Source organism: Somniosus microcephalus, chromosome 4 (assembly GCF_052327205.1).
Source record: "Somniosus microcephalus isolate GS21.2 chromosome 4, FLI_Smic_1.0, whole genome shotgun sequence".
NCBI classification, from domain to species: domain Eukaryota; kingdom Metazoa; phylum Chordata; class Chondrichthyes; order Squaliformes; family Somniosidae; genus Somniosus; species Somniosus microcephalus.
This window is the reverse complement of record NC_140990.1, coordinates 71238586-71382764: the sequence shown is the minus strand read 5'-3', so window position 1 is coordinate 71382764 and position 144179 is coordinate 71238586. Positions and strand designations below refer to the sequence as shown.

General features: G+C 51.1%; 2 protein-coding genes and 1 pseudogene across 3 annotated transcripts; 2 read left to right on the top strand and 1 right to left on the bottom strand.

Annotated features, from left to right (window-relative positions):
- Positions 1 to 44415: 44415 nt before the first annotated feature.
- Positions 44416 to 59645, bottom strand: LOC147119181 (uncharacterized). Its single transcript, XM_085984892.1, has 3 exons — positions 59539 to 59645; positions 47393 to 47531; positions 44416 to 45804 (listed from the first exon to the last, which is right to left on the bottom strand). Exon 3 carries the CDS (start codon positions 45696 to 45698, stop codon positions 44700 to 44702), a length of 999 nt encoding a protein of 332 aa, XP_085841018.1. The 5' UTR covers positions 45699 to 45804; positions 47393 to 47531; positions 59539 to 59645; the 3' UTR covers positions 44416 to 44699.
- Positions 59383 to 110224, top strand: LOC147119179 (uncharacterized; annotated as a pseudogene). The gene is made up of 3 exons (XR_015078000.1): positions 59383 to 59452; positions 78065 to 78861; positions 109175 to 110224. The product of XR_015078000.1 is annotated as an uncharacterized LOC147119179 (transcript).
- Positions 80725 to 84134, top strand: LOC147119180 (uncharacterized). The gene has a single exon (XM_085984883.1). The coding sequence runs from the start codon at positions 81330 to 81332 to the stop codon at positions 83733 to 83735; it is 2406 nt and encodes an 801-aa protein (XP_085841009.1). The 5' UTR covers positions 80725 to 81329; the 3' UTR covers positions 83736 to 84134.
- Positions 110225 to 144179: the final 33955 nt, after the last annotated feature.

Sequence of the window (144179 nt, the reverse complement as noted above, 5' to 3'; positions counted from 1 at the left end):
TTTCCCCTCCAAGTATGACACTAACCCGATTTACCTGGATCCACTCCAAGGAGGACACTCACCCTATTTACATTGTTCCCCTCAAAGGAGCACACTCGCCCTCTTTACCTGGTTTCCCTCCAAGGAGGACACTCACCCTCTTTACCTGGTTCCCCTCCAAGGAGGTTCCCCTCCAAGGAGGACACTCGCCCTCTACCTGGTTCACCTCCAAGTAGGACACTCGCCCTCTTTACCTGGTTCCGCTGCAAGGAGGACACACGCCCTCTTTACCTGGTACCGCTCCAATGAGCACACTCGCCCTCTTTGCCTGGTTCCCCTCCAAGGAGGTCACTCAACCACTTTACCTGGTTCCGCTCCAAGGAGGATACTCGCCCTCTTTACCTGGTTCCCCTCCAAGGAGGACACTTGCCCTCTTTACCTGGTTCCCCTCCAAGGAGAACACTTGACCTCTTTACCTGGTTCCTCTCCAAGGAGGACACTCGCTCTCTTTACCTGGTTCCCCTCCAAGGAGGACACACGCCCACCTTACCTGGTTCCCCACCAAGGAGGACACTCGCCCACTTTACCTGGTTCCGCTCCAAGGAGAACACTCGACCTCTTTACCTGGTTGCACTCCAAGGAGGACACTCGCGCTCTTTGCCTGGTACCCCTCCAAGTAGGACACTCGCCCTCTTTACCTGGTTCCCCTCCAAGGAGGACACTCGCCCTCTTTGCCTGGTTTCTCTCCAAGGAGGACACTCGCCCTCTTTACCTGGTTCCCCTCCAAGGAGGACACTCGCCCACTTTACCTGGTTCCTCTCCAAGGAGGACACTTGCCCTCTTTACCTGGTTCCCCTCCAAGGAGGGCACTCGCCCTCTTTGCCTGGTTCCCCTCCAAGGAGGACACTCGGCTTCTTTGCCTCATTCCCCTCCAAGGAGGACACTCGCGCTCTTTGCCTGGTTCCACTCCGAAGAGGAAACTTTCACTCTTTACATGGTTTCCCTCCAAGGAGGACACTCGCCCTCTTTACCTGGTTCCACTCCAAGGGGACACTCGTCCTCTTTCCTGGTTCCTCTCCAAGGAGGACACTCGCCCTCTTAACCTGGTTCCTCTCCAAGGAGGACACTTGCCCTCTTTACATGGTTTCCCTCCAAGGAGGACACTCGCCCTCTTTACCTGGTTCCACTCCAAGGGGACACTCGTCCTCTTTCCTGGTTCCTCTCCAAGGAGGACACTCGCCCTCTTAACCTGGTTCTTCTCCAAGGAGGACACTCGCCCACTTTACCTGGTTCCCCTCCAAGGAGAACACTCGACCTCTTTAACTGGTTCCACTCCAAGGAGGACACTCGCGCTCTTTGCTTGGTTCCCCTCCAAGGAGGACACTTGCCCTCTTTACCTGTTTCCCCTTCAAGGAGGACACTCGCCCTCTTTACCTGGATCCCCTCCAAGGTGGACACTCGCCCTCTTTGCCTGGTTTCTCTCCAAGGAGGACACTCGCCCTCTTTACCTGGTTCCCCTCCAAGGAGGACACTCGCCCACTTTACTTGGTTCCTCTCCAAGGAGGGCACTCGCCCTCTTTGCCTGGTTCCCCTCCAAGGAGGACACTAGGCCTCTTTGCCTCATTCCCCTCCAAGGAGGACACTCGCGGTCTTTGCCTGGTTCCCCTCCAAGGAGGAAACTTTCACTCTTTGCATGGTTTCCCTCCAAGGAGGACACTCGCCCTCTTTACCTGGTTCCACTCCAAGGGGACACTCGCCCTCTTTCCTGGTTCCTCTCCAAGGAGGACACTCGCCCTCTTTATCTGGTTCCTCTCCAAGGAGGACACATGCCCTCTTTACCTGTTTCCCCTCCAAGGAGGACACTTGCCCTCTTTATCTGGTTCCCCTCCATGGAGGACACTCGCCCTCTTTACCTGGTTCCCCTCCAAGGTGGACACACGCCTTCTTTGCCTGATTCCCCTCCAAGGAGGACACAAACCCTCTTTATCTGGTTCCCCTCCAAGGAGGACACTTGTTCTCTTTACCTGGTTCCTCTCCAAGGAGGTCACTCACCATCTTAACCTGGTTCCCCTCCAAGGAGCACACTCGCCCTCTTTACCTGGTTCCCCTCCAAGGAGGACACTCGCCCTATTTATCTGGTTCCCCTCCAAGGAGGACACTGGCCCTATTTACCTTGTTCCCCTCCAAGGAGGACACTCGCACTATTTACCTGGTTCCCCTCCAAGGAGGGCACACACCCTCTTTGCCTCGTTCCCCTCCAAGGAACACACTCGCCCTCTTTACCTGGTTCCCATCCAAGGAGGATACTCACCCTCTTTACCTGGTTCCCTACAAGGAGGAAACTCACCGTCTTTACCTGGTTCCCCTCCAATGAGGACACTCGCCCTCTTTACCTGGTTCCCCTCCAAGGAGGACACTCGCCCTCTTTACCTGGTTCCCCTCCAAGGAGGACACTCGCCCTCTTTGCCTGGTACACCTCCAAGGAGGACACACTCCCTCTTTAACTGGTTCCCCTCCAAGGAGGACAGCCGCCCTCTTTACCTGGTTCCACTCCAAGGAGGACACTTGTCCTCTTTACTTGGTTCCCCTCCAAGGAGGACACACGCACTCTTTGCCTGCTTCCCCTCCAAGGAGGAAACTCGCCCTCTACCTGATTCACCTCCAAGAAGGACACTTGCCCTCTTTACCTGGTTCCGCTCCAAGGAGGACACTCGCCCTCTTTACCTGGTTTCCCTCCAAGGAGGACACTCGCCCTCTTTACCTGGTACCCCTCCAAGGAGCACACTCGCCTTCTTTGCCTGGTTCCCCTCCAAGGAGGAAACTCGACCTCTTTACCTGGTTCCCCTCCAAGGAGGACACTCGCCCTCTTTACCTGGTTCCCCTCCAAGGAGAACACTCGACCTCTATACCTGGTTCCTCTCCAAGGAGGACACTCGCTCTCTTTGCCTGCTTCCCCTCCAAGGAGGGCACACGCACACTTTACCTGGTTCCCCTGGAAGGAGGACACTCGCCCACTTTACCTAGTTCCCCTCCAAGGAGGACACTCGCCCTCTTTACCTGGTTCCCCTCCAAGGAGAACACTCGACCTCTTTACCTGGTTCCCATCCAAGGAGGACACTCACGCTCTTTGCCTGGTTCCCCTCCAAGGAGGACACTTGCCCTATTTACCTGGTTTCCCTCCAAGGAGGACACTTGCCCTCATTACCTGCTTCCCCTTAAAAGGAGGACACTCGCCCTCTTTACCTGTTTCCCCTCCAAGGACGATACTCGCCCTCTTTGCCTGATTCCTCTCCAAGGAGGACACTAGGCCTCTTTAACTGGTTCCCCTACAAGGAGGACACTCGCCCTCTTTGCCTGTTTTCTCTCCAAGGAGGACACTCGCCCTCTTTACCTGGTTCCCCTCCACGGTGGACACACACCTTTTTTGCCTAGTTCCCCTCCAAGGAGGACACTCGTCCTCTTTACCTGGTTCCTCTCCAAGGAGGCCACTCACCTTCTTTACCTGGTTCCCCTCCAAGGAGGACACTCGCCCTCTTTACCTGCTTCCCCTCCAAGGCGGACACTCGCCCTATTTACATGGTTCCGCTCCAAGGAGGACACTCGCCCTATTTACCTGGTTCCCCTCCAAGGAGGACACTCGCCCTCTTTGCCTGGTTTCTCTCCAAGGAGGACACTCGCCCTCTTTACCTGGTTCCCCTCCAAGGAGGACACTCGCCCACTTTAACTGGTTCCTCTCCAAGGAGGACACTTGCCTCTTTACCTGGTTCCCCTCCAAGGAGGGCACTCGCCCTCTTTGCCTGGTTCCCCTCCAAGGAGGACACTCGCCATCTTTGCCTCATTCGCCTCCAAGGGGGACACTCACCCTCTTTACCTGGTTCCACTCCAAGGAGGACACTCGCCCTCTTTCCTGGTTCCTCTCTAAGGAGGACACTCGCCCTCTTTACCTGGTTCCTCTCCACGGAGGACACATGCCCTCTTTACCTGGTTCCCCTCCAAGGAGGACACTCGCCCTCTTTACCTGGTTCCCCTCCATGGAGGACACTCGCCCTCTTTACCTGGTTCCCCTCCAAGGTGGACACACGCCTACTTTGCCTGGTTCCCCTCCAAGGAGGAAACACACCCTCTTTATCTGGTTCCCCTCCAAGGAGGACACTCGCCCTATTTACCTGGTTCACCTCCAAGGAGGACACTCGTCCTCTTTATCTGGCTCCTCTCCAAGGAGGACACTCGCCAGCTTTACCTGGTTCCCCTCCAAGGAGTACACTCGCCCTCTTTACCTGGTTCCCCTTAAAGGAGGGCACTCGCCCTATTTACCTGGTTCCCCTCCAAGGAGGACACTCGCCCTATTTACCTCGTTCCCCTCCAAGGAGGACACTCGCCCTCTTTACCTGGTTCCCCTCCAAGGAGGACACACACCCTCTTTGCCTCGTTCCCCTCCAAGGAACACACTCGCCCTCTTTACCTGGTTCCCATCCAAGGAGGATACTCGCCCCCTATACCTGGTTCCCTACAAGGAGGACACTCCCCGTCTTTACCTGGTTCCCCTCCAAGGAGGACACTCGCTCTCTTTACCTGGTTCCCCTCCAAGGAGGACACTCGCCCTCTTTGCCTGGTACACCTCCAAGGAGGACACTCGCCCTCTTTACCTGGTTTCCCTCAAGGAGTACACATGCTCTCTTTACCTGGTTCCTCTCCAAGGAGGACACTCGCCATCATAACCTGGTTCCCCTCCAAGGAGTACATTCGCCCTCTTTACCTGGTTCCCCTCCAAGGAGGACACTCGCCCTATTTACCTGGTTCCCCTCCAAGGAGGACACTCGCCCTATTTACCTTGTTCCCCTCCAAGAAGGACACTCACCCTCTTTACCTTGTTCCCCTCCAAGGAGGACACACACCCTCTTTGCCTCGTTCCCCTCCAAGAAACACACTCGTCCTCTTTACCTGGTTCACATCCAAGGAGGACACTTGCCCTCTTTACCTGGTTCCCCTCCAAGGAGGACACTCGCCCTCTTTGCCTGGTGCACCTCCAAGGAGGACACTCGCCCTCTTTACCTGGTTCCCCTCCAAGGAGGACACACGCCATCTTTACCTGGTTCCCCTCCAAGGAGGACACTCGACCACTTTACCTGGTTCCTTTCAAAGACGACACTCGCCCTCTTTGCCTGGTTTCTCTCCAAGGAGGACACTCGCCCTCTTTACCTGGTTCCCCTCCAAGGAGGACACTCGCCCACTTTACCTGGTTCCTCGCCAAGGAGGACACTTGCCCTCTTTAACTGGTTCCCCTCCAAGGAGGGCACTCGCCCTCTTTGCCTGGTTCCCCTCCAAGGAGGACACTCGGCCTCTTTGCCTCATTCCCCTCCAAGGAGGACACTCGCGCTCTTTTCCTGGTTCCCCTCCAAGGAGGAAACTTTCACTCTTTACATGGTTTCCCTCCAAGGAGGACACGCGCCCTCTTTACCTGGTTCCACTCCAAGGAGGACACTCGCCCTCTTTCCTGGTTCCTCTCCAAGGAGGACACTCGCCCTCTTTCACTGGTTCCGCTCCAAGGAGGACACATGCCCTCCTTACCTGGTTTCCCTCCAAGGAGGACACTCGCCCTCTTTACCTGGTTCCCCTCCATGGAGGACACTCGCCCTCTTTACCTGGTTCCCCTCCAAGGAGGACAGAAACCCTCTTTATCTGGTTCCCATCCAAGGAGGACACTCGCCCTATTTACCTGGTTCCGCTCCAAGGAGGACACTCGTCCTCTTAACATGGTTCCTCTCCAAGGAGGACGCTCGCCATCTTAACCTGGTTCCCCTCCAAGGAGTACACTCGCCCTCTTTACCTGGTTCCCCTCCAAGGAGGACACTCGCCCTATTTACCTTGTTCCCCTCCAAGGAGGACACTCGCCCTCTTTACCTTGTTCCCCTCCAAGGAGGACACACACCCTCTTTGCCTCGTTCCCCTCCAAGAAACACACTTCCCCTCTTTACCTGGTTCCCATCCAAGGAGGACATTTGCCCTCTTTACCTGGTTCCCCTCCAAGGAGGACACTCGCCCTCTTTGCCTGGTACACCTCCAAGGAGGACACTCGCCCTCTTTACCTGGTTCCCCTCCAAGGAGGACACTCGACCACTTTACCTGGTTCCCCTCCAAGGACGACACTTGCCCTCTTTGCCTGGTTTCTCTCCAAGGAGGACACTCGCCCTCTTTACCTTGTTCGCCTCCAAGGAGGACACTCGCCCACTTTACCTGGTTCCTCGCCAAGGAGGACACTTGCCCTCTTTAACTGGTTCCCCTCCAAGGAGGGCACTCGCCCTCTTTGCCTGGTTCCCCTCCAAGGAGGACACTCGGCCTCTTTGCCTCATTCCCCTCCAAGGAGGACACTCGCGCTCTTTGCCTGGTTCCCCTCCAAGGAGGAAACTTTCACTCTTTACATGGTTTCCCTCCAAGGGGGACACGCGCCCTCTTTACCTGGTTCCACTCCAAGGAGGACACTCGCCCTCTTTCCTGGTTCCTCTCCAAGGAGGACACTCGCCCTCTTTTCCTGGTACCGCTCCAAGGAGGACACATGCCCTCCTTACCTGGTTCCCCTCCAAGGAGGACACTCGCCCTCTTTACCTGGTTCCCCTCCAAGGTGGACACACGCCTTCTTTGCCTGGTTCCCCTCCAAGGAGGACACAAACCCTCTTTATCTGGTTCCCATCCAAGGAGGACACTCGCCCTATTTACCTGTTTCCGCTCCAAGGAGGACACTCGTCCTCTTAACATGGTTCCTCTCCAAGGAGGACACTCGCCATCTTAACCTGGTTCCCCTCCAAGGAGTACACTCGCCCTCTTTACCTGGTTCCCCTCCAAGGAGGATACTCGCCCTATTTACCTGTTTCCCCTCCAAGGAGGACACTCGCCCTATTTACCTTGTTCCCCTCCAAGGAGGACACTCGCCCTCTTTACCTGGTTCCCCTCCAAGGAGGACACACACCCTCTTTGCCTCGTTCCCCTCCAAGGAACACACTCGCCGTCTTTACCTGGTTCCCATCCAAGGAGGATACTCGCCCTCTTTACCTGGTTCCCTACAAGGAGGACACTCACCGTCTTTACCTGGTTCCCCTCCAATGAGGACACTCGCCCTCTTTACCTGTTTCCCCTCCAAGGAGGACACTCGCCCTCTTTACCTGGTTCCCCTCCAAGGAGGACACTCGCCCTCTTTGCCTGGTTCCCCTCCAAGGAGGACACACACCCTCTTTGCCTCGTTCCCCTCCAAGGAACACACTCGCCGTCTTTACCTGGTTCCCATCCAAGGAGGATACTCGCCCTCTTTACCTGGTTCCCTACAAGGAGGACACTCCCCGTCTTTACCTGGTTCCCCTCCAAGGAGGGCACTCTCCCTCTTTACATGGTTCCCCTCCAAGGAGGACACTCGCTCTCTTTACCTGGTTCCCCTCCAAGGAGGACACTCGCCCTCTTTGCCTGGTTTCCCTCAAGGAGTACACATGCTCTCTTTACCTGGTTCCTCTCCAAGGAGGACACTCGCCATCATAACCTGGTTCCCCTCCAAGGAGTACATTCGCCCTCTTTACCTGGTTCCCCTCCAAGGAGGACACTCGCCCTACTTACCTGGTTCCCCTCCAAGGAGGACACTCGCCCTATTTACCTTGTTCCCCTCCAAGGAGGACACTCACCCTCTTTACCTTGTTCCCCTCCAAGGAGGACACACAGCCTCTTTGCCTCGTTCCCCTCCAAGAAACACACTCGTCCTCTTTACCTGGTTCCCATCCAAGGAGGACACTTGCCCTCTTTACCTGGTTCCCCTCCAAGGAGGACACTCGCCCTCTTTGCCTGGTGCACCTCCAAGGAGGACACTCGCTCTCTTTACCTGGTTCCCCTCCAAGGAGGACACACGCCATCTTTACCTGGTTCCCCTCCAAGGAGGACACTCGACCACTTTACCTGGTTCCCCTCCAAAGACGACACTCGCCCTCTTTCCCTGGTTTCTCTCCAAGGAGGACACTCGCCCTCTTTACCTGGTTCCCCTCCAAGGAGGACACTCGCCCACTTTACCTGGTTCCTCGCCAAGGAGGACACTTGCCCTCTTTAACTGGTTCCCCTCCAAGGAGGGCACTCGCCCTCTTTGCCTGGTTCCCCTCCAAGGAGGACACTCGGCCTCTTTGCCTCATTCCCCTCCAAGGAGGACACTCGCGCTCTTTGCCTGGTTCCCCTCCAAGGAGGAAACTTTCACTCTTTACATGGTTTCCCTCCAAGGAGGACACGCGCCCTCTTTACCTGGTTCCACTCCAAGGAGGACACTCGCCTTCTTTCCTGGTTCCTCTCCAAGGAGGACACTCTCCCTCTTTCACTGGTTCCGCTCCAAGGAGGACACATGCCCTCCTTACCTGGTTTCCCTCCAAGGAGGACACTCGCCCTCTTTACCTGGTTCCCCTCCATGGAGGACACTCGCCCTCTTTACCTGGTTCCCCTCCAAGGAGGACAGAAACCCTCTTTATCTGGTTCCCATCCAAGGAGGACACTCGCCCTATTTACCTGGTTCCGCTCCAAGGAGGACACTCGTCCTCTTAACATGGTTCCTCTCCAAGGAGGACGCTCGCCATCTTAACCTGGTTCCCCTCCAAGGAGTACACTCGCCCTCTTTACCTGGTTCCCCTCCAAGGAGGACACTCGCCCTATTTACCTTGTTCCCCTCCAAGGAGGACACTCGCCCTCTTTACCTTGTTCCCCTCCAAGGAGGACACACACCCTCTTTGCCTCGTTCCCCTCCAAGAAACACACTTGCCCTCTTCACCTGGTTCCCATCCAAGGAGGACACTTGCCCTCTTTACCTGGTTCCCCTCCAAGGAGGACACTCGCCCTCTTTGCCTGGTACACCTCCAAGGAGGACACTCGCCCTCTTTACCTGGTTCCCCTCCAAGGAGGACACTCGACCACTTTACCTGGTTCCCCTCCAAGGACGACACTTGCCCTCTTTGCCTGGTTTCTCTCCAAGGAGGACACTCGCCCTCTTTACCTTGTTCGCCTCCAAGGAGGACACTCGCCCACTTTACCTGGTTCCTCGCCAAGGAGGACACTTGCCCTCTTTAACTGGTTCCCCTCCAAGGAGGGCACTCGCCCTCTTTGCCTGGTACCCCTCCAAGGAGGACACTCGGCCTCTTTGCCTCATTCCCCTCCAAGGAGGACACTCGCGCTCTTTGCCTAGTTCCCCTCCAAGGAGGAAACTTTCACTCTTTACATGGTTTCCCTCCAAGGAGGACACGCGCCCTCTTTACCTGGTTCCACTCCAAGGAGGACACTCGCCCTCTTTCCTGGTTCCTCTCCAAGGAGGACACTCGCCCTCTTTTCCTGGTTCCGCTCCAAGGAGGACACATGCCCTCCTTACCTGGTTCCCCTCCAAGGAGGACACTCGCCCTCTTTACCTGGTTCCCCTCCAAGGTGGACACACGCCTTCTTTGCCTGGTTCCCGTCCAAGGAGGACACAAACCCTCTTTATCTGGTTCCCATCCAAGGAGGACACTCGCCCTATTTACCTGTTTCCGCTCCAAGGAGGACACTCGTCCTCTTAACATGGTTCCTCTCCAAGGAGGACACTCGCCATCTTAACCTGGTTCCCCTCCAAGGAGTACACTCGCCCTCTTTACCTGGTTCCCCTCCAAGGAGGACACTCGCCCTATTTACCTGTTTCCCCTCCAAGGAGGACTCTCGCCCTATTTACCTTGTTCCCCTCCAAGGAGGACACTCGCCCTCTTTACCTGGTTCCCCTCCAAGGAGGACACACACCCTCTTTGCCTCGTTCCCCTCCAAGGAACACACTCGCCGTCTTTACCTGGTTCCCATCCAAGGAGGATACTCGCCCTCTTTACCTGGTTCCCTACAAGGAGGACACTCACCGTCTTTACCTGGTTCCCCTCCAATGAGGACACTCGCCCTCTTTACCTGTTTCCCCTCCAAGGAGGACACTCGCCCTCTTTACCTGGTTCCCCTCCAAGGAGGACACTCGCCCTCTTTGCCTGGTACACCTCCAAGGAGGACACTCGCCCTCTTTTCCTGGTTCCCCTCCAAGGAGGACAGCCGCCCTCTTTACCTGGTTCCACTCCAAGGAGGACACTTGCCCTCTTTACCTGGTTCCCCTCCAAGGAGGACACTCGCCCTCTTTGCCTGCTTCCCCTCCAAGGAGGAAACTCGCCCACTACCTGGTTCACCTCCAAGGAGGACACGTGCCCGCTTTACTTGGGTCCGCTCCAAGGAGGACACTCGCCCTGTTTACCTGGTTTCCCTCCAAGGAGTACACACGCCCTCTTTATCTGGTACCCCTCCAAGGAGCACACTCACCCTCTTTGCCTGGTTCCCCTCCAAGGAGGAAACTCGACCTCTTTACCTGGTTCCCCTCAAAGGAGGACACTCGCCCTCTTTACCTGGTTCCCCTCCAAGGAGAACACTCGACCTCTTTACCTGGTTCCTCTCCAAGGAGGACACTCGCTCTCTTTACCTGCTTCCCCTCCAAGGAGGACACATGCACACTTTACCTGGTTCCACTGGAGGAGGACACTCGCCCACTTTACCTGGTTCCCCTCCAAGGAGAACACTCAACCTCTTTACCTGGTTCCCAACCAAGGAGGACACTCACGCTCTTTGACTGGTTCCCCTCCAAGGAGGACACTTGCCCAATTTACTTGGTTTCCCTCCAAGGAGGACACTTGCCCTCATTACCTGCTTCCCCTCCAAGGAGGACACTCGCCCTCTTTACCTGTTTCCCCTCCAAGGAGGACACTCGCCCTCTTTGCCTGGTTCCTCTCCAAGGAGGACAGTAGCCCTCTTTAACTGGTTCCTCTCCAAGGAGGACACACGCCCTCTTTACCTAGTTCCCCTCCAAGGAGGACACTCGCCCTCTTTGCCTGGTTTCTCTCCAAGGAGGACACTCGCCCTCTTTACCTGGTTCCCCTCCAAGGTGGACACACGCCTTTTTTGCCTGATTCCCCTCCAAGGAGGACACACAGACTCTTTATCTGGTTCCTCTCCAAGGAGGCCACTCATCTTCTTTACCTGGTTCCCCTCCAAGGAGGACACTCGCCCTCTTTACCTGGTTCCTCTCCAAGGAGGCCACTCATCTTCTTTACCTGGTTCCCCTCCAAGGAGGACACTCGCCCTCTTTACCTGGTTCCCCTCCAAGGCAGACACTCGCCCTATTTACATGGTTCCCCTCCAAGGAGGACACTCGCCCTACTTACCTGGTTCCCCTCCAAGGAGGACACTCGCCCTATTTACCTGGTTCCCCTCCAAGGAGGACACTCGCCCTCTTTGCCTGGTTTCTCTCCAAGGAGGACACTCGCCCTCTTTACCTGGTTCCCCTCCGAGGAGGACACTCGCCCACTTTACCTGGTTCCTCTCCAAGGAGGACACTTGCCCTCTTTGCCTCGTTCCCCTCCAAGTAGGACACTCGCGCTCTTTGCCTGGTTCCCCTCCAAGGAGGAAACTTGCACTCTTTACATGGTTTCCCTCCAAGGAGGACACTCGCCCTCTTTACCTGGTTCCACTCCAAGGAGGACACACGCCCTCTTTCCTGGTTCCTCTCTAAGGAGGACACTCGCCCTCTTTACCTGGTTCCTCTCCAAGGAGAACACATGCCCTCTTTACCTGGTTCCCCTCCAAGGAGGACACTCGCCCTCTTTACATGGTTCCCCTCCATGGAGGACACTCGCCCTCTTTACCTTGTTCCACTCCAAGGTGGACACAAGCCTTCTTTGCCTGGGTCCCCTCCAAGGAGGAAACACACCCTCTTTATATGGTTCCCCTCCAAGGAGGACACTCGCCCTATTTACCTGGTTCCTCTCCAAGGAGGACACTCGCCATCTTTACCTGGTTCCCCTCCAAGGAGTACACTCGCCCTCTTTACCTGGTTCCCCTCCAAGGAGGACACTCGCCCTATTTACCTGGTTCCCCTCCAAGGAGGACACTCGCCCTATTTACCTCGTTCCCCTCCAAGGAGGACACTCGCCCTCTTTACCTGGTTCCCCTCCAAGGAGGACACACACCCTCTTTGCCTCGTTCCCCTCCAAGGAACACACTCGCCCTCTTTACCTGGTTCCCATCCAAGGAGGATACTCGCCCCCTTTACCTGGTTCCCTACAAGGAGGACACTCCCCGTCTTTACCTCGTTCCCCTCCAAGGAGGAAACTCACCCTCTTTACCTGGTTCCCCTCCAAAGAGGACACTCGCCCTCTTTGCCTGGTACACCTCCAAGGAGGACACTCGCCCTCTTTACCTGGTTCCCCTCCAAGGAGGACAGTCGCCCTCTTTGCCTGGTTCCCCTCCAAGGAGGAATCTCGACCTTTTTACCTGGTTCCGCTCCAAGGAGGACACTCGCCCTCTTTACCTGTTTCCCCTCCAAGGAGAACACTCGACCTCTTTACCTGGTTCCACTCCAAGGAGGACACTCGCTCTCTTTACCTGGTTCCCCTGGAAGGAGGACACTCGCCCACTTTACCTGGTTCCCCTCCAAGGAGGATACTCGGCCTCTTTCCCTGGTTCCCCTCCAAGGAGTACACTCGACCTCTTTACCTGGTTCCCATCCAAGGTGGACACTCGCGCTCTTTGCCTGGTTCCCCTCCCAGGAGGAAACTTGCCCTCTTTACCTGGTTTCCCTCCAAGGAGGACACTTGCCCTCATTACCTGCTTTCCCTCCAAGGAGGACACTCGCCCTCTTTACCTGGTTCCCCTCCAAGGAGGACACTCGCCCTCTTTGCCTGGTTCCTCTCCATGGAGGACACTAGCCCTCTTTACCTGGTTCCTCTCCAAGGAGGACACACGCCCTCTTTACCTAGTTCCCCTCCAATGAGAACACTCGCCCTCTTTGCCTGCTTCCCCTGCATGGAGGACATTCGCCCACTTTGCCTGGTTTCTCTCCAAGGAGGACACTCGCCCTCTTTAACTGGTTCCCATCCAAGGAGGACACTCGCCCTCTTTGCCTGGATTCTCTCCAAGGAGAACACTCGCCCTTTTTGCCTGCTTCCCCTGCATGGAGGACATTCGCCCACAAGCCTGGTTTCTCTCCAAGGAGGACACTCGCCCTCTTTAACTGCTTCCCATCCAAGGAGGACACTCGCCCTCTTTGCCTGGATTCTCTCCAAGGAGAACACTCGCCCTCTTTACCTGGTTCCCCTCCATGGAGGACACTCGCCCTCTTTACCTGGTTTCCCTCCAAGGAGGACACTCGCCCTCTTTACCTGGCTCCCCTCCAAGGAGGACACTCGCCCTCTTTACCTGGTTCCCCTCCAAGGAGGACACTCGCACTCTTTACCTGGTTCCCCTCCAAGGAGGACACTCGCCCTTTTTACCTGCTTCCCCTCCAAGGATGTCACTCACCCTCTTTTTCTGGTTCCCCTCTAAGGAGGATACTCGCCCTCTTTGCCTGGTTCCCTTCCAAGGAGGACACTCGCCCTCTTTACCTGGTTCCCCTCCAAGGAGGACACTCGCCCTCTTTACCTGGTTCCCCTCCAAGGAGGACACTCGCACTCTTTACCTGGTTCCCCTCCAAGGAGGACACTCGCCCTTTTTACCTGCTTCCCCTCCAAGGATGTCACTCACCCTCTTTTTCTGGTTCCCCTCTAAGGAGGATACTCGCCCTCTTTACCTGGTTCCCCTCCAAGGAGGCCACTTGCCCTCTTTACCTGGTTCCTCACCAAGGAGGACACTCGCCATCTATATGGTACCTCTCCTAGGAGGACACTCACCCTTTTTGCCAGGTTCCCCTCCAAGGAGGACACTCGCCCTCTTTACCTGGTTCCCCTCCAAGGAGGACACTCGCCCTCTTTACCTGGTTCCTCTCCGAGGAGGACACATGCCCTCTTTACCTGGTTCCCCTCCAAGGAGGACACTCACCCTCTTTACCTGGTTCCACTCCATGGAGGACACTCGCCCTCTGTACCTGGTTCCCCTCCAAGGTGGACACATGCCTTCTTTGCCTGGTTCCCCTCCAAGGAAGACACACAGACTCTTTATCTGGTTCCCCTCCAAGGTGGACACTCGCCCTATTTACCTGGTTCCCCTCGAAGGAGGACACTCATCCTCTTTACCTGGTTCTTCTCCAAGGAGGCCACTCACCTTCTTTACCTGGTTCCCCTCCAAGGAGGGCACTCACCCTCTTTACCTGGTTCCTCTCCAAGAAGGACACTTGCCCTCTTTACCTGGTTCCCCTCCAAGGAGTGCACTCGCCCTCTTTGCCTGGTTCCCCTCCAAGGAGGACACTCGCCCTCTTTGCCTCGTTCCCCTCCAAGGAGGACACTCACGCTCTTTGCCTGGTTCCCCTCCAAGGAGGACAGTGGCACTCTTTACATGGATTCCCTCCAAGGAGGACACTCGCCCTCTTCACCTGGTCCCTCTCCAAGGAGGACACTCGCCCTCTTTCCTGGTTCCTCTCCAAGGAGGACACTCGCCCTCTTTACCTGGTTCCTCTCCAAGGAGGACACATGCCCTCTTTACCTGGTTCCCCTCCAAGGAGGACACTCACCCTCTTTACCTGGTTCCCCTCCATGGAGGACACTCGCCCTCTTTACCTGGTTCCCCTCCAAGGTGGACTCACGCCTTCTTTGCCTGGTTCCCCTCCAAGGAGGACACACACGCTCCTTATCTGGTTCACCTCCAAGCAGGACACTCGCCCTATTTACCTGGTTCCCCTCCAAGGAGGACACTCGTCCTCTTTACCTGGTTCCTCTCCAAGGAGGACACTCACCCTCTTTACCTGGTTCCCCTCCAAGGAGAACACTCGCCCTATTTACCTTGTTCCCCTCCAAGGAGGACACTCGCCCTCTTTACCTGGTTCCCCTCCAAGGATGACAATCAACCTCTTTGCCGCGTTCCACTCCAAGGAACAGACTCGCCCTCCTTACCTGGTTCCCATCCAAGGAGGATACTCACCCTCTTTACCTGGTTCCCCTCCAAGGAGGGCACTCGCCCTCTTTGCCTGGTACACCTCCAAGGAGGACACTCGCCCTCTTTACCTGGTTCCCCTCCAAGGAGGACAGTCGCCCTCTTTACCTGTTTCCCCTCCAAGGAGGACACTCACCCTCTTTGCCTGCTTCCCCTCCAAGGAGGACACTCGCCCTCTATCTGGTTCACCTCCAAGGAGGACTCTTGCCCTCTTTACCTGGTTCCGCTCCAAGGAGGACACTCACCCTCTTTACCTGGTTTCCCTCCAAGGAGTACACACACCCTCTTTACCTGGTACCCCTCCAAGGAGCACACTCGCCCTCTCTGCCTGGTTCCCCTCCAAGGAGGACACTCGCTCTCTTTACCTGCTTCCCCTCCAAGGAGCACACACGCACACTTTACCTGGTTCCCCTGGAAGGAGGACACTCGCCCACTTTACCTGGTTCCACTCCAAGGAGGACAGTCGGCCTCTTTACCTAGTTCCCCTACAAGGAGAACACTCGACCTCTTTACCTGGTTCCCATCCAAGGAGGACACTCGCGCTCTTTGCCTGGTTCCCCTCCAAGGAGGACACTTGCCCTCTTTACCTGGTTTCCCTCCAAGGAGGACACTTGCCCTCTTTACCTGGTTCCCCTCCAAGGAGGACACTCGCCCCCTTTGCCTGGTTCCTCTCCAAGGAGGGCACTAGCCCTCTTTATCTGGTTCCTCTCCAAGTAGGACACACGCCCTCTTTACCTAGTTCCCCTCCAAGGAGGACACTCGCCCTCTTTGACTGGTTCCCCTCCATGGAGGACATTCACCCACTTTGCCTGGTTTCTATCCAAGGAGGACACTCGCCCTCTTTAACTGGTTCCCATCCAAGGAGGACACTCTCCCTCTTTGCCTGGTTCCCTTCCAAGGAGGACACTCGCCCTCTTTACCTGGTTCACCTCCAAGGAGGACTCTTGCCCTCTTTACCTGGTGCACTCCAAGGAGGACACTCGCCCTCTTTACCTGGTTCCCCTCCAAGGAGGACACTCGCCCTCTTTGCCTGGTTCCTCTCCATGGAGGACACTAGCCCTCTTTACCTGGTTCCTCTCCAAGGAGGACACACGCCCTCTTTACCTAGTTCCCCTCCAATGAGAACACTCGCCCTCTTTGCCTGCTTCCCCTGCATGGAGGACATTCGCCCACTTTGCCTGGTTTCTCACCAAGGAGGACACTCGCCCTCTTTAACTGGTTCCCATCCAAGGAGGACACTCGCCCTCTTTGCCTGGATTCTCTCCAAGGAGAACACTCGCCCTCTTTGCCTGCTTCCCCTGCATGGAGGACATTCGCCCACAAGCCTGGTTTCTCTCCAAGGAGGACACTCGCCCTCTTTAACTGCTTCCCATCCAAGGAGGACACTCGCCCTCTTTGCCTGGATTCTCTCCAAGGAGAACACTCGCCCTCTTTACCTGGTTCCCCTCCATGGAGGACACTCGCCCTCTTTACCTGGTTTCCCTCCAAGGAGGACACTCGCCCTCTTTACCTGGCTCCCCTCCAAGGAGGACACTCGCCCTCTTTACCTGGTTCCCCTCCAAGGAGGACACTCGCACTCTTTACCTGGTTCCCCTCCAAGGAGGACACTCGCCCTTTTTACCTGCTTCCCCTCCAAGGATGTCACTCACCCTCTTTTTCTGGTTCCCCTCTAAGGAGGATACTCACCCTCTTTGCCTGGTTCCCTTCCAAGGAGGACACTCGCCCTCTTTACCTGGTTCCCCTCCAAGGAGGACACTCGCCCTCTTTACCTGGTTCCCCTCCAAGGAGGCCACTTGCCCTCTTTACCTGGTTCCTCGCCAAGGAGGACACTCGCCATCTATATGGTACCTCTCCTAGGAGGACACTCACCCTTTTTGCCAGGTTCCCCTCCAAGGAGGACACTCGCCCTCTTTACCTGGTTCCCCTCCAAGGAGGACACTCGCCCTCTTTACCTGGTTCCTCTCCGAGGAGGACACATGCCCTCTTTACCTGGTTCCCCTCCAAGGAGGACACTCACCCTCTTTACCTGGTTCCACTCCATGGAGGACACTCGCCCTCTGTACCTGGTTCCCCTCCAAGGAGGGCACTCACCCTCTTTACCTGGTTCCTCTCCAAGGAGGACACTTGCCCTCTTTACCTGGTTCCCCTCCAAGGAGTGCACTCGCCCTCTTTGCCTGGTTCCCCTCCAAGGAGGACACTCGCCCTCTTTGCCTCGTTCCCCTCCAAGGAGGACACTCACGCTCTTTGCCTGGTTCCCCTCCAAGGAGGACAGTGGCACTCTTTACATGGATTCCCTCCAAGGAGGACACTCGCCCTCTTCACCTGGTTCCTCTCCAAGGAGGACACTCGCCCTCTTTCCTGGTTCCTCTCCAAGGAGGACACTCGCCCTCTTTACCTGGTTCCTCTCCAAGGAGGACACATGCCCTCTTTACCTGATTCCCCTCCAAGGAGGACACTCACCCTCTTTACCTGGTTCCCCTCCATGGAGGACACTCGCCCTCTTTACCTGGTTCCCCTCCAAGGTGGACTCACGCCTTCTTTGCCTGGTTCCCCTCCAAGGAGGACACACACGCTCCTTATCTGGTTCACCTCCAAGCAGGACACTCGCCCTATTTACCTGGTTCCCCTCCAAGGATGACAATCAACCTCTTTGCCGCGTTCCACTCCAAGGAACAGACTCGCCCTCCTTACCTGGTTCCCATCCAAGGAGGATACTCACCCTCTTTACCTGGTTCCCCTCCAAGGAGGGCACTCGCCCTCTTTGCCTGGTACACCTCCAAGGAGGACACTCGCCCTCTTTACCTGGTTCCCCTCCAAGGAGGACAGTCGCCCTCTTTACCTGATTCCCCTCCAAGGAGGACACTCGCCTTCTTTACCTGTTTCCCCTCCAAGGAGGACACTCACCCTCTTTGCCTGCTTCCCCTCCAAGGAGGACACTCGCCCTCTATCTGGTTCACCTCCAAGGAGGACTCTTGCCCTCTTTACCTGGTTCCGCTCCAAGGAGGACACTCACCCTCTTTACCTGGTTTCCCTCCAAGGAGTACACACACCCTCTTTACCTGGTACCCCTCCAAGGAGCACACTCGCCCTCTCTGCCTGGTTCCCCTCCAAGGAGGACACTCGACCTCTTTAACTGGGTCCGCTCCAAGGAGGACACTCGCCCTCCTTACCTGGTTCCCCTCCAAGGAGGACACTCGCTCTCTTTACCTGCTTCCCCTCCAAGGAGCACACACGCACACTTTACCTGGTTCCCCTGGAAGGAGGACACTCGCCCACTTTACCTGGTTCCACTCCAAGGAGGACAGTCGGCCTCTTTACCTAGTTCCCCTACAAGGAGAACACTCGACCTCTTTACCTGGTTCCCATCCAAGGAGGACACTCGCGCTCTTTGCCTAGTTCCCCTCCAAGGAGGACACTTGCCCTCTTTACCTGGTTTCCCTCCAAGGAGGACACTTGCCCTCTTTACCTGGTTCCCCTCCAAGGAGGACACTCGCCCCCTTTGCCTGGTTCCTCTCCAAGGAGGGCACTAGCCCTCTTTATCTGGTTCCTCTCCAAGTAGGACACACGCCCTCTTTACCTAGTTCCCCTCCAAGGAGGACACTCGCCCTCTTTGCCTGGTTCCCCTCCATGGAGGACATTCGCCCACTTTGCCTGGTTTCTATCCAAGGAGGACACTCGCCCTCTTTAACTGGTTCCCATCCAAGGAGGACACTCTCCCTCTTTGACTGGTTTCTCTCCAAGGAGAACACTCGCCCTCTTTACCTGGTTCCCCTCCAAGGAGGACACTCGCCCTCTTTACCTGGTTGCCCTCCAAGGAGGACACTCGCCCTCTTTACCTGGTTCCCCTCCAAGGAGGACACTCGCCCTTTTTACCTGGTTCCCCTCCAAGGATGACTCTCACCCTCTTTTTCTGGTTCCCCTCTATGGAGGATACTCGCCCTCTTTGCCTTTTTCCCTTCCAAGGAGGACACTCGCCCTCTTTACCTGGTTCCCCTCCAAGGAGGACACTCGCCCTCTTTACCTGGTTCCCCTCCAAGGAGGACACTCGCCCTCTTTACCTGGTTCCTCTCCAAGGAGGACACTCGCCATCTTTATGGTACCTCTCCTAGGAGGACACTCGCCCTTTTTGCAAGGTTCCCCTCCAAGGAGGACACTCGCCCTCTTTACCTGGTTCCCCTCCAAGGAGGAAACTCGCGCTCTTTACCTGTTTCCTCTCCAAGGAGGAGAGATGCCCTCTTTACCTGGTTCCCCTCCAAGGAGGACGCTCACCCTCTTTACCTGGTTCCACTCCATGGAGGACACTCGCCCTCTTTACCTGGTTCCCCTCCAAGGTGGACACACGCCTTCTTTGCCTGGTTCCCCTCCAAGGAGGACACACACCCTCTTTATCTGGTTCCCCTCCAAGGAGGACACTCGCCCTCTTTACCTGGTTCCCCTCCAAGACGGACACTCGCCCGATTTACCTGGTTCCCCTCCAAGCAGGACACTCGCCCTATTTATCTTGTTCCCCTCCAAGGAGGACACTTGCCCTCTTTACCTGGTTCCCCCCCAAGGAGGACACTCACCCTCTTTGCCTGGTTCCCCTCCAAGGAAGAAACTCACCCTCTTTACCTGGTTCCCCTCCAAGGAGGACACTCGCCCTCTTTACCTGGTTCACTCCAAGGAGGACACTCGCCCTCTTTACCTGGTTCCCCTCCAAGGAGGACACTCACCCTCCTTAACTGGTTCCCCTCCAAGGAGGACACTCGCCCTCTTTACCTGGTTCCTCTCCGAGGAGGACACATGCCCTCTTTACCTGGTTCCCCTCCAAGGAGGACACTCACCCTCTTTACCTGGTTCCACTCCATGGAGGACACTCGCCCTCTTTACCTGGTTCCCCTCCAAGGTGGACACATGCCTTCTTTGCCTGGTTCCCCTCCAAGGTGGACACTCGCCCTATTTACCTGGTTCCCCTCGAAGGAGGACACTCGTCCTCTTTACCTTGTTCCTCTCCAAGGAGGCCACTCACCTTCTTTACCTGGATCCCCTCCAAGGAGGGCACTCGCCCTCTTTACCTGGTTCCTCTCCAAGGAGGACACTTGTCCTCTTTACATGGATTCCCTCCAAGGAGGACACTCACGCTCTTTGCCTGGTTCCCCTCCAAGGAGGACACTTGCACTCTTTACATGGATTCCCTCCAAGGAGGACACTCGCCCTCTTTACCTGGTTCCCCTCCAAGGAGGACACTCACCCTCTTTACCTGGTTCCCCTCCATGGAGGACACTCGCCCTCTTTACCTGGTTCCCCTCCAAGGTGGACACACGCCTTCTTTGCCTGGTTCCCCTCCAAGGAGGACACACACGCTCTTTATCTGGTTCCGCTCCAAGCAGGACACTCGCCCTATTTACCTGGTTCCCCTCCAAGGAGGACACTCGTCCTCTTTTCCTAGTTCCTCTCCAAGGAGGACACTCACCATCTTTCCCTGGTTCCCCTCCAAGGAGGACACTCGCCCTCTTTACCTGGTTCCCCTCCAAGGAGGACACTCGCCCTATTTACCTGGTTCCCCTCCAAGGAGAACACTCGCCCTATTTACATTGTTCCCCTCCAAGGAGGACACTCACCCTCTTTACCTGGTTCCCCTCCAAGGACGACAATCAACCTCTTTGCCTCGTTCCCCTCCAAGGAAGAGACTCACCCTCCTTACCTGGTTCCCATCCAAGGAGGATACTCACCCTCTTTACCTGGTTCCCCACCAAGGAGGACACTCGCCCTCTTTGCCTGGTACACCTCCAAGGAGGACACTCGCCCTCTATACCTGGTTCCACTCCAAGGAGGACAGTCGCCCTCTTTACCTGATTCCCCTCCAAGGAGGACACTCGCCCTCTTTACCTGGTTCCCCTCCAAGGAGGACACTCGCCCTCTTTGCCTGCTTCCCCTCCAAGGAGGACACTCGCCCTCTATCTGGTTCACCTCCAAGGAGGACTCTTGCCCTCTTTACCTGGTGCACTCCAAGGAGGACACTCGCCCTCTTTACCTGGTTTCCCTCCAAGGACGACACTCGCCCTCTTTACCTGATTCCCCTCCAAGGAGCACACTCGCCCTCTTTGCCTCGTTCCCCTCCAAGCAGGACACTCGACCTCTTTACCTGGTTCCGCTCCAAGGAGGACACTCGCCCTCCTTACCTGGTTCCCCTCCAAGGAGGACACTCGCCCTCTTTACCTGGTTCCCCTCCAAGGGGAACACTCGGCCTCTTTACCTGGTTCCTCTCCAAGGAGGACACTCGCTCTCTTTACCTGCTTACCCTCCAAGGAGTACACACGCACACTTTACCTGGTTCCCCTGGAAGGAGGACACTCGCCCACTTTACCTGGTTCCACTCCAAGGAGGACAGTCGCCCTCTTTACCTAGTTCCCCTACAAGGAGAACACTCGACCTCTTTACCTGGTTCCCATCCAAGGAGGACAGTCGCGCTCTTTGCCTGGTTCCCCTCCAAGGAGGACACTTGACCTCTTTACCTGGTTTCCCTCCAAGGAGGACACTTTCCCTCATTACCTGCTTCACCTCCAAGGAGGACACTCGCCCTCTTTACCTGGTTCCCCTCCAAGGAGGACACTCGCCCTCTTTGCCTGGTTCCTCTCCAAGGAGGACACTAGCCCTCTTTACCTGGTTCCTCTCCAAGTAGGACACACGCCCTCTTTACCTAGTTCCCCTGCAAGGAGGACACTCGCCCTCTTTGCCTGGTTCCCCTCCATGGAGGACATTCGCCCACTTTGCCTGGTTTCTCTCCAAGGAGGACACTCGCCCTCTTTACCTGGTTGCCCTCCAAGGAGGACACTCGCCCTCTTTACCTGGTTCCCCTCCAAAGAGGACACTCGCCCTCTTTACCTGGTTCCCCTCCAAGGAGGACACTCGCCCTTTTTACCTGGTTCCCCTCCAAGGATGTCACTCACCCTCTTTTTCTGGTTCCCCTCTAAGGAGGATACTCGCCCTCTTTAACTGGTTCCCCTCCAAGGAGGACACTCGCCCTCTTTACCTGGTTCCTCTCCAAGGAGGACACTCGCCATCTTTATGGTACCTCTCCTAGGAGGACACTCGCCCTTTTTGCAAGGTTCCCCTCCAAGGAGGACACTCGCCCTCTTTACCTGGTTCCCCTCCAAGGAGGACACTCGCGCTCTTTACCTGTTTCCTCTCCAAGGAGGACACATGCCCTCTTTACCTGGTTCCCCTCCAAGGAGGACGCTCACCCTCTTTACCTGGTTCCACTCCATGGAGGACACTCGCCCTCTTAACCTGGTTCCCCTCCAAGGTGGACACACGCCTTCTTTGCCTGGTTCCCCTCCAAGCAGGACACACACCCTCTTTATCTGGTTCCCCTCCAAGGAGGACACTCGCCCTATTTATCTCGTTCGCCTCCAAGGAGAACACTCGTCCTCTTTACCTGGATCCTCTCCAAGGAGGCCACTCATCTTCTTTACCTGGTTCCCCTCCAAGGAGGACACTCGCCCTCTTTACCTGGTTCCCCTCCAAGACGGACACTCGCCCAATTTATCTGGTTCCCCTCCAAGGAGGACACTCGCCCTATTTATCTTGTTCCCCTCCAAGGAGGACACTTGCCTTCTTTGCCTGGTTCCCCTCCAAGGAGGACACTCACCCTCTTTGCCTGGTTCCCCTCCAAGGAAGAAACTCACCCTCTTTACCTGGTTCCCCTCCAAGGAGGACACTCGCCCTCTTTACCTGGTTCCCTCCAAGGAGGACACTCGCCCTCTTTACCTGGTTCCCCTCCAAGGAGGACACTCACCCTCCTTACCTGGTTCCTCTCCAAGGAGGACACTCGCCCTCTTTGCCTGGTACACCCCCAAGGAGGACACTCGCCCTCTTTACCTGGTTCCCCTCCAAGGAGGACATTCGCCCTCTTTACCTGTTTCCCCTCCAAGGAGGACACTCGCCCTCTTTACCTGGTTCCCCTCCAAGGAGGACACTCACCCTCTTTGCCTGCTTCCCCTCCAAGGAGGACACTCGCCCTCTTTACCTGGTTCCCCTCCAAGGAGGACACATGCCCTCTTTACCTGGTTCCCCTCCAAGGAGGACACTCGCCCTCTTTACCTGGTTCCCCTCCAAGGTGGACACATGCCTTATTTGCCTGGTTCCCCTCCAAGGAGGACACACACCCTCTTTATCTGGTACCCCTCCAAGCAGGACACTCGCCCTAGTTACCTGGTTCCCCTCCAAGGAGGACACTCGTCCTCTTTACCTGGCTCCTCTCCAAGGAGGACACTCGCCATCTTTACCTGGTTCCCCTCCAAGGAGGACACTCGCCCTATTTACCTGGTTCCCCTCCAAGGAGGACACTTGCCCTATTTACCTTGTTCCCCTCCAAGGAGGACACTCACCCTCTTTACCTGGTTCCCCTCCAAGGAGGACACTCACCCTCTTTGCCTCGTTCCCCTGCAAGGAACACACTCACCCTCTTTACCTGGTTCCCTACAAGGAGGACACTCATCGTCTTTACCTGGTTCCCCTCTGTAGTGTATGTAACCGTCTACCTTTAAGAGACTATGTATGTAACCGTTCACCTTTAAGAGAACTGTTTTAGGTGTGGCACTACTTGTTTGGCTTCTGTATACGGTAATACTGACGGTGACCACACCGGTATATAAGTGCTGTGGCATGACTTATTGGGCAGATTCGCCCTGACCTTCGAATAGTAAAGTCCTGTTGTATGTTACTCCTGAAGTCTGTGTCGTAATTAACTGCACAACTCACAGACTTTACAGTGGCGACGAGTCCGATCGTACCCTGCGGCAACAATAATTTCAAAGCAACGGAAGAGCGTCGAAAAGAGGCAACCGCCCTCGTCATTCGGCTGGGAGAAAACTCAAGGCTGCAGCAATAGAAAGGAGGAAGACTTTAGCGACAAAAACTTCCATCAGCAACAGGCACTGACTGTTCCTTCTGCCACGGTGACTGTGAGTAAGGGAAAGTGAAAAGAATAGCCGGAGGATAAGGGCTGGGCATTCGACCACGGTCGAGGGGGAAAAGGAGCCGGACAAAAAGTCGGGTCCAACAGCGTCGTGAGAGACCGCGACCGGCGGGAAAAGCCGGGCGGTGACCGAAGCCACGAAGCGCTGCGACCGGGAGCGTAGGCGCGGGAAGAGAGTAACTCGGCCGCAGCCGGGGAGAGAAGCACCGGACTGCGAGAGGGCTGGGAGGCGCGATTGGGGTCCGAGCGAGCGGGAGAGGCAGAGCCGACCAAGAGAGACTGCGCGAGAGCCAGTCCAGCGGCTGAACTGTCCTCCGTCAACGGGGTGTAACCAGCGCCGGTAGAGCCGAGCGAGCGGGAGAGAGGCAGAGCCGAGCAAGGGGAACTGTGCGAGAGCCAGTCCAGCGGCTGAACTGTCCTCCGTCAACGGGGTGTACCCAGCGCCGGTAGAGCCGAGCGAGCGGGAGAGAGACAGAGCCGAGCAAGGGGAACTGTGCGAGAGCCAGCCCAGCGGCTGAACCTGTTCGCCGTCAACGGGGTACCCAGAGCCGGTCGCCCTGCCATAAAATAAAAAAAAAGGGAAAGCCTTGAAGCCGACGCGCAGGCTGTGAACCTGAAAGCCAGCGGCCGTCGCCCGTGGGGAAAGTGTACCCCTCCCGTCAGGGAAGAAACGCGGGAAGCCGCCATTAGGCGGGGAAGAAGACAGAAGCGGGAAACCGCCATTGAAGTGGGCGGGGAGAGAAGATAAGAGCGGGAAACCGCCATTTTCGCGGGAAAACCGCCATCTTAGAAAAAAAAAGAAATAATAATTTAAAGAAATACTTGTGTTGTTCCCAAAGAGAGGAAGATGCCTAAGCGTGGTAACATCAACGATTTTAATTCCGAGGTAGAAGACTGGGCCACGTATGTGGAATGCATTGAGATCTATTGTGAGGCCAATAAAATAGAAGAAGATGACAAAGCTATAACCTTGCTGAACTCGATGGGCGCAAAGACATACGGGCTCTTGAAGCATCTACTAGCACCAGCTAAACCGGCGGATCAGACTTTCGATGATATTGTGGCTGTCCTGAAGGACCACTTGAACCCTACACCGTTGATGTTGGCTGAATGATTCAAATTCTATGCGAGAACGCAACGGAAAGACGAAAGCAACGCGGAATACTTGGTTGAACTGCGGAGGCTAGCGAAAGACTGTCAGTTTAGGGACAACCTGGAAGAGGCACTGAGAGACAAATTCGTGTGTGGAATGTTGAAGGAAGAAACACAAAAACGACTGCTTGAAGAGAACGATCTTCCACTTGATAAGGCTGTCCTTATCGCAGCATCAAGCGAAGCCGCAGTGAAAGGAACTGCGGAAATGCAGCTAAAGGCAGCGGCACTCAGGGTACAACAAATTACTTCGGGTACAACAAAATGCTATCGTTGTGGAAAGACAACACACGACCAGAACCAATGCTGGTTTAAAAACCAAGAATGTAGGAAATGTGGCAAGCTTGGTCACATAGCTAAGGTATGCCGGTCAGGAAAGAAGACCAACAATAATGAGTCACCACAAAAGTGGTACAGAAAGGTACATGAGGTGACTAGGAAGAGTCTGGAGGAACAGAAGTCGGACTCACACTCCAACTGCAAAGGACTGGATAGTCTGAGAATTCACAATGTGAGTAATGAAGCTGACCGACAAACTATCTGGATCACACTACAGATTGCAAAAGTGCAAGTGAAAATGGAAGTGGACACCGGATCAGCGCTGACGGTCATGAATAAGTATGACTATAAAAAGTTATTCAAGCATATCCCACTACGGGATACGGAACTAGTACTACAGACGTACACGGGGCACAAAGTATTCCCCATCGGAAAGATAGAAGTCAAGGTGAGATACAAGGATAAAGATTACCAAAGGATGGACCTGTATGTGCTGCCCAAGGGAAGTCCACCACTTCTGGGACGGGAGTGGATCCGGAAAATAAAGATAGACTGGCATTCACTAAACACCATGACGGTGGATTCCGGAAAGGAAGATGTCAAACCTGAACGGTTGTCCAGAATATTGGACGAAGCTAAAGAGGTATTCCAGCAAGGACTGGGAACACTGCAAGGAATTAAAGCAAAGGTTAAGATTGCAGAACATGCAAGCCCAAAATTTTTCAAAGCCAGATCGGTACCTTAAGCGATACGACCAGCTGTGGAGGCAGAACTGGAAGAACTTGAACGATCAGGGGTACTGTCAAAAGTGGACTGGAGTGAGTGGGCCACGCCCATTGTTCCCGTCATGAAGTCTTCACCAAGTAATAAGCCAGGGGGACCGGGGAAGGTCCGCATCTGCGGAGACTTCAAGATCACAGTGAATCCGGTGCTTCACACGGTACAATACCCGCTTCCGCGGATTGAAAATATCTTTGCTTCGTTGGCTGGAGGGAAACACTTCACCAAGATAGACCTGGCTCAGGCATACTTACAAATGGAAGTCGAGGAAGAGTCACGCCAGTACCTCACCATCAACACACACAGAGGATTGTATCGTTATAATAGACTGGTTTTTGGGGTAGCTTCGGCTCCAGCAATTTGGCAGAGGGCCATGGAGCAGGTATTACAAGGAATTCCAAGCACGCAGTGCTACTTAGACGATATCCTAATTACGGGAGAAGACGAGGAAGAACACCTCACAAATTTGAAACTGGTGCTCACCAGGTTGAAGGAATATGGCCTTCGAGTTAATCGCAAGAAGTGTGAGTTTTTCCAAAAACGGATCTCGTACTGCGGTCATGTCATTGACCGAGAGGGGCTGCACAAGTCACCTGACAAGATAGAAGCTGTCGTGAAGGCCCCCATTCCAGAAAACGTATCACAGTTAAGATCATTCTTGGGGTTGATTAATTATTATCACAAGTTTCTGCCAAATCTATCCACGGTGCTGCATCCGCTGAATGCTCTGTTGCGGAAAGAAATACCATGGAAGTGGAGTGAGGAATGTAAAAAGGCTTTTCGCAGAAGCAAGGAGTTGATTACCTCTGAAGAAGTGTTGGCTCATTTCAACCCAACGTTACCCCTTCGTCTAGCTTGTGATGCTTCCCCTTATGGAATTGGAGCAGTACTTTCACACAAGTTACCAAATGGCTCGGAAAGGCCAGTGGCATTCGCGTCCCGATCATTGACCTCCGCGGAGCGAAATTATGCTCAAATAGATAGGGAGGCCCTCAGCCTTGTGTGGGGCGTGAAGAAATTCAATCATTACCTGCAAGGTAAAAAGTTCACATTACTGACAGACCACCAGCCGTTGGTGTCCATATTCAACCCAAACAAGGCCGTTTCCACCATGACAGCACAAAGGTCACAAAGGTGGTCCATGTTACTTGGGGCACACCAATATGACATCGAATACAAAAGGTCCAAACAGCATGGAAATGCTGATGGGTTATCGCGCTTGTCATTGCCGATAGTAGAAGAAGCGAATACATTGGACCCGGTAGAGATGTTCCACTCATCCATAGTGGAGTGTCTACCAATAACAAATTCGATGATCGAAAACGAAACAAGAAATGACCCGACTCTTTCACGAGTCTATGATTTAACGGTGGAGGGATGGTCAGCACAGGGCGAACCAACACTGCAAGCATTTTCACAGAGGAAAGAACAGCTGTCAGTGTGTAGAGGAACCCTGATGTGTGGATCTAGAGTGGTGATTCCACCCAAACTTCAAAAGAAGGTGTTAAAGGAGCTGCACGAGGGACATCTGGGTGGAGTGAAGATGAAGAACCTAGCAAGAGCGTTTGTATGGTGGCCAGGCATCGATGTAGACATCGAAGAAATCACTAAGAACTGCCTAGGATGTCAGAAGGTTCAGAACGCGCCACCACAGGCTCCGCTGCATCCATGGGAGTGGCCCTCATCTCCTTGGCAAAGGGTACACATCGACTTTGCTGGTCCATTTATGGACTCAGCGGTGGATGCACACTCACAATAAAGATGACCACCACCACCACGGAAAAAACCATCACAGTGTTAAGGACTATGTTTGCTAGGAATGGCCTGCCGGAACAGATCTGTTCTGATAATGGACCGCAATTTGTGTCCGAAGAATTCAAGAAATTCTTAAAGAGCAATGGGGTTAAGCACTACACGTCAGCCCCATACCATCCCGCCTCCAATGGATTGGCTGAAAGGTTTGTCCAGACCTTCAAGAAGGCCATCAAGGCCATGGGTAATGAAGACATTAATTTACAACATAAGGTGGATAGCTTCTTGTTGGCGTACAGGAATGCAACACATGCGGTCACAAATCAAACTCCCGCCATGATGTTTTTTAATAGACGACTAAGATGCCGGCTGGATTTGCTCAAGCCAAACGTCAGAAGGGACGTAGAGAACCGGCAATTCCAGGGCATGAATGAAAGGGCCACTAGATCTTTTCAGATAGGTCAACAAGTTTTGGCCCGGGACTACCGTACCGAGAAATGGCAGCCTGGAACTATTGGAAAAAGGCTAGGGCCGTTGATGTATACGGTGGATCTTGGGGACAGTATAATAAGGCGCCATGTTGACCAGATCATAGGGTCAGCCACAACTGGCCAACCTACTTCACCACCTTACCCGGTTACTGTTGAAACCGAGATACCCAGAACACCTACCTCCGATCTGGTAATACTGGAATCAGAGGAACCTGACACTGTCTTTCAAGCCGAATCGACTTTGTCAGAAGCACCTACTATCCCGCCAGGAATGACGACACCACTGAAGCGTTATCCGGACAGAGTCCGGAAACCTCCAGAGAGACTGAGGCCTAGAAATTGAGTGCCCTTAGCGCCGATTTTGCGGCGCTAGAGGGCCTAGCGCTGCAATTGGCGCCGGCGCCGAAATTGCCTGGGGCCCTTCCGCCGCGGTAGACCGGTAGCGCTGCGCCGGCACCGATGACGTCATCGGTGTGTGCAGCGTCCCGGTTGCCATGCCGACGGGCCCCAGCGCCGAAATTCAGTTGCGGCCGCCTCGCCCGTGGCAGCCGCAACTAAGACTCTGGCAACAGAGTCTTACAAGTCTTTGCGCCGGCGCATTAAAGGCCCCGCGGCGGCCGGCCGCTTTCCCGCCGGCCGCCTGGCTGCAGCTCTCTCCCCGGACTTCCCCCCCCCCCCCGGAACAGAAGAAAGCCCGGCACTTGTCCGAGGTGCCGGGCTCATTTTTAAAAAGAATTTCGCGGGCCGCGGCCGGGTGCAGGCAGCTCCTCCTTAAGGGAAGGAGGAGGCCTGCACTTCCCGAGCCTGCCGCACCGCATCGGGTGCCGCAGCGCCGGAATTGCGGCGCGAAACGGCAGTTAGCGCCGATTTACCGCCGCAAAGACCCTTCAGTAGCGCCGGCAGCCGTTTGGGCGCGGCCCTGCTGAATTTTTGGCGCGCGCAGGGGGACTTAGCGCCGGCACTAACTTCCGGCGCTAAAGCCCTGGCTAAGCCAAAACTCAATTTCTAGGCCTGAATCTGTGAACTGTCTTGCATAAAGTTGTATATATGTTATACTGTGGCCTAGAAATTGAGTTTTGGCTTAGCCAGGGCTTTAGCGCCGGAAGTTAGTGCCGGCGCTAAGTCCCCCTGCGCGCACCAAAAATTCAGCAGGGCCGCGCCCAAACGGCTGCCGGCGCTACTGAAGGGTCTTTGCGGCGGTAAATCGCCGCTAACTGCCGTTTCGCGCCGCAATTCCGGCGCTGCGGCACCCGATGCGGTGCGGCAGGCTCAGGAAGTGCAGGCCTCCTCCTTCCCTTAAGGAGGAGCTGCCTGCACCCGGCCGCGGCCCGCGAAAATCTTTTTAAAAATGAGCCCGGCACCTCGGACAAGTGCCGGGCTTGCTTCTGTTCCGGGGGGGGGGGGGGGAAGTCCGGGGAGGGAGCTGCGGCCAGGCGGCCGGCGGGAAAGCGGCCGGCTGCCGCGGGGCCTTTAATGCGCTGGCGCAAAGACTTGTAAGACTCTGTTGCCAGAGTCTTAGTTGCGGCTGCCACGGGCGAGGCGGCCGCAACTGAATTTCGGCGCTGGGGCCCGTCGGCATGGCAACCGGGACGCTGCACACACCGATGACGTCATCGGTGCCGGCGCAGCGCTACCGGTCTACCGCGGCGGAAGGGCCCCAGGCAATTTCGGCGCCGGCGCCAATTGCAGCGCTAGGCCCTCTAGCGCCGCAAAATCGGCGCTAAGGGCACTCAATTTCTAGGCCTATGTATGTAACCGCTCACCTTTAAGAGAACTATTTTAGGTGTGGCACTACTTGTTTGGCTTCTGTATACGGTAATACCGACGGTGACCACACCGGTATATAAGTGCTGTGGCATGACTTATTGGGCAGATTCGCCCTGACCTTCGAATAGTAAAGTCCTGTTGTATGTTACTCCTGAAGTCTGTGTCGTAATTAACTGCACAACCCACAGACTTTACACCCTCCAAGGAGGACACTCGCCCTCTTTGCCTGGTACACATCCAAGGAGGACACTCGCCCTCTTTGCCTGGTACACATCCAAGGAGGACACTCGCCCTCTTTAGCTGGTTCCCCTCCAAGGAGGACACTCGCCCTCTTTACCTGGTTCCCCTCCAAGGAGGACACTCGCCCTCTTTGCCTGCTTCCCCTCCAAGGAGGACACTCGCCCTCTACCTGGTTCACCTCCAAGGAGGACACTTGCCCTCTTTGCCTGGTTCTACTCCATGGAGGACACTCGCCCTCTTTACCTGGTTTCCCTCCAAGGAGTACACATGCCCTCTTTACCTGGTACCCCTCCAAGGAGCACACTCGCCCTCTTTGCCTGGTTCCCCTCCAGGGAGGACACTCGACCTCTTTACCTGCTTCCGCTCCAAGGAGGACACTCGCCCTCTTTACCTGGTTCCCCTCCAAGGAGGACACTCGCCCTCTTTACCTGGTTCCCCTCCAAGGGGATCACTCGCCCTCGTTACCTGGTTCCTCTCCAAGGAGGACACTCGCTCTCTTTACCTGCTTCCCCTCCAAGGAGGACACATGCACACTTTACCTGGTTCCCCTGGAAGGAGGACACTCGCCCACTTTACCTGGTTCCCCTCCAAGGAGGACAGTCGACCTCTTTACCTGGTTCCCCTACAAGGAAAACACTCGACCTCTTTACCTGGTTCCCATCCAAGGAGGACACTCGCGCTCTTTGCCTGGTTCCCCTCCAAGGAGGACACTTGCCCTCATTACCTGCTTCCCCTCCAAGGAGGACACTCGACCTCTTCACCTGGTTCCCCTCCAAGGAGGACACTCGCCCTCTTTGCCTGGTTCCCCTCCAAGGAGGACACTCGCCCTCTTTACCTGGTTCCCCTACAAGGAAAACACACGACCTCTTTACCTGGTTCCCATCCAAGGAGGACACTCGCGCTCTTTGCCTGGTTCCCCTCCAAGGAGGACACTTGCCCTCATTACCTGCTTCCCCTCCAAGGAGGACACTCGACCTCTTCACCTGGTTCCCCTCCAAGGAGGACACTCGCCCTCTTTGCCTGGTTCCTCTCCAAGGAGGACCCACGCCCTCTTTACCTAGTTCCCCTCCATGGAGGACATTCGCCCACTTTGCCTGGTTTCTCTCCAAGGAGGACACTCGCCCTCTTTAACTGGTTCCCAACCAAGGAGGACACTCGCCCTCTTTGCCTGGTTTCTCTCCAAGGAGAATGCTCGCCCTCTTTACCTGGTTCCCCTCCAAGGAGGACACTCGCCCTCTTTGCCTGCTTCCCCTCCAAGGAGGACACTCGCCCTCTTTGCCTGCTTCCCCTCCAAGGAGGACACTCGCCCTCTACCTGGTTCACCTCCAAGGAGGACACTTGCCCTCTTTGCCTGGTTCTACTCCATGGAGGACACTCGCCCTCTTTACCTGGTTTCCCTCCAAGGAGTACACATGCCCTCTTTACCTGGTACCCCTCCAAGGAGCAGACTCGCCCTCTTTGCCTGGTTCCCCTCCAGGGAGGACACTCGACCTCTTTACCTGCTTCCGCTCCAAGGAGGACACTCGCCCTCTTTACCTGGTTCCCCTCCAAGGAGGACACTCGCCCTCTTTACCTGGTTCCCCTCCAAGGAGGACACTCGCCCTCTTTACCTGGTTCCCCTCCATGGAGGACACTCGCCCTCTTTACCTGGTTTCCCTCCAAGGAGTACACATGCCCTCTTTACCTGGTACCCCTCCAAGGAGCAGACTCGCCCTCTTTGCCTGGTTCCCCTCCAGGGAGGACACTCGACCTCTTTACCTGCTTCCGCTCCAAGGAGGACACTCGCCCTCTTTACCTGGTTCCCCTCCAAGGAGGACACTCGCCCTCTTTACCTGGTTCCCCTCCAAGGGGGACACTCGCCCTCTTTACCTGGTTCCCCTCCAAGGAGCACACTCGCCCTCTTTACCTGGTTCCCCTCCAAGGGGGACACTCAGCCTCTTTACCTGGTTCCTCTCCAAGGAGGACACTCGCTCTCTTTACCTGCTTCCCCTCCAAGGAGGACAGTCGCCCTCTTTACCTGGTTCCCCTGCAAGGAAAACACTCGACCTCTGTACCTGGTTCCCATCCAAGGAGGACACTCGCGCTCTTTGCCTGGTTCCCCTCCAAGGAGGACACTTGCCCTCATTACCTGCTTCCCCTCCAAGGAGGACACTCGACCTCTTTACCTGGTTCCCCTCCAAGGAGGACACTCGCCCTCTTTGCCTGGTTCCTCTCCAAGGAGGACACTAGCCCTCTTTACCTGGTTCCTCTCCAAGGAGGACCCACGCCCTCTTTACCTAGTTCCCCTCCATGGAGGACATTCGCCCACTTTGCCTGGTTTCTCTCCAAGGAGGACACTCGCCCTCTTTAACTGGTTCCCAACCAAGGAGGACACTCGCCCTCTTTGCCTGGTTTCTCTCCAAGGAGAACGCTCGCCCTCTTTACCTGGTTCCCCTCCAAGGAGGACACTCGCCCTCTTTACCTGGTTTCCCTCCAAGGAGGACACTCGCCCTCTTTACCTGGTTCCCCTCCAAGGAAGACACTCGCCCTCTTTACCTGGTTCCCCTCCAAGGAGGACACTCGCCCTCTTTACCTGGTTCCCCTCCAAGAAGGACACTCACCCTTTTTACCTGGTTCCCCTCCAAGGATGTTACTCACCCTCTTTTTCTGGTTCCCCTCTAAGGAGGATACACCCCCTCCTTCCCTGGTTCCCTTCCAAGGAGGACACTCGCCCTCTTTACCTGGTTCCCCTCCAAGGAGGACACTCGCCCTCTTTCACTGGTTCCCCTCCAAGGAGGACACTCGCCCTCTTTACCTGGTTCGTCTCCAAGGAGGACACTCGCCATCTTTATGGTACCTCTCCTAGGAGGACACTCGCCCTTTTTGCCAGGTTCCCCTCCAAGGAGGACACTCGCCCTCTTTACCTAGTTCCCCTCCAAGGAGGACACTCGCCCTCTTTACGTGGTCCCTCTCCAAGGAGGACACATGCCCTCTTTACCTGGTTCCCCTCCAAGGAGGACACCCTCCCTCTTTACCTGGTTCCACTCCATGGAGGACACTCACCCTCTTTACCTGGTTCCCCTCCAAGGTGGACACTCGTCCTCTTTACCTGGTTCCTCTCCAAGGAGGCCACTCACCTTCTTTACCTCTTCCCCCTCCAAGGGGGACACTCGCCCTCTTTACCTGGTTCCCCTCCAAGGAGGACACTCGCCCTATTTAACTTGTTCCCCTCCAAGGAGGACACTTCCCCTCTTTACCTGGTTCCCCTCCAAGGAGGACACTCACCCTCTTTGCCTGGTTCCCCTCCAAGGAAGAAACTCACCCTCTTTACCTGGTTCCCCTCCAAGGAGGACACTCGCCCTCTTTACCTGGTTCCCTTCAAGGAAGACACTCGCCCTCTTTACCTGGTTCCCCTCCAAGGAGGACACTCCCCCTCTTTACCTGTTTCCCCTCCAAGGAGGACACTCGCCCTCTTTACCTGGTTCCCCTCCAAGGAGGACACTCGCCCTCTTTGCCTGCTTCCCCTCCAAGGAGGACACTCACCCTCTATCTGGTTAACCTCCAAGGAGGACACTTGCCCTCTTTACCTGGTTCTGCTCCAAGGAGGACACTCGCCCTCTTTACCTGGTTTCCCTCCAAGGAGGACACATGCCCTCTTTACCTGGTACCCCTCCAAGGAGCACACTCGCCATCTTTGTCTGGTCCCCCTCCAAGGAGGACACTCGACCTCTTTACCTGGTTCCCCTCCAAGGAGGACACTTGCCCTCTTTACCTGGTTCCCCTCCAAGGATGACACTCGCCCTCTTTACCAGGTTCCCCTCCAAGGAGAACACTTGACCTCTTTACCTGGTTCCTCTAAAAGGAGGACACTCGCTCTCTTTACCTGGTTCCCCTCTAAGGAGGACACATGCACACTTTGCCTGGTTCCCCTCCAAGGAGGACACTCGCCCACTTTACCTGGTTCCCCTCCAAGGAGGACACTCGCCCTCTTTACCTGGTTTCCCTCCAAGGAGAACACTCGACCTCTTTACCTGGTTCCCCTCCAAGGAGGACACTCGCGCTCTTGGCCTGGTTCCCCTCCAAGGAGGACACTTGCCCTCTTCACCTGGTTTCCATCCAAGGAGGACACTCGCCCTCATTACCTGCTTCCCCTCCAAGGAGGATACTCGCCCTCTTTACCTGGTTCCCCTCCAAGGAGGACACTCGCCCTCTTTGCCTGGTTCCTCTCCAAGGAGGACACTAGCCCTCTTTACCTGGTTCCTCTCCAAGGAGGACACATGCCCTCTTTACCTAGTTCCCCTCCAAGGAGGACACTCACCCTCTTTGCTTGGTTTCTCTCCAAGGAGAACACTCGCGCTCTTTACCTGGCTCCCCTCCAAGGAGGACACTCGCCCTCTTTACCTGGTTTCCCTCCAAGGAGGACACTCGCCCTCTGTACCTGGTTCCCCTCCAAGGAGGACACTCGCCCTCTTTACCTGGTTCCCCTCCAAGTAGGTCACTCGCCCACTTTCCCTGGTTCCCCTCCAAGGAGGACACTCACCCTCTTTACCGGGTTCCCCTCCAAGGATGTCACTCACCCTCTTTTTCTGGTTCCCCTCTAAGGAGGATACTCGCCCTCTTTACCTGGTTCCCTTCCAAGGAGGACACTCGCCCTCTTTACCTGGTTCCCTCCAAAGAGGACACTCGCTCTCTTTACCTGGTTCCCCTCCAAGGAGGACACTCGCCCTATTTACCTGGTTCCCCTCCAAGGAAGTCACACGCCCTATTTACCTTGTTCCCCTCCAAGGAGGACACTCACCATCTTTACCTGGTTCCCCTCCAAGGAGAACACTCACCCTCATTGCCTGGTTCCCCTCCAAGGAAGACACTCGCCCTCTTTACCTGGTTCCCCTCCAAGGAGCAAACTCGCCCTCTTTACCTGGTCCCCTCCAAGGAGGACATTCACTGTCTTTATCTGGTTCCCCTCCAAGGAGGACACTCGCCATCTTTACCTGGTTCACCTCCAAGGAGGACGCTCGCCCTCGTTACCTGGTTCCTGTCCAAGGAGAACACTCGACCTCTTTACCTGGTTCCCCTCCAAGGAGGACACTCGCGCTCTTTGCCTGGTTCCCCTCCAAGGAGGACACGCCCTCTTCACCTGGTTTCCCTCCAAGCAGGACACTTGCCCTCATTACCTGCTTCCCCTCCAAGGAGGACACTCGCCCTCTTTACCTGGTTCCCCTCCAAGGAGGAAACTCGCCCACTTTGCCTGGTTTCTCTCCAAGGAGGACACTCGCCCTCTTTGCCTGATTTCTCTCCAAGGAGAACACTCGCCCTCTTTACCTGGTTCCCCTCCAAGGAGGACACTCACCCTCCTTGCCTGGTTCCCCGCCATGGAGGACATTCGCCCACTTTGCCTGGTTCCCCTCCAAGGAGGACACTCGCCCACTTTCCCTGTTTTCCCTCCAAGGAGGACACTCGCCCTCTTTACCGGGTTCCCCTCCAAGGATATCACGCACCCTCTTTTTCTTGTTCCCCTCTAAGGAGGATACTCGCCCTCGTTACCTGGTTCCCTTCCAAGGAGGACTCTCGCCCTCTTTACCTGGTTCCTTCCAAGGAGGACACTCGCCCTCTTTACCTGGTTCCCCTCCAAGGAGGACACTCACCCTCATTGCCTGGTTCCCCTCCGAGGAAGGCACTCGCCCTCTTTACCTGGTTCCCCTCCAAGGAGCAAACTCGCCCTCTTTACCTGGTTCCCTCCAAAGAGGACACTCACTGTCTTTACCTGGTTCCCCTCCAAGGAGGACACTCGCCCTCTTTACCTGGATCACCTCCAAGGAGGACACTTGCCCTCGTTACCTGGTTCCCCTCCAAGGAGGACACTCGTCCTCTTTACATCATTCCCCTCCATGGAGGACACTCGCCCTCTTTACCTGGTCCCCCTCCAAGAAGGACACTCACCCTCATAGCCTGGTTCCCCTCCAAGGAGGACACTCGCCCTCTTTAACTGGTTCCTCTCCACGGAGGACACTCGCCATCTTTATGGTACCTCTCCAAGGAGGACACTTGCCCTTTTTGCCTGGTTCCCTCCAACGAGGACACTCACCCTCTTTACCTGGTTCCTCTCCAAGGAGGACACTCGCCCTCTTTACCTGGTTCCCCTCCAAGGAGGACACTCGCCCTCTTTCACTGGTTCCCCTCCAAGGAGGACACTCGCCCTCTTTACCTGGTTCCTCTCCAAGGAGGACACTCGCCATCTTTATGGTACCTCTCCTAGGAGGACACTCGCCCTTTTTGCCAGGTTCCCCTCCAAGGAGGACACTCGCCCTCTTTACCTAGTTCCCCTCCAAGGAGGACACTCGCCCTCTTTACGTGGTCCCTCTCCAAGGAGGACACATGCCCTCTTTACCTGGTTCCCCTCCAAGGAGGACACCCTCCCTCTTTACCTGGCTCCACTCCATGGAGGACACTCGCCCTCTTTACCTGGTTCCCCTCCAAGGTGGACACTCGTCCTCTTTACCTGGTTCCTCTCCAAGGAGGCCACTCACCTTCTTTACCTCTTCCCCCTCCAAGGAGGACACTCGCCCTCTTTACCTGGTTCCCCTCCAAGGAGGACACTCGCCCTATTTAACTTGTTCCCCTCCAAGGAGGACACTTCCCCTCTTTACCTGGTTCCCCTCCAAGGAGGACACTCACCCTCTTTGCCTGGTTCCCCTCCAAGGAAGAAACTCACCCTCTTTACCTGGTTCCCCTCCAAGGAGGACACTCGCCCTCTTTACCTGGTTCCCTTCAAGGAAGACACTCGCCCTCTTTACCTGGTTCCCCTCCAAGGAGGACACTCCCGCTCTTTACCTGTTTCCCCTCCAAGGAGGACACTCGCCCTCTTTACCTGGTTCCCCTCCAAGGAGGACACTCGCCCTCTTTGCCTGCTTCCCCTCCAAGGAGGACACTCACCCTCTATCTGGTTAACCTCCAAGGAGGACACTTGCCCTCTTTACCTGGTTCTGCTCCAAGGAAGACACTCGCCCTCTTTACCTGGTTTCCCTCCAAGGAGGACACATGCCCTCTTTACCTGGTACCCCTCCAAGGAGCACACTCGCCATCTTTGTCTGGTCCCGCTCCAAGGAGGACACTCGACCTCTTTACCTGGTTCCGCTCCAAGGAGGACACTCGCCCTCTTTACCTGGTTCCCCTCCAAGGATGACACTCGCCCTCTTTACCAGGTTCCCCTCCAAGGAGAACACTTGACCTCTTTACCTGGTTCCTCTAAAAGGAGGACACTCGCTCTCTTTACCTGGTTCCCCTCTAAGGAGGACACATGCACACTTTGCCTGGTTCCCCTCCAAGGAGGACACTCGCCCACTTTACCTGGTTCCCCTCCAAGGAGGACACTCGCCCTCTTTACCTGGTTTCCCTCCAAGGAGAACACTCGACCTCTTTACCTGGTTCCCCTCCAAGGAGGACACTCGCGCTCTTGGCCTGGTTCCCCTCCAAGGAGGACACTTGCCCTCTTCACCTGGTTTCCATCCAAGGAGGACACTCGCCCTCATTACCTGCTTCCCCTCCAAGGAGGATACTCGCCCTCTTTACCTGGTTCCCCTCCAAGGAGGACACTCGCCCTCTTTGCCTGGTTCCTCTCCAAGGAGGACACTAGCCCTCTTTACCTGGTTCCTCTCCAAGGAGGACACATGCCCTCTTTACCTAGTTCCCCTCCAAGGAGGACACTCACCCTCTTTGCCTGGTTTCTCTCCAAGGAGAACACTCGCGCTCTTTACCTGGCTCCCCTCCAAGGAGGACACTCGCCCTCTTTACCTGGTTTCCCTCCAAGGAGGACACTCGCCCTCTGTACCTGGTTCCCCTCCAAGGAGGACACTCGCCCTCTTTACCTGGTTCCCCTCCAAGTAGGTCACTCGCCCACTTTCCCTGGTTCCCCTCCAAGGAGGACACTCACCCTCTTTACCGGGTTCCCCTCCAAGGATGTCACTCACCCTCTTTTTCTGGTTCCCCTCTAAGGAGGATACTCGCCCTCTTTACCTGGTTCCCTTCCAAGGAGGACACTCGCCCTCTTTACCTGGTTCCCTCCAAAGAGGACACTCGCTCTCTTTACCTGGTTCCCCTCCAAGGAGGACACTCGCCCTATTTACCTGGTTCCCCTCCAAGGAAGTCACACGCCCTATTTACCTTGTTCCCCTCCAAGGAGGACACTCACCATCTTTACCTGGTTCCCCTCCAAGGAGAACACTCACCCTCATTGCCTGGTTCCCCTCCAAGGAAGACACTCGCCCTCTTTACCTGGTTCCCCTCCAAGGAGCAAACTCGCCCTCTTTACCTGGTCCCCTCCAAGGAGGACATTCACTGTCTTTATCTGGTTCCCCTCCAAGGAGGACACTCGCCATCTTTACCTGGTTCACCTCCAAGGAGGACGCTCGCCCTCGTTACCTGGTTCCTGTCCAAGGAGAACACTCGACCTCTTTACCTGGTTCCCCTCCAAGGAGGACACTCGCGCTCTTTGCCTGGTTCCCCTCCAAGGAGGACACGCCCTCTTCACCTGGTTTCCCTCCAAGCAGGACACTTGCCCTCATTACCTGCTTCCCCTCCAAGGAGGACACTCGCCCTCTTTACCTGGTTCCCCTCCAAGGAGGAAACTCGCCCACTTTGCCTGGTTTCTCTCCAAGGAGGAGACTCGCCCTCTTTACCTGGTTCCCCTCCAAGGAGGACACTCGCCCTCTTTGCCTGATTTCTCTCCAAGGAGAACACTCGCCCTCTTTACCTGGTTCCCCTCCAAGGAGGACACTCACCCTCCTTGCCTGGTTCCCCGCCATGGAGGACATTCGCCCACTTTGCCTGGTTCCCCTCCAAGGAGGACACTCGCCCACTTTCCCTGTTTTCCCTCCAAGGAGGACACTCGCCCTCTTTACCGGGTTCCCCTCCAAGGATATCACGCACCCTCTTTTTCTTGTTCCCCTCTAAGGAGGATACTCGCCCTCGTTACCTGGTTCCCTTCCAAGGAGGACTCTCGCCCTCTTTACCTGGTTCCTTCCAAGGAGGACACTCGCCCTCTTTACCTGGTTCCCCTCCAAGGAGGACACTCACCCTCATTGCCTGGTTCCCCTCCGAGGAAGGCACTCGCCCTCTTTACCTGGTTCCCCTCCAAGGAGCAAACTCGCCCTCTTTACCTGGTTCCCTCCAAAGAGGACACTCACTGTCTTTACCTGGTTCCCCTCCAAGGAGGACACTCGCCCTCTTTACCTGGATCACCTCCAAGGAGGACACTTGCCCTCGTTACCTGGTTCCCCTCCAAGGAGGACACTCGTCCTCTTTACATCATTCCCCTCCATGGAGGACACTCGCCCTCTTTACCTGGTCCCCCTCCAAGAAGGACACTCACCCTCATAGCCTGGTTCCCCTCCAAGGAGGACACTCGCCCTCTTTAACTGGTTCCTCTCCACGGAGGACACTCGCCATCTTTATGGTACCTCTCCAAGGAGGACACTTGCCCTTTTTGCCTGGTTCCCTCCAACGAGGACACTCACCCTCTTTACCTGGTTCCTCTCCAAGGAGGACACTCGCCCTCTTTACTTGGTTCCACTCCAAGGAGGACACTCGCCCTCTTTACCTGGTTCCCCTCCAAGGAGGACACTCTCCTCTTTACCTGGTTCCCCTCCAAGGAGGACACTCGACCTCTTTACCTGGTTCCTCTCCAAGGAGGACACTCGCCCTCTTTACCTCATTCCCCTCCAAGGAGGACACTCGCACTCTTTACCTGGTTCCCCTCCAAGAAGGACACACACCCTCTTTGCCTAGTTCCCATCTACGGAGGACACTCGCCCTCTTTACCTGGTTCCCCTCCAAGGAGGACACTCCTCCTCTTTACCTGGATCCCCTCCAAGGAGGACACTCACCCTCTTTACCTGGTTCCTCTCCAAGGAGGACTCTCACCCTCTTTCCTTGTTTCCCCTCCAAGGAGGACACTCGCCCACTTTACCTCATTCCCCAAGGAGGACACACGCCCTCTTTACCTTGTTCCCCTCCAAGGAGGGTACTCGCCCTCTTTACCTGGTTCCCCTCCACGGAGGACACTCGTCCTCTTTGCCTGGTTCCTCTCCAAGGAGGACACTCGTCCACTTTACCTGGTTCCCCTCCAAGGAGGACACTCGCCCTCTTTACCTGGTTCCTTTCCAAGGAGGACACTCGCCCTCTTTGCCTTGTTCCCCTCCAAGGAGGACACTTGCCCTCTTTACCTGGTTCCCCTCCAAGGAGGACACACACCCTCTTTACCTGGTTGCCCTCCAAGGAGGACACTCACCCTCTTTACCTGATTCCACTCCAAGGAGGACACTCGTCCTCTTTACCTGGTACACCTCCAAGGAGGACACTCGCCCTCTGTACCTGGTTCCCCTCCAAGGAGGACACTCGCCCTCTTTACCTGGTTCCCCTCCAAGGAGGACACTCGCCCTCTTTGCCTGGTTTCTCTCCAAGGAGGGCACTCGCCCTCTTTGCCTGGTTTCTCTCCAAGGAGGACACTCGCCCTCTTTACCTGGTTCCCCTCCAAGGAGGACACTCGCCCTCTTTATCTGGTTCCCCTCCAAGGAGGACACTTGCCCTCTTTACCTGGTTCCCCTCTAATGAGGACACTCGCCCTCTTTACCTAGTTCCCCTCCAAGGAGGACACTCGCCCTCTTTACCTGGTTCCCCTCCAAGGAGGACACTCGCCCTCTTTACCTGGTTCCCCTCCAAGGAGGATACTCGCGCTCTTTATCTGTTTCCCCTTTGAGGGGAACCGTTGCCCGCTTTGCCTGGTTCCTCTCCAAGGAGGACACTCGCCCTCTTTGCCTGGTTCCCCTCCAAGGAGGACATTCGCCCTCTTTACCTGGTTCCCCTCGAAGGAGGACACTCGCCCTCTTTACCTGGTTTCCCTCCAAGGAGGACACACACCCTCTTTGCCTGGTTCCTCTCCAAGGAGGACACTTACCCTCTTTACCTGGTTCCCCTCCAAGGAGGACACACGCCCTCTTTACCTGGTTCCCCTCCAAGGAGGACACTCGCCCTCTGTACCTGGTTCCTCTCCAAGGAGGACACTCGTCCTCTTTACCTGGTTCCCCTCCAAGGAGGACACTCGCCCTCTTTACCTGGTTGCTTTCCAAGGAGGACACTCGCCCTCTTTGCCTTGTTCCCCTCCAAGGAGGACACTCGCCCTCTTTACCTGGTTCCCCTCCAAGGAGGACACACACCCTCTTTACCTGTTTCCCCTCCAAGGAGGACACTCGCCCTCTTTTCCTGGTTGCCCTCCAAGGAGGACACTCACCCTCTTTACCTGGTTCCACTCCAAGGAGGACACTCGTCCTCTTTACCTGGTACACCTCCAAGGAGGACACTCACCCTCTTTACCTGGTTCCCCTCCAAGGAGGACACTCGCCCTCTTTGCCTGGTTCCCCTCCAAGGAGGACACTCGCCCTCTTTACCTGGTTCCCCTCCAAGGAAGACACTCACCCTCTTTTCCTGGTTCTCCTCCAAGGAGGACACACACCATCTTTACCTGGTTCCCCTCCAAGGAGGACACTTACCCTCTTTACCTGGTTCCCCTCCAAGGAGGACACACGCCCTCTTTACCTGGTTCCCCTCCAAGGAGGACACTCGCCCTCTGTACCTGGTTCCCCTCCAAGGAGGACACTCGCACTCTTTACCTGGTTCCCCTCCAAGGAGGGCACTCGCCCTCTTTGCCTGGTTTCTCTCCAAGGAGGGCACTCGCCCTCTTTGCCTGGTTTCTCTCCAAGGAGGACACTCGCCCTCTTTACCTGGTTCCCCTCCAAGGAGGACACTCGCCCTCTTTATCTGGTTCCCCTCCAAGGAGGACACTTGCCCTCTTTACCTGGTTCCCCTCTAATGAGGACACTCACCCTCTTTACCTAGTTCCCCTCCAAGGAGGACACTCGCCCTCTTTACCTGGTTCCCCTCCAAGGAGGACACTCGCCCTCTTTACCTGGTTCCCCTCCAAGGAGGACACTCGCGCTCTTTATCTGTTTCCCCTTTGAGGAGAACTGTTGCCCGCTTTGCCTGGTTCCTCTCCAAGGAGGACACTCGCCCTCTTTGCCTGGTTCCCCTCCAAGGAGGACATTCGCCCTCTTTACCTGGTTCCCCTCGAAGGAGGCACTCACCCTCTTTACCTGGTTTCCCTCCAAGGAGGACACACACCCTCTTTGCCTGGTTCCTCTCCAAGGAGGACACTCGCCCTCTTTACCTGGTTCCCCTCCAAGGAGGACACTCGCCATCTTTACCTGGTTCCCCTCCAAGGAGGACACTCGCCCTCTTTGCCTGGTTCCCCTCCAAGGAGGACACTCGCCCTCTACCTGGTTCACCTCCAAGGAGGACACTCGCCCTCTTTGCCTGGTTCCGCTCCAAGTAGGACATTCACCCTCTTTACCTGGTTTCCCTCCAAGGAGGTCACACGCCCTCTTTACCTGGTTCCCCTCCAAGGAGGACACTTGACCTCTTTACCTGGTTCCCCTCCAAGGAGGACACTCACCCTCTTTACCTGGTTCCCCTCCAAGGAGGACACTCGCCCTCTTTACCTGGTTCCCCTCCTTGGAGAACACAGGCAGCAGAATTGACAGAAAGATCGCTACAAATTTCCCTTAACTCCAACCCTCTGATTTCTGTTTTGTTGCCATCTTTCCATCCATTCTGCTGCCTGGCCCTTCACTCCACACGGCCTGACCTCGGTCATCTTGTTGATCTTACAAACTGTTATGGATAGCAAGCTGGTTACAAAGCAGGGAACAGAGAGTAGGGGTTGGGAGTTGCTACTCAGACTGGCAAAGTGTGGGAAGTGGTGTTCCACAGGGATCGGTGCTGGGATCACTTTTGTTCACCATTTACATAAACGATTTGGACTCGGGAATTGAAAGTACAATTTCAAATTTTGTTGACACCAAATTGGGAGGTAGAGTTAATACAGAGGAAGACAAAATGCAAGAAGACATTAATAAATTTCAGAATGGGCATGTAATTGGCAAATTAATTTCACTATAGATCAGTGTGAGATGGTGTGTTTTGGTGGGAAGAATAAGGAGCCACTCACTACTTGGACAAGGGGGTGAAATTGGGTTGCTTTGTGCCTCCTGCGATATTCAGTGGGAGGTTAGCGGTGGCGGTAGCCGGTAGCGCCCTGCGGCACTGCACCGCTGGCAATGACATCATCGCCATGCGCAGCGCCCTGGCTGCAACCTTGGGTTGTGACCCCTGACCTATCGCCGGACGATATGTCCGACAGGGTCAGGGGTCGTTCCTGCAGCCGCGGCGGCACTACTTAAAGGGCAGGTGTCGGGCGGCAACTTTTTATTTTGGCCGACTGCCAGCACCTGCCCCCTTCTTCTTTCTTCTTCGGGGTGTCGGCTGCGATCGCTCAGCCCGGCGCTCCTCTTGATCCGACACCCCGCTCCCCAGTGGTCCAGCAGGGCCCCGGTGTGCGCAGTGCTAGGCCCCTCCCCTTTAATCAGGGAGGGAGGTCTGCTATGGCACGGTGCTATGTGCCGACGGGCGTGGCGCTGTTGCATGAAGCACCGCGAAATTCATTGGTAGCGCCTCAAGAGGGAGGGGAGCGCTTCCAGTAGCACCCCGCCTCCTGCCTGGGGCACTACCACTGAATTTAATGAACAGGGGCGCTAACTTTTTCGGGGCACTAAGATTAGCCCCGGCGACGTTAGTGACCCAAAGGGGGCGCCACCGAATTTTCCCCCTAAGAGTCTAAATGGGCTGGAGGAGCAGAGGGATCCCGGGATACAGATACACAAATCACTAAAAGTAGCGACACACGTTAATAAGGCCATTAAAAAAAAAGCACTGGGGTGCATTCCTAAAGGAGCCTTCTATTCCGTGCCTAGGATCTCTGAACCATGGCAGAGAGCGGCTGGGACACATTTCTCACACGCCTCGAGATAAACCCGCACGGGGACTTTGCTGTCAGTGAAGAGAGACGAGAAAGACCAAAGTTCCATTTGCCACTCTCAGTGTGGCCCTGAAGGACTGTGCCCAGGCTGAAGTTCTGTTCCCGCCATACGATCCTCCCCCAGATTGTCCTTTCTGAGCTCCAGCCAGGTGATGCTAAACACTCAGGTGGGAAAGACAAAAATCTACAACAATGTGTTTAAAACAAAGCTGATTTATTTGACATCTATCCAGAATATTAAACTCCAGCCCAATTACAGTGGTTAATAACATCAGCAGAAACAAACCCCAACTGTCAGAATGGTTCAGTCCTGGATGTGATTAACAGCAGCAATAACAGCAGAATCCAACCCCTGCAGTCACTTGGGAACTCGCTGGTGTGTCAGCAGGTGGGATGAACGAGTGAATCCCCTCCCACACTCAGAGCAGGTGAACTGCCTCTCTCCAGTGTGAGTGCACTGGTGTAGTGTGAGTTCAGATGATCACTTGAACCCAGTCCCACAGTGAGAGCACCTGAATGGCCTCTCCCCAGTGTGAGTGCGCTGGTGTACAGTGAGGTCAGATGATTGCCTGAACCCAGTCCCACAGTGAGAGCACCTGAATGGTCTCTCAGCAGAGTGAACACGTTGATGGCATGTCAGTTGCCCAGAACTTTTATAGCACTTCCCACAATCTGAGCATTTAAAAGGTCTCTCATCAGTGTGAACTCGCTGATGGTTCAGCAGGGTGGATGACTGAGTGAATCCCTTCCCACACATAGGACAGGTGAACGACCTCTCCCCAGTGTGAACTCGCTGATGATTCAGCAGTTTGGATGACTCAGTGAATCCCTTCCCACACACAGAGCAGGTGAACTGCCTCTCCCCAGTGTGAACTCGCTGGTGTATCAGTAGGTGAGATGACTGAGTGTATCCCTTCCCACATTCAGGGCAGGTGAACGGCCTCTCCCCGGTGTGACTGCGCTTGTGTGTCGATAGGCCAAAGGATTGGCTGAAGCCTTGTCCACACACAGAACACGTGTACGGTTTCTCCCCGCTGTGAATTCGCTGGTGTCTCACTAGGTGAGATGACTGAGTGAATCCCATACCACACTCAGAGCAGGTGAACGGCCTCTCCCCAGTGTGAACTCGCTGGTGTGTCAGCAGGTTGGATGAATTAGTGAATCCTTTCCCACACTCGGAGCAGGTGAACGGCCTCTCCCCAGTGTGAACTCGCTGGTGTGTCAGCAGGTTGGATGAACTAGTGAATCCTTTCCCACACTCGGAGCAGGTGAACGGCCGCTCCCCGGTGTGAACATGCTGGTGTCTCAATAGGTGGGATGAATTAGTGAATCCCTTCCCACACTCAGAGCAGGTGAACGGCCTCTCCCCAGTGTGAATACGCTTGTGTGTCGATAGGCCAGAGGATCGGCTGAAGCCTCGTCCACACACAGAACACGTGTACGGTTTCTCCCCGCTGTGAACGGTGCTTTTTGCTTCCATGTTCAGAGGCCGGTGATATTCAGATCCGATGAGTCGAGTGACTTTCAGATCTTGACGTGATGTTTGGTTTGAGCTTACCGTTTGTAAATCCTCCCCTTCTAATACCCTGTAAAATTAATATAAAACAGGGAGCGTGAGAGAGAACACACAAGAAAACAAAGGCAGGTTGTGAAATTGAGCTCAATGAATCTGGTCATTTATGGGGCCGGAACTAGAAAAACGTGACCATGGAAGCTGCCGGATTGTCATAAAAACCCAACTGGTTCACTAATGTCCTTCAAGGAAGGGAATTCGCCACCTGGTCTGGGCCTTCACAAGACTCTGACCTCTATGGGAGGAGAGAGAGAGGTGAGAGTGGGAGGGGTGGAAGGAAAGGAACTTTATACATCTGCAACTCGACCAGAACTTTGACAGAACCTCCAAAACATGCAACCTCCACCACCTAGAAGGACAAGGGCAGCTGTTGCATGGGAGCACCATCATCTCCAAGTTCCCCTCCATGTCGCACACCATCTTGACTTAGACATATTCATCGTTGCTGGATCAAAATCCTGGAACTCCTTACCTAACAACATTGTGGGAGTACCTTCACCACTACAGTGGTTCAAGAGGAAGGCTCACCACCCCCTTCTCAACAGGAAACTGGGTGTTGTGGCAAAATAAAATTAATTAAATCCGCACACTAGTCTGTAAATGGTAAAATAGCCAAGCAGTTTATTTAAAACAAAATTATTCAACAGTACAATACAAACAGACCGTAGAGGTACCTAAGGGCTGATCAGGGAGACAGCTTAGAGTTCCCGCAACTCATTCCTGGCTGACTCCTCGATTGTCTTCGGTCTCCGGTATTTAAGCTTACAAACCACAATGATTCATACTTTCGCGTGACATGGCTTGTTCCGCAACACTTTGGTATTCAAACCGTATATTGCTATTATCGGCAGTTTATGCAATGAACTGTCTAGGTTGTGGTTAATCCGTCAGTTACCCACCTGGTGACTTCCCTAATCGCCCAACGGCTAGTTTCAGTCAAACAAGTCCTTTTGACCTATTGTGTCAACATAGAAACATAGAAGATAGGAGCAGGAGTAGGCCATTCGGCCCTTCGAGCCTGCTCCGCCATTCAACGAGATCATGGCTGATCATCCAAACCCTAGCACCCGGTCCCTATACCGACAGCCATCCCACCCAAGCCCTATCCCCGTAACCCCACGTATTTAATCCCCCCTAACACTAAGGGTCAATTTTAATCATGGCCAATCAACCTAATCCGCACATCTTTGGACTGTGGGAGGAAACCGGAGCACCCGGAGAAAACCCACGCAAACACGGGGAGAATGTGCAAACTCCACACAGACAGTCACCCGAGGCTGGATTTGAACCCGGGTCCCTGGCGCTGTGAGGCAACAGTGCTAACCACTATGCCACCATGCTGCCCAAGTCGCTACCTCTTTTCTGTGTCTCAGCACGTCTCCTTCTGCACTTTCTATTTTTGTCCCTTTTCGTGGTTGCGTGCTGAGCTGTGTGCAAAGCCTATGCTTTAACTTGCTGTTGTCAGGCAGAAATGCCTGGACTACTTATTCTTACCCATAATGCTATGCTTCTGCTAAGTGTGATTTCTAAAAATCCACTTCAAACCCCCCTTTGATCCTTGGCTACCCTAGCCCATGAGACCACATTAAACTAAATTATACCAATTCGTCCCGCCTCCTGTTCGGTGATCAGCGATGGGTTAGGGAGGAATAGGCGCGTGATGTCAGTGGTTAAATTCCAGTGCTCATCAGGCTCTTCCTTTCCTCAAGTACCTTTACTATCTGCTGGGCACGGCATCTTCTGCAGGATGAGCAAAACATAAAAACATATTCAAGAACCAAAACTAGCTGTGCTGCCACCAATATATGTGATATTATACGTATCCACGGGTGGATATTAACATTTAATCCCCAGTTCCAGATTTTATTGTACCATAGAATTTCTGCTAAAGTTTTATCAAAGTCCAGACCTTGTTTCCTTAAAATTTCTTCTACTCTATGATAATGTTCTGTATTGTCCTTTATTTCCCGCTGTAATTTCTTCCAAGCTTCTTGCTCCTCTAATTTAGGAATCGCCTTGGGTTCCGGTATAACATAAGTTTCAACCTCTTTATTAAGTTCTGTATTATTCAACGCCCATGTTTTCTCTTCACAGGGTCTAGGCAGGTGTATATATTGGTGTCCTATTTGTGTCGGTATCTTTGGGTGGAAACAAAAGTTTGGCTGAGGAATGGGACAAGTCAGATCTTGGTATTCATATTTCTGTTCAGCTGTGGTGACACAAAATGTCCCATTATTCTTTGGTGCTACCCTTGTTCGGTGTATCCTCCTTGGGTGTACCTCAAGGGTGCAATTGGTGGTTTTGGTAAACCCACACTCTGCTGTGTCTCCCTCGGTGGGGGGGTTTGTGTGCACACCCACGTCCTTCCCTTGTGGTGGCACCTGTCCATTACCACCCCCCTTAAGATTCCATTCCTCTGTTTATTATCTTTGTCCCTTTCCCAAATTGCCTTGGTGGGGACCTCATGATATTTAACCCAACTCTCCCTTTGTATCTCTCCTATATTAATTACATCATACAGGGGCTGTCCCTCTCCTGGGAGTTGTGGGATGGCCAGTACAAAGCCAATCACCTTAGTCCATGGGGTCAGACAATTGCCTGCCCGGTATACTTGTCCCATTTTACGCCCTTTGCATAGGCTTTTATTTGTGTCAATCCAGGGTTCCAGATCCTCATTAGTAATCCAATCAGGGATCTGTCCATTATTTATTGTTTCATGTTATGCTGAGCATTCAACAATAGCCATGATCCATACATGGCACATACCAATTCCTTATGGGTTTGTTGTGATGCATTGCTGATCTGATCAATAATTGTATTGATTGTTTCTGCATGGGGGGCTACTATCTCTTCCACCCCCAACAATTGTTTTGTCATTTGTCCTCCTGCTAGTGCCGTTTGTTGGCTGTTTCCAGTGGCTTGTTTTAATAACTTCTCTATCTTTGCTTGTAGTTCTTCTACTCCTTCGTTTACTCCTTCTATGTCAAAACTATTAATTGTTGCTAACCCGGCCGCCTACCCTGTTCCGGCCATTTCCAATATTCCCCGTTTCTTACGTCTTTGTAAGATAGATTTTCCCTGTGGACCCTCTAATTGTTTTACCCACAGGGAGTTCCACAATTATTTTGTATGATTATTGCACATTGCGGGCATCTCAAAAGTACTCATATTAATGGCGAGTTTAACAACTCTATGTGTTACACTAAAATACACCTCATCTTGTGTTTTTCTTATAACCAATCCCCCTTTGGCTCCGTCTGCCATCGTTGGGCAAGTCAATGGGGTAGTAGTTGGAGTACATTGACACAATTAAGTTACTGCGGGCAAGGTATTCAAATATGGTTTACTGCACTCGGCAGTTTGGTTCGGTTTGGTTGCAGGGTATGCATCCAAATGTTTCACATATATTCTGTTTGTTACAGGTGACTTTTTATTTAGCCACACGATCCCGATGAGGGTAAAAGCAAGGATCCACCTCATTCTTTTATCTTAAAGTTCCTGCAAAATATGAAGGAGCTGGTCGTCACCAGTATTATTAAAGTGATCCCATTCTTACTAATTCCACCACAAGGTGTGGTGGCATTTCTTCTGTCTGCCACCTATGATGGCGCTTCCATATGTACCAAAAGAGGTATACTATCCCGATTATTATTAATATTATGAGTACCCCTCCTAGGCAAGCGAGCCACAGCTCTCGTTCCCATGCCTGATAACGCATCCGCCAATCCTCACTTTCCTCATATGGCATCATTTCGGGGTGACCCATTTTTATTGTGTTACTACGGGTTCCCTTTCCTTCCCATTCCCGCATCGTTGTAACTGTGACCAGTGTTTCCATCGCCCTACTCCATTCATATCCACACATGGACACGTGTCACCACTGATCAGTAATTCGTATGGTCCTGACCACCGCGGTGCGAACCCGGTCCGCCCCGGTAATCCCTTAACCATGACCTTTCCCCCACTTGGGGAAGATCTGCCGGGAACTCTACTTCCTCTTGCTCATCTCTACCTGCCTGTCGTTCTCTTACTTCCTCTCTCATATCCTTAAGTTGTTTGCTTAATTCCATTACATATCTTTTTAGTGGACCCCTTAGTGGGCCCACATCGGACCCCCCGGTGATTATACCTTCGGGCAGTCGCATCGCCCGACCGGTCATAAAGTCATACGGAGTTAATCCTGTCGTCTGATTAGGGGTTACCCTTTGCCTCATCAGGATAGCAGGTGATAGTTCAGCCCAAGTCTGTCCAGTTTCTTGCATGGCTTTTGACAGGGCTGTCCTTATTGTCCGATTCATCCGTTCTACCATTCCCGAACTCTGCGGGTGGTAGGGGATGTGACATTTTTGTTTCATAGTACTTTCATCACCTGTCTAGTGAATTGGGTTCCCTGATCGGAGTCTATTTCAGTGGGGATGCCCCATCGGGGAATCACCTCCTCAGTTCAAATTCGGGCCACTGTGTTTGCAGTGCAGTTTCAGGTGGTGAATGCTTCCACCCACCGGGTGAACAAATCTATTATCACTAAACAATATTTCCTTCCTCGAGAGCTTGGTAGTGGCCCTATGAAATCAATTTGGATATTCTCCCACGGCCCTCGCGGCCGTGGTTGATGAGCCGTTCTTATTTTAATGGCCTTTCCTGGATTATGTTGGGAACATGTAATGCATTGCTGACAATATTTAGCAATGTCTCGTCCCATCTGTCTTCGGGCATTTGTCTCTTCCCTTGTGTTGTTATGTATCCTAGGTAGATTACTGATCATGGCATTTCGCCCTGCATGTAATTCCATGAGTGTTTTTTGTATACATGTGGGGGCCGCCACCCTTCCCTCTTTGCTCCATATGGAGTCCTGGTCTGGTGCAGCTCCCCACCTTTCCCATTCTTTCTTCTCCATGTCCCTTACATCCCTGTGTAATTTTACTATATTAATGTCCTCTTCCGTTATTATACTACTCACTGCTTCTTTCCTGGCTTCTAATAATATCACCGCCTTATCCGCTGCCTCGTAAGTACGGGAGACGGACTGTGAGAAATCAAAGCACGCAGCCAGTGGTTGCCTGCTTCTCCTGCTAGCTTTCCTCTCAGTTTCTTTATTTCTGCTCTGGCTGTTTTTAGTTCCTCTATTTTTGGTTTCAGACATGGCTTGTTCCACAACACTTTGGTATTCAAACCGTATATTGCTATTATCGACAGTTTATGCAATGAACTGTCTAAGTTGTGGTTGATCCGTCAGTTGCCCACCTGGTGACTTCCCTAATCGCCCAATGGTAAGTTTCAATCAAGCGAGTGCTTTTAACCTATTGTGTCAAGTCACTACCTCTTTTCTGTGTCTCAGCATGTCTCCTTCTGCATTTTCTATTTTTGTCCCTTCTCGTGGTTGCGTGCTGAGCTGTGTGCAAAGCCTATATGCTTTTAACTTGCTGTTGTCAGGCAGAAATGCCTTGACTACTTATTCTTACCCATAATGCTATGCTTCTACTAAGTGTGATTTCTAAAAATCCACTTCACTGGGGATTGGCAATATTTGCTGCTCTTGCGAGCGACGCCCACATCCCCAGAATGAATTAATACAGATCTGTATATGTGAACTGGATTAAAAGCCTGTACAGAAATGCTTGTTCCTAAAACAATACTCTTTTACATTGTAGGGACAGTGTCTGTTTACCAACCTAATCTCCCCCAGAATCCACCTCCCTTGACAGTCTCACATTGGAAATTGTTGGGTCCTCCTGGGCTCAGAAGTACTGGGTGTTAAACCCAGCAGCTTCTCCTCCATCTCCACTCCAGCTCAAACTGAAGCAACAAAAAGACCTACACAGGCGGCCAGGAACCTACCTTCCGTCAGCCTGCAATAAAACTCTTCCCCACAGCCGCTGACTAGTGGTGGCCGCAGCACCCACAATTCCCCGCGCCCCAGAAACCGCTCTATCCAAGGCGCTGATTTCCCCGCTGAGAGTGCGCATGCTCCCCAGGGCCGCGGGCCATTCTGGGAGCCTGGCTGCTGTCCTTTGACCTGCGACTCAGTGCAACCAGCTGAAGAAACCGGGAAGCGGCGGCTCGGATGGGGGAGGCGCTGCACCCTGGGTTTCCTGGTGCCGGGGCGCTGGCCGCACGTCTGCCGGGCCCGGCCGCTCTGATTCTGATTGAGTCTTTTGATGAGGTAACAGAGAGGGTTGTTGAGGGCAATGCGGTTAACATGGTGCACATGGATTTCCAAAAGGTGTTCGACAAGTGCCACATAATAGGCTTGCCAGCAAAGTTGAAGCCCATGGAATAAAAGGGACAGTGGCAGCATGGATATGATTGTCATTAAACCTGCTGACAAGGGTGGTGCTGTTGTTGTTTGGCGAACTGACCTCTACCTAGCGGAAGCTGAACGCCAACTCTCCGACACCTCCTCCTACCTCCACCTGGACCATGACCCCATTAACGAACATCAAACCACTGTTTCCAAGACTGTCACTGACCTCATCTCCTCTGGAGATCTTCCCCCCGCGGCCACCAACCTCCTAGTTCCCCAACCCCGCACAGCCCGCTTCTACCTCCTTCCCAAGATCCACAAACAGGGCTGCCCTGGTAGACTCATCATTTCAGCCTGTTCTTGCACCTCGAAACTTATCTCTTCCTATCTCGACTCTATCTTTTCTCCCCCCTTGTCCAGTCTCTTCCCACCTACATCCGCGACTCTTCGGACGCCCTCCGCCACTTTAACAGTTTCCAGTTTCCTGGCCCCAACCGCTTCCTTTTCACCATGGACGTACAATCCCTCTACACCTCCATCCCCCACCAGGATGGCCTGAGGGCGCTCCACTTCTTCCTTGAACAGAGGCCCGACCAGTCCCCATCCACCACCACCCTCCTCCGCCTGGCTGAGCTTGTTCTCACATTGAACAACTTCTCCTTTGACTCCACTCATTTCCTCCAAATCAAAGGTGTTGCTATGGGTACCTGCATGGGTCCTAGCTATGCCTGCCTTTTCGTGGGGTATGTGGAACACTCTTTGTTCCAGTCCTACTCGGGTCCCCTCCCTCACCTCTTTTTCCGGTACACTGATGACTGTATCGGTGCCGTTTCCTGCTCTCGCCCCGAACTAGACAATTTCATTCACTTTGCCTCCAATTTCCACCCTTCCCTCACCTTCACATGGTCCATCTCCGACTCTTCCCTTCCCTTCCTCGACTTCTCCGTCTCCATCTCTGGGGATAGCCCCGGGGAACTGAAGGGACACCAGCAAGTTCACACTGATCATAGAATCTAACAGCACAGAAGGAGGTGATTCGGCCCATCGTGTCTGTGCCGGCTCTTTGAAAGAGCTGTTCAATTTAGTCCCAAACCCCAGCTTTATCCCCAGAACTCTGCAAACTAGTCCTCTTCAAGTACATGTCCAATTACTGTTTGAAAGTTCCTGTGGAACCTGATTCCAGCATCCTTTCATATGCATTCCAGATCTTAACAACCCTCTGTGTGAAAACAGTTCTCATTTCCCTCTAGTTCTTTTCGCAACTATTTTATATCTGTGACCTTTGGTTACCGACTCACTTGCCAGAGTGAACAGTTTCTCCCTACTTGCTCGATCAAAACCCCTCATCATTTTGAACACCTCTATTAGGTCTCCTCTTAACCTTCTCTGCTCTAAGGGGAACAATCCCAGCTTCTCCAATCTCTCCACATAACTGAAGTCCCTCATCCCTGGTACCATCCTGGCCAACCTCCTCTGCACCCTCTCCAAGGCCTTGACATCCTTCCTAAAGTGCGGTGCCCAGAACTGTACACAAGACTCCAGCTGAGGCCAAAACCCTGCAGCTGTACAAACCCCTGGTTAGACCACACCTGGAGTACTGTGAGCAGTTCTGGGCACCACACCTTAGGAAGGATATATTGGCCTTGGAGGGAGTGCAGCGTAGGTTTACCAGAATGATACCCGGACTTCAAGGGTTAAGTTACAGGGAGAGATTACACAAATTAGGGTTGTATTCCCTGGAATTTAGAAGCTTAAGGTGTGATCTGATCGAAGTTTTCAGGATATTAAGGGGAACAGATAGGGTAGATAGAGAGAAACTATTTCCGCTGGTTGGGGATTCTAGGACTGGGGGCATAGTCTAAAAATTAGAGCCAGACCTTTCAGGAGTGAAATTAGGAAACACTTCTACACACAAAGGGTGGTAGAAGTTTGGAACTCTCTTCCGCAAACGGCAATTGATGCGAGATCAACTGTTAATTTTAAATCTGAGATTGATAGGTTTTTGTTACCCAAAGGTATTAACGGATATGGGCCAAAGGCGGGTGTATGGAGTTAGGTCGCAGATCAGCCATGATCTCATTGAATGGCGGAACAGGCTTGAGGGGCTGAATGGCCTCCTCCTGTTTTTGATGGAATCTGGAACAGTACCCATGGATTGGAGGGTAGCTAATGTTACCCCACTATTCAATTGGGCTTGTACTCGCTGGAGTTTAGAAGAATGAGAGGGGATCTCATTGAAACTTATAAAATTCTAACAGGACTGGACAGACTAGATGCAGGAAGGATGTTCCCGATGGCGGGGGAGTCCAGAACCAGGGGTCAGAGTCTAAGGATAAGGGGTAAGCCATTTAGGACAGAGATGAGGAGGAATTTCTTCACCCAGAGAGTGGTGAACCTGTGGAATTCTGTGCCAAAGAAGGCAGTAGAGGCCAATTAATTAAATATATTCAAGAAGGAGTTGGATATATTTCTGAAGGCTAAAGTGATCAAGGGGTATGGGGAGAATGCAGGGACCGGGTACTGAATTTGGATGATCAGCCATGATCGCATTCAATGGCGGAGCAGGCTCGAGGGGCTGAATGGCCTCCTCCTGTCCTATGTTCCTCACTAGTGATTTGTAAAGGTTTAGTGTAACTTCCTTGTTTTTGTATTCAATGGCCCTATTTACAAAGCCAAGTATCCCATACGCTTTCTGAACTGCCTCACCAACTTGCCGTGGCACTTTCAAAGATTTGTGAATCTGGACCCCCAGGTCCCTCTGCTCTTGCACCCCCTCAAAATAGTCCCATTTAGATTATACGGCCTCTCCCTGTTGTTTCTCCCAAAGTGCATCACTTCACACTTATCCTCATTTAATTTCATCTGCCTTGTGTCTGCTCATTTCACAGTCTGTCTCTGTCCTCCTGAAGTCTGCTACTACTATGCTCACTATTTACTACATTGCCAAGTTTTGTATCATCTGTAAACTTCAAACTTGTACACCTATACCCAAGTCCCGGTCATTTATATATAACAAGAAAAGCAATGGTCCTAATCCTGACCCCTGGGGGAACCTACTGCATACTTCCCTCCAGTCAGAAAAACATCCCTCAGCACTGCTCACTGCCTCCTCTCCCTTAGCCAATTATACCCAAATTACCATCAGCCCTTTAATTCCCTGTGCTTCTATTTTCCAAGTAAGTCTCTTATGTGGTACTTTATCAAATGCCTTTTGAAAGTCCATATATACAACATCTGCTGCACGACCTTCATCAACCCTCTACAAAGAACTCAATCAGTTTAGTCAGACACGATTTACCTTTAACAAATCCACACTGGCTGCCCCTTATTAACCCATGCTTCTCCAAGTGAGAATTAATTTTGTCCTTGACAATGGTCTCTAGTCGTTCACCCACCACTGACATTAGACTGATTGGCCTGTAGTTACCAGGTTTATCCCTCTCCCCTTTTTTAAACAGGGGTGTAACATTTGCAATCCTCCAGTCTTCTGGCACCACTCCCATATATCTGAGGGAGATTGAAAGATTGTGGTCGGAGCTTCTGCTGTCTCCACCCTAGCATCTCACAGCAATCTAGGATGCATCCACCTGGACTGGGTGACTTGTTAACTTTGAGTGATGACAACCTATTTAGCACCTCCTTTCTATCTATTTTTATCCAATTTCTCTACTTCCCCCCCCCTCCTCTACTGCGACATTAACAACAGAAAATGCTGGAAAAACTCAGCAGGTCAGGCAACATCCGTGGAAAGAAATTTGAGTTGACATTTCGGGTCGAACCCTTCTTCAAAACTGGAAAGAAAAGAAAATAGATCGAAGGCAGGGCTACGATCGGACAAAAGAAACAAAAGTGTTAAAAGAGACAATAAAAGGTATTCGAAGCTAGACGAATGGAGCGGTGAATTAAAATGATAGGCGACCGGAAGCTCGGGGTCACCCTTACGGGCTGAATGGAGGTGTTCCGCAAAGCGGTCACCCAGTCTGCGTTTGGTCTCCCCAATGTAGAGGAGACCGCATCGTGAGCAGCGAATACAGTATACTAGATTGCGAGAAGTACAAGTAAATCACTGTTTCACCTGGAAGGGGTGCTTGGGGCCCTGGACAGTGGGAAGGGGAGAGGTATAGGGGCAGGTGTTACATCTCCGCTTGCACGGGAAGGTGCCAGGCGAAGGGGAAGGGCTGTTTGGGGTGATAGAGGAGTGGACTAGGGTGTCTCGGAGGGAGCGGTCCCTGCGGAATGCTGAAAGGGGAGGGGAGGGGAAGATACGTTTGGTGGTGGGATCACTTTGGAGGTAGCGGAAATGCCGGAGGATGATCCATTGAATGTGGAGGCTGGTGGGGTGAAAGGTGAGGACAAGGGGAACCCTATCGTGGTTCCGGGAGGGAGGGGCAAGGGTGAGGGCAGAAGTGCGGGAGATAGAACTGACACGGTCGAGGGCAGTGTCAACCACGGTAGAGGGGAATCCTCGGTTGTGGAAAAAGGAAGACATGTCTGAAGCACTGGTGTGGAAGGTGGCATCGTCGGAGCAGATACGGCGGAGACGGAGAAACTGGGAGAATGGAATAGAGTCCTTACAGGAAGCGGAGTGGGAGGAAGTGTAGTCCAGGTAGCTGTGGGAGTCAGTGGGCTTGTAGTGAATATTGGTCGATAACCTATCCCCAGAGATGGAGACGGAGAAGTCGAGGAAGGGAAGGGAAGGGAAGGGAAGAGTCAGAGATGGACCATGTGAAGGTGAGGGAAGGGTGGAAATTGGAGGCAAAGTGAATTAAATTGTCAAGTTCGGGACGAGAGCAGGAAACGGCACCGATACAGTCGTCAATGTATCGGAAAAAGAGGTGAGGGAGGGGACCCGAGTAGGACTGGAACAAAGAGTGTTCCACATAGCCCACGAAAAGGCAGGCTAAGCTAGGACCCATGCAGGTACCCATAGCAACACCTTTGATTTGGAGGAAATGAGTGGAGTCAAAGGAGAAGTTGTTCAATGTGAGAACAAGTTCAGCCAGGCGGAGGAGGGTGGTGGTGGATGGGGACTGGTCGGGCCTCTGTTCAAGGAAGAAGTGGAGCGCCCTCAGGCCATCCTGGTGGGGGATGGAGGTGTAGAGGGATTGTACATCCATGGTGAAAAGGAAGCGGTTGGGGCCAGGAAACTGGAAATTGTTAAAGTGGCGGAGGGCGTCCGAAGAGTCGCGGATGTAGGTGGGAAGAGACTGGACAAGGGGAGAAAAGATAGAGTCAAGATAGGAAGAGATATGTTCCATGGGGCAAGAACAGGCTGAAACGATGTGTCTACCAGGGCAGTCCTGTTTGTGGATCTTGGGAAGGAGGTAGAAGCGGGCTGGGCGGGGTTGGGGAACTATGAGGTTGTGGCAGCGGGGGGAAGATCTCCAGAGGAGATGAGGTCAGTGACAGTCTTGGAAACGGTGGTTTGATGTTCGGTAGTGTGGTCATGGTCCAGGTGGAGCTAGGAGGAGGTGTCGGAGAGTTGGCGTTCAGCTTCCGCTAGGTAGAGGTCAGTTCGCCAAACAACAACAGCACCACCCTTGTCAGCAGGTTTAATGACAATGTCAGGGTTGGATTTAAGAGAATGGAGTGCTGCAAGTTCAGAGGGAGGTAAGTTGGAGTGAGGGGAGCAGAGAAATGGAGACGGCCAATGTCACGGCGGCAGTTTGCGATGAAAAGATCTAGAGAGGGTAAGAGGCCAGGGGGAGGGGTCCAGGTAGAACGGGAATTCTGCAAGCGGGAGGAAAGGTCAGTTGTGCGGGGGAAAGACTCCTGGCCAGAGAAGTGGGCATGGAGACGATGGCGGCAGAAAAAGAGCTCAACATCGTGCCGAGCTCGAAATTCATTGAGGTGGGGGCGTAAGGGGATGAAGCTCAGGCCTTTGCTGAGGACTTCATCCTCTTCTTTTGTGGAGACAGATGCTAAGTACTCATTCAGTTCCTCAGCCACGCCCTCTGCCTCCGTATGATGAGCTCCTATTTGGTCCCTAATCGGCCCCACTATCCTTTTACTTTTCATATGTTTATAAAAGATTTTTGGGTTCCCTTTTATGTTACCCACTAATCTTTTCTTCTACTCTCTCCCTTGTGTCAGCTGTGGCTCAGTGGGTTCTAGTCTCACTCCAGGGACTTGAGCACATAAAGCTAGGCTGACACTCCAGTGCAGTGCTGAGGGAGTACTGCACTGTCGGAGGTGCCGTCTTTCTGATGAGATTTTAAACTGAGGCCCCGTCTGCTCTCAGGTGGATGTAGAAGATCCCATGGCACTATTTTGAATAAGAGTAGGGGAGTTATCCCCGGTGTCCTGGCCAATATCTATCCCTCAACCAACAGAACAAAAACAGATAATCTGGTTATTATCACATTGCTGTTGGTGGGAGCTTGCTGTGCACAAATTGGCTGCCGTGTTTCCCACATTACAACAGTGACTCCACTTCAAAAGTACTTCATTGGCTGTAAAGAGCTTTGAGACGTCCGGTGGTCGTGAATGGCGCTATAGAAATGGAGGCCAGTTCATTAATTATATTCAAGAAAGAGTTGGATATATTTCTTAAGGCTAAAGGGATCAAGGGATATGGGGAGAAGGCAGGGACCGGGTACTGAATTTGGATGATCAGCCATGATCTCATTGAATGGCGGAGCAGGCTCGAAGGGCCAAATGGCCTACTCCTGCTCCTATCTTCCATGTTTCTAAGTCTTTCTTTCATATATCCTTTTTCAATTTCCCCCACACTCTCTGTATTCTCCTGGTTTTTGACTGTATTCTGTACCTGACATTTGTTGTAAACCTCCTTTTTCTGTTTTATTCTAACCTCTACATCCTTTGTCATCCAGGGAGCTCGAGCTTTAGATGCCCCATCTTTCCACCTTATGGGAATATGCTTGGTTTGTACCCGGTGTCAAATTTTGTTTTATAACGTTCCCATGAAGCGTGTTGGGGCATTTTACTACATTAAAGATGTTACATAAATACAAATCGTTGTTATTGTCTGAAACTAGCAAATTCCAGAGAGGAAAAATAACAGTACTTTTACTCCCAAATATTAAATATTTTGTTCCACGGGGTTTATCTGCTTTTAATGATGAATTTAAAAAGTCTGTATTAAAACCTGAGCCAGTATGTTGTGAGACAAAGAGCCTTGTGTCCAATAAGGGGAATAAAGGCCCACAGCCTCCCCTGGCCCCGGGCCCTGAACAAGGGACTGGAGAAAATCGCTGCCCTGCGGATCAGACAATCAGCTGGCGCTAGTCCCGCGCTCGGGCTCCTCGATTGGTTGGAAGACCCGCCACCTGTTCGCTCCTCCAGCCTCGCCCCGCTCGCTCCCTATTGGTCGAAAGCTCCCGTCAATCAGGCCGTGAGCTCGGGTCACGTGCATCGTCCAACTGACGCCGCTCGGTCCGGGGCCTCGCGGACTCAGGTTTTTGTATTTCTCTTTATTCTCTCCCGATCCACCCCTCCACCCCCCGCGCGATTCTCCACCCAATCGGAGCGGAGAAAACTCACTTTGCGTCACCGATCGCGACTCTGGAACCGACACCAAGGCCTTTCCCCGGAATGCTCCGCGCCGACTCCGTCGGACAGGATCCGAGTGCGCAGGCGCAGCTCCGAGTGGTTGAGGGGCCTTGGTCTCCTCTGGGCATGCGCGGTTATTACCCTTGGTGACCAGGAGGCGTCACTGTGCCGGATTAGTTGGAGGACCCGCCTGCCGCTCGGTCCTCCGGCCCCGCTGTTCCTATTGGTCCGCAGCTCCCGTCAATCACCCGGGCAGTGTGAGCTGAGCATGCGCGGGACTTGGCAGCAGCCGCTGACACATCAGGTGAGAGAGCTCAGGGAACGGGTTCATGAACCCCGGGGGGACGCGGGCCGCTCACACCCCGAGCTCAGGGAGCGGGTTCATGAACCCCAGGGGGACGCGGGCCGCTCGCACCCCGAGTGTGGCCTCAGGCCCCGTTATTAAAACACTCAACATTATCCGCCCGCCGCTTCCCGATTTGCTCAGCAAAGCGGCCTCGCGCCAAACTCCGGGACAGACAGGAAGTCAGGGAGCGTCTGTAAATGGAGGAGAAATGGTGATTGGTCAGGGAGCGTCTGTAAATGGAGGGGAAATGGTGACTGGTCAGGGAGCGTCTGTAAATGGAGGAGAAATGGAGACTGGTCAGGGAGTGTCTGGAAATGGAGACTGGTCAGGGAGCATCTGTAAATGGAGGAGAAGTTACTATTTTTAATTAACAAATATATATGACTGATCTTAATGAGACTCTTTTCCATGTCCCAGCTCCTGTAAATACTGGCTGTAAAGGGGCCAGACTCTCGGGAGGCTCAACACGGCTGCCTGCTTGTGTGGAAGTAATCGCGCATCAGATTAATGTGCTTCTGCTGTGTGTCTGTTTAACAAAGTGCCCAAAGCTGTTTACGAAATGTGGGGAATCAGTGAGTGTAGAACTGAACCCAGCCAGAGTCATACTTTCAGGGGAGGAGAGAGAGAGGGGAACCAGTGAATGTAGAACTGAACCCAGCCAGAGTCGGCACCTTCAGGTGAGGAGAGGGAGGGGAACCAGTAAGTGTAGAACTGAACCCAGCCAGAGTCCGCACCTTCAGGGAAGGAGAGGGAGGAGAACCAGTGATTGTAGAACTGAACCCAGCCAGAGTCAGCACTTTCAGGGGAGGAGAGGGAGGGGAACCAGTGAGTGTAGAACTGAACCCAGCCAGAGTCAGCACCTTCAGGGGAGGAGAGGGAGGGTAACCAGTGAGTGTAGAACTGAACCCAGCCAGAGTCAGCACCTTCAGGGGAGGAGAGGGGAACCAGTGAGTGTAGAACTGAACCTAGCCAGAGTCAGTACCTTCAGGGGAGGAGAGGAAGGGGAACCAGTGAGTGCAGAACTGAACCCTGCCAGAGTCAGCACCTTCAGGGGAGGAGAGGGAGGGGAACCAGTGAATGTAGAACTGAACCCAGCCAGAGTCAGCACCTTCAGGGAGGAGAGGGGAACCAGTGAGTGTAGAACTGAACCTAGCCAGAGTCAGTACCTTCAGGGGAGGAGAGGAAGGGGAACCAGTGAGTGCAGAACTGAACCCTGCCAGAGTCAGCACCTTCAGGGGAGGAGAGGGAGGGGAACCAGTGAGTGTAGAATTGAACCCAGCCAGAGTCAGCACCTTCAGGGAGGAGAGGGAGGGGAACCAGTGAGTATCGAACTGAACCCAGCCAGAGTCAGCACCTTCAGGGGAGGAGAGGGAGGGGAACCAGTGAGTGTAGAACTGAACCCAGCCAGAGTCAGCATCTTCAGGGGAGGCGAGGGAGGGAAACCAGTGAGTGTAGAACTGAACTCAGCCAGAGTTAGCACCTTCAGGGGAGGAGAGGGAGGGGAACCAGTGAATGTTGAACTGAACCCAGCCAGAGTCAGCACCTTCAGGGGAGGAGAGTGAGAGGAACCAGTGAGTGTACAACTGAACCCAGCGAGAGTCAGTACCTTCAGGGGAAGTGAGGGAGGGGAACCAGTGAGTGTAGAACTGAACCCAGCCAGAGTCAGCACCTTCAGGGGAGGAGAGAGAGGGGAACCAGTGAGTGTAGAACTGAACGCAGCCAGAGTCAGTGATGTGCTATCAATTACTCATAAAGGACGGAGAGTAACTAAAAGGCTTTTATTAACAAAGAACAGAGCATGCCTCTTGTGGTTGACTGGTTTCCAAGAAGGCAGGGGGCTGCAGAGCAGTCACCTTTATACCTGAGCCTGTGGGTGGAGCCAGGGGCGGAGCCAGCAGCGGCATGCTGAGGCATGCCAAGATACAACAGTGTGCAACAACAACAATGGTGAACAACAATAACAGTGGTTTACCACATTCACCCCTTGTTTAAAATTGAGTCCGGCGGGGTGAAGTGTACTAAAGGTTCGTGTAAGTAAGTCTATCAGGTGGCCTTGTATGCCGTCCTGATCGTCGTGGTGGAGGCGGTGATGGTGCAGCATCCAACCTTGAATCTGGCGTCTCATTGAGTGGTTGGGTGGTCAATGACGGGTCCTGGGGCTGCGGCATGCCGTCTACCGGGGTTGGGTTGTGGGTAGTGGTGGATGGCAATGGTAGTGTTTCAGGGGCACCCGAAGGTGCGAGGTCTCGTATGGAGACTGTGTCCTCCCGCCCGTCCGGGTACGCCACGTAAGCATACTGGGGGTTGGCGTGGAGGAGGCTCACCCTCTCGACCAGGAGGTCCGTTTTATGGGACCTCACGTGCTTCCGCAGTAGGACGGGTCCTGGAGACGTCAGCCATGTCGGTAGCGAGGTCCCCGATGTGGACTTCCTGGGGAAAGTGAACATTTTTTCATGGGGGGTGGCATTGGTGGCCGTACAAAGCAGTGACCGAATGGAGTGGAGCGCCGCAGGGAGGACCTCCTGTCAACGAGAGGTCGGAAGGCCCTTAGATTTTAAGTTTAAGAGGACGGCCTTCCAAACCGTCGCGTTCTCTCTTTCCACCTGGCCGTTCCCCCGGGGGTTGTAGCTGGTGGTTCTGCTTGTAACAATACCTCTCGTGAGCAGGTACTGACGGAGTTCGTCGCTCATAAAGGGTGAGCCCCGGTCACTATGGATATAGCTAGGGAAGCCGAACAAGGCGAAAAGGTCATTCAGACATTTAATGACCGTGGTACTGGTCATGTCTGGGCACGGGGTGGCAAACGGGAAACGGGAGTACTCATCAATTATGTTGAGGAAGTACACGTTGCGGTCAGAGGAGGGGAGGGGCCCTTTAAAATCGACGCTAAGGGGCGAGTGGCCTTGATCAGGCTTGCTCTGTCTGGCCTATAAAAATGCGGTTTGCACTCGGCACAGATTTGGCAGTTCCTGGTCATGGTCCTGACCTCCTTGATGGAGTAGGGCAGGTTACGGGATTTGATGAAGTGGAAGAACCTGGTGACCCCCGGGTGGCAGAGGTCATTGTGGAGGATCTGCAGTCTATCAACCTGCGCGTTGGCGCATGTACCACGTGATAGGGCATCTGGGGGCTCATTGAGTTTCCCGGGCCGGTACAAGATATCGTAATTGTCGGTGGAGAGTTCAATTCTCCACCTCAAGATCTTGTCGTTCTTGATTTTGCCCCTCTGATTATTATTAAACATAAAAGCTACTGAACGCTGGTCAGTGAGCAGGGTAAATCGTTTTCCGGCCAGGTAATGCCTCCAATGTCGCACCGCTTCCACAATGGCCTGGGCCTCCTTTTCGACAGAGGAGTGTCGAATCTCGGGGCCCTGGAGGGTCCTTGAGAAAAATGCCACGGGTCTCCCCGCCTGGTTATGGGTTGCAGCTAGGGCGAAGTCGGATGCGTCGCTCTCCACTTGGAAAGGGATGGACTCATCCACTGCATGCATTGTGGCCTTCGCAATATCTTTTTTTAATGAGAGTGAAGGCTGCACATGCCTCTGCTGTCAGGGGGAAGGAGGTGGACTTGATGAGGGGTCTGGCTTTGTCCGCATAGCTGGGCACCCACTGAGCATAGTAAGAGAAAAACCCTAGGCATCTCTTCAGTGCTTTTTGGCAGTGGGGGAGGGGGAGCTCCATAAGGGGGCGCATTCTGTCGGGGTCGTGGCCGATGACTCCGTTCTCCACTACGCAGCCAAGAATGGCGAGGCGCGTGGTGCGAAACATACATTTGTCCTTGTATGTTAGATTCAGCCGCTGGGCCGTACGGAGGAATTTCTCTAGGTTAACGTCATGGTCCTGCTGGTCGTGGCTGCAGATGGTGACGTTGTCTAGATAGGGGAAGGTGGCCTGCAGCGCGTTCTGGTCAACCATTCGGTCCATCTCCCTTTGGAAGACCGAAACCCCGTTGGTGACGCCGAAGGGGACTCGGAGGAAGTGGTAGAGACGACCGTCAGCTTCAAAAGCTGTGTACTGGCGGTCCTCAGCCCTGATGGGGAGCTGGTGGTATGCCGACTTCAGATCAATCGTCGAGAACACCCGGTATTGTGCTATCTGATTGACCATGTCAGATATGCGGGGGAGTGGGTATGCATCTAACTGGGTGTAGCGATTGATCGTCTGGCTGTAGTCAATAACTAGGCGCTGTTTTTCGCCAGTCTTCACTACCACCACTTGTGCTCGCCATGGGCTAGTGCTACCCTCAATAATCCCTTAGTTCAGGAGTCTTGCTACTTCGGATTTAATGAAGCTCCTATCCCCGGCACTGTACCGCCTGCTTTTGGTAGCGATGGGCTTACAGTCGCGGGTGAGGTTAGCGAACAAGGGGGGGAGGAGACTTTAAGCGTGGAGAGGCTGCAAATGGTGCGCGGCGGGCGATTTAAAAGCTGCTGGCTGCAGACTGTGAGTGGGGGGAGGGGTCCGCCGTACGCTAATGTGACACTTTTAAGGTGCCACTGAAAATCCAACCCCAGTAGAACGGCAGCGCAGAGATGGGGCAGGACAAGAAGTTTAAAATTTTTGTATTCTGTGCCCCTTACTGAAAGGGTCACTACACAGTAGCCACCGACGTCTGCTGAATGGGATTTGGAAGCCATAGAGATCCGATGGCGCGTTGGCAGGACCGGGAGAGAGTAACCGCGCACCGTGTCGGGGTGGATAAAGCTCTCCGTGCTCCCGCTGTCGAAAAGGCAGGTAGTGGCGCGGCCGTTTACCGTAATGTCCATCATGGACCTGGACAGTTGGTGAGGGAGAGATTGGTCCAGCGTCACGGAGGCCAGCGTATGGTCGAGCGAGTCGTTGTGGTCGTCAGACGAGGCGGTGGTTGAGTCCGGTTCACCCGCGATTGGAGTTGGAGGTGTCCAAGATGGCGGACAAGATGGCTGCCCCCATGGTTCACACGCGGCGCTGCTGGCGTTAGCGGTTTTACCTTTGCAGGCGCTGACGTAGTGTCCTTTCTTCCCGCAGCCAGAGCAGGTAGCGTTTTTCGCTGGGCAGCGTGCTCTGGGGTGTTTTGCCTGGCCACAAAAGTAACATTTCGGGCCCTTGGACATCGCTGCAGCAGTTGGTGCCGGGGGTCCCATGACCCAAGGTTGCGGCGTCCACGGTGCGGAGCGGTTAGGGGAGAATGCGTCCATATTCCGGTGGGCCGCGTCTAGCGAGAGCGCGAGGGACACTGCCTTCTTCAGGTCGATTTCGCCCTTCTCCAGCAGTCTCTGCTGGGAGTAGTCGGATTTGAGGCCCGCAACGAAAGCGTCTCGGATAAGTCCCTCCGCGTGTGTCGCGGCCGATACCTCTTTACAATCGCAGGCTCGGCCGAGTATCTGTAGTGCCCGTAGGAATCCCTCCAACGATTCCCCAGACTGCTGTTTGCGGGATCTCAGGAGGTGTCTGGCATAAACCGTATTTACCGGGCGTGTGTATTGTCCTTTTAGCAGATCGATAGCCGCCGTGTAGGCAGTCGCGTCCTGGATGAGCGTGTAGACTTGGTGGCCCACCTTAGAGGCCAGGATTTTTAGTTTGTTTCCATCTAGTGTCACGGCTGAGGCTTCCAGGTAAGCTTTGAAGCAACGCAGCCATTGTGCGAACTTGGTAGACGAACCCGCCTCTTCAGGGTCTAGGTCCAGGGTCTGAGGGCATGCAGCAGCGCCTGCTGCTCAGCGTTTGGTGCCGACATTTTGTTTTTGTTCATAAAATTGATGCGCTATCAATTACTCATAAAAGACGGAGAGTCAAGAGAGTAACTAAAAGGCTTTTATTAACAAAGAACAGAGCATGCCTCTTGTGGTTGACCGGTTTCCAAGAAGGCAGGGGGCTGCAGAGCAGTCACCTTTATACCTGGGCCTGTGGGTGGAGCCAGGGGAGGAGCCTGCTGAGGCATGCCTAGATACAACAGTGTGCAACAACAACAACAACGGTCAACAACAATAACAGTGGTTTACCACAGTCAGCACCTTCAGAGGAGGAGAGGGAGGGGAACCAGTGAGTGTAGAACTGAACCCAGCCAGAGTCACCACCTTCAGGGGAGGAGAGGGAGGGGAACCAGTGAGTGTAGAACTGAACCCAGCCAGAGTCAGCACCTTCAGGGGAGGGGAACCAGTGAGTGTGGAACGCACCATCAGGGGAGCAGAGGGAGGGGAACCAGTGAGTGTAGAACTGAACCCAGCCAGAGTCAGCACCTTCAGGGGAGGGGAGGGAGGGGATCAAGTGAGTGTAGAACTGAAACCAGCCAGAGCCAGCACCTTCAGGGGAGGAGAGGGAGGGGAACCAGTGAGTGTAGAACTGAACCCAGCCAGAGTCAGCCCCTTCAGGGGAGGAGAGGGAGGGGAACCAGTGAGTGTAGAACTGAACCCAGCCAGAGTCAGTACCTTCAGGGGAGGAGAGGGAGGGGAACCAATGAGTGTAGAACTGAACCCAGCCAGAGTCAGCACCTTCAGGGGAGAGGGAGGGGAACCAGTGAGTGTAGAACTGAACTCAGCCAGAGTCAGCACCTTCAGCGGAGGAGAGAGAGAGGAACCAGTGAGTGTAGAACTGAACCCAGCCAGAGTGAGCCCCTTCAGGGGAGGGGAGGGAGGGGATCCAGTGAGTGTAGAACTGAAACCAGCCAGAGTCAGCACCATCAGGGGAGGAGAGAGAGGGGAACCAGTGAGTGTAGAACTGAACCCAGCCAGAGTCAGCACCTTCAGCGGAGGAGAGGGAGGGGAACCAGTGAATGTAGAACTGAACCCAGCCAGAGTCAGCACCATCAGGGGAGGAGAGAGAGGGGAACCAGTGAGTGTAGAACTGAACCCAGCCAGAGTCAGCACCTTCAGCGGAGGAGAGGGAGGGGAACCAGAGAGTGTAGAACTGAACCCAGCCAGAGTCAGCACCTTCAGGGGAGGAGAGGGAGGAAAACCAGTGAGTGTAGAACTGAACCTGGCCAGAGTCAGCATCTTCAGGAGAGGGAGGGGAACCAGTGAGTGTAGAACTGAACCCAGCCAGAGTCAGCACCTTCAGGGGAGGAGAGAGAGGGGAACCAGTGAGTGTAGAACTGAACCCAGCCAGAGTCAGCACCCTCAGGGGAGGAGAGAGAGGGGAACCAGTGAGTGTAGAACTGAACCCAGCCAGAGTCAGCCCCTTCAGGGGAGGGGAGGGAGGGGAACCAGTGAGTGTAAAACTGAACCCAGCCAGAGTCAGCACCTTCAGGGGAGAAGAGGGAGGGGAACCAGTGAGTGTAGAACTGAACCCACCCGAGTCAGCACCTTCAGGGGAGGGGAGGGAGGGGAACCAGTGAGTGTAGAACTGAACCCACAAAAGATGTAAAAAAGAGACAATAAAAGGTATTAGAAGCCAGACGAGATGATAATAGGCTGAGATTAGGTGTAAAGTGTACTGGCAGGGCAAGAGATAGCTGCCAGGTGTGAGAGAGAAACAAAAGGAAAGGGGCGGGGGGAGAAAGGAGTGGAAAAATTACAAGAAAAAATGAAATAGGGCCCGAGGTTATGATCTGAAATTATTGAACTCGATATTGAGTCCGGAAGGCTGCAGAGTGCCTAATCGGAAGATGAGGTGCTGTTCCTCGAGTTTACGGTGAGCTTCTATGGAACAATGCAAGAGGCCAAGGACGGTGAAGTCCGAGTGGGAATGGAGCGGTGAATTAAAATGACAGGCGACCGGAAGCTCGGGGTCACCCTTACGGACTGAACGGAGGTGTTCCGCAAAGCGGTCACCCAATCTGCGTTTGGTCTCCCCAATGTAGAGGAGACCGCATAGTGAACAGTGAATACAGTATACTAGATTGCAAGAAGTACAAGTAAATCGCTGTTTCACCTGGAAGGGGTGTTTGTGGCCCTGGACAGTGGGAAGGGGAGAGGTATAGGGGCAGGTGTTACATCTCCTCCGCTTGCACGGGAAGGTGCCAGGCGAAGGGGAAGGGCTGTTTGGGGTAATGGAGGAGTGGACCAGGGTGTCTCGGAGGGAGCGGTCCCTGCGGAATGCTGGGAGGGGAGGGGAAGATACGTTTGGTGGTGGGATCACTTTGGAGTTAGCGGAAATGCCGGAGGATGATCCGTTGAATGTGGAGGCTGGTGGGGTGAAAGGTGAGGACAAGGGGAACCCTATCGTGGTTCCGAGAGGGAGGGGCAAGGGTGAGGGCAGAAGTGCGGGAGATTGAACTGACACAGTCGAGGGCAGTGTCAACCACGGTAGAGGGGAATCCTCGGTTGCAGAAAAAGGAAGACATGTCTGAAGCACTGGTGTGGAAGGTGGCATCGTCGGAGCAGATACGGCGGAGGCGGAGAAACTGGGAGAATGGAATCGAGTCCTTACAGGAAGCGGGGTGGGAGGAAGTGTAGTCCAGGTAGCTGTGGGAGTCAGTGGGCTTGTAGTGAATATTGGTCGATAACCTATCCCCAGAGATGGAGACGGAGAAGTCGAGGAAGGGAAGGGAAGAGTCAGAGATGGACCATGGGAAGGGAAGGGAAGAGTCAGAGATGGACCATGTGAAGGTGAGGGAAGGGTGGAAATTGGAGGCAAAGTGAATTAAATTGTCAAGTTCGGGACGAGAGCAGGAAACGGCACCGATACAGTCGTCAATGTATCGGAAAAAGAGGTGAGGGAGGGGACCCGAGTAGGACTGGAACAAAGAGTGTTGCACATAGCCCACGAAAAGGCAGGCATAGCTAGGACCCATGCGGGTACCCATGGCAACACCTTTGATTTGGAGGAAATGAGTAGAGTTAAAGGAGAAGTTGTTCACTGTGAGAACAAGTTCAGCCAGGCGGAGGAGGGTGGTGGTGGATGGGGACTGGAGTCAGCACCTTCAGGGGAGGAGAGGGAGGGGAACCAGTGAGTGTAGAACTGAACCCAGCCAGAGTCAGCACCTTCAGGGGAGGAGATGGAGGGGAACCAGTAAGTGTGGAACTGAACCCAGCCAGAGTCAGCCCCTTCATGGGAGGGGATCCAGTGAGTGTAGAACTAAACCCAGCCAGAGTCAGCACCTGCGGGGGAGGAGAGGGAGGGGAACCAGTCTGTGTAGAACTGAACCCAGCCAGAGTCAGTACCTTCAGGGGAAGAGAGGGAGGGGTACCAGTGAATGTTGAACTGAAGCCAGCCAGAGTCAGCCCCTTCAGGGGAAGAGAGGGAGGGGAACCAGTGAATGTCGAACTGAACCCAGCCAGAGTCAGCACCTGCGGGGGAGGAGAGGAAGGGGAACCAGTGAGTGTAGAACTGAACCCAGCCAGAGTCAGCACCTTCAGGGGAGGAGAGAGAGAGGGGAACCAGTGAGTGTAGAACTGAACCCAGCCAGAGTCAGCCCCTTCAGGGGAGGGGAGGGAGGGGATCCAGTGAGTGTAGAACTGAACCCAGCCAGAGTCAGCACCTTCAGGGGAGGAGAGAGAGGGGAACCAGTGAGTGTAGAACTGAACCCAGCCAGAGTCAGCACCTGCGGGGGAGGAGAGGAAGGGGAACCAGTGAGTGTAGAACTGAACCCAGCCAGAGTCAGCCCCTTCAGGGGAGGAGAGAGAGGGGAACCAGTGAGTGTAGAACTGAACCCAGCCAGAGTCAGCCCCTTCAGGGGAGGAGAGGGAGGGGAACCAGTGAATGTCGAACTGAACCCAGCCAGAGTCAGCACCTTCAGCGGAGGAGAGAGAGGGGAACCAGTGAGTGTAGAACTGAACCCAGCCAGAGTCAGCACCTGCGGGGGAGGAGAGGAAGGGGAACCAGTGAGTGTAGAACTGAACCCAGCCAGAGTCAGCCCCTTCAGGGGAGGGGAGGGAGGGGATCAAGTGAGTGTAGAACTGAACCCAGCCAGAGTCAGCACCTTCAGGGGAGGAGAGAGGGGAACCAGTGAGTGTAGAACTGAACCCAACCAGAGTCAGCACCTTCAGGGGAGGAGAGGGAGGGGAACCAGTGAGTATTGAACTGAACCCACTAGAGTCAGCACCTTCAGGGGAGAGGGAGGAGAACCAGTGAGTGACGAACTGAACCCAGCCAGAGTCAGCACCCTCAGGGGAGGAGAGAGAGGGGAACCAGTGAGCGTAGAACTGAACCCAGCCAGAGTCAGCACCTTCAGGGGAGGAGAGAGAGGAGAACCAGTGAGTGTAGAACTGAACCTAGCCAGAGTCAGCACCTTCAGGGGAGGAGAGAGAGAGGAACCAGTGAGTGTAGAACTGAACCTAGCCAGAGTCAGCACCTTCAGGGGAGGAGAGGGAGGGGAACCAGTGAATGTAGAACTGAAATAACAACAGAAAATGCTGGAAAAACTCAGCAGGTCAGGCAACATCCGTGGACAGAAATTTGAGTTGACGTTTCGGGTCGAACCCTTCTTCAAAACTGGAAAGAAAAGATAGATCGGGGGCAGGGCTGCGATCAGACAAAAGAATAAAAGAGACAAAAGAAGTAAAAAAAGAGACAATAAAAGGTATTAGAAGCCAGACGAGATGATAATAGGCTGAGATTAGGTGTAAAGTGTACTGGCAGGGCAAGAGATAGCTGCCAGGTGTGAGAGAGAAACAAAAGGAAAGGGGCGGGGGGAGAAAGGAGTGGAAAAATTACAAGAAAAAATGAAATAGGGTCCGAGGTTATGATCTGAAATTGTTGCACTCGATATTGAGTCCGGAAGGCTGCAGAGTGCCTAATCGGAAGATGAGGTGCTGTTCCTCGAGTTTACGTTGAGCTTCTGTGGAACTACACAAGAGGCCAAGGACGGTGAAGTCCGAGTGGGAATGGAGCGGTGAATTAAAATGACAGGCGACCGCAAGCTCGGGGTCACCCTTACGGACTGAACGGAGGTGTTCCGCAAAGCGGTCACCCAATCTGCATTTGGTCTCCCCAGTGTAGAGGAGACCGCATCGTGAGCAGTGAATACAGTATACTAGATTGCAAGAAGTACAAGTAAATCGCTGTTTCACCTGGAAGGGGTGTTTGGGGCCCTGGACAGTGGGAAGGGGAGAGGTATAGGGGCAGGTGTTACATCTCCTCCGCTTGCACGGGAAGGTGCCAGGCGAAGGGGAAGGGCTGTTTGGGGTGATGGAGGAGTGGACCAGGGTGTCTCGGAGGGAGCGGTCCCTGCGGAATGCTGAAAGGGGAGGGGAGGGGAAGATACGTTTGGTGGTGGGATCACTTTGGAGGTAGCGGAAATGCCGGAGGATGATCCGTTGAATGTGGAGGCTGGTGGGGTGAAAGGTGAGGACAAGGGGAACCCTATCGTGGTTCCGGGAGGGAGGGGCAGGGGTGAGGGCAGAAGTGCGGGAGATAGAACTGACACGGTCGAGGGCAGTGTCAACCACGGTAGAGGGGAATCCTCGGTTGCGGAAAAAGGAAGACATGTCTGAAGCACTGGTGTGGAAGGTGGCATCGTCGGAGCAGATACGGCGGAGACGGAGAAACTGGGAGAATGGAATCGAGTCCTTACAGGAAGCGGGGTGGTAGGAAGTGTTGTCCAGGTAGCTGTGGGAGTCAGTGGGCTTATAGTGAATATTGGTCGATAACCTATCCCCAGAGATGGAGACGGAGAAGTCGAGGAAGGGAAGGGAAGAGTCAGAGATGGACCATGTGAAGGTGAGGGAAGGGTGGAAATTGGAGGCAAAGTGAATTAAATTGTCAAGTTCGGGACGAGAGCAGGAAACGGCACCGATACAGTCATCAATGTATCGGAAAAAGAGGTGAGGGAGGGGACCCGAGTAGGACTGGAACAAAGAGTGTTCCACATAGCCCACGAAAAGGCAGGCATAGCTAGGACCCATGCGGGTACCCATGGCAACACCTTTGATTTGGAGGAAATGAGTAGAGTTAAAGGAGAAGTTGTTCAATGTGAGAACAAGCTCAGCCAGGCGGAGGAGGGTGGTGGTGGATGGGGACTGGAGTCAGCACCTTCAGGGGAGGAGAGGGAGGGGAACCAGTGAGTGTAGAACTAAACCCAGCCAGAGTCAGCACCTTCAGGGGAGGAGAGGGAGGGGAACCAGTGAATGTAGAACTGAACCCAGCCAGAGTCAGCACCTTCAGGGGAGGAGAGGGAGGGGAACCAGTGAGTGTAGAACTGACCCCAGCCAGGGTCAGCACCTTTCAGGGGAGGAGAGGTAGGGGAAACAGTGAGTGTAGAACTGAACCCAGCCAGAGTCAGCACCTTCAGGGGAGGAGAGGGAGGGGAACCAGTGAGTGTAGAACTGAACCCACCAGAGTCAGCACCTTCAGGGGAGGAGAGGGAGGGGAACCAGTGTGTGTATAGAACTGAACCCAGCCAGAGTCAGCACCTTCAGGGGAGGAGAGAGAGGGGAACCAGCGAGTGTAGAACTGAACCCAGCCAGAGTCAGCACCTGCGGGGGAGGAGAGGGAGGGGAACCATTGAATGTAGAACTGAACCCAGCCAGAGTCAGCACCTTCAGCGGAGGAGAGGGAGGGGAACCAGTGTGTGTAGAACTGAACCCAGCCAGAGTCAGCACCTTCAGGGGAGGAGAGGGAGGGGAACCAGTAAGTGTAGAACTGAACCTGGCCAGAGTCAGCATCTTCAGGAGAGGGAGGGGAACCAGTGAGTGTAGAACTGAACCCAGCCAGAGTCAGCACCTTCAGGGGAGGAGAGGGAGGGTAACCAGTGAGTGTGGAACTGAACCCAGCCAGAGTCAGTACCTTCAGGGGAGGAGAGGGAGGAGGACCAGTGAGTGTAGAACTGAACCCAGCCAGAGTCAGCACCTTCAGGGGAGGAGAGGGAGAGGAACCAGTGAGTGTAGAACTGAACGCAGCCAGAGTCAGCACCTGCAGGGGAGGAGAGGGAGGGGAACCAGTGAGTGTGGAACTGAAACCAGCCAGAGCCAGCACCTTCAGGGGAGGAGAGGGAGGGGAACCAGTGAATGTGGAACTGAACCCAGCCAGAGTCAGCACCTTCAGGGGAGGAGAGGGAGGGGAACCAGTGAGTGTAGAACTGATCCCAGCCAGAGTCAGTACCTTCAGGGGAGGAGAGAGAGGGGAACCAGTGAGTGTGGAACTGAACCCAGCCAGAGTCAGCACCTTCAGGGGAGGAGAGGGAGGGGAACCAGTGAGTGTAGAACTGATCCCAGCCAGAGTCAGTACCTTCAGGGGAGGAGAGAGAGGGGAACCAGTGAGTGTAGAACTGAACCCAGCCAGAGTCAGCACCTTCGGGGGAGGAGAGGGAGGGGAACCAGTGAGTGTAGAACTGAACCCAGCCAGAGTCAGTACCTTCAGGAGCGGAGGGAGAGGGGAACCAGTGAATGTAGAACTGAACCCAGCCAGGGTCAGCACCTTCAGAGTAGGAGAGGGAGGGGAAACCAGTGTGTGTAGAACTGAACCCAGCCAGAGTCAGTACCTTCAGGGGAGGAGAGGGAGAGGAACCAGTGAGTGTGGAACTGAACCCAGCCAGAGTCAGCACCTTCAGGGGAGGAGAGGGAGGGGAACCAGTGAGTGTAGAACTGAACCCAGCCAGAGTCAGCACCATCAGGGGAGGAGAGGGAGTGGAACCAGTGAGTGTAGAACTGAACCCAGCCAGAGTCAGTACCTTCAGGGGAGGAGAGGGACGGGAACCAGTGAATGTAGAACTGAACCCAGCCAGAGTCACCACCTTCAGGGGAGGAGAGGAAGGGGAACCAGTGAGTGTATTATGAACCCAGCCAGAGTCAGCCCCTTCAGGGGAGGGGAGGGAGGGGAACCAGTGAGTGTGGAACTGAACCCAGCCAGAGTCAGCACCTTCAGGGGAGGAGAGAGAGGGGAAGCAGTGAGTGTCGAACCGAACCCAGCCAGAGTCAGCACCATCAGGGGAGGAGAGGGAGGAGAACCAGTGGGGACCTCAATTCAAGAACGGGCGAAGAACCAGACTTCACCAATAATCAGGGGAACAATAACGTATTCGGGAATAACCACTTTGACATCCCTTCCCTTCCATACAGGCATAACTGCGACAAGCAGACAAATACCAACGGAAAACAGCTACTGCAGCTCTGTCGAAACTTGGGTCTGTACATTGTCAATGGTAGGTTCATAGGAGATCTCCTAGGAAGATCGACCTATTGCTCACCTCTTGGCTGCAGCACAGTAGACTACATGATTACAGATTTGGACCCACCCTCTTTCAGAGCATTCACAGTCAAACCACAAACAACACTGTCAGATCACAGTCAAATTACTATGTATCTCAAAAAGACAGAAACAAACAACATAGAAACACAACCCAGTAAACTGTGCAACACCAAAAAATCGTACAGATGGGCCAAAAACGACACGGAAAAATACCAGAAAACAATTAGCAATGCATCAACTCAAGCTCTCTTGGACACCTTTCTGGATAACATATACACTCACAATAAAGAAGGCGTAAACCGGGCAGTTATTAACCTAAACAATATTTTTGATAATTTGGCAACAAGTGCAAACTTGAAAGCTCGCAAGAACAAACCCAAAACAAAATACTATGAAAAATGGTTTGACCCAGATTGCCATAACATGAGGAAAAAACTTAGAAAAATATCAAACCAAAAACACAGACATCCAGAAAACGAGGAATTACGCCTTACTTATTGTCAGACACTAACACAATACAGAAACACACTCAGAACCAAAAAAGAGCAATATATTAAGAATACACTCAGCTCCATGGAGGAATCCATTGATTCCAATTGTTTCTGGGACAACTTGAATACACTACACAAAAAACAACACGACGCATTGGCCATTCAAAATGGGGACACATGGGTAAACCACTTTGAAAAATTATACCAGAAAAATGCACTAAGACCAGAGCAACACCAAATATGCAAAAAACTGGAAAAGCTAGAAATGGCCATAAAAGATAACCAAAACCCGCTAGACTCCATAATAACAGAAAAAGAACTTTTTGAAAAACTCAAGGACCTGCGACCAGGAAAAGCTTGCGGGACAGACGGCATACTAAACGAGATGATTAAACACACAGACGACAAAATGAAACTGGCTATCCTAAAACTCTTCAACTTGGTTCTGAGTGTCGGTTATTTCCCCGATATCTGGAACAAAGGACTCATAACGCCCATATACAAAAGTGGGGACAAAATCGACCCAAAGAACTATCGAGGCATCTGTGTAAACAGTAACCTGGGGAAGGTATTCTGTAGCATCATAAACAAAAGACTTATAAACTTCCTTGAGGAGCACAATGTCTTGAGTAAAAGCCAAATTGGATTCCTGCCAAACTATAGAACATCAGATCATATCTTCACCCTACAGACCCTAATTGACAAACACGTTCACCATAACAAAAGCAAAATCTACGCATGCTTTATAGATTTCCAGAAGGCTTTCGACTCCATCTGGCATAACGGTTTATTCCTGAAACTTATCGAAAGCGGGGTAGGAGGAAAAACATATGATGTAATTAAATCAATGTATACAAACAACAAATGTGCAGTTAAGATTGGAGACAAACAAACAAAATACTTCCCACAGAGGCGGGGGGTGACGCAGGGCTCGCCAATCTCACCGACACTCTTTAATATTTACATAAATGAATTGGCAAAACTACTTGAACAATCCACAGCACCCAGCCTCACCCTATATGAATCCAAGGTTAAATTCCTCCTCTATGCAGACGACCTGGTTCTGCTGTCACCAACTAAGGAGGGTCTACAGCAGAACCTGGACCTGCTGGAGTCGTACTGCCAGACTTGGGCCCTGACAATAAATCCCCAAAAAACCAAAGTCCTTGTGTTCCAGCAAAGATCCAAACATCAGGGACCCAAAATAAATTTCACAGTAGGAACAACCAAAATTGAACAAACCACTAACTACACATACTTGGGCTTAAAAATCAGTTCTACGGGAAACTTCAAACTGGCTGTGAATGAACTGAAAGAGAAAGCAAGAAGGGCTTTCTATGCCATCAAAAAATCAATCCAAATAGAAATCCCAATTAGCATTTGGCTCAAAATTTTCAAATCAGTAATTGAACCAATTGCACTCTATGGCAGTGAAGTATGGGGACCGCTAACACAAGAATTTGCAAAATGGGACAAACACCCAATTGAGATCCTACATGCAGAATTCTGTAAAAGTATCCTCCGGACTCAAAGGAAAACAGTAAACAATGCATGCAGGGCGGAACTAGGCCAATATCCATTAATAATCACTATCCAAAAAAGAGCCACCAAATTTTGGAATCACCTACAAATGAGCAACCCCCAATGCTATCACTACGACGCCCTGAAATGCCAAGAGCTGACCATAAAGAAGAATACCCTCAGTCAACTAGTCCTGGGACTCAGTGAAGTAACTACTAACAATAACCAGCCCCAGGACAGTGACAGAGTAACACAAAGAATTCGACCCAACACAATCGTCGCTAAGCAAAAGGAAAAATATCTGACATATTGGGCAGAAACAACAAAAACCCAAAGCAAACTCAATTGCTACTTGGCCCTAAACAGACAATACAACATAGCTGATTACCTGACCATGGTAAAGGATAACAAACTGAGAAGAACCTTGACAAGGTACAGACTTAGCGAACATAGCCTAGCGATCGAAAAAGACAGACACAGGCAGACCAGGCTGCCAAGAGAAGACAGGATATGCTCTCACTGCAGTCAGGGAGTAGTGGAGACAGAGATGCACTTCCTCACAGCCTGTGGAAAATATCAGGGCATCAGGGAGAATTTCTACCAAAAATTCTCACAAATATGCCCTGAATTCAGAAATCTGAATGACAACCAAAAACTCCCATACCTACTGGGGGAGGAGAGAAGCTGTGTAACACTGGCGGCACACTATGTTACAGCTTGCCATGAACAGAGGGACAACCAGCAAACTAAGAAAAGAGTATATATAAATAATGCGATTGTATATTTATACACTCAGGGATATACCTGTTTATACACTGTATGAATAGAACTGCGTTTATGTGTTCAACCATAAATGTATTATGATGCTTTGGCAACATAAGATGTACCTTATCATGCCAATAAAGCGATTTGAATTTGAATTTGAATTGAGTGCAGAACTGAACCCAGCCAGTGTCAGCACCTTCAGGGGAAGAAAGGGAGGGGAACCAGTGAATGTAGAACTGAACCCAGCCAGAGTCAGTACCTTCACGGGAGGAGAGGGAGGGGAACCAGTGAATGTAGAACTGAACCCAGCCAGAGTCAGCACCTTCAGCAGAGGAGAGGGAGGGGAACCAGTGAGTGTAGAACTGAACCCAGCCAGAGTCAGCACCTTCAGGGGAGGAGAGGGAGGGGAACCAGTGAGTGTAGAATTGAACCCAGCCAGAGTCAGCACCTGCGGGGGAGGAGAGGGAGGGGAACCAGTGAATGTAGAACTGAACCCAGCCAGAGTCAGCACCTTAAGGGGAGGAGAGGGAGGGGAACCAGTGAGTGTAGAACTGAACCCAGCCAGAGTCAGCACCTTCAGGGGAGGAGAGAGGGGAACCAGTGAGTGTAGAACTGAACCCAGCCAGTGTCAGCACCTTCAGGGTAGGAGAGAGGGGAACCAGTGAGTGTAGAACTGAACCCAACCAGAGTCAGTACCTTCAGGGGAGGAGAGGGAGGGGAACCAGTGAGTGCAGAACTGAACCCAGCCAGAGTCAGCAACTTCCGGGGAGGAGAGGGAGGGGAACCATGGAGTGTAGAACTGAACCCAGCCAGAGTCAGCACCTTCCGGGGAGGAGAGGGAGGGGTACCAGTGAGTGCAGAACTGAACCCAGCCAGAGTCAGCACCTCCAGGGGAGGAGAGACGGGGAAACCAGTGAATGCAGAACTGAACCCAGCCAGAGTCAGCACCTTCAGGGAGGAGAGGGAGGGGAACCAGTGAGTGTAGAACTGAACCCAGCCAGAGTCAGCTCGTTTAGCGGAGGAGAGAGAGGGGAACCAGTGAGTGCAGAACTGAACCCAGCCAGAGTCAGCACCTTCAGGGGAGGAGAGGGAGGGGAACCAGTGAGTGCAGAACTGAACCCAGCCAGAGTCAGCACCTTCAGAGGAAGAAAGAAAACTGGTAGCAGAGGAAAGAAATGTTGGAAATTGTGCGATTGGTTTGGATTTCAGCACAGGGAGGAGGGAGAGTGTGTGGGATGGGGATTTGCAGCTTTGTGGGAATGAGAGGAAAGAATATTACATGGAAACTAGAATTGTCTGTTCTTAATACCTATCCTGTACTTAGTGACTTCTGTAAACTCCTTTTACAGGTTATTAGAAGAGGAGGATTTACAGACGGGAAACTCAAACCATACATCACATCAAGATCTGACAGTCACACGATTCACCAGGAACTGAATATCTTCGGATTTTGAATATGGAAGGAAAAAGCCCCAATCACAGCGGGCAGAAACCATACACGTGCTCGGTGTGTGGACGAGGCTTCAACCAATCATCGGGCCTGTCGAGCCACAAATGCAGTCACTCCAGGGAGAAACTGTGTAAATGTGGGGACTGTGGGAAGGGATTTAGTTCCCCATCCCAGCTGGAAACTCATTGGCGCAGTCACACCGGGGAGAGGCCGTTCACTTGCTCCGTGTGTGGGAAGAGATTCAATAATTCATCCAACCTCCTGAGACACCAGCACATTCACACTGGGGAGAGGTCATTCACCTGCTCCGTGTGTGGGAAGGGATTCAGTAATTCATCTGGCCTGCAGAAGCACGTGATAGTTCATACTGACGAGAGACCATTCGAGTGCCCTCACTGTGGCAAGAGGTTTAGGCGCTCGTCCCACCTGCGGGCACACCAACGCAGTCACACCGGGGAGAGGCCGTTCACCTGCCCCGTGTGTGGCAAGGGATTCACTCAGTCCGCTAACCTGATGGAACACCAGTGGATTCACAAGGGAGAGAAACCAGTTAAATGTCCCGTGTGTGGGAAGGGATTCACTCACTCCTCCCGCTTGATGCTGCACCAGCGAGTTCACACTGGGGAGAGGCCGTTCACCTGCTCCGTGTGTGGGAAGGGATTCACTCGCTCATCCCACCTGCTGACACACCAGCGAGTTCACAAGTGACTGCAGGGGTTGGATTCTGCTGTTGTTGCTGCTGTTAATCACATCCAGGACTGAACCATGTTCATTCTGACATTTGGGGTTTGTTTCTGCTGATATTATTAACCCTATAACTGGGCTGGAGTTTAATATTCTGGTTATATGTCAAATAAATCAGCTTTGTTTTCAACACATTGTAGATTTCTCGTCTCTCTTCACTGACAGCAAAGTCCCCGTGCGGGTAATCTTGAGGCCTGTAAGAATTGTGTCCCACCCGCTCTCTTCCATGTTTCAGAGCTCCTAGGAACGGAACAGAAGGCTCCTTTACAACTGTGTTTAGAGTCAGGAAGAACAACGGTGAATGCTGGAAACGTGCTGTCAAATCAGAGATTGATGTCAAACTGCGATCTGTTCCTGACTGAAAGTGAAATGGCAGGGTTAAGTTTCCAGTCTAAAAATGACTGTGGTAATTATTCTACGAACATTCAACGTGTTTGTCAAATAAATCAGCTTTGTGTCAAACACACGGCGTGTCAAATATTTGATTTCTCTAAGATAAAAGGAGACTAATTAATGTCCTGTTACTGACTGCTCCATTTTTGGGCCTTTTCTCCTTTCTAACTCTAGTTCTCAAACCTTCGGTTACTCTCATGGACAAGTCCCAGCTCCCCATACATTCCAGAGTGCCTCTCCTAGCCTTGGTATCCAGGGAAGGTATCGGTAACATGCCCGGGATCACTAAACACAAAACACAGTCTGTTAATCACTGTCAGCGACTGGACTTAGAGTGTGCCCCACAGCATCTCTCTCATTGAAAGGTGGAGCAGGCTCGAGGGGCTGAATGGCCTCCTCCTGTTCCTAATGTTCCTGTGACACCCTCAGGAATGCCCTGGAGCAGTGACATCCCACTGGGCCCCAGCACATGCTCAACAGAAAGCCCAGGTCAAGGGCAAACCCAGCATGCCCTCTCTGAACCTGGTTTGCTGCTCCCTCTGTGCCCAGCACCACCTGCACCTCCGGCGCACGGCAGTGGAATTTCGGCCTCAGTGTTACAAGTTTCATCGGTTACAGGCTGGAGAGAGGAATAATTCAATCTGACACCGAGCTGTGTGATTGGTTCAGTCTCCACTAATATTGACTGTCAGAAATGCCCAAGAAGCAGTTTTTGACTAATATCGGCTCCCACAGGGATGAGGAATTCACAGAGTTACAGAGAGTCTGCAGCACAGAAACAGGCCATTCGGCCCAACTGGTCCATGCCGGTGTTTCTGCTCCACACGAGCCTCCTCCTGCTCCTCTTCATCCAAACCTATCAATTAGGTAGGAGCGTAGGGGTGAAAAAGGGTTGGAGAGTAGGAGTGAAAGTGGAGTTGGGGTGAAAGAGGAGTTGGGGTGAGAGGGGAGTTGGGGTGAGAGGGTTGGAGAGTAGGGGTGAAAGTGGAGTTGGGGTGAAGGTGGAGTTGGAGCGTAGGGGTGAGGGTTGGAGAGTAGGAGTGAAAGGAGTTGGGGTGAGGGGTTGGAGAGGGGGTGAAAGAGGAGTTGGGGTGAGGGGGTTTGGAGAGTAGGGGTGAAAGGAGTTGGGGTGAGGGGTTGGAGAGTAGGGGTGAAAGAGGAGTTGGGGTGAGGGGGTTTGGAGAGTAGGGGTGAAAGGAGTTGGGGTGAGGGGTGAAAGGAGTTGGGATGAGGGGGTTTGGAGAGTAGGGGTGAAAGAGGAGTTGGGGTGAGGGGATTGGAGAGTAGGGGTGAAAGAGGAGTTGGGGTGAAAGTAGTTGGGGAGTAGGGGTGAAAGAGGAGTTGGGGTGAGGAGTTTTGGAGAGTAGGGGTGAAAGAGGAGTAGGGGTGAAAGAGGAGTAGGGGTGAAGGGAGGTTGGGGAGTAGGGGTGAAAGAGGAGTGGGGTGAGGTGGGTTGGAGGGTAGGGGTGAAAGGAGTTGGGGTGAGGGGTTGGAGAGCAGGAGTGAAAGAGGAGTTGGGGTGAAAGGGTTTGGAGAGTAGGGGTGAAAGAGGAGTTGGGGTGAGGGGGTTGGAGAGTAGGTGAAAGAGGATTTGGGGCAAGTGGGGTTGGAGTGGAAACATAGAAACATAGAAGATGCATCTCTCCACTTCACCTGACGAAGGAGCAGCGCTCCGAAAGCTTGTGATTTCAAATAAAGCTGTTGGACTATAACCTGGTGTTGTGTGATTTCTTACATTTGTCCACCTCAGTCCAACACCGGCATCTCCACACCATGGCTACTAATGACACCACAAATTGTCGGCTCAAAGTGGAGAGGATCTCCAAGAAGATCGCGCATATTGACACAGACATCAAGTTTCTACAGAGATGCAAGAAAGCAGGCAAGTTCCCGAAAGGACTACAGATCACGAACCCACTCAAGTCGACCTACAACACAGACTACGTTGAGAGACTCTGCCGTCTCACACGCTCCTCAACCATCTCGTACACCAGCTCTACAGCAGACGCCGCAACCTCGAAACCGAGATGGAGTCCATGTTCTCAGCCTGTGCTCAGGACACAGCAGACCAGCTACGAGACACCGCCAAACAGACGAGGCAACGGAACTACGCTGCCTACATGCACACCAAGAACAGGAAACTCGGCATCACCAGCAGCAGCAACCAAGCCTCCCCCGGTACCACGGTTGAAACCACAGGGAAGTCCATCGTCAACCTGTCCGACCACACCCTTCAACCAGACGAAATTGAAGTTCTCAGCCGAGGGCTCAATTTCTGCCCCACCACCAAAATGGACCCCATCGGTCTCGCGGCAGACACAGAGGAATTCATCAGGAGAATGAGGCTCCGGGAATTCTTCCACAAATCCCAAGATGTCAGCAGCGATCCCAATAAGACAATCAATGATCTGGACCAGCAGACCGAGGGATCCGCAATGCAGCAACCGAAGAAGAAAGAGTCAAATTGGACCCCTCCGGAGGGTCGCTGCCCTAAGCTTGACATGTATGCTCAAGCTGTCAGGAGATGCATCAACACCAGATTCATCAGCCGCACTCACAAGACAGTCCAGAATGTCACCCGAGCACAACGCAACGCCATCCACGCTCTCAAGACCAACCACAACATTGTCATCAAACCAGTCGACAAAGGAGGAGCCATCGTCATACAGAACAGAACGGACTATTGTAAAGAAGCATACCGACAACTGGACAACCAGGAACACTACAGACAGTTACCCGCAGATCCGACCAAAGAACACACGCGCCAACTCAACAGACTGATCAAGACCTTCGATCCAGACCTTCAAAGCATCCTACGCGCTCTCATCCCACGTACTCCTCGTGTGGGAGACTTCTACTGCCTCCCAAAGATACACAAAGCCAACACACCTGGACGTCCTATCATATCAGGCAATGGAACCCTGTGTGAGAACCTCTCTGGATACGTCGAGGGCATCCTGAAACCCATCGTACAGGGAACCCCCAGCTTCTGTTGTGACACTACAGACTTCTTACAGAAACTCAGCACCCACGGACCAGTTGAACCAGGAACACTCCTCGCCACGATGGACGTCTCGCCACTCTACACCAGCATCCCCCACGATGACGGCATCGCTGCGACAGCCTCAGTACTCAGCACCAACAACAGCCAATCTCCAGACGCCATCCTACAACTCATCCGCTTCATCCTTGACCACAATGTCTTCACCTTCGACAACCAGTTCTTTACCCAAACACACGGAACAGCCATGGGGACCAAATTCGCACCCCAATACACCAACATCTTCATGCACAAGTTCGAGCAAGACTTCTTCGCTGCACAGTACCTCCAACCAATGCTATACACCAGATACATCGATGACATTTTCTTCCTATGGACCCACGGCGAAGAATCACTGAAAAGACTACACGATAACATCAACAAGTTCCATCCCACCATCAAACTCACCATGGACTACTCCTCAGAATCGGTTTCATTCTTGGACACACGAATCTCCATCAAAGACAGACACCTCAGCACTTCACTCTACCGCAAGCCCACGGACAACCTCACGATGCTCCACCTCTCCAGCTTCCACCCTAACCACGTTAAAGAAGCCATCCCCTATGGGCAAGCCCTGCGAATACACAGGATCTGCTCAGACGAGGAGGAATGCGATGGACACCTACAGACGCTGAAAGACGCCCTCGTAAGAACGGGATATGATGCTCGACTCGTCGATCAACAGTTCCAACGGGCCACAGCGAAAAATCGCATAGACCTCCTCAGAAGACAAACACGGGACACAACCAACAGAGTACCCTTCGTCGTCCAGTACTTCCCCGGAGCGGAGAAACTACGCCATGTTCTTCGCAGCCTTCAACATGTCATCGATGACGATGAACACCTCGCTAGGGCCATCCCCACGCCTCCACTACTCGCCTTCAAACAGCTGCCTAACCTCAAACAGACCATCGTTCGCAGAAAATTACCCAGCTTTCAGGAGAACAGCGACCATGACACCACACAACCCTGCCACAGCAACCTCTGCAAGACATGCCAGATCATCAACACAGATACCATCATCACACGTGAGGACACCACCCACCAGGCACATGGTACATACTCATGTGACTCGGCCAACGTTGTCTACCTCATACGTTGCAGGAAAGGATGCCCCGGAGCATGGTACATCGGCGAGACCATGCAGACACTGCGACAACGGATGAACGGACACCGCACAACAATCACCAGGCAGGAGTGTTCCCTCCCAGTCGGGGAACACTTCAGCAGTCAAGGACATTCAGCCTCCGATCTTCGGGTAAGCATTCTCCAAGGCGGCCTTCGAGACACACGACAACGCAAAATCGTCAAGCAGAAACTGATAGCCAAGTTCCGCACCCATGAGGACGGCCGCAAACGGGATCTTGGGTTAATGTCATGCTACATGTAACCCCACCTGACGTAGGGTCATCCAGACTCGAGTCGTCGTTGGCTTGTTCTCTCCACACAGATACGGCCGGACCTGCTGTGATTTCCAGCAAAAAAAATGTTTTTTGTCTTTTTTTGTTTTTCATACAGACCCCAGCATCTGCAACATTTGACCCCTTGTGACCCCACCTCATTGTTCTTTGATGTAATGTTTTCCTGACTGACCTGTTTGGACACCATTTACACCTTTGATTGCTGTGATTATCTCTCTGCCGAGGTGTGATAAATGGCAGTTAAGATTACCTGTAAACATCTGACATTATTCTCTGACTATATAAGCTGTGTTTTTATGCATCTCTCCACTTCACCTGACGAAGGAGCAGCGCTCCGAAAGCTTGTGATTTCAAATAAAGTTGTTGGACTATAACCTGGTGTTGTGTGATTTCTTAGAAGATAGGAGCAAGAGTAGGCCATTCGGCACCTCGAGCCTGCTCCGCCATTTAATGAGATCATGGCTAATCATCCAAATTCAGTACCCAGTCCCTGCCTTCTCCCCATATCCCTTGATCCTTTTAGCCTCAAGAAATATATCCAACTCCTTCTTGAATATATTTAATGAATTGGCCTCAACTGCCCTGTGTGGCAGAGAATTTTACAAGTTCACCACTCTCTGGGTGAAGAAATTCCTCCTCATCTCAGTCCTAAAAGGCTTACCCCTTATCCTTCGACTGTGACCCCTGGTCCTGGACTGCCCCACCATCGGGAACATCCTTGCTGCATCTAGTCTGTCTAGTCCTGTTAAAATGTTATAAGTTTCAATGAGATCCGTTCTCATTCTTCTAAACTCTAGCGAATATAAGCCTAAGCGAATGAATCTCTCCTCATACGTCATTCCTGCCATCCCAGGCATCAGTCTGGTGAATCTTCGCTGCACTCCCTCCATGGTAAGAACATCCTTCTTCAGATAAGGTGACCAAAACTGCACACAATACTCAAGGTGTGGTCTCACCAAGGCCCTGTACAATTGCAGCAAGACATCCTTGCTCCTGTACTCAAATCCACTCGCTATGAAGGCCAATATACCATTTGCCTTCTTAACCGCCGGCTGCACCTGCATGCTTACCTTCAGCGACTGGTGCACAAGGACACCCAGGTCTCGTTGCACTTCCCCTTCTCCCAATTTATTGCCGTTCTGATAATCTGTCTTCCTGTTTTTGCCACCGAAGTGGATAACTTCGCATTTATCCACGTTATATTGCATCTGCCATGCTTCTGCCCAATCACCCAACCTGTCCAAATCGTATTGGATTTTCTCTGCATCCTCCTCACAGCACACAAACCCACCCAGCTTTGTGTCGTCTGCAAACTTGGAGATATTACATCTAGTTCCCTCGTCTAGATTATTTATATATATTGTGAATAGCTGGGGTCCTAGTGCCGATCCCTGCGGTACCCCACTAGTCACTGCCTGCCACTCGGAAAAAGACCTGTTTATTCCAACTCTTTGCTTCCTGTCTGCCAACCAGTTCTCTATCCAAGACAGTACCTTACCCCCAATCCCATGTGCTTTAACATTGCACCCTAATCTCTTATGCGGGACCTTATTGAAAGCCTTCTGAAAGTCCAAATACACCACATCCACTGGTTCTCCTTTATCTATTCTACCAGTTACATCCTCAAAAAATTCCAGTAGATTAGTCAAGCATGATTTACCTTTTGTAAATCCATGTTGACTTTGTCCGATCCTGTCACTGTTTTCCATGTGCTCTGCTATTACATCGTTTATAATGGACTCTAGCATTTTCCCAACTACCGATGTCGGGCTTACATATAATTCCCCGTTTTCTCTCTACCACCCTTTTTAAATAGTGGGGTTACATTAGCTATCCTCCAATCCATGGGAACTGTTCCAGAGTCTATAGAATTTTGGAAGATGACCAGCAATTCATCTACTATTTCTAGGGCCACTTCCTTGAGTACGCTAGGATGTAGATTATCAGGCCCTGGTGATTTATTGGCCTTCAATCCCGTCAATTTCCCTAACACCATTTCCCTACAAATACTGATTTCATTCAATTCCTCCCTCTCATTAGACCCTCTGATCCCTGACATCTCTGGGAGGTTATTTGTGTCCTCCTTTGTGAAGACAGAGATTTAATTGGTCCACCATTTCTTTGTTCCCCATTATAAATTCCGCTGATTCTGACAGCAAGGGACCTACGCTTGACTTCAATCATTTTCTCTTCACATATCTGTAGAAGCTTTTACAGTCAGTTTTTATGTTCCCTGTAAGCTTACTCTCATACTCTATTTTCCCCCTCTTAATTAATCCCTTCGTTCTCCTTTGCTAAATCCTAAACTGCTCCCAATCCTCAAGTTTGCTGCTTTTTCTGACCAAATTATATGTCCTCTCCTTGGATCTTATGCTATCCCTAATTTCCCTTGTTAGCCATGGTTGAGTCACCATTTTTGTTTTATTTTTATGCCAAACAGGGATGAACAAATTCTGTAGTTCATCCATGCGATCTTTAAATGTTTGCCATTGCCTATCCACCGTCAACCCTTTAAGTACTGTTCCCCAATCCATCCCAGCCAACTCGTGCCTCATACCATTGTAGTTTCCTTTATTTAATTTCAGGACCCTTGTCTCTGAGTCACTACTTCACTCTCCACTTTAATGAAGAAGTCCATCATATTCTGATCGCTCCTCCCCAAGGGGCCTCGCACAACAAGATTGCTAATTAATCCTTTCTCATTACATAATACCCAGCCTAAGATGGCCTGATCTGTAGTTGGTTCCTCGACATATTGGTCTAGGAAACCATCCCGTAAACACTCCAGGAATTCCTCCACAGTATTGTTACTATGAAGGTATGAGAGCGGAATTGAGTAGAGTGGATTGGGAAAATAGATTAAAGGGTAAGACGATACATGATCAGTGGTGTACATTTAAGGAGTTATTTTACAACTTCCAAAAAATATATATTCCACTGAGAAGAAAAGGGTGTAAAAGAAAAGACAGCCATCCGTGGCTAAGTAAAGAAATTAAGGATAGCATTCGACTAAAAACAAGGGCATATAAGGTAGCCAAAACTAGTGGGAGGATAGAGGATTGGGAAAACTTTAAAAGACAGCAAAAAATAACAAAAAGATTGATTAAGAAAGGGAAGATAGATTATGAAAGTAAATTAGCAAAAAATATAAAAACAGATAGTAAGAGTTTTTATAGTTATATAAAACGAAAAAGGGTGGCTAAAGTAAATGTTGGTCCCTTAGAGGATGAGACCGGGAAATTAATGGTGGGAAATATGGAGATGGCAAAAACACTGAATGAATATTTTATATCAGTCTTTACAGTAGAAGACACTAAGAATATCCCAACACTGGACAAACAGGGGGCTAAAGGGGGGGGGGGGGGGAGCTAAACACGATCAAAATCACTAAGGAAGTGGTACTCGGTAAAATAATGGGACTCAAGGTGGATAAATCACCTGGACCTGATGGCTTACATCCTAGGGTCTTGAGGGAAGTGGCGGTAGGGATTGTGGATGCATTGGTAATGTGGTGTATGTAACCTGTTCCACCTTAAGAGAACTACCTTAAGAGATGTACTACTTTCTCTTGGCTGCTGTATACTGTAATACCGGTGACCACACCGGTATATAAGTGTTGTGTAGGGATTTGCTGAGCAGTTCAGCCCTGACCTCCGAATAGTAAAGACCTGTTAAAGTTATTCTTGTGGTCTGTGTCCAGTGATTTATAATAAGCATAACTGGGACACACAGACTTAACAGTGGCGACGAGTCCGATCTTACCCTGCGGCAGTTTTACATCCAAGGCAGCTTCATCCTCAGAACGGGCGTCGAGAAGAGGCATCCGCCCTCATCATCCTGCTGAGCACCATCGCACGGGAGGCATCGAGAACCCGGGTTAAAAAGAAAAATTCTGACCACGAAGCCCTCCATCAGCGACAGGCAGTGATCATCCCTTCTACCACGGTGGTGGGTAAGCCAATCAGCGACACGAGCAGAAAGTCGGCCGCGTTGACTGTGAAGTGGGGGAGGGAAAACAGAGGAAAAAGGGCGGAGAACCCAAGCACGGCCGGTGAAAAGGGCCGGGCTGCAATCGAGGCCGAGAGGCGCAGCGACTGGGGCAGCTTAAGGCGTTGCGAACCGCTGGGGAGGCGAGAACGGCAGCAGCAAGGCAATCGCCATTGCAGCCAGCGGGGGAAGAAGGCAAATGCGGGAATCCGCCGTTGTAGTCGGCGGGGGAAGAAGACGAGCGCGGGAAAGACTGCCAAGCGCGGGAAGCCGCCATTTTAGTAGGCGGGGGAAGAAGACAAGCGCGGGAAGCCGCCATTTTGAGAAAAAGAAAAATTTAAAAACTTGCAAGGATGCCTAAACATGGGAACATTAATACCTTTGATAGCGATATCGAAGATTGGACCACGTATGTAGAACGCATGGAAGTTTATTGTAAAGCAAATAAGGTACCAGATGATGAGAAATCACGAACCTTATTAAGCTCAATGGGTGCGAAGACATACGGGCTATTGAAGCACCTTCTGTCACCAGATAAACCGGCGGATCAGACTTTCGCGAATATTGTTACTGTCCTGAAAAATCATTTAAACCCCACGCCGCTGATGATAGCGGAACGATTTAAATTTTACAGAAGAACGCAGCTGAAAGACGAAAGCAACGCTGAATTTTTGATTGAACTGCATAAGCTATCAAAGTACTGTCAGTTTGGAACAGGACTAGCAGATGCGCTGAGAGATAAATTTGTGTGTGGATTGTTAAAAGAAGGAACACAAAAGCGACTGCTTGAGGAGAATGATCTTACGCTTGATAAAGCTGTCACTATTGCAGCATCGCACGAAGCCGCAGCGAGAGGCACTGCGGAAATGCAGCTACGGTCACCGGAACTCAGCACCAATCAAATGGTCTTGGGTACAGTAAAATGTTATCGTTGTGGAAAGACAACGCACGGTCAGAACCAGTGCTGGTTCAAAAATCAGGAATGCAGAAAATGTGGCAGGCTTGGTCACATAGCTAAAGTATGCCGGTCAGGAAAGAAGACCAGCAACAAACAGTCACCGCAGGAAAAGTACAGAAAGGTACACAAGGTGACAGAGAACAGTTCGAACGAACAGAAGTCAAATTCAGACTCCAGCAGTAATGAACTGGGTAGTCTAAGAGCACACAATGTTGGTAATGAAGCAGACCTCCAAACAATCTGGGTCACACTTCAGATAGCAGGAGTCCAAGTGAAGATGCAATTGGACACTGGATCGGCATTGACGGTCATGAATAAGCAAGATTACAAAAGGTTATTCCCACATATTCCCCTACGGGATACGGAGATTGTATTGAAAACATACACGGGACAAAGAGTATACCCCATCGGGAAGATAGAGGTAAAGGTGGTCCACAAGGGCAAAGAAAGCCGAGGAATGGACTTATATGTGCTACCTGAGGGAGGTCCACCACTACTGGGATGGGAGTGGATTAGGAAAATAAATATGGACTGGCATGCCTTAAAAGCACTAACGGTAGATTCCGGTAAAAAAGATGTCAAACCTAAACGATTGTCCAGAATATTGGACGATGCTAAAGAGGTGTTCCAACAGGGACTGGGAACACTGAGAGGAATTACGGCAAACATCAAGGTTGAAGAACATGCAAACCCGAAATTTTTCAAAGCCAGACCGGTACCTTATGCGATACGACCTGCTGTGGAAGCTGAGCTGGAAGGGCTAGAACGTTCAGGAGTACTGTCTAAGGTAGACTGGAGTGAGTGGGCCACGCCCATTGTCCCCGTCATGAAGCGTTCATCGAGCAACAAGCTGGTGGAACCGGGGAAGGTTCGCATCTGTGGAGATTTCAAGATCACTGTTAATCCGGTGCTTCACACGGTGCAGTATCCGCTTCTGCGGATTGAGGATATCTTCGCTTCGTTGTCTGGCGGGAAACAGTTCACCAAGATAGACCTGGCGCAGGCCTACTTACAGATGGAAGTTGAGGAAGAGTCACGCCAGTATCTCACGATCAACACGCATAGAGGCTTGTACCAGTATAATAGATTGGTTTTTGGAGTGGCATCGGCTCCAGCAATTTGGCAGAGGGCCATGGAGCAGGTATTACAGGGAAGTCCAGGCACACAATGTTACCTGGACGATATTCTGATTACAGGAGATGATGACGAGGAACACCTTGCAAATTTGGAACTGGTGCTCACCAGATTGAAAGAATATGGACTTCGAGTTAATTGCCAGAAATGTGAGTTCTTTCAGAAGCGGATCTCGTACTGTGGTCATGTCATTGACCAGGAGGGGCTTCATAAGTCTCCTGACAAGATCGAAGCTGTTGTGAAGGCTCCCGCTCCGGATAATGTATCCCAGTTGAGGTCGTTCCTAGGGTTGATTAACTATTACCATAAGTTTCTGCCAAATTTATCCACGGTGCTGCACCCGCTGAATGCTCTTTTGCAGAAGGGAGTACCATGGAAGTGGAGCGAGGACTGTAAGAGGGCCTTTCGCAAAAGCAAGGCATTGATCACCTCAGAGGAAGTGTTGGCTCACTTCAACCCAACGCTGCCTATTCGTTTGGCTTGTGATGCTTCTCCATATGGTATTGGGGCAGTACTCTCACACAAGTTGCCAAATGGCCTGGAGAGGCCAGTTGCGTTCGCATCCAGATCATTGACCTCCGCTGAGCGCAACTATGCTCAGATAGATAGGGAGGCTCTCAGCCTTGTGTGGGGAGTAAAGAAGTTTAATCATTACCTGCAGGGCCAAAAGTTTACGCTTCTGACAGACCACCAGCCGTTGGTATCCATTTTTAACCCTAAGAAGGGTGTTTCGGTGATGACAGCACAGAGACTCCAGAGATGGTCCCTTTTCCTAGGGGCACATCAATATCAGATCGAATTCAAAGGTACAAAGCAGCATGGTAATGCTGATGGGCTGTCGCGCCTGCCACTACCTACAGAGGAGGAGGCACCGACGGTTGACCCTGTTGAGTTATTTCACTCGACCATCATCGAATGTTTACCAGTCACCAATGCAAGTATTGAAAGAGAAACCAGGAACGACCCGACACTGTCCCGGGTCTACGAAGTGACAGTGAAGGGATGGCCAGCACATGGTGATCCACTGTTACCAGCATTCTCAGCAAGACGAGACCAGCTGTCCGTCTGTCAAGGAACATTGATGTATGGAACAAGGGTGATTATTCCTCCTAAGTTAAGAGAGAGAGTTCTAAAGGAACTGCATGAAGGTCATCTGGGGGGAGTCAAGATGAAAAGCCTTGCTAGGGCTTATGTGTGGTGGCCGGGTATCGACCAACAGATAGAGGACCTGATGAAAAGCTGCTCAGGGTGCCAAAAAGCGCAAAATGCACCCCCTATTGCACCGCTGCATCTATGGGAATGGCCTTCAACCCCATGGCAACGTGTACATATTGACTTTGCTGGTCCATTCATGGACTCCATGTTTTTAATTGCAGTGGACGCACATTCTAAATGGCCAGAAGTGATTAAGATGACTACCACTACCTCGGAAAAGACGATCGCAGTGCTAAGAACGATATTTGTAAGAAATGGATTGCCAGAACAAATATGTTCAGACAACGGACCGCAGTTCGTGTCAGAAGAATTCCAGAAATTCATGAAGAAGAATGGGGTGAAACATCATACCTCTGCCCCATATCATCCGGCTACAAACGGGTTGGCCGAGAGATTTGTACAAACGTTCAAAAAAGCAATAAAGGCCACTCGGAGTTTCGAAATAGGACAACCAGTGTTAGCCCGGGACTATAAAAATGAGAAATGGCAATCTGGAACAATTCGGGCCAGACAAGGACCCCTGATGTACACGGTAGATATTGGTGAAAATGTAATACGGCGTCATGCTGACCAACTGGTAGAATCGAGAACAAGGGTCGAACCCATGGTTACGGCAGAGACAACCGTGGAAGAAGTTAGTGAACCTGAAGCATCTACCTCAGAAGTGAATGTACCTGATGATGATGTCCAATCCATAAGAGACCAACTAGATGAGTCACCCCAGCAACGAGAATCAGAGACCCCTGAAAGGCGTTATCCAACTCGGATCAGGAGGCCTCCTCAGAGACTGAATCTTTGAACTTGATGCGCCATCAATTACTCAAAAGACAGAGGTTGAGCGAGTAACAACCAGGCTTTTATTAACTAAAGAATGAAGGTCTAGTCTCGAGTGGTCGACCCGTCCAGAATACTAAGGGACTGGGAGGTAGTCACTTATATACCTGGAATAGTGGGAGGAGTCAGCCGAGGCATGTCCAGACCTGTACCTAGTGGAATACACATACACATACAGACAGATATAACAGTGGTTTACCACATTCACCCCTTGTTTAAAAATGAGTCCGGCGGGGTGAAGTGTATTTAAAAGTTCATGTATTGGAGCCTCTCCGGAGGTCTTGTCTGCCGCTGTGATCGACGTGGCGACGGCAGGGGTGGTGGAGCTTCCGGCGTCACGTCCCGTGTAGGCTGGGGCACTGGAGTGTAGTCCTCGTGGGTGACGGTCCAAGGCGAGCCGGCTGCTGGGGTTGGATCTCGGGTCGTGGGTGTTAAGTATGTGTATTGTATTGAACAATTAACACAAAGACTTAAACGTATAACTCAAACAGGCCTTTACTGGTTGGAGGTAGGGACTGCACATAGGTCTTTACTTCATGCCCACAGGCGGGAACTGAGGGGAATCAGTACCCACAGTACTATTTATACCCCCATGGCCAGGAGTGGTACTGCGTATCACTACGCCCAACAAGTAGTGCAGTCCTGTCCATAGGTTCAAAGTAGCACACATATTACATACACAACATTCCTCCCTTCCTAGCTTTACAGTCATCTCCCCATTTAACATAACGTAATAACATATATACATATATAACTTCAGGTTTACATAACAGAATAACATAGATAACTTCATGTCAAAAACAGATCACAGATTCAGTCTCTGCGGAAAACAGTTCACAGATTCAATCTCTGTGGTGTAGTCGGTTCACGTTGCTAGAGTGACTCATTCAATAGTCCTTCCATGGATTTAACAGTTTGAACTTCCGAACTGAATTGGCTCCGTTCGGAGGGACCACGTGTGTGATCTGGTAGAGGTGATAATGGTTCAGATGGGTCATCTTCTGTTTTTACTTTTCCTTTTCTGCTTCTTGGAGACTCTCTGGGCTCCATTGTCAGCTGCCACAGCTGCCAGCTGCATGCGCAGTTCCTCCTTCTCTTCCTCCTGTTTCCGTCGTAGAGCCAGCTTCTCCCGATGTTCCGTAGACTTTTGGTGCTCCTCCATGATTTCTGCACTTTGGGAGTCGAAGTTACAAGCTGGGCAGGACAGGACATCGTAATATTCGGTGTCGTCCTGAGCTAGACCAGTGAGAGGGTCGTCTATTTCCTCCATACCTAGCTGGACGTTAGCCAGCTCTTGTTCCAAATCCAGACATCTTTCCTGAAGAGACTTCTTCATGTGTACCTCTGCATCCAGCTTTTTCTGGGCTTTCAGCAAGTCGTTTACTAGTGACCTCATTTGTGATTTTAATACTTCAACTTCCTTTGGAGATTGATTGATCGGACTATGCAATCCCTCTACCGGAGCAGCTGTTTCAGCGGTCTGTTGTTCTACGTTGACGTGAGTCAGCGTACTTTTGGCATCCAAGGGCTGCTCTGTTGCAGTCATCTCAGTCTGTGTTGCCACCTCAGCTCTTCCAATAACCTTTGAGAGCTCCGAACCCCTTTCGTTTGAATATTGAAGTTCATGTTCAAGTTTTTCCCATTTCAGAGTCCTGTCCTTCAGCATATGCAGGAGTTGGCTGACCGTTAACTCCTCTGACATCAGACGTTTTGTGTGCTCCTGCTCCATTTTCTCCATCAGCTGCTTCTGTTGTCTTTCCAGATTCTCCAACTCTATATCAAAGAACTCTTTCGTTGCATTCAACTCTTGCTCAAAACGGCGAAGCATTTGTTCTAATTGCTGTTGTAGTTTGAAATGGAGTTGAGTTCGAGCCCGGTGTCCCTCAGAAATGGGCACATCAGTAGACTTGCCAGACTCAGAATCCACAGTTAAACTATGTTGTTGTTGCTCAGTGGAATTCTGTGCTGAAACTTTGTCTTTTGCACCTGAGTTGGGCTTACCATCATCCGTTCCAGAGTCTGGGCCGACTATCTTCACCGAGTTCTCACTCGTTATTGTTTGTAGGAAATGCCAGTCCATATTCATTTTCCTAATCCACTCCCGTCCTAGTAGTGGAGGACCTCCTTCAGATATCACATATAAGTCCATTATTTGACTGTCTTCGCCCTTGTGGGCCACTGCAACCTCTATTTTCCCGATGGGGTACACTCTTTGCCCCGTGTATGTTTTCAATATAATCCCCGTATCCTGTAGGGGAATATGTTGGAATAACTTTCCGTAATCTTTCTTATTTATGACCGTCAATGCCGATCCAGTGTCCAATTCCAGTTTTACTTGGACTCCTTCTATCTGAAGAGTGACCCAAATTGTCTGGAGGTCTGCACCCTTACCAGCGTTGAGTACTCTTAAGCTAGCCAGTTCATTACAGCTTAAGCTAGCCAGTTCATTACTGCTAGCGTCTGAATCGGACTCCTGTTCGGTCACCTTGTGTACCTTTGCGTATTTTCCTTGCGGTGACTTCTTGTTGCTGGTCTTCTTCCCTGACCTGCATACTCTAGCTATATGTCCAAGCCTACCACAAGTTCTACATTCTTGGTTTTTAAACCAACACTGGTTCTGATCATGCGTTGTCTTTCCACAACGATAACATTTGCCAGAACTCACACCCAATTTGTGTGCACTGAGCTCCGGTGACCGTAGCTGCATTACTGCCGTGCCTCTCGCTGCGGCTTCGTGTGCTGCTGCCATAGTGACCGCCTTCTCAAGCGTCAGCTCATTCTCCTCGAGCAGTCGCTTTTGTGTATCCTGTTTAAATAAACCACACACAAATTTGTCTCGTAGTGCATTTGTCAATCCCGTTCCAAACTGGCAATATTTCGCTAATTTACGCAATTCCAGCAAATATTCAGCATTGCTTTCATGCTGTAGCTGCCTTCTGTCGTAAAATTTAAATCGTTCCGCTAGCATCAGCGGCGTGGGGTTTAGATGATCTTTCAGGACAGTAACAATCTCATCGAACGTCTTATCCGCCGGTTCATCTGGTGATAACAGGTGTTTCAATTGCCCGTACGTCTTCGCACCCATTAAATTTAATAATGTTAGAGCTTTATCTTGGTCACGAATTTTATTGGCCTTACAATAATTTTTTACTCTTTCAACATATATGGCCCAATCTTCGAGGTCACTATCAAAGGTGCTAATATTCCCGTGTTTAGGCATTGTAGATTTGCAATTTCTCAGATTTTATTTTCTTTACTTGTTATCAAAGATGGCGGCTTCCCGCTCTTGCCGTCGTCCTCCGCCCACAAAATGGCGGTTTTCCCGCGCTTGGCGGTCTTCACCCGTCCCCCGACGCCGTCTCCCTTCAGCCCCCGAGTGCGGCCCTTATCTTCGCCGCGATCGATAGCCCGCGCTGTGCACCGCGACTCTCGCACCTTGAGCTTCTGCAGCCGCCGCGCCTTTCAGTCCGAGTGCGGCTCTTATCTTTGGTCCCGATCGCTGGCCCGGCTGCACCCCTCACTTCAAAGCGGCCCGGCCCTTATCTGCCGATCGCTATCGCCCTACCTCTCTCTCTTCCCCAGTCCTGTCTTTACTCCGGTTCACAAGCTGATGGAGGCTTCAGGGTCCTAATGCCTGGAATTTCCAGTCGCTGGAAGCTGTCAGGATTTCTGCTGCCCTTCAGTTTTGAGTGGGGTGTTGAGGATTGAAACCTCTCTTCAACGTCCTGTCTTTGGACGAAGCCGCCTGGAATAACTGCCGCAGGGTAAGAGCCTGACTCGTCGCCAGTGTTAAGTATGTGTATTGTATTGAACAATTAACACAAAGACTTAAACGTATAACTCAAACAGGCCTTTACTGGTTGGAGGTAGGGACTGCACATAGGTCTTTACTTCATGCCCACAGGCGGGAACTGAGGGGAATCAGTACCCACAGTACTATTTATACCCCCATGGCCAGGAGTGGTACTGCGTATCACTACGCCCAACAAGTAGTGCAGTCCTGTCCATAGGTTCAAAGTAGCACACATATTACATACACAACAGTGGGGGGGGGGTGGTAATGGGTAGTGGGTTACAGCGGTCCCCGAGGGTGTCGTGGGGGGGGGTGGTAATGGGTAGTGGGTTACAGCGGTCCCCGAGGGTGCGAGGTCTCGTATGGAGACTGTGTCCTCCCGCCCGTCCGGGTACGCAATGTAAGCGTACTGGGGGTTGGCGTGGAGGAGGTCGACCCTCTCGACCAGGGGGTCCATTTTATTGGTCCTCACGTGTCTTCTCAGTAGTACCGGTCCTGGGGACGTCAGCCATGGCGGTAATGCTGTCCCCGATGTAGACTTCCTTGGGAAGACAAACATTTTCTCGTGAGGGGTGGCATTGGTGGCAGTGCAGAGCAGTGACCGAATCGAGTGGCGCGCATCGGGGAGCACCTCCTGCCAGCGGGAGGTCGGAAGGCCCCTAGACTTTAAGGCTAGTAGGGCGGCCTTCCAAACTGTTGCATTCTCTCTTTCCACCTGTCCGTTCCCCCGGGGGTTGTAACTGGTGGTCCTGCTTGTGGCTATACCCCTAGCGAGCAGGTACTGGTGGAGTTCGTCGCTCATAAACGATGAGCCCCGGTCGCTATGGATATAGCTGGGGAAACCGAACAGGGTGAAGAGGCTGTTCAGACATTTAATGACCGTGGCACTGGTCATGTCCGGGCAGGGGATAGCGAACGGGAAACGGGAGTACTCGTCAATGATGTTGAGGAAGTACACATTGCGGTCGGAGGAGGGGAGAGGCCCTTTAAAATCGACGCTCAGGCGTTCGAAAGGGCGAGTGGCTTTTATCAGGTGGGCTCTGTCTGGTCTATAAAAGTGCGGTTTGCACTCAGCGCAGACTTGGCAGTTCTTGGTCATGGTCCTGACCTCCTCAATGGAGTAAGGCAGGTTGCGGGCCTTAATGAAGTGGAAGAACCTGGTGACCCCCGGGTGGCAGAGGTCATTGTGGAGGGCCCTCAGCCTATCGATCTGCGCGCTGGCACAGGTGCCATGCGATAGGGCATCTGGGGGTTCATTGAGCTTCCCAGGCCGGTACAAGATCTCGTAATTGTAGGTGGAAAGTTCGATTCTCCACCTCAAGATCTTGTCATTTTTGATTTTGCCCCTCTGCTTGTTGTTGAACATAAAAGCAACTGAACGCTGGTCAGTGAGCAGGGTAAATCATTTTCTGGCCAGGTAGTGCCTCCAATGACGCACAGCCTCCACAATGGCATGGGCCTCCTTCTCGACCGCAGAGTGTCTGGTCTCCGGGCCCTGGAGGGTTCGTGAGAAGAAGGCCACGGGTCTCCCCGCCTAATTAGGGGTGGCGGCCAGAGCAAAGTCGGAACGCATCGCTTTCCACCTGGAAGGGGATGGATTCGTCCACTGCGTGCATGGTGGCTTTGGCAATGTCCTCCTTGATACGGTGGAAGGCCGAGCGGGCCTCTGCCATCAGGGGAAAAGAGGTGGATTTGATCAGTGGACGGGCTTTGTCTGCATAGTAGGGGACCCACTGGGCGTAGTAGGAAAAAAACCCTAGGCACCTCTTCAGAGCTTTTAGGCAGTGGGGCAGTGGGAGTTCCATAAGGGGACGCATCCGGTCCGGGTCGGGACCGATGACCCCGTGTTCCACAACACAGCCAAGGATGGCGAGGCGGTCTGTGCGGAATATGCACTTCTCCTTGTTATATGTCAGGTTCAGGAGTTGGGCGGTGCGGAGGAATTTCTCGAGGTTTGCGTCATGGTCCTGCAAGTCATGGCCGCAGATGGTCACATTGTCTAGGTAAGGGAAAGTGGCCTGCAGCGCGTTTTGATCAACCATCCGGTCCATCTCCCTTTGGAAGACGGAGACCCCGTTGGTAACGCCAAAGGGAACCCTAAGGAAGTGATAGAGGCAGCCGTTTGCCTCAAAAGCAGTATACTGGCGGTCTTCGGGGCAGATGGGGAGCTGGTGGTATGCTGATTTCAGGTCAATGGTCGAAAAGACGTGGTGCTGCGCGATCTGGTTGACCATGTCAGCTATGCGGGGGAGTGGGTAGGCGTCCAGCAGGGTGTAGCGGTTTATTGTTTGGCTGTAGTCGATGACCAGGCGTTGTTTCTCGCCGGTCTTAACGACCACAACCTGGGCTCACCAGGGGCTGGAGCTGCCCTCAATAATCCCCTCCTTCAGGAGCCGCTCCACTTCGGTTTTGATGAAAACCCTGTCCCCGGCATTGTATCGCCTTCTCTTTGTGGCGATGGGCTTACAGTCGGGGGTGAGGTTAGCAAACAGTGGGGGGGGCGGGACTCTGAGTGTGGAGAGGTTGCATCTGGTGCGCGGCTGGCAATTTGGAGGCTGCTGGCTGCGGACTGTGAGTGGGGGGAGGGGGCCACCGTACGCCATCGTAACGCTTTTGAGGTGGCACTGGAAATCCAACCCCAGTAGAACGGCAGCGCAAAGTTGGGGCAAGACCAGGAGTTTAAAATTATTGAACACAGTCCCGTCTACTACTAGTGTCACCACGCAGTAGCCGCCAATGTCCGCTGACTGGGACTCGGCGGCCATAGAAATCCGCTGGTGCGCAGGCAGGACTGGGAGAGAGCAACGCCGCACCGTGTCGGGGTGGATGAAGCTCTCTGTGCTCCCGGAGTCAAAAAGGCAGTTTATTGCATGGCCGTTTACCTTAACGTCCATTTTGGACCGAGCTAGTTGGTGCGGTCTCGTTTGGTCCAGCGTAACAGAGGCCAGCGTAGGGGTCGGTGTGTCGCTGCGGGTATCAGATGGTGGGGGGGGGGGTTGGTGGCCTGCTGCGTCCCGGCTGGTGTCCAAGATGGCGGCGTCCATGATTCCCATGTGGCTGGAGTCGTCCAAGATGGCTGCTGCTGCGGTGGTTCGCACATGGCTGGGGAGGCCCAAGATGGCGGCCCGCACGGCCCACACGCGGCGCTGTTGGGGGCCCAAGATGGCGGCTCGCACGGCCCACACGCGGTGCTGCTGGCGTTCGGGGTGGCTTCGGCCTTGCAGACGCTAGCGTAGTGTCCCTTTTTCCCGCAGCCCGAGCAGGTCGCATTCTTCGCCGGGCAGCGCACTCTGGGGTGTTTGGTCTGGCCACAGAAGTAGCATTTCTGGCCTTGGGATACTGCTGTCTGGCTTTGGGACACTGCTGCGGTGGTTGGGCCGTTGTTGGGCTGTGGCTGGGGTGGCACGGTGCTATGGGGCTGTCCTACCGTGTCCCAGGTTGTCGTTCCCCGCGGCGTCCACGGTGCAGAGGAGTAGGCATCCATGCCCCGGTAGGCAGCGTCCAGCGTTAGTGCGATTTCGGAGGCTTTGTCGAGGGTGAGGTCACTCTGCTCCAGCAGTCGCTGTCGGGTGTAGTTGGACCTGTGGCCCGCTACGAAGGCATCCCGGATCAGTTCCTCCGTGTACTTAGTGGACGTTACCGCCTTACACCCACAGGCCCGGCCAAGCACGGACAGTGCTTGGAGGTATTCCTCAGTCGATTCCCCAGGTTGTTGCTTGCGACTCCCCAGGAGGTGCCTGGCGTAAACTTCGTTCACAGGGCGCGTGTACTGGGTCTTGAGGAGCTGGAGGGCGGCTGTATACGAGGTCGCGTCCCGGATGACTGAGTACACTCGGTGGTTCACCTTGGAGATCAGGACAGACAGTTTGTTCGCATCCGTTACGACCGCAGTGGAGGCAGTCAGGAATGTCTCGAAGCACATGAGCCAGTGAGCAAACTTGGTGGAAGCGTCCGCTTCCCGACTGTCCAGGTCCAGGCATGCTGGTGTGAGGATCTTCTCCATTATAAAAATTTAGTTAATAAAATTGATGCGCCATCAATTACTCAAAAGACTGAGGTTGAGCGAGTAACAACCAGGCTTTTATTAACTAAAGAATGAAGGTCTAGTCTCGAGTGGTCGACCCGTCCAGAATACTAAGGGACTGGGAGGTAGTCACTTATATACCTGGATTAGTGGGAGGAGTCAACCGAGGCATGTCCAGACCTGTACCTAGTGGAATACACATACAGACAGGTATAACAGTGGTTTACCACAGAGCTGTTTTGCAGGAAGTTGTATATATATATATATATGTTATTATGTTATGTTAAATGGGGATATAACTGTTAAGCTAAAAAGGGAGGATTGTGGTGTATGTAACCTGTTCCACCTTAAGAGAACTACCTTAAGAGATGTACTACTTTCTCTTGACTGCTGTATACTGTAATACCGGTGGTGACCACACCGGTATATAAGTGCTGTGTAGGGATTTGCTGGGCAGTTCAGCCCTGACCTCCAAATAGTAAAGACCTGTTAAAGTTATTCTTGTGGTCTGTGTCCAGTGATTTATAATAAGCATAACTGGGACACACAGACTTAACAGGTAATAATTTTCCAAAACTCCCTGGACTCGGCAAAGGTCCCGGCAGACTGGAAAACTGCTAATGTAACACCCTTATTTAAAAAGTAAGAAATCACACAACACCAGGTTACAGTCCAACAGCTTTATTTGAAATCACAAGCTTTCGGAGCGCTGCTCCTTCTTCAGGTGAAGTGGAGAAATGCATAAAGACACAGCTTATATAGTCAGAGAATCATGTCAGATGTTTACAGGTAACCTTTCCAACTGCCATTTATCGCACCTCGGCAGAGAGATAATCACAGCAGTCAAAGGTGTGAATGGTGTCCAAACAGGTCAGTCAGGGAAACATTACATCAAAGAACAATGAGGTGGGGTCACAAGGGGTCAAATATTGCAGATGCTGGGGTCTGTATGAAAAACAAAAAAGGACAAAAAACATTTTTTTTGGCTGGAAATCACAGCAGGTCCGGCCGCATCTGTGTAGAGAGAACAAGCCAATGTCGACTCGAGTCTGGATGACCCTGCATCAGGTGGGGTTACATGTAGCGTGACATGAACCCAAGATCTCGGTTAAGGCCGTCCTCATGGGTGCGGATCTTGGCTATCAGTTTCTGCTCGACGATTTTGCGTTGTCGTGTGTCTCGAAGGCCACCTTGGAGAATGCTTACCCGAAGATTGGAGGCTGAATGTCCTTGACTGCTGAAGTGTTCCCCGACTGGGAGGGAACACTCCTGCCTGGTGATTGTTGCGCGGTGTCCGTTCATCCGTTGTCGCAGTGTCTGCATGGTCATGCCGATATACCATGCTCCGGGGCATCCTTTCCTGCAACGTATGAGGTAGACAACGTTGGCCGAGTCACATGAGTATGTACCATGTACCTGGTGGGTGGTGTCCTCACGTGTGATGATGGTATCTGTGTTGATGATCTGGCATGTCTTGCAGAGGTTGCTGTGGCAGGGTTGTGTGGTGTCGTGGTCGCTGTTCTCCTGGAAGCTGGGTAATTTGCTGCGAACGATGGTCTGTTTGAGGTTAGGCGGCTGTTTGAAAGCGAGTAGTGGAGGCGTGGGGATGGCCTTAGCGAGGTGTTCATCGTCATCGATGACATGTTGAAGGCTGCGAAGAACATGGCGTAGTTTCTCCGCTCCGGGGAAGTACTGGACGACGAAGGGTACTCTGTTGGTTGTGTCCCGTGTTTGTCTTCTGAGGAGGTCTATGCGATTTTTCGCTGTGGCCCGTCGGAACTGTCGATCGACGAGTCGAGCGTCATATCCCGTTCTTACAAGGGCGTCTTTCAGTGTCTGTAGGTGTCCATCGCGTTCCTCCTCGTCTGAGCAGATCCTGTGTATTCGCAGGGCTTGTCCATAGGGGATGGCTTCTTTAACGTGGTTAGGGTGGAAGCTGGAGAAGTGAAGCATCGTGAGGTTGTCCGTGGGCTTGCGGTAGAGTGAAGTGCTGAGGTGTCCGTCTTTGATGGAGATTCGTGTGTCCAGGAATGAGACTGATTCTGAGGAGTAGTCCATGGTGAGTTTGATGGTGGGATGGAACTTGTTGATGTTATCGTGTAGTCTTTTCAGTGATTCTTCGCCGTGGGTCCATAGGAAGAAAATGTCGTCGATGTATCTGGTGTATAGCGTTGGTTGGAGATCCTGTGCAGTGAAGAAGTCTTGCTCGAACTTGTGCATGAAGATGTTTGCGTATTGGGGTGCGAATTTGGTCCCCATGGCTGTTCCGTGTGTTTGGGTAAAGAACTGGTTGTCGAAGGTGAAGACATTGTGGTCAAGGATGAAGCGGATGAGTTGTAGGATGGCATCTGGAGATAGGCTGTTGTTGGTGTTGAGTACTGAGGCTGTCGCAGCGATGCCGTCATCGTGGGGGATACTGGTGTAGAGTGCCGAGACGTCCATCGTGGCGAGGAGTGTTCCTGGTTCAACTGGTCCGTGGGTGCTGAGCTTCTGTAAGAAGTCTGTAGTGTCGCGACAGAAGCTGGGGGTTCCCTGTACGATGGGTTTCAGGATGCCCTCGACATATCCAGAGAGGTTCTCACACAGGGTTCCGTTGCCTGATGCGATAGGACGTCCAGGTGTGTTGGCTTTGTGTATCTTTGGGAGGCAGTAGAAGTCACCCACGCGGGGAGTACGTGGGATGAGAGCATGTAGGATGCTTTGAAGGTCTGGATCGAAGGTTTTGATCAGTCTGTTGAGTTGGCGGATCAAAACCTTCGATCCAGACCTTCAAAGCATCCTACATGCTCTCATCCCACGCACTCCCCGCGTGGGTGACTTCTACTGCCTCCCAAAGATACACAAAGCCAACACACCTGGACGTCCTATCGCATCAGGCAACGGAACCCTGTGTGAGAACCTCTCTGGATATGTCGAGGGCATCCTGAAACCCATCGTACAGGGAACCCCCAGCTTCTGTCGTGACACTACAGACTTCTTACAGAAGCTCAGCACCCACGGACCAGTTGAACCAGGAACACTCCTCGCCACGATGGACGTCTCGGCACTCTACACCAGTATCCCCCACGATGACGGCATCGCTGCGACAGCCTCAGTACTCAACACCAACAACAGCCAATCTCCAGATGCCATCCTACAACTCATCCGCTTCATCCTTGACCACAATGTCTTCACCTTCGACAACCAGTTCTTTACCCAAACACACGGAACAGCCATGGGGACCAAATTCGCACCCCAATACGCAAACATCTTCATGCACAAGTTCGAGCAAGACTTCTTCACTGCACAGGATCTCCAACCAACGCTATACACCAGATACATCGACGACATTTTCTTCCTATGGACCCACGGCGAAGAATCACTGAAAAGACTACACGATAACATCAACAAGTTCCATCCCACCATCAAACTCACCATGGACTACTCCTCAGAATCAGTCTCATTCCTGGACACACGAATCTCCATCAAAGACGGACACCTCAGCACTTCACTCTACCGCAAGCCCACGGACAACCTCACGATGCTTCACTTCTCCAGCTTCCACCCTAACCACGTTAAAGAAGCCATCCCCTATGGACAAGCCCTGCGAATACACAGGATCTGCTCAGACGAGGAGGAACGCGATGGACACCTACAGACACTGAAAGACGCCCTTGTAAGAACGGGATATGACGCTCGACTCGTCGATCGACAGTTCCGACGGGCCACAGCGAAAAATCGCATAGACCTCCTCAGAAGACAAACACGGGACACAACCAACAGAGTACCCTTCGTCGTCCAGTACTTCCCCGGAGCGGAGAAACTACGCCATGTTCTTCGCAGCCTTCAACATGTCATCGATGACGACGAACACCTCGCTAAGGCCATCCCCACGCCTCCACTACTCGCTTTCAAACAGCCGCCTAACCTCAAACAGACCATCGTTCGCAGCAAATTACCCAGCTTCCAGGAGAACAGCGACCATGACACCACACAACCCTGCCACAGCAACCTCTGCAAGACATGCCAGATCATCAACACAGATACCATCATCACACGTGAGGACACCACCCACCAGGTACATGGTATATACTCATGTGACTCGGCCAACGTTGTCTACCTCATACGTTGCAGGAAAGGATGCCCCGGAGCATGGTATATCGGCGAGACCATGCAGACACTGCGACAACGGATGAACGGACACCGCGCAACAATCACCAGGCAGGAGTGTTCCCTCCCAGTCGGGGAACACTTCAGCAGTCAAGGACATTCAGCCTCCGATCTTCGGGTAAGCATTCTCCAAGGTGGCCTTCGAGACACACGACAACGCAAAATCGTCGAGCAGAAACTGATAGCCAAGTTCCGCACCCATGAGGACGGCCTTAACCGAGATCTTGGGTTCATGTCACGCTACATGTAACCCCACCTGATGCAGGGTCATCCAGACTCGAGTCGACATTGGCTTGTTCTCTCTACACAGATGCGGCCGGACCTGCTGTGATTTCCAGCCAAAAAAAATGTTTTTTGTCCTTTTTTGTTTTTCATACAGACCCCAGCATCTGCAATATTTGACCCCTTGTGACCCCACCTCATTGTTCTTTGATGTAATGTTTCCCTGACTGACCTGTTTGGACACCATTCACACCTTTGACTGCTGTAATTATCTCTATGCCGAGGTGCGATAAATGGCAGTTGGAAAGGTTACCTGTAAACATCTGACATGATTCTCTGACTATATAAGCTGTGTCTTTATGCATTTCTCCACTTCACCTGAAGAAGGAGCAGCGCTCCGAAAGCTTGTGATTTCAAATAAAGCTGTTGGACTATAACCTGGTGTTGTGTGATTTCTTACATTTGTCCACCCGAGTCCAACTCCGGCATCTCCACACCATTATTTAAAAAGGGCAGTAGACAGAAGGCTGGAAACTATAGACCGGTTAGCCTAACATCTGTGGTAGGTAAAATTTTGGAGTCCATTATTAAGGAGACAGTAACAGGACATTTGGATAATCATAATTTAATAGGACAAAGTCAGCATGGTTTTATGAAGGGGAAGTCATGTTTGACAAATTTGCTGGAGTTCTTTGAGGAAGTAACGTATAGGGTGGATAAAGGGGAACCAGTGGATGTAGTGTATTTAGACTTCCAAAAGGCATTTGACAAGGTGCCACACAAAAGATTATTGCTCAAGATAAAAAATCACGGGATTGGGGGTAATATTCTGGCATGGATAGAGGATTGGCTATCTAACAGAAGGCAGAGAGTTGGGGTAAATGGTTCATTCTCAGACTGGCAATCAGTAACTAGTGGTGTTCCGCAGGGGTCAGTGCTGGGTCCCCAACTCTTTACAATCTATATTAACGATTTGGAGGAGGGGACCGAGTGTAACATATCAAAGTTTGCAGATGATACTAAGATGGGAGGGAAAGTAGTGAGTGAGGAGGACATAAAAAACCTGCAAGGGGACATCGACAGGCTAAGTAAGTGGGCAGAGATTTGGCAGATGGAATACAATACTGGAAAGTGTGAGGTTATGCACTTTGGCAGGAAAAATCGTAGAGCAAGTTATTATCTTAATGGCAAGAAACTGGAAAGTACTGAAGTACAAAGGGATCTGGGGGTCCTGGTGCATGAAACTCAGAAGGTTAGTATGCAGGTGCAGCAAGTGGTTAAGAAGGCCAATGGAATGTTGGCTTTCATTGCTAGGGGGATAGAATATAAAAATAGGGAGGTATTGCTTCAGTTGTACAAGGTATTGGTGAGACCGCACCTGGAATACTGCATACAGTTTTGGTGTCCATACTTAAGAAAGGACATACTTGCTCTCGAGTCAGTACAAAGAAGGTTCACTCGGTTAATCCCAGGGATGAGGGGATGGACATATGAGGAGAGGTTGAGTAGATTGGGACTCTACTCATTGGAGTTCAGAAGAATGAGAGGCGATCTTATTGAAACATGTAAGATTGTGAAGGGGTTGGATCGGGTGGACGCGGGGAAGATGATCCTGATGATGGGTGAAACTAGAACTAGGGGGCATAGTCTTAGAATAAGGGGCTGCTCTTTCAAAACTGAGATGAGGAGGAACTACTTCACTCAGAGGGTGGTAGGTCCATGGAATATGCTGCCCCAAAAAGCTGTAGAAGCTACATCATTACATAAATTTAAAACAGAAATAGACAGTTTCCTAGAAGTAAAGGGAATTAAGGGTTACGGGGAGCGGGCAGGAATTTGGACATGAGTCTAGGTTCGGATCGGTCATGGCCCTGTGGGTAGCGGAGCGGGCCCAGGGGCCGTGTAGCCTGATCCTGCTCCTATTTCGTGTGTCTAATTCTGTTAGATTCAGGAGATGGTTCTGTGATAGTGGATTGGCGGTTAGGATCAGATCAGCCATGATCTGATTGAATGGCGGAGCAGGCTCGAGGGGCCGATTGGCCTACTCCTGCTCCTATTTCTTATGTTCTTATGTTCTAATTTGGTTAGCCCAATCTATATGTAGATTAAAGTCACCCATAATGACTGCTGTGCCCTTATTGCACGCATCTCTAATTTCCCATTTAATGCCATCCCCAACCTCAGCATTACTGTTTGGGGGTCTGTATACAACTCCCACTAATGTTTTCTGCCCTTGGTATTTCTCATTATCTCGGCCCATACAGATTCCACATCATCAGAGCTAATATCCTTCCTTACTTTTGTGTTAATCTCCCCTTTAACCAGCAATGCTACCCCACCTCCTTTTCCTTTTTTCCTGTCCTTCCTGAATATTGAATACCCCTGGATGTTGAATTCCCAGTCTTGGTCACCCTGGAGCCATGTCTCCGTAATCCCAATTATATCATAGCCGTTTACATTTATTTGCGCACCAATTCATCCACCTTATTACGAATGCTCCTCGCATTACGACACAAAGTCTGACGCTCCCTGACCAGTCACCATTTCTCCTCCATTTGCAGATGCTCCCTGACTAGTCATCATTTCTCCTTCATTTACAGATGCTCCCTGACCAGTCAGCATTCCTCCTCCATTTACAGACACTCCCTGACCAGTCACCATTTCTCATCCATTTACAGACGCTCCCTGACTAGCTGGGGATTTCCCAGCACTTCCTGGTTGTCCCGGAGTTTGTGTCTTAAACTGGCGGGTAATTGTGGGGAGGCGGATAATGTTGAGTATTTTAATAATGGGGCCTGGGGCCGCACTCGGGGTGTGAGCAGCCCGCGTCCCCCCGGGGTTCATGAACCCGCTCCCTGAGCTCTCTCTCAGTGGATAAATGCGAGGTTATCCATTTTGGTGTCAAAAACAGAAAGGCAGACTATTATCTGAATGGCAATAGATTGGGAGAAGGGGAAGTGCAACGAGACCTGGGTGTCCTTGTGCACCAGTCGCTGAAGGTAAGCATGCAGGTGCAGCAGGCGGTGAAGAAGGCAAATGGTATGTTGGCCTTCATAGCGAAAGGGTTTGAGTACAGGAGCAAGGATGTCCTGCTGCAGTTGTACAGGGCCTTGGTGAGACCACACCTTGAGTACTGTGTGCAGTTTTGGTCGCCTTATCTGAGGAAGGATGTTCTTGCCATGGAAGGAGTTCAGCGAAGATTCACAATGCTGATCCCTGGGATGGCAGGAATGACGTATGGGGAGAGATTGGGTCGGTTGGGCTTATACTCGCTGGAGTTTAGAAGAATGAGAGGGGATCTCATCGAAACTTATAAAATTCTGACAGGTCTGGACAAACTAGATGCAGGTAGAATGTTCCCGATGGTCGGAGAGTCGAGAACCAGGGGTCATAGTCTAAGGATAAGGGGTAAGCCATTTAGGACAGAGATGAGGAAGAATTTCTTCACCCAGAGAGTGGTGAACCTGTGGAATTCTCTACCACAGAAGGCGGTTGAGGTCAAGTCTTTAAATATATTCAAGAAGGAGTTAAATATATTTCTTAGAGCTAAAGGGATCAAGGGATATGGGGAGAAGGCAGGTACGGGGTACTGAGTTTGGATGATCAGCCATGATCTCATCGAATGGCGGAGCAGGCTTGAGGGGCCGAATGGCCTACTCCTGCTCCTATCTTCTATGTTTCTATTTCTTATGTTCTTATGAACCAGTGAATGTAGACCTGAATGCAGCCAGAGTCAGCACCTTCAGGGGAGGAGAGGGAGGGGAACCAGTGAGTGTAGAACTGAACCCAGCCAGAGTCAGCACCTTCAGGGGAGGAGAGGGAGGGGAACCAGTGAGTGTAGAACTGAACCCAGCCAGAGTCAGCACCTTCAGGGGAGGAGAGGGAGGGGAACCAGTGAGTGTAGAACTGAACCCAGCCAGAGTCAGCACCTTCAGGGGAGGAGAGGGAGGGGAACCAGTGAGTGTAGAACTGAACCCAGCCAGAGTCAGCACCTTCAGGGGAGGAGAGGGAGGGGAACCAGTGAGTGTAGAACTGAACCCAGCCAGAGTCAGCACCTTCAGGGGAGGAGAGGGAGGGGAACCAGTGAGTGTAGAACTGAACCCAGCCAGAGTCAGCACCTTCAGGGGAGGAGGGAGAGGGGAACCAGTGAGTGTAGAACTGAACCCAGCCAGAGTCAGCACCTTCAGGGGAGGAGAGGGAGGGGAACCAGTGAGAGGAGAACTGAACCCAGCCAGAGTCAGCACCTTCAGGGGAGGAGAGGGAGGGGAACCAGTGAGTGTAGAACTGAACCCAGCCAGAGTCAGCACCTTCAGGGGAGGAGAGGGAGGGGAACCAGTGAATGTAGAACTGAACCCAGCCAGAGTCAACACCTTCAGCGGAGGAGAGGGAGGGGAACCAGTGAATGTAGAACTAAGCCCAGCCAGAGTCAACACCTTCAGCGGAGGAAAGAGAGGGGAACCAGTGAGTTTAGAACTGAACCCAGCGAGAGTCAGCACCTTCAGGGTAGGAGAGGGTGGGGAATCAGTGGGTGTCGAACTGAACCCAGCCAGAGTCAGCACCTTCAGGGGAGGAGAGGGAGGGGAACCAGTGAGTGTAGAACTGAACCTAGCCAGAGTCAGCACCTTCAGGGGAGGAGAGGGAGGGGAACCAGTGAGTGTAGAACTGAACCTAGCCCGAGTCAGCACCTTCAGGGGAGGAGAGGGAGGGGAACCAGTGAGTGTAGAACTGAACCTAGCCCGAGTCAGCACCTTCCGGGGAGGAGAACCAGTTAGTGTAAAACTGAACCCAGCCAGAGTCAGCACCTTCAGGGGAGGAGAGGGAGGGGAGCCAGTGAGTGCAGAACTGAACCCAACCAGAGTCAGCACCTAGAATTGTCTGTTCTGATTTCCTATCCTCGCTTTGCAGTGATGACTTTTGTAAACTATTTTTACAGGCTGTGAGACCGCAAACTCAAACCAAACATCAGGTCAAGATCTGACAGTCACTTAATTCATCAGGACCCGAATATCATCTGCCTCTGAATGTGGAATGAGAAATATTTGTCTGTTCTCTCTGTGGGAAAAGATTTCAAACATCAGTGTGACTGGAAAAGCACCGAGACACACACACCCGAGTGAGAGTGTTCCAGTGCACTGACTGTGGAAAGAGCTTTAACCAGTTACACAGCCTGAAAAAACATCACACTGTTCACAGCGGAGAGAAACCGTACACGTGTTCTATGTGTGGATGAGGCTTCAACTGATTGTCCAACCTGGAGAGACACAAGGACACCCGCACCACGGAGAAACCGTGGAAATGTGAGGACTGTGGGAAGGGATTCAATTACCCATCCCAACTGGAAACTCATCGACGCAGTCACACTGGGCAGAGACCGTTCAGTCGCTCTCACTGTCTGAAGACTTTCAAAGAATCATCAAACTTATTGAAACACCAGCGAGTTCACACTGGGGAGAGGCCGTTCACCTGCTCTGTGTGTGGGAAGGGATTTTCTCAATCCAACCACCTGCTCAAACATCAGCGAGTTCACACTGGGGAGTGGTCGTTCACTTGCTTCCAATGTGGGAAGGGGTTCGCTCGTTCTTCCAACCTGCTGAAACACCAGCGAGTTCACACTGGGGAGAGGTTGTTCACTTGCTCCGTATGTGGTAGGGGTTCACTCGTTCATCCAACCTGCTGACACACAAGCGAGCTCACACCAGGGAAAGGTTATTCTCGTGCTCCGTGTGTGCGAAAGAATTCACTCTTTCATCCAACCTGCTGACACACAAGCGAGTTCACACTGGGGAGAGGCCGTTCACCTGCTGTGTGTGTGGGATGAGGTTCACTCAGTCATCCAACTTCCGGACACACCAACTTGTTCACACTAATAAAAGACCTTTTAAATGTTGTGAGTGTGAGAAGAGCTTGAAAAGCACAAAGGATCTGCTGACACCCAGCGAGTTCACACTGGGGAGTGGCCATTCACCTGCCCCGAGTGTGCAAAGGGATTCACTCATTTATCCTACCTGCGGACACACCAGCAAATTCACACAGGGGAGAGGCCGTTCACCTGCCCCGAGTGTGCAAAGGGATTCACTAATTTATCCTACCTGCGGACACACCAGCGAGTTCACACTGGGGCGAGGCCGTTCACCTGCTCTGAGTCTGGGATGAGATTCACTCAGTCATCCAACTTCCGGAAACACCAACTTGTTCACACTAATAAGAGAGCTTTTAAAAGTTCTGAGTGTGAGAAGAGCTTTAAAAGCACAAAGGATCTGCTGACACGCCAGCGAATTCACACTGGGGAGAGGCCGTTCACCTGCTCCGTGTGTGGGAAGGGATTCACTCAGTCATCCACCCTGCTGAAACACCAGCGAGTTCACAAGTGACTGTGGGGGTTGGATTCTGCTGTTATTGCTGCTGTTAATCACATCCAGGACTGAACCATGTTCATTCTGACAGTTGGGGTTTGTTTCAGCTGATGTTAGTAACCCCTATAACTGGGTTGGAGTTTAATCTGTATCAATGTCAAATAAATGAGCTTTGTTTCCCACACGCAGCTAGTCGAGTCCTTGATATCTCGACAATAAGACGAGCTGATTGAGGACTTGTTACAAACTGAGTGGAATCCATCTGAGAACTGAGTTCCCACAACTTGTTAAAAGATGGATCTACAAGATGTCCAAGTCTGACAGGACAGAAAATTCTATTATATCACAGGGTCCACTTCAACCATCCAGGGCAGTGAGTCCCTGTAATATTGGATTTTAACCTATGGGAAATATTCTGATAATCTGTTATTGTCATGGGGCAAAGCAGCCTTGTCACTTTAACATCAGTTTAATCAAACTCAATGGACAATCCGATCTCCAAAGGGAAACATCTCCTTAAAGCTGACGGTGTCGGCAGTTCTACAGCTCATTTCTCAGTGTGAGCATGTCAGAATGAAAAGCTTTAACAACAGCCAATGTTTCACAAAGGGAGACCTCACCAGACCAAAGGCCATTGGTGGAGTTTAATGGGCTGTTTGTGTCACTGGGCTACAGGAGGTCATTTTTAACCGAAGGAAAACTGGTCACAGCAAACAGAGAGTTTAACAGACTGTCCCTGGTCCACTCGAACCCCCACCTTCTCTCTCTCTCACTATTTATGGGCACTGCTGCAGTAATTGCTCCTCTGACCTTTCCTCTCTTGTCCCTCCTACACCCCTAATACACGGCCCGACACAATCTCCCTCCTCCTACATCCTCACTGTGCTGGAATCCACACCAGTCTCCCCATCTGCTCCTTGTTCTCTCCCTGGATCCTAAAACGACTGAACTCACTCTTCCCCTTCTGAAGTCTACAGGCTCTAAAACTGAAGCTTGGTGTCCCTCAGTCCCGACTCCTTGATTTACCTCCCCTTCTCTCCTCCTCTTTCCCCCTTGGTTGTGTTCCACACTCTGGGCCTTGGGCCTTCCCTGGGGATTCTCAGTATGAACAGGTGGGATGTGTTTGGAGACAGGGTGTCCCGGCTCTCCACCTTTAAAGGGACAAGGAGACGACCAGCTGGGCTGATGACCCTGCTTTACGACATCACTGCAGTGCCTAGCAACCAACCTCCCTGAGCCCTGCTCATTATGGGCTGGGTTTAGCTCAGTGCTGTTATAGGAAGGGAAACAGGAGCAGGATTCGCCCCCTGTGGAGCCCAGGATTAATGGGGAGAGGTACAGGATCAATTTATACCTTATTGAGTGAGAAATGTCATTGTCCCGGACACTCCCTGTCCCTCGGTATCTGTGTTGGGGAACGGCTGATGGGTTTACTCTGTATCTAACCCGTGCTGTACCTGCCCTGGGAGTGTTTGATGGGACAGTGTAGAGGGAGCTTTACTCTGTATCTAACCCGTGCTGTACCTGTCCTGGGATTGTTTGATGGCACAGTGTAGAGAGAGGTTTACTCTTTGTCTAACCAGTGCTGTACCTGCCCTGGGAGTGTTTGATGGGACAGTGTAGAGGGAGCTTTGCTCTGTATCTAACCCGTGCTGTACCTGCCCTGGGATTGTTTGATGGGACAGTGTTGAGGGAGCTTTTCTCTGTATCCAAGCCGCGCTGTACCTGCCCTGGGAGTGCTTGATGGGACAGTGCAGAGGGAGCTTTACTCTGTATTTAAACCATGCTAAACCTGCCCTGGGAGTGTTTGATGGAACCGTGTAGAGGCAGCTTTACTCTGAATCTAACCTGTGCTGTACCTGCCCTGGGAGTGTTTGATGGGACAGTGAAGAGGGAGCTTTTCTCTGTATCTAACCCATGCTGTACATGCCCTGGGAGTGTTTGATGGGACAGTGTAGAGGATGCTTCACTCTATATCTAACCCGTGCTGTACCTGCCCTGGGTGTGTTTGATGGGACAGTGTATCGGCAGCTTTACTCTGTATCTAACCCGTGCTGAACCTGCCCGGGGGGTGTTTGATGGGACAGTGTAGAGGGAGCTTTACTCTTTGTCTACCCACTGCTGTATCTGCCCTGGGAGTGTTTGATGAGACAGTGCAGATTGAGCTTTACTGTGTATCTAACCCGTGCTGTACCTGCCCTGGTTGTCTTTGATGGGACAGTGTCGAGGGAGATTTTCTCTATATCTAACCCGTGCTGTAACTGCCCTGGGAATGTTTGATGGGACAGTGCAGAGGGAGCTTTACTCTGTATTTAACCCGCATTGTACCTGCCCTGGGAGTGTTTGATGGGACAGTGCAGAGGGAGCTTTTCTCTGTATCTAACCCGTGCTGTAACTGCCCTGGGAGTGTTTGATGGGGCAGTGTAGAGGGAGCTTTACTCTGTATCTAACCCGTGCTGTACCTGCCCTGGGAGTGTTTCATGGGACAGTGCAGAGGGAGCTTTACTCTGTATTTAACCTATGCTGTACCTGCCCTGGGAGTGTTTGATGGAACAGTGTAGAGGCAGCTTTACTCTGAATCTAACCTGTGCTGTACCTGCCCTGGGAGTGTTTGATGGGACAGTGAAGAGGGAGCTTTACTCTGTATCTAACCCATGCTGTACATGACCTGGGAATGTTTGATGGGACAGTGCAGAGAGAGCTTTACTGTGTATTTAACCCGTACTGTACCTGCCCTGGGAGTGTTTGATGGGACAGTGTATAGGCAGATTTACTCTGTATCTAACCCGCGCTGTACCTGCCCTGGGAGTGTTTGATGGGACAGTCTAGAGGGAGCTTTACTCTTTCTCTAACCAGTGCTGTACCTGCCCTGGGAGTGTTTGATGAGACAGTGCAGATTGAGCTTTACTGTGTATCTACCCCATGCTGTATATGCCCTGGGAGTGTTTGATGGGACAGTGTAGAGGGAGCTTTACTCTGTATCTAACCTGTGCTGTACCTGCCCTGGGAGTATTTGATAGGACAGTGTAGAGGGAGCTTTACTCTGTATCTAAGCCGTGCTGTACCTGCCCTGGGAGTGTTTGATGGGACAGTGTAGAGGGAGCTTTACTCTGTATCTAACCCGTGCTGTACCTGCCCTGGGAGTGTTTGATGGGACAGTGTATCGGCAGATTTACTCTGTATCTAACCCGCGCTGTACCTGCCCTGGGAGTGTTTGATGGGACAGTGTAGAGGGAGCTTTACTCTTTGTCTAACCAGTGCTGTACCTGCCCTGGGAGTGTTTGATGAGACAGTGCAGATTGAGCTTTACTGTGTATCTACCCCATGCTGTATCTGCCCTGGGAGTGTTTGATGGGACAGTGTAGAGGGAGCTTTACTCTGTATCTAACCCGTGCTGTACCTGCCCTGGGAGTATTTGATGGGACAGTGTAGAGGGAGCTTTACTCTGTATCTAAGCCGTGCTGTACCTGCCCTGGGAGTGTTTGATGGGACAGTGTAGAGGGAGCTTTACTCTGTATCTAACCCGTGCTGTACCTGCCCTGGGAGTGTTTGAAGGGACAGTGTAGAGGGAACTTTACTCTGTATCTACCCCGTGATGTACCTGCCCTGGGAGTGTTTGATGGGACAGTGCAGAGGGAGCTTACTCTGTATTTAACCCGTGCTGTACCTGCCCTGGGAGTGTTTGATGGGACAGTGCAGAGGGAGCTTTTCTCTGTATCTAACCTGTGCTGTAACTGCCCTGGGAGTGTTTGATGGGACATATACATAGATACATAGAAGATAGGAGCAGGAGTAGGCCATTCGGCCCTTCGAGCCTGCTCCGCCATTCAATGAGATCATGGCTGATCATCCAAATTCAGTACCCGGTCCCTGCCTTCTCTCCATATCCCTTGATCCCTTTAGTCTTAAGAAATATATCCAACTCTTTCTTGAATATACTTAATGAACTGGCCTCCACCGCCCTCTGTGGCAGAGAATTCCACAGGTTCACCACTCTCTGGGTGAAGAAATTCCTCCTCATTTCAGTCCTATATGGCTTACCCCTTATCCTTAGACTATGACCCCTGGTTCTGGACTCCCCGGCCATCAGAAACATCCTTCCTGCATCTAGTCTGTCCAGGCCTGACAGAATTTTATAGGTTTCGATGAGATCCCCTCTCAATCTTCTAAACTCCAGTGAGTATAAGCCCAGTCGACACAATCTCTCCTCATACGTCATTCCTGCCATCCCAGGTATCAGCCTGGTGAATCTTCGCTGCACTCCTTCCATGGCAAGTACGTCCTTCCTCAGGTAAGGCGACCAAAACTGCACACAATACTCAAGGTGTGGTCTCATCAAGGCCCTGTACAACTGCAGCAAGACATCCTTGTTCCTGTACTCGAACCCTCTCGCTACGAAGGCCAACATACCATTTGCCTTCTTAACCGCCTGCTGCACCTGCATGCTTACCTTCAGCGACTGGTGTACAAGAACACCCAGGTCTCTTTGCACTTCCCCTTCTCCCAATCTATTACCATTCAAATAATAATCTGCCTTCCTGTTTTTGCCACCAAAGTGGATAACCCCACATTTATCCACATTATAGTGCATTTGCCATGTTTCTGCCCAATCACCCAACCTGTCCAAATCGTGCTGGAGTTTCACGACATCCTCCTCACAGCATATCCTCCCCCCCAGCTTTGTGTCGTCTGCAAATTTGGAGAAATTACATCCAATTCCCTCGTCCAGATCATTAATATATATTGTGAACAGCTGGGGTCCTAGGACCGATCCTTGCGGTACCCCACTAGTCACTGCCTGCCACTCGGAAAATGACCCGTTTATTCCAACTCTTTGCTTTCTGTCCGCCAACCAGTTCTCTATCCAAGTCAATACCTTGCCCCCAATCCCATGTGCCTTAATTTTGCACACTAATCTCTTATGCGGGACCTTATCGAAAGCCTTCTGAAAGTCCAAATACACCACATCAACTGGTTCTCCCTTATCTATTTTACCAGTTACATCCTCAAAAAATTCCAGTAGATTAGTCAAGCATGGTTTACCTTTTGTAAATCCATGTTGACTTTGTCCGATCCAGTTACTGCTTTCCAAGTGCTCTGCTATTACATCTTTTATAATGGACTCGAGCATTTTCCCCACTACCGATGTCAAGCTTACCGGTCTATAATTCCCCGCTTTTTCTCTACCACCTTTTTTGAATAGTGGGGTAACATTAGCTACCCGCCAATCCATGGGTGCTGTTCCAGAGTCTATCGAGTTCTGGAAGATGACCAGCAATGCATCTACTATTTCTAGGGCCACTTCCTTAAGTACCCTGGGATGTAGATTATCAGGCCCTGGGGATTTATCGGCCTTCAGTCCCATCAATTTTCCGAACACCTTTTCCCTACAAATACTGATTTCTTTCAGTTCCACCCTTTCATCAGACCCTATGTTCCCCGGCATCTCTGGGAGGTTATTTGTGTCCTCCTTTGTGAAGACAGAACCAAAGTATGTATTTAGTTGGTCTGCCAGTTCTTTGCTCCCCATTATAAATTCCCCCGATTCTGACTGCAAGGGACCTACGCTTGAGTCACCAATCTTTTTCTCTTCACATATCTATAAAAGCTTTTACAGTCAGTTTTTATGTTCTCTGCAAGCTTACTCTCATATTCTATTTTCCCTTTCTTAATTAATCCCTTTGTCCTCCTTTGTTGAATCCTAAACTGCCCCCAATCCTCAGGATTATTGCTCTTTCTGGCCAATTTATATGCCCTCTCCTTGGACCTTATGCTATCCCTAATTTCCCTTGTTAGCCACGGTTGGGTCACCTTTTTGTTTTATTTTTATGCCAAACTGGGATGAACAAATTCTGTAGTTCATCCATTCGGTCTTTGAATGTTTGCCATTGCCTATCCACCATCAACCCTTTGAGTGCCATTCCCAATCAATCCTACCCAACTCACTCCTCAGACCATCATAGTTTCCTTTATTTAAATTGAGGACCCGAGTCTCCGAGTCAACTACTTCATTCTCCATCTTAATGAAGAATTCGATCATATTATGATCGCTCCGACCCAAGGGGCCTCTTACAACAAGATTGCTAATTAATCCTTTCTCGTTACATAATACCCAGTCTAAGATGGCCTGATCTCTGGTTGGTTCCTGGACATATTGGTCCAGGAAACCATCCTGTAAACACTCCAGGAATTCCTACTCCACAGTATTGTTACTCATTTGGTTGGCCCAATCTATATGTAGATTAAAGTCACCCATGATGACTGCTGTGCCCTTATTGCACGCTTCTTTAATTTCCCTTTTAATGCCACCCCCAACCTCCGCCTTACTGTTTGGAGGTCTATAAACCACTCCCACTAACGTTTTTTTCCCCTTAGTATTTCTCAATTCTACCCATACAGATTCCACCTCATCAGAGCTAATATCCTTCATTACAATTGTGTTAATCCCTTCTTTAACCAGAAATGCTACCCCACCTCCCTTTCCTTTTTGCCTATCTTTCCTGAATATCGAATACCCCTGGATGTTGAGTTCCCAGTCCTGGCCTTCCTTGAGCCACGTTTCCGTAATCCCAACCAAATCATATTTGTTTACTTCTATTTGTGCAGCCAATTCATCCACCTTATTACAAATGCTCCTCGCATTAAGACACAAAGCCTTCAGGACAGTGCAGAGGGAGCTTTACTCTGTATCTAACCCGTGCTGTACCTGCCCTGGGAGTGTTTGATGGGACAGTGTAGAGGGAACTTTACTCTGTATCTACCCCGTGATGTACCTGCCCTGGGAGTGTTTGATGGGACAGTGCAGAGGGAGCTTTACTCTGTATCTAACCTGTGCTGTACCTGCCCTGGGAGTGTTTGATGGGACAGTGCAGAGGGAGCTTTACTCTGTATTTAACCCGTGCTGTACCTGCCCTGGGAGTGTTTGATGGAACAGTGTAGAGGCAGCTTTACTCTGTATCTAACCTGTGCTGTACCTGCCCTGGGAGTGTTTGATGGGACAGTGCAGAGGGAGCTTTACTCTGTATTTAACCGGTGCTGTACCTGCCCTGGGAGTGTTTGATGGGACAGTGTATAGGCAGCTTTACTCTGTATCTAACCCGTGCCGTACCTGCCCTGGGAGTGTTTGATGGGGCAGTGTAGAGGGAGCTTTACTCTTTGTCTAACCAGTGCTGTACCTGCCCTGGGAGTGTTTGATGAGACAGTGCTGATTGAGCTTTACTGTGTATCAAACCCATGCTGTACCTGCCCTGGGAGTGTTTGATGGGACAGTGCAGAGGCAGCTTTTCTCTGTATCTAACCCGTGGTGTAACTGCCCTGGGAGTGTTTGATGGGACAGTGTAGAGGGAGCTTTACTCTGTATCTAACCCGTACTGTACCTGCCCTGGGAGTGTTTGATGGGGCAGTGTAGAGGGAGTTTCACTCTGTATCTAACCCATGCTGTACCTGCCCTGGGAGTGTTTGATGGGGCAGTGTAGGGAGAGCTTTACTCTGTATCTAACCCGTGCTGTACCTGCCCTGGGAGTGTTTGATGGGGCAGTGTAGCGGGAGTTTCACTCTGTATCTAACCCGTGCTGTACCTGCCCTGGGAGTGTTTGATGGGACAGTGTAGAGGGAGCTTTACTCTGTATCTAACCCGTGCTGTACCTGAGTGCAGATGGTTTGCTGCTGGCACTAGGTGGTCACCTCAATGAGCACACGGTTGAAGATATAGATGATATAAGATAAACCCATCAGCTTCTCCCTATACACAGATCCTGAGGGACAGTGAGTGCCCCAAACAGTTTACACACCCCACCCTCCTCAGATTTACTCTTATCCTTATTTGTTCTGCTAAGAAGTGCCCCAGTTTCTCTAGTCTGTCCTCATATCCACTGCCTCTCATCCCTGGTATTATCTCAGTGAATCTCTTCTGCCCCTTCTGCACGGCCTTGAAATCCGACCCAGTGTAAAATGCCCCAAAAGTTGACACAATATTCGAACTGCAACCAAATCAATGATTTTGTATTTATGAAACCTCGGATAACCTTTTTTAACCACTTTATCAACTTGTTCTCCCACTTTTAAAGATTTGTGTACATGAACACAATGGGAAAGAGAAGTTTAGTCTGAGTTAGAAACTCAAACAGGCGTTTCACTGCAGACAGGTCACCATGGCAACAGTGATAAGACATTCCATTCACTGAATCGACTGGTTGGAAACTGTAATCAGATCAGGGGAAAGGACAGTGAGAAAGAAAGGCTCTATGAGAAGGATGCACCATCCGTGGCTAACTAAGGAAGTTAAGGATGGTATCAAATTGAAAGAAAAGGCAGACAATGTTGGGAAGATTAGTGGTGGGCCAGAGGTTTGGGAATTTTTTTAAACCAGCAAAGGATGACTAAAAAAATTATAAAGAGGGAGAAGATAGAGTATGAGAGTAAAGTAGCAAATAATATAAAAACAGACAGTAAGAGCTTCTACAGGTATATTAAAAGGAAGAGAGTAGCTAGAGTAAACGTTGGTCCCTTAGAGGATGAGACTGGGAATTAATAATGGAAAATAGAGAAATGGCAGAGACTATAAAAATTATTTTGGATCGGTTTTCACGGTAGAAGACACTAAAAACATCCCAATAATAATAGATAATCAAGGAGCCACAGGGAGGGAGGAACTTAAAACAATCTCTATCACCAGAGAAAAAGTACTAGGCAACTAATGGGGCTAAAGGCCGACAAGTCCCCTGGACCTGATGGCCTGCATCCTAGGGTCTTAAAAGAAGTGGCTGCAGAGATAGTGGATGCATTGGTTGTCGTCTAACAAAATTCCCTGGATTCTGGAGAGATCCCAGCGGATTGGAAAACTGCTAATGTAACGCCACTATTGAAGAAAGGAGGGAGACAGAAAGCAGGAAACTATAGGCCAGTTAGCCTAACATCCGTCATTGGGAAAATGCTGGAATCCATTATTAAGGAGGTAATAGCAGGACATTTAGAAAATCATAAGGCAATTAAACAGAGTCAACATGGTTTTATGAAAGGGAAATCGTGTTTGACTAATTTGCTAGAGTTCTTTGAGGATGTAACAAGCAGGGTGGACAAGGGTCAGCCAGTAGATGTGGTGTATTTGGATTTCCAGAAGGCAATCGATAAGGTGCCACATAAAAGGTTACTGCACAAGTTAAGAGCGCATGGGGTTGGGGGTAATATATTGGCATGGATAGGGGAGTGGCTAACTAACAGAAAACAGAGAGTCAGGATAAATGGGTCATTTTCCGGTTGGCAATCAGTATCCAGTGGGGTGCCACAGGGATCAGTGCTGGGGCCTCAACTATTTACAATCGATATTACTGACTTGGATGAAGGGACCGAGTGTACTGTAGCCAGATTTGCTGATGATACAAAGATAGGTGGGTTAGCAAGTTGTGAGGAGGACACAAGGAGTCTGTAAAGGGGTATAGAGAGGTTAAGTGAGTGGGCAAACATTTGGCAGATGGAGTATAATGTGGGGAAATGTGAGGTTATCCACTTTGGAAGGAAAATGAAAAAGTAAATGATTATATAAATGGAGTGAGACTACAAAATGCTGCGGTACAGAGGGATCTGGGGGTCCGAGTACATGAGACACAAAGTTAGCATGCAGGTACAGCAAGTAATTAGGAAGGCTCATGGAATGTTGGCCTTTATTGCAAGGGGTATGGAGTATAAATGTAGAGAAGTTTTGATGCAACTTTACAGGGCGCTGGTGAGACCGCACCTGGAGGCAGTGCAGAGAAGGTTCACTAGGGTGATTCCTGGGATGAGGGGGTTGACGTATGACGAAAGGTTGAGCAGGTTGGGTCTGTACTCGTTGGAGATTAGAAGAATGAGAGGTGATCTTATTGAAACATATAAGATTCTGAGGGGGATTGACAGGGTGGATGCTGAGAGGATGTTTCCCCTGGTGGGGGAATCTAGAACTAGGGGGCATAGTTTCAGAATAAGGGGTCACCCATTTAAGACGGAGATGAGGAGGAATTTCTTCTCTCAGAGGGTCGGGAATCTTTGGAATTCTCTGCCCCAGAGAGCTGTGGAGGCGGAGTCATTGAATATATTCAAGGCGGAGATTGACAGACATTTGAACTACAAGGGAGTGAAGGGTTATGGGGAGAGAGCGGGACAGTGGTGTTGAGGCCGAGATTGGATCAGCCATGATCTTACTGAATGGCGGAGCAGGCTCGAGGGGCTGATTGGCCGACTCCTGCTCCTGTTTCTTCTGTTCTTGTGTAACTGGGTGTGTCTGTTACTAACCACAATATAAACTTAAACCAGAGTGAGTAACAGAATAGACTAGATTATAATGTGTGATGTTTATACCTATATTTGTGGAACTATAAGAAATAACATTAACAGCAGGCAGGGTAGTTTAGGGATAATGAGAACATTACTGAAGAAAAGTAACTGCTGGGAACCAGGGAATGTGTCCTTGTAAATCACAGATTAGAGAAATTCCAGCTGTCTTTTCCTCACATCCTGCCAAAACCCAGCAGAGAAACATAGAAACATAGAAGATAGGAGCAGGAGTAGGCCATTCAGCCCCTCGAGCCTGCTCCGCCATTCAATGAGATCATGGCTGATCATCCAAATTCAGTACCCTGTCCCTGCTTTCTCCCCATATCCCTTGATCCCTTTAGCCTTAAGAAATATATCCAACTCCTTCTTGAGTATATTTAATGAATTGGCCTCGACTGCCTTCTGTGGTAGAGAATTCCACAGGTTCACCACTCTCTATGTGAAGAAATTCCTCCTCATCTCTGTCTTAAATGGCTTACCCCTTATCCTTAGACTGTGACCCCTGGTTCTGGACTCCCCGACCATCGGGAACATCCTTCCTGCATCTAGTCCTGTTAGAATTTTATAAGTTTCAATTAGATCCCCTCTCATTCTTCTAAACACCAGCAAATATAAGCCCAATCGACCCAATCTCTCCTCATACATCATTCCTGCCATCCCAGGTATCAGTCTGGTGAATCTTCGCTGCACTCCCTCCATGGCAAGAACATCCTTCCTCAGATAAGGCAACCAAAACTGCACACAATACTCAAGGTGTGGTCTCACCAAGGCTCTTTACAACTGCAGCAATACATCCTTACTCCTGTACTTGAATCCTCTCGCTACGAAGGCCAACATACCATTTGCCTTCTTAACCGCCTGCTGCACCTGCAGCGACTGGTGTACAAGGACACCCAGGTTTCGTTGCACTTCCCCTTCTCCCAATCTAGTGCTGTTCAGATAATAATCTGTCTTCCTGTTTTTGCCACCAAAGTGGATAACCTCGCATTTATCCACATTATACTGCATCTGCCATGCATCTGCCCAATCACCCAACCTGTCCAAATCATCCTGGAGTTTTTCTGCATCCTCCTCACAGCACACACGTCCACCCAGCTTTGTGTCGTCTGCAAACTTGGAGATATTACATCTAGTTCCCTCGTCTAGATCATTAATATATATTGTGAATAGCTGGGGTCCTAGCACCGATCCCTGCGGTACCCCACTAGTCACTGCCTGCCACTCAGAAAAAGACGCGTTTATTCCAACTCTTTGCTTCCTGAGAAGACAAAGAAGAGTCCGGTGCCAGAGATGGATCACTGCAGGGTATAAAAGTGAGGGGATCCTGATGTAAGGGGGCAGTCGGGACTGGAGACACCGGAGATCAAGCTCAGGGCGCCCGAGGTTCCATCCAGCGGGCTGACCTTGTGTAAGTTACTGTGGATTCGCGGGACTTGCATGTTTACTCTGATTGATGGATCAATGTAAGGTACGGTAGAGGACAGAGAATCTGCTGACCTTATATTTCTTAATGAGGTATTAAAGATACTGACACTAGACTGTCGATCCTGCTAATTAATAAGAAAAGGCATTAGCTAGAATCTTACACCTCTTTACAGTTCTCCTCTGCTCCTTTTAAACTTTTTCCATTTACTGTACTTTTCCTACTATTGTCTTCCTCCCAGAATGTATCTCCTCACATTTCTCTGCATTAAATGTCATCTATTATCTCCCGGCCCCATTTACCAACCTGTGTATTCACACTGAAGTCACTTACAGTCCTCCTCACAGTTGGCCGTAGTCCCTGTTTCGGTCTGATCTGGGGATTTTGATCTTTTGACCCTAAACCCAAGCCCAGGTCATTTCTTTATATTGAGAAGAGCAATGGTGCCAACACTGACCCTGGGGGACACCACTGTTTACATCCCTCCAGTCTGAAGAACATCCATTAACCACTACTCTCTGTTTTCTGCCCTTTGCCCAACTTCCTATCCACGCTGCCCCACTCCCTTTAACACTGTGAGCCTTAATTTGATCAACAAGCCTCCTGTCCAGCACCTTATCAAACACCTTTAGACAATCCATCTCCACAACATCCACTGCATTTCCTTTCTCACTACACTGTTATTTCCTGACATAATCCCTGTTGTCTGTCCTGAATGAATCCATTTCACTACCAAATGTTGCAATGTTTGCTCCACACCACAGGGTTTCATCTGTTTAAAGCCACAACAACAACAACTTGTATTTATATAGCACCTTTAACACAGTAAAACGTCCCAAAGTGCTGCACAGGAGTATTTTAAGACAAAAAATTTGACACTGAGCCACATAAGGATAAATTAGGGCAGGTGACCAAAAGCTTGGTCAAAGAGGTAGGTTTTAAGGAGCGTCTTAAAGGAGGAAAGAGAGGTAGAGAAGCGGAGAGATTTAGGCAGGGAATTCCAGAGCTTAGAGCCTAGGCAACAGAAGGCACGGCCACCATTGGTTGAGAGATTATAATCAGTGATGCTCAAGAGGGCAGAATTGGAGGAGCGCAGATATCTCAGGGGGTTGTGGGGCTGGAGGAGATTACAGAGACAGGGAGGGGCGAGGCCATGGAGGGATTTGAAAACAAGGATGAGAATTTTGAAATCGAGGCGTTGCTTAACCGGGAGCCAATGTAGGAGCACAGGGGTGATGGGCGAACGGGACTTGGTGCGAGTTAGGACACGGGCAGCCGAGTTTCGGATGAACTCAAGTTTACGTAGGGTGGAATGTGGGAGACCAGCCAGGAGTGTATTGGAATAGTCAAGTCTCGAGGTAACAAAGGGTTTCAGCAGCGGATGAGCTGAGGCAAGGGCAGAGACGGGCGATGTTACGGAGGTGGAAGTAGGCAGTCTTTGTTATGCTGCGGATATGTGGTCGGAAGCTCATTTCAGGGTCAAATATGACACCAAGGTTGCAAACAGTGTGGTTCAGCCTCAGACAGATGTTAGGGAGAGGGATGGAGGCTCGGGAACAGAGTTTGTGGTGGGACCGAAAACAATGGCTTCGGTCTTCCCAATATTTAATTGGAGAAAAGTTTTGCTCATCCAGAACTGTATGTCGGACAAGCAGTCTGACAATTTAGAGACCGTGGAGGGGTCGAGAGAAGTGGTGGTGAGGCAGAGCTGGGTGTCATCAGCGTACACGTGGAAACTGACGCTGTGTTTTTGGATGATGTCGCCAAGGGGCAACGTGTAGATGAGAAATAGGAAGGGGCCAAACATAGATCCTTGGGGGACACCAGAGGTAACGATGTGGGAGCGGGAAGAGAAGCCATTGCAGGTGATTCTCTGGCTACGATTAGATAGATAAGAGTGGAACCAGACGAGTGCAGTCCCACCCAGCTGGACGACGGTAGAGAGGTGTTGGAGGAGGATGGAATGGTCAACCATGTCAAAGGCAGCAGACAAGTCAAGAAGGACGAGGAGGGATAGTTTACTTTTGTCACAGTCACAAAGGATGTCATTTGCGACATTGATGAGAGCTGTTTCGGTACTGTGGCAAGGGCAGAAACCGGATTGGAGGGATTCAAACCCGGAACTGTGGGAAAGATGGGCACGTTCCAGGACTTTGGAGAGGAAGGGAGGTTGCAATGTTTGTTGCACACCACAGGGTTTCATCTGTTTAAAGCCACAACAACAACAACTTGTATTTATATAGCACCTTTACATAGAAACATAGAAGATAGGAGCAGGAGTAGGCCATTCAGCCCTGCGAGCCTGCTCCGCCATTCGATGAGATCATGGCTGATCATCCAAATTCAGTACCCTGTCCCTGCCTTCTCCCCATATCCCTTGATCCTTTAGCCTTAAGAAATATATCCAACTCTTTCTTGAATATATTTAATGAACTGGCCTCCACCGCCCTCTGTGGCAGAGAATTCCATAGGTTCACCACTCTCTGGGTGAAGAAATTCCTCCTCATTTCAGTCCTAAATGGCTTACCCCTTATCCTTAGACTATGACCCCTGGTTCTGGACTCCACGGCCATCAGAAACATCCTTCCTGCATCTAGTCTGTCCAGGCCTGACAGAATTTTCACAGAATCACAGAAACCCCACAGTGCAGATAGAGGCCATTTCGGCCCATCGAGCCTGCACCGACACATATCCCACCCGATCCCCGTAACCCCTACATCAACACATATCCCACCCTATCCCCGTAACCCCACGTATTTAATCCCCCTAACACTAAGGGTCAATTAATCATAGCCAATCAACCTAACCCGCACATCTTTGGACTGTGGGAGGAAACTGGAGCACCCGGAGGAAACCCACACAAACACGGGGAGAATGTGCAAACTCCACACAGACAGTCACCCGAGGCCGGATTCGAACCCGGGTCCCTGGCGCTGTGAGGCAACAGTGCTAACCACTATGCCACCGTGCTGCTCTTATAGGTTATAGGTTTCGATGAGATCCCCTCTCAATCTTCTAAACTCCAGTGAGTATAAGCCCAATCGACACAATCTCTCCTCATGCGTCATTCCTGCCATCCCAGGTATCAGCCTGGTGAATCTTCGCTGCACTCCTTCCATGGCAAGAACGTCCTTCCTCAGGTAAGGCGACCAAAACTGCACACAATACTCAAGGTGTGGTCTCACCAAGGCCCTGTACAACTGCAGCAAGACATCCTTGTTCTTGTACTCGAACCCTCTTGCTACGAAGGCCAACATACCATTTGCCTTCTTAACCGCCTGCTGCACCTGCATGCTTACCTTCAGCGACTGGTGCACAAGAACGCCCAGGTCACTTTGCACTTCCCCTTCTCCCAATCTATTGCCATTCAAATAATAATCTGCCTTCCTGTTTTTGCCACCAAAGTGGATAACCTCACATTTATCAACATTATAGTCCATTTGCCATGTTTCTGCCCAATCACCCAACTTGTCCAAATCGTACTGGAGTTTCACGACATCCTCCTCACAGCATACCCTCCCACCCAGCTTTGTGTCGTCTGCAAATTTGGAGATATTACATCCAATTCCCTCATCCAGATCATTAATATATATTGTGAACAGCTCGGGTCCTAGGACCGATCCTTGCGGTACCCCACTAGTCACTGCCTGCCACTCGGAAAACGACCTGTTTATTCCAACTCTTTGCTTTCTGTCCGCCAACCAGTTCTCTATCCAAGTCAATACCTTGCCCCCAATCCCATGTGCCTTAATTTTGCACGCTAATCTCTTATGCGGGACCTTATCGAAAGCCTTCTGAAAGTCCAAATACACCACATCCACTGGTTCTCCCTTATCTATTTTACCAGTTACATCCTCAAAAAATTCCAGTAGATTAGTCAAGCATGATTTACCTTTTGTAAATCCATGTTGAGTTTGTCCGATCCAGTCACTGCTTTCCAAGTGCTCTGCTATTACATAATGGACTCTAGCATTATCCCCACTACCGATGTCAAGCTTACCAGTCTATAATTCCCCGCCTTTTCTCTACCACCTTTTTTGAATAGTGGGGTAACATTAGCTACCCGCCAATCCATGGGTACCGTTCCAGAGTCTATCGAGTTCCAGAAGATGACCAGCAATGCATCTACTATTTCTAGGGCCACTTCCTTAAGTACCCTGGGATGTAGATTATCAGGCCCTGGGGATTTATCGGCCTTCAGTCCCATCAATTTTCCTAATACCATTTCCCTACAAATACTGATTTCTTTCAGTTCCACCCTTTCATCAGACCCTATGTTCCCCGGCATCTCTGGGAGGTTATTTGTGTCCTCCTTTGTGAAGACAGAACCAAAATATGTATTTAGTTGGTCTGCCATTTGTTTGTTCCCCATTATAAATTCCCCCGAATCTGACTGCAAGGGACCTACGCTTGACTTCACCAATCTTTTTCTCTTCACATATCTATAAAAGCTTTTACAGTCAGTTTTTATGTTCCCTGTAAGCTTACTCTCATATTCTATTTTCCCTTTCTTAATTAATCCCTTTGTCCTCCTTTGTTGAATCCTAAACTGCTCCCAGTCCTCAGGATTATTGCTTTTTCTGGCCAATTTATATGCCCTCTCCTTGGACCTTATGCTATCCCTAATTTCCCTTGTTAGCCACGGTTGGGTCACCTTTTTGTTTTATTTTTATGCCAAACTGGGATGAACAAATTCTGTAGTTCATCCATTCGGTCTTTGAATGTTTGCCATTGCCTATCCACCGTCAACCCTTTGAGTGCCATTCCTCAATCAATCCTACCCAACTCGCTCCTCAGACCATCGTAGTTTCCTTTATTTAAATTGAGGACTCTAGTCTCCGAGTCAACTACTTCATTCTCCAACTTAATGAAGAATTCGATCATATTATGATTGCTCCGACCCAAGGGGCCTCGTACAACAAGATTGCTAATTAATCCTTTCTCGTTACATAATATCCAGTCTAAGATGGCCTGATCTCTGGTTGGTTCCTCGACATATTGGTCCAGGAAACCATCCCGTAAACACTCCAGGAATTCCTCCTCCACAGTATTGTTACTAATTTGGTTGGCCCAATCTATATGTAGATTAAAGTCACCCATGATGACTGCTGTGCCCTTATTGCACGCTTCTTTAATTTCCCTTTTAATGCCATCCCCAACCTCCGCCTTACTGTTTGGAGGTCTATAAACCACTCCCACTAACGTTTTTTTCCCCTTAGTATTTCTCAATTCTACCCATACAGATTCCACCTCATCAGAGCTAATATCCTTCATTACAATTGTGTTAATCCCTTCTTTAACCAGTAATGCTACCCCACCTCCCTTTCCTTTTTGCCTATCTTTCCTGAATATCGAATACCCCTGGATGTTGAGTTCCCAGTCCTGGCCTTCCTTGAGCCACGTTTCCGTAATCCCAACCAAATCGTATTTGTTTACTTCTATTTGCGCAGCCAATTCATCCACCTTATTACAAATGCTCCTCGCATTAAGACACAAAGTCTTCAGGCTTGTTTTTTTAACGCTCTTAGACCTATTAGAATTATTATTTACTGTGGCCACGTTTGATTTAAACCGTTGATTTCTCTGACTGCCACTTTTGTTTTTCTCCTTCCTATCTTTTGCTTTTATCTTTGTTTCCCTTTCCTCTGTCTCCCTGCTCAGGTTCCCAACCCCCTGCCATTTTAGTTTAAACCCTCCCCCACAGCACTAGCAAACACTCCCCCTAGGACATCATTTCCAGCCCTGCCCAGGTGCAAACCGTCCGGTTTGAACTGGTCTCACCTCCCCAAGAATTGGTTCCAATGTCCCAGGAACTTGAATCCCTCCCCCTGGCACCATTCCTCTAGCCACGTATTCATCTGAAGTATCCTTCTATTTCTACTCTGACTAGCACGTGGCACTGGTAGCAATCCTGACATTACTACCTTTGAGGTCCTGTTTTATAATTTATCTCCTAACTCCCTATATTCCGCTTTTAGGACCTCATCCCGCTTTTTACCTATATCGTTGGTGCCTATATGCACCACGACAACTGGCTGTTCACCCTCCCCTTCCAAGATGTTCTGCAGCCGCTTGGAGACATCCTTGACCCTTGCACCAGGGAGGCAACACACCATCCTGGAGTCTCGTTTGCGGCCGCAGAAACGCCTATCTATTCCCCTTACAATTGAATCCCCTATTACTGTAGCTCTACCCCTCTTTTTCCTCCCATTCTGTGCAGCAGAGCCACCCCTGGTGCCAGGAAGTTGGCTGCTACTGCCTTCCTCTGATAAGCCATCCCCCGCAACAGTACTCAAAGTGGTGTATCTGTTGGAGAGGGGGATGGCCACAGGGGACCCCTGCACTACCTGCCTGCGCCTAGTACTCTGCCTGTTGGTCACGCGTTCCCGTTCTTCCTGTCCAACCTCTACCTGCGGTGTGTCCAACTCCGTATATGTGCTATTCACGATGTCCTGAGCATCGTGGATGCTCCAGTATGCATCCAATCACAGCTCCAGCGCTGCAATGCGGTCTGTCAGTAGCTGCAGCTGGATGCACTTCCTGCACATGTAGTTGTCAGGGACACAGGAAGTGTCCCTCAGTTCCCACATATCGCAGGAGGAGCAGTTCACGGGGCCCGGCTGTCCTGCCATGACTTACCCTTTAATTAATTGAATTTAAATTAAATCAATCAATCCCACTACAGTTAACCGGTTTACCAACAGTCCCTGCTACACTAGAGAGACCTTAGAAACTATAAACCAGTGTTAATGTTTTAAAAAAAGAGAAATACTCACCAACCAATCACTTACCTGCTTCCTGGTGATGTCACACTTTGATTACTTTTTACCTCTCTCCCCTGCTCCCCAACTGCCGCCAGTTTTTGAAACTCCTCAGCTGCTCGTTCGCAGGTCCGCTCTGGTCGGGCCTCGCCTCGTTAACATAGTAAAACGTAGATTGCAAGGACGGAGGGATCAAGGTTTGTTTTTTTTTAGGAGAGGGGTGATGACGGCAGATTTGAGGGTGAGGTGGACAGTACCTGAGGAGAGAGAACCATTAACAATATCAGCTAACATGGGAGCCAGAAAAGGAAGTTGGGTGGTCAGCAGTTTCGTAGGAACATTCCCAGGGCAGGTACAGCACGGGTTAGATACAGAGTAAAGCTCCCTCTACAATGTCCCATCAAACACTCCCAGGGCAGCTACAGCATGGGTTAGATACAGAGTAAAGCTCCCTCTACACTGTCCCTTCAAACACTCCCAGGGCAGGTACAGCACAGGTGAGATGCAGAGTAAAGCTCCCTCTACACTGTCCCATCAAACACTCCCACGGCAGGTACAGCACGGGTTAGATACAGAGTAAAGCTCCCTCTACACTGTTCCATCAAACACTCCCAGGGCAGGTACAGCACGGGTAGATACAGAGTAAAGCACCCTCTACACTGTCCCATCAAACACTCGCACAGCAGGTACAGCACGGGTAGATACAGAGTAAAGCTTCCTCTACACTGTCCCATCAAACACTCCCAGGCCAGGTAGAGCACGGGTTAGATACAGAGTAAAGCTTCCTCTACACTGTCCCATCAAACACTCCCAGGCCAGGTACAGCACGGGTAGATACAGAGTAAAGCTCCCTCTACACTGTCCCATCAAACACTCCCAGGGCAGGTACAGCCCAGGTTAGATACAGAGTAAAGCTCCCTCTACACTGTCACATCAAAAACTGCCATGTTATGTACAGCACGGGTTAGTTACAGAGTAAAGCTCCCTCTACACTGTCCCAAACACTCCCAGGTCAGGTACAGCACAGGTTAGATACAGAGTAAAGCTCCCACTACACTGTCCCATCAAACACTCCCAGGGCAGGTACAGCACGGGTTAGATACAGAGTAAAGCTCTCTCTACGCTGTCCCATCAAACACTGCCAGGGCAGGTACAGCACAGGTTAGTTACAGAGTAAAGCTCCCTCTACACTGTCCCATCAAACACTCCCAGGACAAGTACAGCACAGGTTAGATGCAGAGTAAAGCTCGCTCTACAGTGCCCCATCAAACACTCCCAGGGCAGGTACAGCATGGGTTAGATACAGAGCAAAGCTCTCTCTGCACTGTCTCATCAAACACTCCCAGGGCAGGTACAGCACTGGTTAGATACAGAGTAAAGCTCCCTCTACACTGTCCCATAAAACACTCCCAGGGCAGGGACAGCACGGGTTAGATACAGAGGAAAGTTCCCTCTACACTGACCCATCAAACCCTACCAGGGCAGGTACAGCACGGGTTAGTTAGAGTAATGCTTCCTATACACTGTCCCACCAAACACTCCCAAGACAGGTACAGCACTAGTTAGATACAGAGTGAAGCTCCCTCTACACTGTTCCATCAAACACTCCCAGGGCAGATACAGCATGGGTTAAATGCAGAGCAAAGCTCCCTCTACACTGTCCCATCAAACACTCCCAAGGCAGATACAGGACGGGTTAGATACAGAGTAAAGCTCCCTCTACACTGTCCCATCAAACACTCCCAGGGCAGATACAGGACGGGTTAGATACAGGGTAAAGCTCGCTCTACACTGTCCCATCAAACAATCCCAGGGCAGGTACAGCACGGGTTAGATACAGAGTAATGCTCCCTGTACATTGTCCCATCAAACACTCCCAGGGCAGGTACAGCACGGTTTAGATACAGAGTAAAGCTCCCTGTACACTGTCTCATCAAACACTCCCAGGGCAGGTACAGCATGGGTTAGATACACAGTAAAGCTGCCTCTACACTGTCCCATCAAACACTCCCAGGGCAGGTACAGCCTGGGTTAGATAGAGAGTAAAGCTCGCTCTACACTGTCCCATCAAACAATCCCAGGGCAGGTACAGCATGGATTAGATACAGAGTAAAGCTCCCTCTACACTGTCCCATCAAACACTCCCATGACAGGTACAGCACAGCTTAGATATAGAGTAAAGCTCCCTCTACACTGTCCCATCAAACACTCCCAGGGCAGGTCCAACACGGGTTAGATACAGAGTAAAGCTCCATCTACACTGTCCCATCAAACACTCCCAGGGCAGATACAGGACGGGTTAGATGGAGAGTAAAGCTCCCTCTACACTCTCCCATCAGACACCCCCAGGGCAGATACAGGACGGATTCGATACAGAGTAAAGCTCGCTCTACACTGTCCCATAAAACACTCCCAGGGCAGGTACAGCGCGGGTTAGATACAGAGTAAAGCTCCGACTACACTGTCCGAACAAGCACTGCCAGGGCAGGTACATCACGGGTTAGTTAGAGTAATGCTCCCTATACACTGTCCCACCAAACACTCCCAGGACAGGTACAGCACAGGTTAGATACAGAGTAATGCTCCCTCTACACTGTCCCACCAAACACTCACGGGGCAGGTACAGCACAGGTTAGATACAGAGCAAAGCTCCCTCTACACTGTCCCATCAATCACTCCCAGGGCAGGCACAGCGCTGGATAGATACAGAGTTACGGGGATAGGGTGGGATATGTGTTGGTGTAGGGGTTACGGGGATCGGGTGGGATATGTGTCGGTGCAGGCTCGATGGGCCAAAATGGCCTCTATCTGCACTGTGGTGATTCTGTGTGATACTGTGTAAAGCTGCCTATATGCTGTCCCATCAAAAACTGCCAGGGTATGTACAGCACGGGTTAAATTCAGAGCAAAGCTCCCTCGACACTGTCCTGTCAAACACTCCCAGGGCAGATACAGGATGGGTTAGACACAGAGTAAAGCTCCCTCTACACTGTCCCATCAAACACTCCCAGGGCAGATACAGGACGGGTTAGATACAGAGTAAAGCTGCCTCTACACTGTCCCATCAAACACTCCCAGGGCAGATAAAGGACGGGTTAGATACAGAGTAAAGCTCGCTCTACACCGCCACATCAAACACTCCTAGGACAGGTACAGCACGGGTTAGAATCACAGTAAAGCTCCCTCTACGGTGTCTCAATTAGCACTCCCAGGACAGGTACAGCACGGGTTAGATACAGAGTATTGCTCCCTCTAAACTGTCCCATCAAACACTCCCAGGGCAGGTACAGCACGGGTTAGATACAGAGTAAAGCTCCCTTTACACTGTCCCATCAAACACTCCCAGGGCAGGTACAGCACAGGTTAGATACAAGTAAAGGTCCCTCTACACTGTTCCATCAAACACTCCCACGGCAAGTACAGCACGGGTTAGATACAGAGTAAAGCTCCCTCGACACTGTCCTGTCAAACAATCACAGGGCAGATACAGGACGGGTTAGATACAGAGTAAAGCTCCCTCTACACTGTCCCATCAAACACTATCCAGTCAGGTACATCACGGGTTAGATACAGAGTAAAGCTCCCTCTACACTGTCTCATCAAACACTCCCAGGGCAGGTACAGCACAGCTTAGCTATAGAGTAAAGCTCCCTCTACACTGTCCCATGAAACACTCCCAGGGCAGGTACAGAACAGCTTAGATGCAGAGTAAAGCTCCCTCTACACTGTCCCATCAAACACGCCCAGGGCAGGTACAGCACGGGTTAGATACAGAGTAAAGCTCCCGCTACACTGTCCCACCAAACACTCCCAGGACAGGTACAGCACAGGTTAGATACAGAGGAAAGCTCCCTCTACACTGTCCCATCAATCACTCCCTGGGCAGGCACAGTGCGGGTTAGATACAGAGTAAAGTTGCCTATACACTGTCCCATCAAAAACTGCCAGGGTTTGTACAGCACGGGTTACTTACAGAGTAAAGCTCCCTCTACATTGTCCCATCAAACACTCCCAGGGCAGATACAGCATGGGTTCGATACAGGGTAAAGCTCCCTCTAAACTGTCGCATCAAACACTCCCAGGGCAGATACAGCTAGGGTTAAATGCAGAGCAAAGCTCCCTCGACACTGTCCCATCAAACACTCCCAGGGCAGGCACAGCACGGGTTAGGTACACAGTAAAGCTACCTCTACAGTGTCTCAATGAACACTCCCAGGGCAGTGTAGTGATCAATAGCATGTCATTCTATAGTGGACACTAGGTGGAGCTGTGTAGAGCTGTATGTTTAAGACTACATTACCCATGAGGCACTAGGCTACCCAGAGGGCAACAGTCAAGATGGCAGCCTGCACGCAGGAGCACACATGGAAGCCTCTACAGATACTGTACCTAGAGAACGTGTACTGAATAAATAACTGGCTAGAAGCTAGCTGTGTTCATAATAAGAATGTCTAGTTATTAATGAACATAACATGGTACCAGGGTGGTGAAGATCTGCTGAAAATTGTGGAAAGCGACATGGAGAATTTGAAGCCACCAGGAGGCTTGAATCTCGAGGGAAATGTCTGCTACAATTGGCGGATTTTTAAACAACAATTCGAACTCTACATTGCAGCCATCGGATTCGGTACGAAGCCAGGCGCAAGGAAGATAGCGTTGCTGCTTACGGTTGCAGGCCCACAGGCGATAGAGGTATTTAATACATTTGTATTTAATCCAGCGGAGAACAGAGAAAAATTAGAAGATGTGCTAAAAAAATTTGATGCACATTGCTCTCCCAAAAAGAATGAGATGTATGAAAGATACATCTTCCGTTCTCGGACACAGCAACAAAATGAGACTTTTGTTAGCTTTATAACTGATCGGAAACTGAAAGCACAGACATGTAATTTCTCTGAGCTCAAAGCATCCATGATTCGTGACCAGATTGTGTTTGGTATTCATGGTAAAAATGTCAGGGAACGTCTGTTGAGAGAAACCGAACTAAATTTGGAAAATGCAGTGAAAATATGCAAAGCCAGCGAGCTAGCTCGAAATCACGTGAAGACTTTCAGTGAAATCAATAATGATGCGAATGTAACAAGTGATAATGCTGCTGTCGGTGCTGTGTCCTACAAGGGGAAGAAACGTGGGCAGAACAGAAATGAAAAGCAATCGGAGGATGAAATTTTTAATTGTAAATGCTGTGGTTACAAACACCAGTTAAGACAATGCCCAGCGTTTGGAAAAATGTGCACAAAGTGTAATGGAAAGAATCACTTTGCCAAACAATGTTTTTCAAAAGTAAAAACGACGAAAGGGCAACGAGTTAATGTGATTGAGGGCACTTATGTAAGAGATACATTTTTTGTAGGTGTAAGAGCCATAAAAGCTTAAGAAAATACTTTAAAATAGTGGCTAAGTGGCATAATACAGTTAATTTACCTGAACGACTTATTGTATTAAGAAACCCCCTATTTTCTTGCTCCAGTGGTATAGTCCGACACCCCCTTCATTCTTGCCACAATGGAACAATCCCTAAGCCACACATTGGGTGCAGCCATTTCACAGTTTTAAACTGCACGCGGTGAAAGAGGCAGAAGCTGTGAGGTTTGGAGCAGTACAGTTTTTGACCGTGTTCGTTTATACGTGTTTGCTTTGTAATTCCGTTTGTTAAGTGTTATAGTAAACAGTTTAAAAGACAAAGCTACGCTTGGGAACGTTTTATTTCGACACGCGTCTACTCATTGTTAAAGGCCCCACAGCTCAGTGGCCTGCCTGTTTGGAAACTAAGAAGCGCCACTACATTAGTCAAAAACTAGCTCCCTAAGAAGGAAGGGACGGAATCGTCGGCGAACGTATACATGAATGGTCACGGAGCCAGACGACAATTTAAGAAAGCGAAGGTACAGTGACTGTTACTTGCTTTGTTCATTCTGTTGAGAAGCTAAATAAGAGCTGCGGGTAAAATGGCCGAGGCCTTAAGGAGCTAGGAGCTTCCCCCAGCCAGAAGGATTGCTGGCCAAAAGAGGGAAATAAAGCTCACCCCAAAGGCAAGGGAAGAGAAGTTACATAGAAGCATAGGTGCAAGGAAGGCTAAATTAGTTCAGATAACTGGAAAAATGAAGATAATTGATCGTCTCATGGAAGATAATGCTAATATTAAGAAAGCTGAAGACATGATGTATTACGATTTCTCCAAGCTGCATGAAGAATTTAATATACTCAATGAAGATGTATTAGCACTTCTGTCTGAAGAAGAGGGAAACACTGATCAGCACGACTGGTTTGATCTTAAATCAACCAGCATTAAGGACTATATCAAGGCCACGGAGTAGTGGATGTTAAAAATTCGTCAAGATGCTGATACAGCAGAGAAAGATAAGGTTGACGATGAAGTCGGACCAGACGATAGCATTTCAGAGACTTCCGCCAGACCGAGCAATAATCGAAAAGAAGGTAGCTCTGTTTCTGGACGCAGGTCAGTCGCTTCTACCACAAGCTCGGCGCGACGCATGAGAGCGGAGGCTGAACGGGCGGCGTTGATGGCGCGCGCAGCATCTTTAGATGAGAAGCAAGCTCTTGAACGGGAAGAGGCCCAACTGCAGGTCCAAGAGGCCCAACTGCAGGCCCAACTGCAGGCCCAACAGGCCCAACTGCAGGCCCAAGTGCAGGCCCAACAGGCCCAAGTGCAGGCCCAGCGGGCCCAGGTGCAGGCAAAGAAAGAACGGCTGGAGATGAAAACAGCTATCGAGGTCTCAGATGCCAGGTTGAGTGCGTATGAAGATTATGAAGGCTCACGGGACGGCGGGAGCCACTGCCAGTCAACGTTGCCATATAGAGTTGGATCCAGGGCACCCTCAAGAGTTACAACAGAGCCCGAAAGCAATTCCCCGGCATTACAGCGTGGAAGAGTGGCCTCTCCACTAACAGGAGCACGTGATGCTACCCCAGACGTCAGACGGTCTAGACTAGACCCTGCTGATGACCACCAGAGGCCTGAAGACACAGGGAGAAGCCTATACCGAGTGATGCAACGTCAGAACGAAATTACAGAGATGCTTGTAAAACAACAGAATCTGTTTCGACTCCCTCAAAGAGACATACCAGTGTTCCAAGACGACCCACTCAAGTATAAGCCCTTCATCAGATCCTTTGAACAAGCTATTGACTCCAAGACAGAGAGCAGCAGTGATAAGTTGTACTACCTGGGACAGTACACCAGTGGTAAACCACAAGACCTGGTCAGAAGCTGTGAACACATGAGACCGGACCGGGGATACATAGAAGCCAGGAAGTTGCTGCAGGAGCACTATGGTAACGAGCTGAAGATAGCCACTGCATATATCGAAAAGGCTACCAAGTGGCCACAGATCAGATCGGAAGACGGAGAGGCATTGAACGCATATGTTCTCTTCCTCATAGGATGTCGCAACACCATGGAGGATGTTGAATTCATGGAAGAGATGGACAATCCTACGACTATGAGAATCGTCATCTCTAAGCTTCCTTACAGGATGAGAGAACAATGGAGAAGAACAGCCTTTGAGATAATGGAGAGACGGAAAAGTAGAGCCAGGTTTGCAGACTTAGTGAATTTCATAGACAAACAGGCTAAAATTGCTAGGGACCCATTGTTTGGAAACATCCAGGATGTCAGCCCGACCACCGATGGAAGAGTGAAAGCCAAGCCTGCTGAATCAAAGACTCTCAGGAAAGGTGGTTCCAGGGGAAGCAGCTTTGCAACTATCGTCACTCAGGCCGAGGAAGAAAGGCCCCAGAACTCATCTCCCAAAAAGAGCAGCACAGTGACGCCTGCTAATGCCTTTCAGAAGCCATGCTTATTCTGCCAGAAGAATCATACATTGGATTTCTGCAGCGACATCAAAGCACAGCCACATAAGGACAGAATCGAATTCCTGAAGTACAACGGCCTATGTTTTGGATGTCTCTCTCAGGGGCACCTGAGTAGAAACTGTAAGCAAAGAACAACATGCAGAGAGTGTACTCGGAAACATCCCAGTCTGCTGCATATCCATAAAGAAGAACAAGTCTCTAAGAAGAATGAAGAAAACAATACCGACGAGAAGGTTGTTTCAAGTGCTCTGGTGTCGCTAGAACCAGAGACTTGTGGACTCACTGGGGCCGGTGACAGTGACTGTATTCTTGCCATCGTACCAGTAAGGATCAAGTCTAAGAGGAGTGAGAAGGTTGTGGAGACTTACGCCTTCATGGATCCAGGTAGTTCAGCAATGTTCTGCACAGAATCACTCATGCGACAGCTGAACGTTAGAGGCAGAAGAACAGAAATCCTATTACGCACCATGGGTCATGAGAAGTCAATGCAAAGCTATATCCTGTCAGACCTAGAAGTGTGTGGACTTGAAGAGAAGGACTTCATAGACCTGCCTAATGTTTTCACACAGAGGGAGATTCCTGTTAGAATAGGGAACCTAGCCCTGCAGAAGGATGTGGATAGATGGCCCTACCTAGAAAAGGTGCATCTCCCATACATTGAAGCAGAAATTGGCCTATTAATTGGAACCAATGCCTACAAAACTATGGAGCCATGGCAGGTGATAAACAGCAAGGATGACGGACCCTACGCCGTCAGGACAGCCCTTGGATGGGTAATCAATGGACCGGTAAGGAGAGATGATGGCCACAAGTTGAACAAGGAGGAACGACAAAACGTCACAGTTAATCGCATCTCTATCGCAAGCATTGAAGAGCTGTTGATACAGCAGTTCAACGCAGACTTCTCAGAACGCAGCTGTGAGGAAAAGACAGAGATGTCACAAGAAGACCATCAGTTCATGGGTTTGACGACAAGGTCTACACAGTTCATTGATGGCCACTATCACATTGGTTTGCCACTGAGAAGACAGACCGCGAAGATGCCGAACAATCGCTGCATAGCAGAGCAACGCGCCATCAGTCTAAAGAGAAAGCTGAACAAGAACCCTGACTTTCACGAAGACTACAAAGACTTCATGAGAAACATCATAGCGAAAGGCTATGCTGTAAAAGTGCCCGAAGAACAGTTGAACAGAGACGATGGAAGGGTCTGGTACATTCCTCATCACGGGGTGTATCACCCAAAGAAGAAAAAGATCCGTGTAGTGTTTGACTGCGCCGCCTCATTCAGAGGAACTTCATTGAATGACCAGCTGCTTCAAGGTCCTGATCTTACTAATACCCTCATTGGCGTCTTGACTAGGTTTAGACAAGAGCTCGTTGCCATGATGGCAGACATAGAATCAATGTTCTACCAAGTCAGAATCCCTGACGAAGATGCTGATCTTCTGCGTTTCCTTTGGTGGCCAGATGGCGACGTTAGTGAAGCGATGGTGGAATGTAGAATGGCCGTACACCTGTTTGGAGCCACATCATCTCCCAGCTGTGCAAGCTACGCTCTCAGAAAAACTGCAGAAGATGGCAAGGGCAAAGCACCATCCGAGGCTGTGGAGACAATCTTCAGAAACTTTTATGTCGATGACTGTCTGAAGTCCGTGTCAACAGAAGACGATGCCATCGCACTGTCAAGAGACCTTAGAACTCTGTGTTCGAATGGAGGATTCCATCTGACTAAGTGGATAAACAACAGCAGAGCAGTTCTAGCTTCTATCCCAGAAAAGGAAAGAGCCACCGAAGTCAAAGATCTGGACCTGAGCCACGATGTCCTTCCTATCGAGAGAGCTCTTGGTGTACAATGGTGCATCGAGTCAGACACGTTCAACTTCAGGATAATGGTGAACGAAAGACCATCCACAAGACGAGGGATTCTCTCCGTGGTCAGTTCCATCTACGACCCTCTCGGATTCCTGGCACCACTCATTCTGCCGGTGAAGCTGATGCTACGAGAGCTGTGTAGAGACAAGAGAGGATGGGATGAAGATATCCCAGAAGGTCAAGCTCAGAGATGGCACAGATGGCTGACAGACTTGCAACAACTTTCTAGCTTCAACGTCAGTAGATGCATCAAGCCCGCGAGTTTTGGAGTTACAAAGACGGCTCAACTACATCATTTCTCGGACGCCAGTGAGGACGGCTATGGCACGGCTACCTACCTCTTTCTGACAAATCAACAGGGCCAGAAACATTGTGCCTTCCTCATGGGAAAATCCAGGGTGGCTCCGCTGAAGCAGGTCACCATCCCGAGACTGGAATTGACGGCAGCGGTTGTTGCAGTTAAAGTTGACCAGGTGATGCGTAAAGAGTTACAGCTCCCATTAGAAGAATCTGTCTTCTGGACGGATAGCACGATGGTGCTGAAGTATATAGAGAATGAGAAGATACGCTTCAAGACCTTCGTAGCAAACAGAATCTCATCCATTAGAGAAGCTACACAACCATCTCAATGGAGGTATGTAAACACCTCATTAAACCCAGCAGATCAAGCCTCACGGGGATTAAAGGCTGAAAACTTCATGAGGAGTGAAACTTGGATACAAGGCCCAAGTTATCTGCTGGAAACAGAGAGATCATGGCCAGAAAGACCAGATATGCCAAGTCAGATTACTGAAGACGACGTCGAAGTCAAGAGATCAGTCACAGTAAATTTCATAACTACGAAAGAGAACTTTGACACAGTGAACAAGCTTGTTAACCATTTCTCAGGATGGCACCAGTTGAGGAAAGCAGTTGCATGGTTTCTAAGGTTGAAAGAGTTGCTGCTACACCTGAGCGGTAAGAGAAAAGAGTACCGAGCCACTATCAGTCAGTCTGAAAGTAACCCTGATAAGCAGAGAATGCTTCTACAGCAGTATATGCATCAGCACAAGACCACATTGAGCAAGAATTCATTGACCGTGGAGGATTTGGCCAAGGCTGAGAAGGAGATAGTTTGCTTCAGTCAAAGACAAAGATACCCAGAAGAAACCGAAGCTCTACAGCAAAATACTCCAATCAAGAAAGGTAGTCATATCTACAAGCTGGACCCTACACTGCAAGATGGAGTACTGAGGGTGGGAGGGAGACTAAACAAATCTGCTATGCCAGAGGAGGCCAAGCATCCTGCTATCCTTTCTAAGGACCTCCGGGTTGCTACTCTCATTCTTCAGCATATACACCAGAGTATTGGACACAGTGGGAAGAATCACGTGCTTGCGAAGCTAAGACAAAGATACTGGATTCCAGGAGCTAATTCCGTAATAAGAAAAATACTCTCTGAATGCATTGTTTGCAGACGGTTACACGACCCTGGAAAGACCGATCACAAAGCTCTGCCTGCTACAAGAAGCAGCGTGAAAAGCTCCTGAATGAAAGAAAAAAGTGGACACTTGTATTGTAAATATGTTGAACTCATTAGTTTATGACTCTTAATGTTTGAGTAATTGATATGCTTCATGTGCCTAGTCAATTAGGGGCCGGAATGTAAGAGCCATAAAAGCTTAAGAAAATACTTTAAAATAGTGGCTAAATGGCATAATACAGTTAATTTACCTGAACGACTTATTGTATTAAGAAACCCCCTATTTTCTTGCTCCAGTGGTATAGTCCGACACCCCCTTCATTCTTGCCACAATGGAACAGTCCCTAAGCCACACATTGGGTGCAGACATTTCACAGTTTAAACTGCACGTGGTGAAAGAGGCAGAAGCTGTGAGGTTTGGAGCAGTACAGTTTTTGACCGTAATAACAACAGAAAATGCTGGAAAAACTCAGCAAGTCAGGCAACATCCGTGGAGAGAAATTTGAGTTGACGTTTCGGGTTTGACCCTTCTTCAAAACTGGAGAGAAAAGGAACTAGATCGAAGGCAGGGCTGCGATCGGACAAAAGAATAAAAGAACCAAAAGAAGTAAAAGAGATTAGAAGCTAGACGAGATGGTAATAGGCTGTGATTAGGTGTAAAGTGTACTGGCAGGGCAAAAGATAGCTGCCAGGTGTGAGAGAGAAACAAAAGGAAAGGGGGGGGGGGAAAGGAAAGGAGTGGAAAAATATAAGTGAAAATGAAATAGGGGCCGAGGTTATGATCTGAAATTGTTGAACTCGATATTGAGACCGGAAGGCTGCAGACTGCCTAATCGGAAGATGAGGTGCTGTTCCTCGAGTTTACATTGAGCTTCCGTGGAACAGTACAAGAGGCCAAGGACGGTGAGGTCCGAGTGGGAATGGAGCGGTGAATTGAAATGACAGGCGACCGGAAGCTCGGGGTCACCCTTACGGACTGAACGGAGGTGTTCCGCAAAGCGGTCACCCAATCTGCGTTTGGTCTCCCCAATGTAGAGGAGACCGCATCGTGAGCAGCGAATACAGTATACTAGATTGCGAGAAGTACAAGTAAATCGCTGTTTCACCTGGAAGGGGTGTTTGGGGCCCTGGACAGTGGGGAGGGGGGAGGTATAGGGGCAGGTGTTACATCTCCTCCGGTTGCACGGGAAGGTGCCAGGCGAAGGGGAAGGGCTGTTTGGGGTGATAGAGGAGTGGACTAGGGTGTCTCGGAGGGAGCGGTCCCTGCGGAATGCTGAAAGGGGAGGGGAGGGGAAGATACGTTTGGTGACCGTGTTCGTTTATACGTGTTTGCTTTGTAATTCCGTTTGTTAAGTGTTATAGTAAACAGTTTAAAAGACAAAGATATGCTTGGGAACGTTTTATTTCGACACGCATCTACTCGTTGTTAAAGGCCCCACAGCTCAGTGGCCTGCCTGTTTGGAAACTAAGAAGCGCCACTACAGTAGGAATGGTGTCATGTGATGATATCAAAAAAGATACAGAAAATGTGCAGCCCTCAGAAATAGACAATGCTGAACATAAAGTTAATGCAGTAAAAGAGGACAAATGGATGATCCCACTGCAGATAAATGGAGCATTAGTTACATTGAAACTGGACACTGGGGCAAAAGCAAACTTAATCAGTATGAGTGACATTAACAATATGAAAGAAAAGCCCAAAATACAGAAAAAGTCAGTACTACTGAAGGACTATAATGGACAGAAAATAGATAGCTTGGGTGTATGCAGACTTAAAGTGACAGTCAAAGACAAAGTGCATCATCTCATGTTTACTGTTGTGGCTGAAAGGCTTGATTCACTACTGGGTGACAAAGCTTGTGAGGACTTAGAACTGGTCAAAAGAGTCTACCGTATAAACTGTGCCATAAGCAGACCAGATGACTCGGTGGATTCTGTAGTGAATAATTTCCAGGATGTGTTCAAAGGATTTGGAGTTCTACCATTCACTTACAAGATCCAGCTAAAGGAGGATGCTCAGCCAGTGGTACATGCTCCACGAAGAGTTCCAGCACCCCTGCGTGACCGGCTCAAGAATGAACTGGACAGAATGACCACACTAGGAGTCATCAGGAAAGTCGAAGAGCCAACAGACTGGGTTAACTCCATGGTATGTGTAAAGAAAAAGAACAATGATCTAAGAATATGCATGGATCCAAATGACTTAAATGCAAACATAAAACGTGAACACTACCAGATTCCCAAGCGAGAAGAAATCACCAGTGAAATGTCAGGTGCCAGATACTTTACAAAGCTCGATGCCTCACAAGGATTTTGGCAACTAAAACTGGATGAAGAGAGCACCAAATACTGTACCTTCAACACACCATTTGGCAGGTATTGTTTCCTCAGAATGCCTTTCGGGATAATATCTGCATCTGAAATCTTTCATAGAGCGATGGAACACATAATTGAAGGTCTGGAAGGAGTTCGGGTCTATGTTGATGACATCATCATCTGGGGCTCCACACTGAAAGAACACAATGAGAGACTGACTAAAGAGCTGCAGAGCATAAGCCGGAATGGACTGAAGCTCAACAAAGCCAAGTGTCAGTTTGGCGTCCAGGAAGTCACTTTCCTGGGAGATAATCTATCTGGTAAAGGAATAGAGCCAGATATGGAAAAAGTAAACGCCATACTCAAAATGCCCCGACCCACTGACAAAAAAGGAGTGCTACGCATCATGGGGATGATAAACTTCATTGGAAAGTCCATTCCTAACTTGTCAGCCAAGACAGCCTGTCTGCGAGACCTGCTACATAAAACAAATGAGTTCGCATGGACAGAAAGACATGAACAAGAGTGGATAAACCTCAAAACAGTGCTGACAACCACACCTGTACTCATCTTCTTTGACCCAACCAAAAGAATCAAAGTGTCAACGGATGCATCAAAAGATGGCCAAGGTGCGGTCTTGCTACAAGCAGATGGTGAAGATTGGCAGCCTGTTGCCTATGCCTCCAGGTCTATGACTGATACTGAGTGTCGATACGCCCAGATTGAAAAGGAATGTCTAGGCTTGGTAGTTGGACTAGAAAAGTTTCATGGCTACATATATGGACTTCCCACCTTCACAGTTGAGACAGACCACAGCCCTCTGGTTGCCATCATAAAAAAAAACCTGAATGAGATGTCTCCAAGGATTCAACGACTCATGATGAAGCTGCAAAGATATGACTTTGAACTGATCTACACACCAGGCAAATACAGTGTTAGCAGATGCACTATCCCGAGCACCCACAATGAGTCACGTGAGCTCTACTGAAGAAGACGTGGATGTTCATGTGAGTATGGTCACTGCTGCGCTGCCCATGTCAGACACAAAATCAAAGCAAATAGCAGAAGAAACAGTAAAAGATACAGTATTACAAACAGTAATAGAGAACATTCATCATGGTTGGCCAAAAGGTTCCTGTCCAAAATATTTTCACATAAGGTCAGAATTGAGTGTCGCAAGTGGACTATTACTAAAACAGAACAGAATAGTCATTCCACAGGCTCTACGTCAAGACATGCTCAAAAGGATTCATGAGGGACACCTCGGAATTGAAAAATGCAAAAGGAGAGCAAGAGACACTGTTTATTGGCCTGGCATAAATAAGGACATTGAGAACATGATAGGCAAATGTGAGACATGTCAGAAACACCAAAGCAAACAAGCAAAGGAACCAATGATAGTAGCTGACATACCAACAGCAGCATGGCAAAAGGTTGGTATGGACCTTTTTCATTTAAATGGTAAAGACTTTCTAATAGTGATTGACTACTATTCTAACTATCCTGAGATGGCGCTGCTCTCAAGCACCACAGCAAGCAGTGTCATAATGCATGTGAAATCCATCTTCGCCAGACATGGAATTCCCAGGATTGCCATTAGCGACAATGGTCCGTGCTTCAACTGTAAGGAGTGGCAACAGTTTGCAGCACATTATGACTTTCAGCACATCACATCCAGTCCTTTGTATGCTCAGTCAAATGGTAAGGCAGAGAAAGGTGTTCAAGTTCTCAAGCAGCTACTGAAGAAAGCGACAGAAAGCAAG

Excerpts from the sequence above, each read along its gene's own strand:
- LOC147119181 (XM_085984892.1), bottom strand. The coding sequence starts at position 45,698 with ATGGAAGCAAAAAGCACCGTTCACAGCGGGGAGAAACCGTACACGTGT.
- LOC147119180 (XM_085984883.1), top strand. The coding sequence starts at position 81,330 with ATGGAGTCCATGTTCTCAGCCTGTGCTCAGGACACAGCAGACCAGCTA.